Source organism: Hoplias malabaricus, chromosome 2 (assembly GCF_029633855.1).
Source record: "Hoplias malabaricus isolate fHopMal1 chromosome 2, fHopMal1.hap1, whole genome shotgun sequence".
Lineage (NCBI taxonomy): Eukaryota > Metazoa > Chordata > Actinopteri > Characiformes > Erythrinidae > Hoplias > Hoplias malabaricus.
In genome coordinates, this window is record NC_089801.1 from 55,989,610 (window position 1) to 56,129,439 (window position 139,830).

The window sequence follows — 139,830 nt, forward strand, 5'->3', positions numbered from 1 at the left end:
ACATCAGCTTTCATTCTATATATATCAGCATTCATTCTATATATATCAACTTTCATTCTATATACATCAGCTTTCATTCTATATATATCAGCATTCATTCTATATATATCAACTTTCATTCTATATATATCAGCATTCATTCTATATATATCAGCTTTCATTCTATATATATATCAGCATTCATTCTATATATATATATATATCAACTTTCATTCTATAAATATCAGCATTCATTCTATATATATATATATCAACTTTCATTCTATAAATATCAGCATTCATTCTATATACATCAGCTTTCATTCTATATATATCAGCATCCATTCTATATATATATATATCAACTTTCATTCTATATATATCAGCATTCATTCTATATATATCAGCATTCATTCTATATATATCAGCTTTCATTCTATATACATCAGCATTCATTCTATATACATCAGCTTTCATTCTATATATATGTTACATGTAACAATTTTGTGCATGTATTTGTTATCTTGTTTTCTTTCCTGGTTCTTTCTTTTTCTCTCTTTCTCTTCTTCACATAGATAGACTGGACTGTCACTCTTCATGGACCTGGCAACCCTACCAGCTCCAGCCAATCCCAACCAGCCACAACAGCTTACTGCTCCTAAAAGGGTGGGGCTTAAAGGTTTTAAGCTGCACCAGGAAGTCAGAAAGGCAGCCATTTTTGGGCTCACTTTTTTTTTTTGCTTGGCCATTGTTTGACTCGGTCTGGCTGTATAGTCTTATGTGTTGGACTGTCTTAAAAACTAGTTTAATGATGTCTACCTTATGTTAGTGTTGTTTTGCCTTTGGAGTATTGATATTGTTGTGTTTGAAACCATGTCCTAGTCCTGTCAGGTTGTCTGTTTGTTTCTGTCTCCCTAGGAAGGTGAGAGCAAACTAGATGTGCGTGCACTTACATGGTGCACACGTAGGTTCTGTATTGTATAGATACAGCAGAGTAGAGGGCAGGTACCACCCCTTGTATTTTCTTTATAGAATATAGTTATAGAGTATCTTGACATAGCTTAGGTGTTAATCATGTTTAATTATTTTCTTTTCTTTGGTGCTGTCCATGTTCCTCCCTCCTAAGCTTTGTCTACCTGTCATGTGTTATTGTGGTATGATCTAAAGTATGGATTATAGTCCCTGAACAACTTGGTCTCTAGCTTTTGGCTGGCTTCTCTTTTTCACTTATATATTACATATTGTTATGTTTCCCTTACTACTACCACCCTAGACCCTGAAGCCCAATAGTAGAGGCATAACATTATATCGGCATTCATTCTATATATATATATATATATATATATATATATATATATATATATATATATATATATATAAATATATATATATATCAAAGTTCATTAAATATTTCCTGTTTGGCTTGCCATAGTGTGTGTGTGTATATATATTTATTTTGCTACTATGGGCCACGCCCTATAGTTTGGAACGGGGGGGCAACTCAGAGGAATTTGGGATGGAGGTGGGAGCGACTTGATTGTCACAGAGATTACGTGAGGTTGAAGGGTATAAATAGGCCTGGGGGGAGGAGCGTGGGCATGGCCCAACTCCCAAAATTCTGTTATAGTATAACTTCAATTTGCTAGTATTGGCCACGCCCTATAATTTGGAACGGGTGGGGGGGTGAACTCAGAGGAATTTGGGATGGAGTTCGGAGCGGTTTTGAGCGTGTGTAGAACCAGGCCCCCAAAAAGTTACAGGGAAGCGATACGTTGGTGAGCTTCAAAAAGATCACAGATATGGGTGCGGATGTATAAATGATGTGATTACTACGTGAAAGGATTCATCGTAAGTGGGACTGAAACCAGTGGCGAGTGGCGACCGAACCTGATTCAGTTGTAAACAATGGATCGGATTGGGAGGTACCTTGAGATAATCTAAGCTGGAGGTAGGGTAGGGTAGAGGTTCATAGGGGCTTATAGGGGAAGGGAGTTTAAAGAGAAATATTTGAGAAGAATTGTGAAATTGGAAACGAGACAGAGAGTCAGCAATAGGGTTAATGTGACCAGGAATGTAAACTGCTTTTAATAGAAATTGATGGACGACTGAGTGCCAAGTGAGGTGGCGGACGAATGGCATGAGACTGAGTGAACTGGAGCGTTATTATTATTTATTAATAATATGAATGACTGATTCATTATCTGGATGGAGAAGGATGACTCGGCCAGTCCATTCATGTCCGCAAAGAACTGCAGCAATGACAGTGGGAAAGAGTTCGCGGAGCGCAATGGAGTCACCGCAGTCTAGCGCTAGACGGGTGAATTGATCAGGCCAGGAAGATGCGAACCAGTGTCCCTTGTAAAAACCTCCACACCCCACGGACGGGGCTGCGTCGACGAACTAATAAACATCCTCTGGGTTAGCTAGTGCGTCGTTTTAAAAGAAAGAGATGCCATTCAAACTGTGGAGGAGGAGCAACCAGAATTGTAGCTCTGAAGCGCAGGCTTGGTCCAGGGAGATTAACTGAGAGAGAGAAGAGGCCGAAGAGGCTAGGTGCAGCAAATGAGAGATGAAGGAACGACCTTGTGGGACAACACTCATGGCGAAATTAAGATGCCCCAAAAGGGAGAGGAGTTGTCGTTTGGTGACACGTTGAAAAGTAAGAAATTCAGGGAGGAATTCAGTAATGCGGGCCAGCTTGTTGTGTGGGAGTGAAGCACGAAAAGAAACTGAATCCAGAAAGATGCCCAAGAACTCAAGTGAGGTAGCGGGGCCAATAGTTTTCTCGGAAGACAAGGGAATGCCCAGGCGATGGAAAGCGTAACCACATCTGGCTCTGATTCAGCAGAGAGAAGGTTGGAGGCATGGAATGAAATGGGCAGAACCACCAAACCTGGGGAGAAAACAAACAATAGACCATCAAGGAGATAACATACGAATGCGGGGTCAGGGTGGCGCAAGAGGCAGCTTGCGAGCTCAGGAACGTTGACGGGGTGGAGAGAAAACGGATCAGTCAGCTGTTACCGAACTTAGGCTTGATGCAGCTTGGCCGAGCGTGCGCTTGAGCGCAGGAGGTGCATACATGAAGGAACCTGCAGGAAGATACGAAGCAGCCAGCGGAATTGAAATTATTGCAGATCATGGAGCCATTAAGAAAGAACAAGCGTCTACCGCGGGCATCACGGGAGCTAGAAAGGGTGACACGCTGATTGGGGGCCTGGTCAGGGATGAAAGAAAAATTAGGGCCCGGAGTGTGTGCCGGGGTGACCTGGGGGCACGCAGAAGTGGGATGAGAAGGGTTGCCGCAACCCGCAGGAAAGTGCAGTTCGGCCAGCGAAAATGCGGCAGTAGAGCTCCAAGCCGAGTGCACCCCAGTAGGATGGAATATTCCACTGTTGCAAGCGGGCGGCGGCCTGTGCGGAGAAGAGCTGATGGTAGTTGTAAAAACCAGAGCCTCCGAAGCGGACTGCGAGGTAATCGTCCAATTCCTGCCTGCGGGCAGGGAAGGAGGAGCACACCACGTCGCGATAGAGGGAGAATGCGAGTGTGAATTTGGAAGTTGTGAGGAGCTTGGAAGCTCTGTGCTCTGAAGTCTTAAATGAAAGGGTCACCGTCCACGTCCGCACCTTGGAGAATCCGCTGACGAAGGGTAGGCTGCACCAGGGGTGAATTGAAGACACGAGCATTGGGAGGAGGAGGAGCTGGAGCAGTGGTGAACACAAATGAAGCAGTCACAATGTACTTCTGTCTTTAGGCATTTAAATGTAGCACACCATCTATACATGCAATTATGAAATATGGTGTTCCACTTGGTTCTGTTCTATCACCTCTCCTTTCACATTATATGTAGGGGAAGGAGAGAAGAGCTCGTGGTCAGAAGCGAGCAGGTCGAAATCCATGGTAGCAGTTGGCAACTCAGTGGAAGAGCAAGGCTAGCGACTTGATTGTCACGGAGATTACGTGAGAGAGAGAGAGAGCCATGAAAGCTATGAAAGCTGATATGTTTTGTACAGATACCAAGCGGTAGCACATATAATGTGAAAGGAGAGGTGATAGAACAGAACCAAGTGGAACACCATATTTCATAATTGCATGTATAGATGGTGTGCTACATTTAAATGCCTAAAGACAGAAGTACATTGTGACTGCTTCATTTGTGTTTACATTTACTTATTATCACTGTAAATTACTTCAGACTGCTGTAGATGTTTTGTGTTATTCTTAAAGCCTGATCACCTACACCAGGGGTGTCAAACTCAATTGCGCAGGGGGCCGAAACTCGCGGGCCGAACAGTATAACCATTTATTTAACAGACTAAATATTTATGTTTTTTAACCATTAATATGAACCAAAATACAGGATATCATTCCAAAATAAATACATTTCAACTTAAAATATTTTGCTCTTCATAAAAAAATATCCTGTCAATACAATACATTCAAAATCTGTACATGCTGGAATATTAAAAAATCTGAAAATATAAATAAAAAATTGAATTCAAAGCAAAAGTATAATCATAACAAATCATAACATTCCATTTTCTTGTCCTATGTAGTCAGAGTCTGATACTTGGAGTCTTTTCTTTGCAACAAGTTCGTTTATGTTTGGGGTTAGGTTCTGTGTTGTGAAGATTCTCAGGATCGATAGCAGGTGTCCATCAGTGAGGCGACTCCTGTGTGACGTTTTGTTAATTTTCATCACAGAGAACAGCTGCTCGCACAGATATGTGCTGCCAAACATGGACAGGATTCGAGCCGCATGTTGGCGGAGCTGCGGCATCTGACTGCAGTGAACTGTGCTGGCCCCGCAGTGTTGTACTTTGCCTTCAGTGTCCCGTTACATTGCAGTTCTATCAGCTCCATCTGCATTTCTACAGGTGCGGTTTCCACATCGACTGCAAATGGGTTGCGAAGCAGCTCGAAGTTGCTTTTCTGTGCCTCAAAGTCACTGAAGCGCCGTGCGAACTCAGTGCGCAGTGCGCTAAGTTTTTCAGCAAAGGTGGCATTTGGGAAAACTGTGGCACTTTCTTGGTTCCGTATTACTTGGCAACAGGGAAAGTGAGACAAGTTGCATTGGTGCATTTGTGTCTCCCATAAGCGCAGCTTCACTTGAAATGCCTTCACTGCATCATGCATATCGATTATTATGTGCTCCCGTCCCTGGAGTTGAAGGTTTAAAGCGCTAAGATGCGACGTTATGTCAGCCAGGAACGCCAACTCACATTTCCACTTTTCATCCCGCAGAACTGTGCAGTCTTTCCCCTTACTGTCCATGAACTGGCAGATTTCCTCTCGCAGCTCAAAGTATCTTTTGAGAACTTTTCCCCGACCTCCGTATGATATGGCATATCGCCAAACTCGCTATCTATTTCCCGCAGAAAAGACTGGAATTGGCGGTGATTTAAACCGTGGGCTCTGATAAAGTTGACGGTTTGTGTTACAGTGTTCATCACATGATCCATTTTTAGGACTTTAGCACTCAGCGATTCCTGGTGTATGATGCAGTGATACACTGTCAACTGACCGGCACAGTTCTCCTCCCGCATCTTTGAGCGCATCCTTCCCACCAGTCCATTTTTTTCACCACACATAGCAGGTGCGCCATCTGTTGTAAGTCCAACGAGTTTTTCCCACGGCAGTTTCATGTCGGTTACACTTTGAAATACATTTCCAAAGATGTCTTCTCCTTTCGTTGTCCCGTGCATCGATTTAATGTCCACTATTTCCTCTGTTACGCACAAATTGGAATCCACACCACGGATAAATATCGCCAGCTGTGCAGTGTCAGTCGCGTCAGTAGTTTCATCCACGGCAAGGGAGTATGCAACAAAATCTTTTGCTCTTTCAATCAACTGTGTTTTCAAATCAGTCGCCATCTCACAAACCCGATTAGCAACAGTGTTTCTGCTGAGGCTTACATTTGCAAATGCTCGCGTTTTATCTGGACAAAGGACGTCGCAAACTTTCATCATACAATTCTTTACGAATTCCCCCTCGGTAAACGGCCGTCCTGATGTGGCGATCTCTTCGGCCACAATGAAACTTGAATTCACAGCAGCTTCACTTTGTGATTTTGCTTGGGTGAAAAACGTCTGCTGGGATGTCAAATTCTTCTTCAACTCCTCTACCTTTTGTAGCTTCTGTCCTGCGCTCAGGTTTTTGAATTTGTTCTCATGTTTCGTCTCGTAGTGCCGTCTTAGGTTATACTCCTTCATTACAGCGACATTACTCCCGCAAAGGAGACACACTGGTTTACCTGCAATTTCAGTAAACATATACTCATTCTCCCACCGGCTTTGAAAGCCTCGGTTTTCAGAATCAATTTTTCTCTTGGCCATTGTTGGGGTCTAGCTTTGATTTGATATTAGCGTTGTATACATCAACAGACCGTGAACTTGAACCGCGGCTTGCCGTTGGTGGCAATTGCACTGCATCATGGGATTTGTAGTGTGTGTTATTGGGGCGTCATATCACAGGGCCATTAAAAACAGATATATAAAACGATTTCGCGGGCCGGATATAATTGTATTGCGGGCCGGATGTGGCCCGCGGGCCTTGAGTTTGACACATGTGACCTACACTTTGCCCTAATTGAAAAATGAAAAATTGATGATTGGTGATATCATAAAAAAAAAATAAAAATCATTAGGGGTCATATTCAGTCAGAAATCTGGCCTTCAGGTTTAATTGCATATGCTCTTATCAAAGTGTGAATAAGAGGAAAGATATTATTCCTGTGAGGCTCCTGAGAAGCAGCCTTTCTCTCCAACAGTGCCGAAAAATCTGGTTCAGCCAGATCTCCCACCATCCATTAACCATAACCAATAATGCGTTGCTATAGGCTAATGTGTATATTTTTATTAAAAATAGCATAAATTACTGTTATCACTGATGCACAAGTGAATAAAGATTATTTCATCTTGCCTGATTCCACAGATATTCCACAGCAAACACTGCTGAAAAGATAATATTGTGCTAATATAATGTGTTCAGGGTCTGAACACAAGTAAGTGTAGCTTTGTGTGTATGGGGCTGCATATATGTGCAACTGTCAGAGTTACTCATGCTGTTGTCTGTCCAAATACTTTGGGTAAATGAGTATCAGTACTGGACAATAGAGCAGCAGAAGAATGGCACTGTTCTTTAGCACGTGAATGTGCCTTGCACACTGCACACACTGTCCAGGAACAGTTTGAGAAACTGGACAAAAACCTATGCTGATTTTGCCCTTCTGAGCGGAACAGCAGTGAGCTTTGTCTTGTCCTGATATTTTGATGTCAGTTTTGTTGAGCATGTTTGATTTTTGTCAGTTGGTAACAATATGGATATGTTGTCTCCCTACACTCTCAGAAAAAAGAGGTACGGTAGAGGTACATAATTGGTAACTAAAGGTACAAACAGTGCAAATGTACCTTTAAAGGTACAATAGTTTTGAAAAGTCCAGATGTGTTCACTAAAGGTACATTACATTCTCTTTTCCAGGAGGAGAGGTGAATATCTGTAATCTTTCATTATACAAATAAAAGAACATAATACAAGTCCTGGAGATAAAATGAAGTGTCATTTGGAGTGTCAAATCAACACAATTTTAAAATATATGATTATAATAGAGTAAGGTACAATTATGTTCCCTAATTAAAGGTACAAATATGCACCCTTGAGGGTACCACCAATTTTCTGACAGTGTATCTACTATTCTAGAACCCCTATTTCTTGGTGCTTATTTTTTCTGTTAACTGTTTATGTCTCTGTGTAATTAAGCGTGACAACTCTATGGGACATGTTTGGAATGTATTCAACATTCCTTATACAACATTCCTTTTTATTCATTGTGCCTGAAGGTCAAAATGGTAAGTGAAAAGACAGATTAGTGTTAAATGAATCTGCAGATTATTTTCTTGCAAACCACACACACTCGCACATTACACACACACACACACACACACACACACACACACATATATATATATATATATATATATATATACACACACACACACACACACACACATATATATATATATATATATATATATATATATATATATATATATATATATATATATACACACACACACACACACACACTCACACATAGTGGTTAAACTATTTCTTTATTCTAAAGCATTTATAAACTTCATTGGAAAACACAGACATGTAATGGGATGCTCTGAAGGAGCAGCACTTAAACCTAAGGTCATCCAGGCTAATGTCAAATATTGTCTTGTGTTGCTGCACTATACATTAATACTCCCTGACATCTCTACTGCTCTTGTGTGTGATTGCCATTAATTCTTCACAGAAATTATCTAACATTGAGTGTAAGGGCTATCCCAGAAGGGTTAGAGACGTTTGCAACAAGAAAACTCTGCTCTACATGCCAGCCCAGTGCAGCTGCTATTTCCAATGCAACTCAGTTAAACATGCCAACTGAATGTTGCTGCTGTCTCTGCAGTAATCAGATTTAATCCATTCACGCATGTTCTGTGTTTGCAGTTTTTAAGTCTTTCAATGGCTCTATGTCTTGATGATTTTGAGTGTCTTTGTATTCTTGAAATTCTCTTTATTATGTATTATTATTATTATTATTATAAAAACACTTAATTGAGGAACCAATATGGGTGTGTCTGTAAACTTGTGGCAATATGGTGTTTGAGGCAAGAATGTTGAGCAGGAAGACAAATGTCAACTCTGCAATTAAATGCAGAAGTTACACGTATGTTGCCTAGATGCTTTTCAAAGCCCTGACAGCAGCTAGACTGAACTGATATGTCAGAGTTGATCCCTAAAATTATGTCTGGTATTTAACACTGTGTAATTTTGCTGAAGTGAATGCCCTGGGAGCCCAGCTCCTGTTGTCATCATGTGATCAAGCTGTTCAGTCTCAAATAGAAATGTAGAACATTTTACATTACGTATGAACATGAATTTGGTGGGTGTTCACACCTGTTGGACTGGGTTGTCAGAGGCTGGAATATTTCAGTGTTCTGGGAATTTTAAAATATATATATATATTTTACATTCTAACAATTCTAGTTTCACTCCCACACCCCACAAACACCAGGGACAAAAACACTATTAAAATGTGATTTCCATCTGTATTCTCTCTTCTCACAGCGACCCTGAAATGGAGAAGCAGAAAAGAAAATGTATGTATGTATGTATGTAGTCTCTCTTCTCTTTTCTACTTAACATGATATTTTGTGTGTTTATTATCCCATTTAATTATTGTCCTGTGTGTTATTTATTATATAACAACTCCCACACACCCAGAGCAAAATATTAAGTTCATATACACAGTCAGAATAAATGGTCCTGTACATATGTAATTGTTCACTAAAGGTAAAAACAGTGTACCGTTCAACGCTACAGCAGTGGTGTTAAAATCTTGTTGTGTTCACCAAAGGTTCATTAAATTTTCATCTCCAGAAGGAGAATATTTGTAGTGTATCCTTATAAACTGGTTTTCAACAGAATTGTTTACAATTACCCTGAAAATATAAAACTTAATGCAAAATCTACAGTTAATATAGACTTCTGGTTCATTTGTGCCCCCTAACTAAAATATGTGACTGTCATGTGATTTGGGTCTTGAGTTCCACATTTCAGACCTGATTTAAAAACCGAGATATAGGTAGATTGGCGAATACTGGATGGTAGACTACTCCAAAGTCTTGGGGCATGCACCGAAAATACCTGATCATCTGATCACCACTGTTTAAGACAAGCCCTAGGAACTGCCAACAAATTCTGTGATGAAGAGCTGTGTGATTGTCGACGTGAGCAGATCTGCAATATAAAAAGGGCCCAGACCATTTAGTGCTTTAAAAATAACTACAAGTATTTTAAGCTGTATCCTATATTGAACTGGTAACCAATGAAGTGAGGCGAGGACTGGTGTAATATGTTCCTGTTTTCTTGGTTCTAGTCAACAAACTGCATGCAGCATTCTGGACTAACTGTAAATATTGCAACAGAGACTGGTTAATCAAAATGTATAAAGAATTACAGTAGAGTAATTGTGAAGACGTGAATGCATGAATCACTTTCTCGAGGTCAAAAAAACTGAGGAAGGGCTTCAGTTTTGCAATGTTTCTGAGGTGGAAGAAACTACTTTTAACCACAGTCGATTTGTTTTATCAAATCTGAAGTCAAAGACAACACCAAGATTTCTGACTGAAGACTTAACGTATGATGCAACATTGTTAATGAAATGGGAAGTACCAAAGATGATAATTTCTGTTTTGCTTTCATTCAGGAGTAGGAAATTAACAGCCATCCACTTCTTAATGTCCTCAAGACAATTATTGAAGGACTTAACAGATCCATCGTCATTGGGTCTAATGGTAAGATACAGCTGTATGTCATGAGCATAAAAATGCTTCCTATTAATTTGACCTAAAGGTAGCATGTATAATGAAGAGAGGATTGGCCCTAGTATGGACCCTTGTGGAACACTACACATCACATCAGCTGAGGAGGAATAGGAGTTGCTCATGTATATAGGCATACATAGAGAAAAATGGAATTGTCTCCTCACTATTATACATAGATAGATCCCTTACCCCTCTAACTGTTACAGCCTGTCTAGGTAAACTGCAACATAAATAATAAAAAAAAAAAGAAAAAGTCTCCCCCAACTCCTCCCACTTCAATCCCTCCAGACCAAGAAAACCACACAATGTCACAAGACTCAAGTCTCAAGATGTTTTATTGACTATAATGCTATAATGGAAACAAAGCATCAGGAGTGATCTAAGACCAAAATAATCAAAACCCACCCAACATATATAACTTAACTAACCAAAAATAATTAAGAAAGAAAATACAAAAACATAACCCAACTCACTAACATAAACAGAAACAATTCAACCAATTTAATTCAAGAAACAAGGCTACATGACCTACAGCTTCCAATTTAGTAGGATAACTACTGAGTTAACCCTACATTAGGTAGCTGAATCACACACAATAGCATGTCAACATACACACACAATCCTTAGTCTGGCAGGAAGAAGTAATCGTAAGGACGAAGAGGAGGGTCTCCTTTCAGCCGACCACCAGGGCGTTATATCTGTTCCGCCTTAATCTTGTCAGCCAACCAGAACACTGTTCCAGCAGTAAATCAGCAGCAGCACCTGAGGCATTTACTGAGAGAGGAGAGAAACATTAATTAATTCATTCATTAATTCATTATCTGTAACCGCTTATCCAGTTCAGGGTCGCGGTGGGTCCCCAGCCTACCTGGAATCATTGGGCGCAAGGCAGGAGGAGAGAAACACAAAACACACAAATAAGTCACTAGACGTAACACTAACACAAATAGATGATGGGATTCTGTCTTTTAAATGCCATAAGGGCCTCCCCAGTGCAGGGAGAGAAGCTCAGTATGTATAACCATATTTCATATATTTACATTTGTGAAGCCAAACAAAGTAAAAAAGATAAAATCACAAGCCTGAACAAAAAAACTTACCTTACTGAGTCTGACTATGTCCTGCAGATCGGTGTGTGGTCCTGGAAAACCCAGAGAATATTGAGCTGTTTAAAACCTCAAGAATTGCAGCCAATGTAACCATGTACTACAGCACACTGTCCTGGCTACAATCCCCTCAGGCACCACACTACACATTACAGTACAGTTATTTGTCCAGGATCCTAACTACAACCCCCTCAGGTACCACACTACACAATAAACACTACAGTACCTACTCTATCTGTATATTTGCTTGTTTCTGAAGAACACTGTGTGTGTGTGTGTGTGTGTGTGTGTGTGTGTAGTATTCCGAGTGTTTGCTGTGTGGAGCTCCTGGTTCTGTGTTTAATTCTCTTGGGCCTACAGACAGTATGATGATCCTAGAGAGCATCTCAGAATCCTGCAAGCAAATTAGTCTGAAGTTAAACTGCCAGTTTGTCCAGTTTTCTTTCAGTTTGTTTGGTCTGTATTTTCTTTGTTAAGTCTCATGGCAAGTTATTTGTAATCATCTGTTATATTCAGGTCAATGCAGCTCTGGTGGCAAATTTCCCCACTTTAACCACATGCTTGGTTCCAGATGCTTGGAAAAAAGAGCATGGGTCTGACTTGCCTGATAAATGCTGCTTCCAGCAGTGTCCTTAGCAGCAATATCCCTACACTCAGCACTGTCACAGGCTGGAACCAGGGTCATCATCCAGATCATCATCAGTGGAGGGATTAATGTGAGTGATCACCACACATTGCTCTGAAATATTTATGAATCTGGAAAATGCTATTTTATTAAGGCTACTGAGAAGATATTATGTGTAGTATGGTGTATTTTAAGGCTTGACACTTGTGTCTCTTTTTATATGTTTAATTTAAATTGGTTTGAGCTTCGAATATCAAAGTGTTAATGGGCATGAGATCCAGTGATCTTACTGATAAAAGGTTTGCTTGTTATGAATGTAGCCTAACTGTGGTTCTAGGAATGCTGGATGAGTGCTGGATGATCTCAGATAATCTCACAAGCAACTGACAAACAACTGTAATGATCATCCAGCATTAATAGAGGTGCAATTACATTTGTAACTAGTGTCCTATTTCATGCTTCATAGCCAGAGGGGAATCAACCTATGTATAGTACCATGTGAGCATAGTCAGTGGAACTGCAGAATCCCACCAGGGCTGGACAGAGGAAAATGACTTCAGCTCACAACTGTGTGTGTGAGTTGCAGCTATGACCAGGTGAGTGAGAACTGTGTGCTCCAAGGGGAAAATATTTCTCAGTTCCATCCAGCATCCTCAACATACAGTCCACGTTGTTCCAGAAAGCACAGAACTGCCTGGTAAAACATTCTCTCTCTCTCTCACACACACAATTAATGTAAACACACACACACAGCATTAATGTAAACTCACATTACAGCCTGGTAAACATCACCTCACACCATCTCTTTGTTGCTGTAGGGAATATCTGGAGTGGTTCTGAACAGGACTCAGGTGGACATTATGATCTGCACACTGGACTCCTCCTACATCCAGAATTCTGACCCACTCATCCTGGAGAAACTGAAGAACTGTGGAGACCTTTCTGTCTCTCAGGTCTCTGCTATAGAGACTCTGCTCTTCAGTGGAAACACTCCTTATGGGTGAGGAAGACATTCAGCTTCATGGAAAATGTGCTGAACGTTATGTAGATCTAAAAATACCTTTTAAATAAAGACGGTCTAAAGTGAAAAATATCTAAACCAGTGTCATTGTGTTTTTCCTCAGTAATACTTCATCATGGAGATTAAACACTCTGAAGCAGCTAGGAATCATGCCCCTCTACCCCAAACAAGATTTTTGGAATCATTTCTCTACTGTATGTGAATTAAATCTCTCAGTTTGTCTAATGTTTCATTAAGAATTATTGTCCAATGGAAGGGAACATTGTTTAAATCCATCTGTCTGTGTGTTTGTCAGGCTCACGGGGTGGACTGATGGAGGCGGACGCAAGTGCAATAACACAGACTTTTACTAAAACAGAAGATAAACAGATGAGGGCCAGGAGCTGTTGAGGGTTTAGAGGGTCTGATGGGCGCCCTCCTGAGGGACTTCTTCAACCATAGATCCCCTGAGGCGCACCCCTGTTAACCTCACCTCCATTGTCTTGAGGTTTGAGGCCAACAGCACCAACCCTCACCCCCCTCCCAAAAAATGTCAGGTCCGGGTAACCCTCCAGTAAGGGGGAGACTCCAGCATGCTGCTTTTGCCAGCTCCACCTCACGCTGGAGCAGACACCGTGTCTATAAACTGACTCCTCTGAAGCCCTAGACTCGATTATAGCCTGGATTATGGACACTTGGACTTCTAGCCTCTAGCCTCTGAAAATAACTGTCTGTGGTAGCTGCGTCAGTAGTATATATCCTACACCTTCTGTCAAACACCTCTGTGAATGATTTATGACCCCTGATTTATGACCTAGGTGACAGGTCAGTACAGGATGTCCTTATATGGGCTTCCCCTCACACCTACACCCCACCCCTGACACCCCACAGCCCATGTATATATAGTTAACTTAAATCATGTGTGACAAACCCTATACCGATACAATTTAGACGCCGTTCAGACACTATTTGGAAGTAGCAATGGAGTCCTACATTCTCGGTAAGTGTTAAACTACAGATTTCTACCTATTTTTTGTCAGAATTTTGGTGATATAATATTTTCTTACCCACTTAACAGGGTTTATCTTGTCTAGGTACATCTGAGTTAGAAACCATCCGTGCCATTAGGAGCATTGAAGGTTTATCACAACTTTGTGAAGGTATGACTCTGCTCCTTATTATTTTGTGTCTTTTTGATTTTAGTTGTTATTCATGAGATTATTTTTTCATTTCTTCAGAAACTGTGGATGCTACTTAAATCCTCTTGGTAGGTTGTCTGACACATCTTATAACTCATGGTGTTATATTTTGATTGTGTGGCGCAATAATGTGTAATTTATATGTTCTCTGTAGTAGGGTTGACACGTTTAGTTGAAGCAACAAATCTCTTAACAACGCCAGGGTTTGAAGTCTGCTGCTGTTGAACTGTTGGATGCTACGTACGCCAGCAACCAAGCGCCGCAAACATTTACGCCGTGTTTAACAAGCAGTCCTTCCCGATCTAATCAAAGCGTCCCAAGGGACATCAGGGTGCCTGTTCCACAAGGAAAACGTGATAGTTTTGGATCTGGTGGTGCTCAAACATCGCGCTCAAGTAGTGGTAAACGTCTTAGATTGGACGATATCCACAAAACAAACGGTAATAAAAACACAATTAAATATTATTTGTATTATTTATAACATGATGTTTGCGTGTTAACGAGTGTTTCATTATTTGATCTGTTCATAGATTTGGACATTTTCGATCTGTCGGTGTATGAGGACTGTGTTGATCCTGGTCTGTGTGCCGCTGGATGGTCTGATGAGTTAATTAAAACATGGAATGATAACAGCTTTACAGTAAAGGAGGACAACGATGCTGCTGTTGTGCCGAATGATGTGTTAAAAGATGCTTTGATTGAACCTGGAGACTCTGTTATGGATGAAATAAAATCCAATCAAGATCATGAACAACAACAACAACAACAACAAAACCAGGTGGGGGGTTGTAATTGCGCTAACAACCCTGTTGAGTTTATAACGTTGATGAGACAGATGTCGCAGGAGATCGCTAAAATCTCTATTGAACGGCGTAGGCAGGCTGCTTTAAACCGCAGGCGTGACAATATTATTCAGAAACAGGTTGAATGTATTGAAGCCTTGTGTAAAGAACAAACAGCTAATACCAATTTAGTTAAGGATATTCTTGGTTTGTGTAAGAAACAGGTTGTGCACAGTAAAACAGCGTTAGAATTGTTGTATAAATTAAACAGACTTTTGCAGTTAAGAAAATCAACACGGATCCCTGTTGCAGGACCGTCTTTTCTTGTAGATAATAATAGTTAATATTATAATTGTTATTATTATTATTATTTGTGTTGATAATTTACTGTGGTTTATTTTTCAAGTATGTGTTAAGTAAATCAAATCATTAACGCACATTCAAAAATAATAGCATTATTTTAAACCATTGACATTTAAAAACCAACAATTTGTGTATCGAAAAGCAAATAGGTCTAAACAGTCATGGCATCTACAGATTTTGCGCGTGATGACCCAATATATGAAGCGTGGAAACAGTTGTCTCCGAGTGAAAAAATGCGTTGTCTTATTGACGAGTGTGGCATGGCTATTAACGAGCTTAGTATTAACCAGCAAGACGTAGACACACAAGACAGCGATAACAGTAACGCACATGGATTATTACAAACTACACCAGATGAATGGTTAACAAAAACAAGGTAAACATCACATACACAACCGGTTAAGCGTTGTAGATATGATGGTAGTGGCGAACAATCAACAGATTTTGCATGTGATGACGCAACATATGATGCTTGGGGGCAGTTGTCTCCAAGTGAAAAACTACGCTGTCTTATCAAAGAATGTGACATGGCTATAGCAGACCTAGAAAATGATATTCAAAATAACACACAACACATAAACAATGAACAAACAGGTAGCGGTGTGACGACACCTGGACATTTGACCCAACAGCTCCTAACTTTGGTTTATCTGACGGTAATATAGCAGAATTGGTGAGAAATGGTGGTGTTGTAGACGATTATACCATAGTGTCTAGGAATCGGTTTAACAGCGTTGTGCTTCACCGGATGCTGAATTTACATGATGCGCCATCCACAGACATAGCTTCATACACGTCCTATATACACGATATGTTGTCAGAAATTGTGTCATTCTCCAGGGTCTTGGCTGGTGATGGCGGTGTTATCGACATCACCCTAAGAGGTAGTAGTTTAACATCTGATGTAAACACGGTGTTGTCTTCAAGGGACGGTTACAGTGTAGACAGATTTTCAGACGCTATTGAAAGGGTTATGCAGAGTAACAAAAGTATTAAAACGGATGAGAGTTTGGCGCTGACTGTCTCGATAGTCGTGGGTAAAAATGGTGGTGTTCGTCGTAAGGTGCGTGACCTAGCACACGATCAGGTGATCAAAAGGAACAGACTGAATCTTTTCTGCCCAACAAACATCTCAAACAATCTGTGTTTTGCAATCTGCATTGCTCTTTTTCTGAATCCGCATGTACCACATAACACATTAGAACCTATAGCCAAACAGATACAGATAAACATTGACTACACACGTGACCATAGAGTAGGTTTTAATGATATTGGTCGTTTTGAATATAAGTATGGTATTAAAATAGTTGTGTTCCACAAGAGTCGTTCGGGTAAATTAGAAAAGTACCAAACCAAAGACAAACCACATACCAAGACTGCGTATCTGTACCTCCATGACGGTCATTATTATTTGGTAAAAAATTTGAAAGCGTTCATGTTTGCGCGTTTTGTTATACGGGCTACACTAACGCCAGAGATCATAGCTGTAAATATAGTTGCGATGTATGTCAAGATGCGATGTGTCACAAACACCCCAGGCATGTGAAATATTGTGATGACTGTTCACGTTACTGCAAGTCTGTCTATTGTTATGAGCAGCATAAGAAACAAAAACAACAGTCTACTACAGGGGTGATAGCATCCTCATGCAATCTAACTAAGTATTGCAAAAAATGTGGCCATCAGTATCACGTAAGTTTAATAAAACCAAAACCCCACAAGTGTGTGTCGGGTCGTTGCGTTCATTGTGGTGAAGATTTAATATCGGACACCACACATGAATGTTACATACAGTCGATCAAAATAAAAGAACCCAGTAATTCCTAATTTCGTTTTTTGACTTTGAGACACGCTTTGAAAATGGAAAGCATGAAGCTAATTTTGTCTGTGCTATGATATATGATGGTACAGAATTCACTGCAGAAGGGTCTGACTGCATAGAAAGGCTTATGAGAAAGTTTAGACAGCTCAAATATCAAGGGTACACATGGTTAGCACACAATGCGGCCGGTTTTGACAATTTTCTATTATTGGAATATTTTTCTAGTGTGGGTGTCGCTGTCAAAATCACCATGATGGGGTGTAGACTGATCTCCATGTATGATTAAACATACAAACAACGTTACATAGACTCATATTCATTCATTCCAATGCGTTTGGCTAAAACAACATCAGCCTTAAATCTAACATGCTCCGAGAAAGGACATTTCCCACACAAATGCAATTTAAAACAAAATGAGAACTATGTGGGGCCATACCCTGAAAAGGGTTTTTATGGTTATGACACTATGAACGACAAAGACAAAAAAGAGTTTGACGAATGGTACGACACAGCCTCAAACGGTGTTTTTGACTTCCAAAAGGAGTTGTATGTTTATGGCCGGAACGATGTTGTTTTACTGCGCGAAGCATGTATCAAGTATCGCAAAGAATTCAATCAGTGCACAAAGCTAGACCCGTTTAATTATACCACATTAGCATCATGTTGTATGGCAGTATACAAAACACATTTTCTACCAAAAGACACGCTGGTGCTGACACACAACAACGCATACATTAACCAGCACAAGACATTCTCTAATGTCTCTATTGAATGGCTTGAGTAGGTTAAGCATGTAAGAGATGTTGATGTGCACCACGCTTTAACTCACGGGGAAATGAAGTTTGGCGCATATTATGTGGATGGTTATTATGAAAAAGCGCAGATGGTGTGCGAAAAGCTTTAGAATTTAATGGTTGCATGCATCATGGTCATGAATGTTATTACAACCCGAACCAGAGCCATCCTATGTCAAAGGTCTTGTATGGTGATTTGCGAATGCGGTTTGATACCAAGGTGGAGACGCTTGTTCGAGCATATGGTCTAGAAGTTGAAGTGATGTGGGAATGTCAGTGGGCATCTGCTAAGAGGGATGATTTGGATGTTGCCACGTTCATTTCTAATTACACAGCTCCTGAAAGGCTCAAATCAATGGAAAGTTAATGTTCCCACTGTGTCGCACATGTGCCGAGCACGAAAACCAGTTGCGTTCGTGTATGCAGAGTGATGAAGAGAGATCTATAACGGGGTCATGGGTCAGTATTGAACTAGTGAAGGCTGTTGAGAAAGGGTATGTAGTTGTAAAAATCCACAAAGTTTGGCATTTCCCAGACAGTTCAGAGACGTTGTCCTGCGAGTATGTAAAGACGTTTTTACAGTACAAGCAGGAGGTCAGTGGTTATCCAGCACATGCTGTCACAGAGGAAGAGAGGGCCGAATACATCAGGGATTATTTTGAAAAGGAAAATATCCAACTGAATCCTGACAAGATATGCCTTAACCAGGCGCGTCGCTCTATTAACAAATTGTTGTTAAACAGCTTGTGGGGCTGTTTTTCAATGAGGGAAAACCTGCCCGTGTCTGAAGTGTTAACAGACCCTGAACAGTTTTCACAACACATCTTTGGTGATGGCTATGAGGTTAAACACTTTTCATTTGTGTCCGACACCGCAGCATTGATTCAGTGGTGCTATTCGGCTGGAGACAGCTGTCCGACACATGATATTAATGTATTTCTTAGCGCATTTACAACAGCGCACGCTCGTTTAGAATTGTATAATCTAATGGATAAATTGGGAGACAGATTGTTGTATAGTGACACTGACAGTGTTATTTTTGTTTCTCGTGAAGGTGATTGGGAACCCCCTCTGGGGCCTTATTTAGGCGATTTGACAGACGAGATTGGTGGTGGTGATTACATTACAGAGTTCTGCTCGGGAGGTCCTACGACGTACGGTTATCTTACAGCTGGCGGTAAAACATGCATGAAAGCAAAGGGCATTACACTAAATTCTGAAAACTCAAAAGTTATTAGACTCGACACACTTATTGACCTTGTTGATAATTATGTGACGAATCGCGATACTAGCCCACACATACTTGCTCGCGCTGATGGCATTGTGAGAAATAAAAAGAACCTCACGCTGAAAAACAAATCATTAGTGAAGCGGTTTAAAGTTGTGTACAACAAACGTGTCCTGTTGCCTGATTTTTCAACACTTCCTTATGGGTACTAAAGACGGTCGAGGTGTGATAGATGTTGACGTGTTTGATTTTAGATTACAACACCCATTTTCGTGTGTAATAAGTGGACCATCAAATTCCGGAAAAACTTTTTTTGTAAAACAGTTGATTAAGCGTTCTGATGAGTTGATTTCAAATAAAATAGAAAACATAGTATACATTTATGACTGCTGGCAACCCCTTTATGATGAAATGTTAAAGATAAGAAATATTATTTTTGTTCAAGGGATACCAACGTCGCTATGTGACGACACACTTTTACCGCTTAACAGAAATAATTTGTTAATAATTGATGATGTTATGAAAGACGCCAGCAATAATGCCGAAGTGGAAAAGGTGTTAACACAGTATGTACATCACAGAAATTTAAGTGCCATTTACTTAATGCAAAATTAGTTTTTTCAAGGAAAGTCTAGTAGGACAATTAGTTTGAAGACAAACTATCTCATATTATTTAAAAATCCTAGAGACAACAATCAGGTTTGTGTATTAGGTAGACAGATGTACCCCGGCAACACCAAATTTTTCATGGAATGTTTTCAAAACGCTGTTAGCAAGCTGTTCGGTCACCTTTTAATTGATTATAAAGCAAAGACTCCTGAAAACTTTCGTCTCAGAACAGATCTGCTTTCAAACACGCCTGTTGTTTACATTCCGAAAATACGCAGATAGATCAGTATGTCGGACAGACTATATAGAAACCTACCGCTTCTTAAACTTTTATTTAAAGCCATACCAGCACAGAGACGTGTTATTTTACAAATGGCGTCTAATGAACTTATCTTAACTCTGTGTGAGGTTGCCCTTAATGTTCTTAATGGCACTGTACCTCTCACATCAACACAATATCGAGAGTTAAAGAAGAAGAAGTCTGAAATTAAATTTATCGCAGATAAAAAGGTTGGTGTTTCACATAAAAAGAAAATAATCAATCATTGTTAAGCGTTGCTTTACCATTTATAGCAAGCTTGATAGCGGCAAGATAAACTGAAGAAATGGAGTACGCTGAAAAATTATTTTTGGTACCTCAGCACCAGTTGGATAAGTTAAAGAGTGATAACAGTCGGGGCGCTGTCCGACAAATTGTAGAAAATGACTTGGACATGTCGATCAGACATATTTTGGCCAGGAGGTATCTCGACCCCCACGAGAAGGCCAAACTTTATACATCCGTGTTACAGAGATATTTAACCATCGCTAAACATGGCGATATGGAGAACAATACTTTAACATTGTCATTGCCGCCTGCGGATACTGTTAATAAGGAAATAAATGCTGTCGATCAGGCTGGTAACAAACATTCCATAACCGATGATGTTCTTAGAAATGTATCTTCGCGAAGCAGACAAAATGTTCAGTATTTTTTAGATACAATGTCTAAATCAAAAGATGTGTCTTCCTGGAATGAATTAGGAGAATTTGTCTTAAATGGACGTACGATCCCAGGGTCACATATTCTGGACTTGGTGAAAAGCATCACCGCCGCACACAGTGTTAGTGATGATCGTAGACCTCGGTGGTGGAGCGTGTTTCTAGAGGCTTTTGCTGTTTTAAACATCCCTCTTTCTACCATACCAAATAAGTTTGTCAGACAAAAAATTAATCTGTTAAAAAATAAAAAGTCTGCTGATTATGCTACACCAGTGAAAGACACTTTGCAATCGCCTGTTAAGAGTGTTGAACCCCCCAGATTTCTCTCCCCCGTTTTAGACAGAAGTGTTTTGTTAAACTTCTGATTGTTATATATTTTATTTTTATTTTATCTGATGTGTGATTGTGTTGTTCACTTGATTGTTTTGAATATTTTTCACATTGTTTGAAAAACTGTCATTTGTTGTTTTATTATTGTTACATGTATATTTGTAAATAAACGAACCAGAGTTGAAAATCTTTTTAAAAATCAGTGTTTTTATTCGTCAGCTTTACATTACACAGGGCTATACAATAAACATCTCTCCTTTTTGAACATGTTGTATACAAATAAACAACCTGTTCTTACACACGGATACAAATGTTTCACAAAGGCTGAAACCATATTGTCATTTTTAGTTAAATTAAAACCATATTTTCACATCACTTCCACTACCAGCCTGTCTCCTAGGGACACGTCGACCTGTGAAAATATTGTAGCTCCAGGATAGTTTATCAACCCCACAGCGGCTCCATCATCAGTGTCGCTTCCGTCAGGTTTTGTGATTTTAAGACAAAGGTATAATAGTGTGTTATTTAGATCCATATAATCTTCACCATGGTCGGCTATGAAAAACTCCAGTGGGGCAGTGTCGGATATTGCTGACAGCGGCGGTATTTCGACATAAGTGTTTTTCTCAATAGCGGTTTGTGTTAAAGGTACTGTAAACAAGTCCAGTTCTGATTTAATACACTCCTCAGACATGCGATGAAGTAGAGCCATGATCAGAAAATGGTTTTAACAGGTTTCCTACAGGTCGAGGTTGTTGTCTGCTTCCTTTTACTCCTTCTTTTTGACACTATGTGTTTTTTCATCTCAAGCTTGGTTTTCTTAGCAGGATGGCCACGCCTCTTACCAGGGGGTCGTTTCACAGATTTTCGAGCCATCACCAACATGCCCGACCCATCTTGATTGTGTGCCATCATACGCGTCAGACCGTTACTGACAACATCGCTTACAATGTTTTTAGCAGCTGTTTTTAGATGTGGTTTGGCTATATTAAAACACTTCTTGAACAGCGGTATAGCCATTCTGAATAAATTTCTAAAAATCCCACCAAATCCCGCACCATACATTGTTGGGCTACCTGTATAGCCGGGCATGTGGCCTCCGGCCTGACTTTGATAGTAAGAAACGTAACATTCAGGATCCATGGCCAGTTGAAAGATTCCATTTCAAAACCTAATTCCTTGTTTTACAGGTCTAAAGTGTAGCTTTACAACCACTTTCCCATAAGAAAAATTTACGTGCTAGTTCTGATTGGTTTTCACTTCTATAGCGATATCGTTTATCTGTGATTTTGTTGTCGACACGTAGTGTGGCTTACTGTATCTAACTGTGACAATATCATGGTTGTTCCCTGATATATGTACACATCTTAACAGGGGTACAAAACTGTCTCCAATTAATTGGTAATCAGCAATGACTGTGTAAACAAACATTGAGTAGAAACCACCATAGATGTCGACAGGGTGTGGCACGTACTCTTTCTGTACGACATCCAGGTCATTTGTTTTAACTACACACTCTAGTATCACACCCGGTTTAAAACCCAAATGGAAATAAATAAAACACAATCTGCCACATAAAGTAAATGGCAAGTGTTACAAATTAATTAATAACAGCAAATCAGTGCTGATGATACATAACCTTTCAGAATGTGTTGTGTTGCAGTTCCAATAATTTCTAAGACATGGAAGATATTGATTTTGTATAAATGACGTTCTCCTCATTCTTATTCCTTTCTATATTTAATTACAAAGTAAACATCTATGACAGCTAAGGTATATGGCAGGGCTTTTGAATATAGGAGTATGCTTGCTATTTAACAAACAAGGTAATACAAAACAAAGGTAATAGCTTTCTACAAGAAAATATGTTGAACATCAACACAAGGAAACACTGAGAATGTATACACAAGCAGGGCATATGCATGTGAATATAATTAAGTCAAGGGAAATTAAAAACACACAGATGACAAGGACAATAGCGGGCAGGGAAAAGGTAGGAGCAAAACCAAAAACACAAGGCATCATACAAAACAATGAGGAACAAAGCATAAAGCAAGAAAAAACAAAAAAGAGGCCCACAACAGAAGAACAAAAGACAACATAAGGAACAGTATGTGATGGACACGCCTCCCCCTTCCTCTAGAGTACATCCCCAAGGTGCTCAAACATAATCACCCAAGGTAACTGACAGAAGGAGAGGACAGCACAGGACAAGGCAAATGGCAAAACCATAGTCAGTACATAAGCAGAACAAGCAGTACATATTTAACCCAAAATAAACCAGAGTCCAGTGTAAAACCAGGGGACTGGCCTGGTGGCCACTCAAAACAAGGCCTTGTTACTATGTCCTGGGCAGTAGAGGGTGCCAATTGTCCTGGACAACAGAGGTTAAAACAAGCTAAACCAGTGAAACCTGCAACAGCAGGCTAACGCCCCAAATCAACTGCAAAGGGCAATGGCACTAGTAGGAGGGGTGAAATTTGTGCTGGCATGGGGGCCAGGTGCACATGATGCTGGCACAGAACATAAGGAACTTTATATGACTTTTTTACATGCTTTAAATTGTTTTTCTTTGAATGTGAACACCAAGCTCCCTGTTTGTCATACTTTGAAATATCACAGGAGCATTTCAATTAACATAGGTCATTACATTACATTGGTGAAAGACTTTATGGGTCAGATTCCTCAGCCTCTGATGTGATGTATCATCTCTGTAACATGAAGTCAGCTAAGTCTTCCACCCTCAGGTGTGGCCTGCTTCTTTATGTCTTAGTCAGCACTGAAGTAAATAAAATACCAGTCCTCTAATGTTACAGTGTGTGACGCTCACGCCTAGTTCAGTAACATTTGCTACCATCATTTTCACATTCTGTTCCTCAGTCAGGGTCCCGTTTTTAGGAGAAGAATGGAAGTGATTTGACATTATGGATAATCATGAGCTTAGCGGTCCTAAAATCTTCCCCAAATATGATAAGAACCATTAAAGCATACCAAAATATGAGATAGACTGTACCAGTGTGTGACACACTCCTTTAGTAAAGCAGGTGGCCTTGCAGGGTCACTGCATTTTGAATAGGTCTGATTGAGAAGGTCACACTTGGAAGGATTGAATAAGACAGGTCATTGATGCATTGTATTGTGCTGTCATTCAAGGATTCAAGGAAACTTTATTGTCATTCGTGGTACATGGGGTGAAACAAAATTGTGATCTCAAGGACCCAGTTTACCCAAAGAGCTATAATAATAAATAAATAAAATAAAAAGAGAATAATATAATTAATTTTATATAAAAGAAATAAATATTGGTATGTACCAAATAAATGTAAACTTGGAATGGAATATAGAAGGTAAACAATATAAATGTGGAATATAGAAGATAAGAATGAATAGCCTTAACAGAGTGTCCTAAGTCATGAGTGGAACACAAACAAAAGTTTTTATACATTGTCCATTCACTGTGAACTTTGTTGACACACCTTCCTCTATCCACACTGTAGATGTAAATTGAAAACAGTGGCTTATCTGTTGCCACACGATTTTGTGTTAGTTGGATAGACAATACTTGTATTCATCATTGGATTTGTTTGTTACCTCTTTCACAGAGAGTGGAAGGTATCAGATGACCAAAAACCAAGGTGAAACAGCAGGAACTAGATTGTATGCTAAAATGTTCAATTGATGGAGTATGTTCCAGGCCTTGAATATGAAAAAAAAAAACGTGTCGTGTGTGTGTGTGTGTGTTTTCTCCAAGCTTTGAATGTGAGCACTGTGTGGGGTCTATTAGGAGTGAATCTTCCTGATCTGAAGCTGTTTGAGAACACCACACAGGTTCAGTCCTGGGTGCAGCTGCAGTACAAGTTTGTATTAGCCACCCTCAGCATCAGACTTCTGGGAGGAATAAATGACCCCATGAGCACCACATCTCCATCCATCACTACCATCAACAACAATGACACCATCAGCACCAGCACACAGAGCAACCAGGCTGCATCACAGGGTAAAACACTCACATCATTACTTCAGTTACATAGCAATTTATTATGGCATGAGTCACCAAGACACCTACAGTTCTAAAAAAAGAGAGTAAACATCCCCATTAACATTGCTGTTTAATTGTACATGTACAACTCTCTCCAACTGTACAAGTGAATACACAAATAGAAAGTGTGCAGTTTGAACTCTGGGCCTACACTTATCTGACCTCTTCCCCAGCTGGAGTTGAGTCCTAAACTGATGTGTGTGTGTTTTCCAGGTCCAGGTGTTGTTCATCATGGTTCAGGACTGTGGTTTGTCACTCTGTGTGTAGAGCTACAGAAAATTACACTGCACACTCAGCGATAACCATCAAACTAGAATACTGCTTATTCTACAATAACCATCCAAATATCATGCCTACTTTTTACTCTATTATTTATATATACAGACACTGCACTCTAAATTAATATGTAACCTTCTCACACTTTATTGGTTTGGCCAGTATTAATAGGACAGTTTTTCAGGTATGGATTAGAAAAAGAGACATTATAATCAGAAGTTTTAACTTTTAAACTGAGTCAAAATTTCAGCTGTAAAATTCTATTTTTCTGATTTATGTTTAGTACTCATTAATACAAAACATGTATATTTCAATGTAATAAAAAGTTAACGAAACAATGTAGATTTGCTTCATGATGTTGAAATAAACATGAATGTCCACAACCTACAAGTGGTGAGAGTTTATATAACAAATATACACCACCCACAATCCTTTCTAAGCCACTCCTCTTCAAGTTGGAGAACCCAATAAGATATAAGCACCCCAACACACAGGTTTGGATTGTAAAAAAAAAACAATCTGTGGTAAAGACTAGTATTAAAATATATTATTTTATTAACAATGATAGAAAGTTTTATTAAAACCTTCATCAAAAGGTGAAAATAAAATAAGTATTTAATAGATAGTGTGACCATTCCCAAATTAATTGGATTACACAGTAAATTCAGCAGCTGGACTCAAAACAAGGAATGTAAAGAACAGTAGACAGAGAAACAAAAACAAATGTAGAAAACCACAAATGGGAGGGAGGAGGCAAAAAACAACATGGCTAATCACTAGACAGTGATGCCAAGCACTATACAAAAGGACATGGGTGCTAAATGCAGAGCAAAGGGGCTAAACAGAGAACTAGAGACAATAAAGAGAATAAACTCAGAAAACCTGAGGACAGAAACATGAGGAACATGAGACTTTAAGACTAAGGAACAGGGAACAACAATCTAAACATGACTATTACTTAAAACCCACAAATACAAAGAAGGATACAAAAGACTGGGACTAAATGAACAGTTTCACTAAGGAACGTGAGATCCAAGGACATGGAAAAGAAACACAAACAATGAAAAATATAACAGGACCTTAAGAAACAGAGGAAGACCAAAGCACAAATCTCCAACAAACACTAGGGACAAGCCTTATATACCATGAACAATATGAGAGTCACATGAAAAAGGCATGGCTAGGAAGACATGAACAAGTGAACTAGATAGAAAAAAGCCAGTAAGGAACACCAGACAAAGAAAGGGCAGATATAATATTTTCCTAAATGGTTGAAACCTACGGTGGCACGGTGGCGCAGCAGGTAGTGTTGCAGTCACACAGCTCCAGGGACCTGGAGATTGTGGGTTCGATTCCTGCTCTGGGTGACTGTCTGTGAGGAGTTGGTGTGTTCTCCCCATGGGTTTCCTCTGGGTGCTCCGGTTTCCTCCCACCTCCTACACGTTGGTAGGTGAATTGGCGACTCAAAATGTGTGTGTGTCTGTGTGTGTTGCCCTGTGAAGGACTTGCGCCCCCTCCAGGGTGTATTCCTGCCTTGCGCCCAATGATTCCAGGTAGGCTCTGGACCCACCGCGACCCTGAATTGGATAAGCGGTTACAGATAATGAATGAATGTTGGAACTTGAAACCATAAGCATTTTTAATGATGATGTATTACATGATATTAGTGTGGCAAAATGAATAGAACCAAAGAGACTTATTTTTACTGATATTCTCAGCTCTAATAAAACTCTGACAGTCAGAGCAGGCCCAGCATCTGGATATTTACTCAGCTGCTTATTATGTTAACTATATTAATTATTATTATAAGAATCTTTCCAGATTATGATTAAATAAATTATTGTTTACTTAGAATATAGAGAACTACAATATTTTTCTGATTTCATTTTTCCTGAATGTCTTTTTACAGCCCTGGAAATAGCAAGTGTTGACAACAAAATTACTCAAAATTAAATTGAGATGAAAGACAAGTTGTTCATGTGTTTGAACAAAAAATGACATATTTAGCATAATAAAACATGGGTTTTGTAGGAGAGGAGAGTATATTTTCTTGTGTGTTTTTGACACTATAATACTCCTAGAGGGTGCTATTTTTTAGAAAAGGTAAGATCTGCTGTTTCTATGTGAATTACTCTGATGCATTCAGGCTGTTATAGCTGGAAAGACAAGTGTTCATTTACCCCTCAAAATGTGGGGTATGGGGTCTAAGGGTTAAGACATGGAGGGGAAGGGAAAGGAGGAACACCCCAGCTTTCTCATGGGACCTAGCCAACTAATACTGTATGACCACTGTATGAGGTCTGTTTAGTTAGACTGCTTATAGCAACACCTTGTATACACAATCTCTGCGTCTACACTCCTCTCTCACACCAATACACACATCAAGCAGCGGCTCAATGAGTGAAACTGCGCTACCAGCCACACCTGCCCCTCTCTTGCTGCTGTTGTCCCTCCAAGGTCCTAGTGTCCCACTAGCTACATACACCCCAGCCAAAATCACACCATCCCAGTGATCTATTCACCTTAATCATCTGCCATGGTTTGAAAGGACACTATCAGCCGACAAGCTATATTCTCCATTGTTGATCTGGTTGTGATGCTGCCTCCAACCAAGGAGTGCTGTAAGGGATAGGATGATACACTGTCATTGTTCTGTTCCTCACTCTCATTACTCTCTGAACATTCTCCTGAGACTAAAATCCATGCACCTTCACCTAGCACTTAAGATGGGCCTAAAAAGTGATGATGATATGAAGCAAAAATATCTAAAAAAAAAAACTCTTCTCTCAGTACTTCTGCACTCTGCAGGTATAAGTGTCTTCCCTTTTCCTTTTTTCTTCTTCCCCCACATACGTCTCCAACAATTCCTGTATGTGAGCTTTCACCAATTCATACTCGGATGAATGCAACCATCTGTGGCACTGCCTAACTGGTATCTCATCCAGCAAAGCGATATTATGCTTGACTAGATCAGTACAACCCTGAATTTCACTGCCCCAACTGAACACTGAATTGTGCTTACAAAGCAAGTCCTTACCCTTTTCCACCTGAGTAGCAGATAGATTTGGCCATTAAATCTCTAATAGGAACACTATCCACCTGGGAAGACTGAACAAAACCGACAAAGGCAACAAATGATATATACATGTGCTTTTAGCAGGAAAGGCAGCACTGTGGTGCTGAAAGTCATGTCTCTGTCACACAGCTCCAAGGTCCTGAGGTTGTGGGTTTGGGCCCCACTTTGACTGACTGTCTGTGAAGAGTTTTGTGTGTTCTTCCTGTGTGCACATTGGTTTTCTCTGGCTGCTCTAGTTTCTTCCCATGAATGAATGAATGTTTAGCAGGAAAAAGGTTCAGCAGCAAATTGTGAGGGAACACATTCCCCTTTACCAGCTTTCATTTAATGCACTCACTTGAACGTTTGTATCATTGTACAGCTAAGAATACATCTTTATGTATTGTTAGTTAATGTGAGGAAAGTATTTTGAAACAAAAGGCTTTAGGCTGTATTTGTACACTCATAGCTCTGGCAGTCAAGGTGAACAAATGAACTTTTGAATTAAAGCTTATTAAAGCTAGGGCATGTACCTAGGCGGAGAATTCCAGAACATAGTGCCCCAGGCTAGTAGTGCTCCACAGCTATGAAGAAAATACTTTTGCTTTAAAACAACCACCATGTCTGCCTCATAATGTGAATAAACATATAGTTTGACCAAAAGAAAGACTTAAGAAAAATCAAAATATCCTTGTGAAAAATCAACAGACATTTTATCTATCATCAAATATAAGAATTTCTTGAAATCTTAAAATTTTATTTTAAGATTAGATCTCAGCATATCAACAGGTGCACTTATAAAAATATAAATAAATAAATAAATAAATAAATAAATAAAATATCTCAGACACAATTGGTACATTAATTTGGAAATGTACATTCTTCTACGCACACACATACATAATATGCTCACGTATGTTGGATGTTCTGGCTTCCTGAGACTTTTTAATTATACACCACATAGCTATACTTAGCAGTTAGCAGGATCAACTACCTAATTATAGATATTAAACATGTTGAGATAATCTGCTAAATCATCTCTATTTTTTGTGAAAAATATAATCTCTCTTTCAGAAGAGAAGAAATGTCAGTCAGGTTATTTGTTGTGAACTTTTATATAACTGGCAACATTTACATGGAACAACTAATTGACAAACAACTTAACTGTAATTTGGAAATATAATCATATTTAGATTTTGAAGCCATCCATATAAGTGTGAAAATTTCTGTTATGCTGCTATGAGCAGGGGAATAGAGAATGTATAAAACCTTGTGCAAGCTCCATTGGAGAACTGTCCAACAATTTAAAACAGTCATTTTGTCATAACAAAACTGCAAAATGTTTGGCAACCTGTGTATGATTGAAGGTACCATTGATATGATGGGATATATAGACTTTTAGAGAAAGGCATGCTGACATGGAGGCGTCATCTTTTCAGGGGAACTCCATAGTGATCTCAGCAGGACAATGTAAACGCAGAGTGTATGAGCTTGACTGGACAGCAGTTCAGATCTGCCTCTTATAGTCATCATGAAGAGGATATTCAGAAGAGGGTAAAGTCTTGTATTGAGTGAGAATGCTCAATACTGTAATACTGTGATACAGTGATTAATACTGTGATACAGACCATACAGTGATAAACATAGTGTTGCAGTGATTTTAATCAATCCATTTTTGAAGCATGCTTAACCACATTACACAAAAACTAAAAATTAATACATTATAGTGAACTTGATTATCAAAACAGGACTAAATAGGATGACTTGAAATCTAACACTTGTATTAGAAATGTAGGTGACGTCCAAACACAGCCTGCAAAGGATTCCAATGAGTTTAGACAAATATTTTCCATGTTGATATCGTAAATTTAATTTCCAGGTGAGCTGCTGATCTATGTGGAACATGGTTAGGAATTCTGTGCGTCAATATCTAAAGAAAAACATGTATGGAATGAAGCTTGTTTCTTATTGGTGTCGGTTTATACGTAACAATCCTGGCAGGACAGGTTGGCTCAGTTTCCTTGGGACTCTGACTCTGCCTTAAACACTGGGTGTGTCTCTGTTCTCTATTTAATTCCTGGTTTAGAGGATGAAGTACAACATGACTATGATCAGTTTTTAGAGCCTATTTGTCTGGTTCTCACACTAACTGTAGTGTATTGTGTTTTTGTTGTGGACAGGACCTGTGGGAGCAGTTGCTGACCTAAACTCTTATTTTTCTGGGTTTTTCCCAATTTGCGTATTTGGTTACTATTCTTTGCTTTGGTTTTTTCCTTTTTTTCTTTAAATATTAATGTGCCCTACCCTATGCTCACCACACTTTTAGGGCACTGCTGCCTCCAGAACAGTTTTAACAAGTGATATTACACATGTGCCTAGAGACAGTGTGAAGCTCCCAGAAGGGAGAAACCATGGCACTTAAACTTTTTTTGCTGTAAGTCAGTGGTGCAAATCATAAAGCATTTACAAGCAGTTAAAAATCACATGTTAGGAGAGCTTACAAACATGTTATAAATTGATTTATACACTGTGTTGAATACTGGCAACTAAACAGATATTAAGAATAGCCATTTTATTTCAGTTTAAACATTTTCATCTGAATATTTACTATTATTTTAGATACCAAGTAGCATTTTGTGCATTTACAGCCATTTTTTTTTATCATGGTGTAAATATTACTTACCCTTAGGAAGTGCTTATTAATGCTATAGTTCATGGCAAAAAATATAATAATGCATGATATCCTAGTCATTGAGTATTTATTGCTGGTTCATGGTGACTTCTGATCAAAAGGACACTCAAGTACAATTCTACCTTGCATTTGTATTGCAAATTAGTTCATTTATAACACTAACTACCAGATTAGATCAGCCTTCCCATATGGAAAACTTTTATACATAAAAAAGCATATATGATTCGTATTACCGCAATAATATACGTTTAATATATGACACTAAAAATACCTATACAATCCATATTAAACTCATGTATTATCAGGCATATATGTCATACATTCATACATGAACAGCATACATAGACAATGTATATTATTTTAATATAGATTATCCATATATGTCATATATACATGATCAATCGATATTAAATGTGTATATTGTCCAACATATGTCCTAAACAACATGAGATTTTACAAAGTTTCACAAAGAATGAACATAAGAAAACTAGCCTGATTGTAGGATGTATCTTCTTTGGCTACACTGTAAATGAGGATACATCTCAAAGTACCCCATGTACACAACAACTGATCAAGTATTATAAAGGTCCTTTATCAGACCCCCATTTCCCAAAGTCACCTAATTGGTCAAAACAACAAAATCTAGCCCTTTACCATTTTTACCAGTGATGTCTTTGGGCAAATCAGTGAGAGTTAGTGTTGTGAGTGTATGTTTTAAATTTTTAATTTTAATATTTTCAACCTTTAAGATTTTCATTTTAAACTATAGGCAATATAGAAGTAAACATCAAAAAGGTAATGTATAAATTAATATAATATTAGGATGTATTTAAACCAGATGCTATTTGGGACATCAGAGGCTATTAACTGACACTGAATGATACCTAAGGATTCACAGTGTTTATTTTTTTAATCTACATTAAAATCATCAGTGGCACACACATTTAATTAATTTTAAAAAATGTCTGATAAATAGCTTTGCATAGCATTTTCTTCGATGCCTTAGACTTTTTTTTCCAGAGTAGTGTATGGTATTATTGTCTAAATAGTTATATGTTAACTATAAAATGAGATACCAAATACCCTAATACCATATGAGGCCTCAATGATAAATGACGTGTGAAATTGAACCTCACTGATGGCTTTTAATAGACATAATTTGATAAACCCATGACATATAACATTTTGCAAAAATGCATATACTTTATTTAAAATAAATAGAGAAAGAAATCTTTTGTTGCTACATTGTCATGCTGAGATAATTGCCATTTGCCCTCTCACCGCGCGGCTTTGAATTTAATTGGTTAATCTGGCTGTCATTCAGGAAACCTACCAATGGGATTTGAGCCCGCCTCTCAGTGGTTAGGTTTGAAAAGTCTCACTTGGTCTTAATGTTTATTACCTGGATTATTTCATACCTGTCCGTCAAATTATTACTTTATGCGAACTGTCACCAGGGGAACAAAGCTTGGAATATGTACAAAGGAGTCAGAGGGGTTCTGTTTAGTCAAGTGGAAAAACCAGGTAAGTCAAGAAAAGACTTTCAATGTAATTTTCTGTTTTTAAGTTATGTAATCTTAATAAAAAATATTTGTATTTCATTGTAGTTAAGAGTGAAGCCATGGGTTAATGAGGAAACAGAACAGCGGTAAGTGTGTGCTCCGTTGGTTATAAATAGGCTCCACACTGATAGTTATAGTTCAATAAAAGAGGAGATATCAATCTGAATATCAGCTAATCAAAATCAGATCAAGGCAGTCTTGTTGTCACATGTCATAAAAACAGGTGTAAACTTGAAAAACTTCCCTCAGTAGTAAGAAGTACAGTATATACACACACATTAACATACATTTTACATAACATACATATAACATAATTTTATCATATTCCTGTTACCAAGATAACATTCTCTAAGTATCCTGTATTGTTAAATTCATGTCTGGCATTTGAAACAGACATTAAGATTATTAGATTAATGAATTACAAATTAAGCAAAGGAAATTGTTAAGTTTTTTACATTTTGTGTTTTACAGATGAACCCACCACATTGTCTGGCCACCCGTGTAGGGCTTGAATGTCTCAGATGATCCAGTGTAGTGGACTCAGTGTGAGAAAACATCTGAATATTATGCAGCTGCCCTACAAATCGACAGCAAGCGAGACTCTAAACTTTAATCCAGTCTTCTGGCTTCTTCATGTGACTGGGTAAGGATGTTATTTATAAATGTTTTTCTCTCTAAAAGTGTTGTCTACCTATTAGCACTGAACCCAGTCCTGCCAGTATTCTGACAGAAATTCCATCAAATGCCTCATGGTTTTCTGTGACTGATTTTTTTCAGCATTCTTTGAGGTGAGATTGAAGTGACATTATTCATATAATAATAACATATATTATGTTTCGGAGTGCCAAAAATATTCCTCTAATGCTGGCACAAACTTTGTGAATAAATCGTCTCATTCATTCATTCATTGTCTGTAACTCTTACGCAGTTCAGGGCCTACTCAGAATTACTGGGCACAAGGCAGGAGCACACCCTGGAGGGGGTGCCAGTTTTTCACAGGGCGACACACACACTCACACACATTCACTCACACACTCACACCTACGGACACTTTTGAGTCTCCAGTCCACCTTCCAATGTGTGTTTTTGGAGTGTGGGAGGAAACTGGAGCACCCAGAGGAAACCCCTGCTGACACAGGGAGAACACACCACACTCCTCACAGACAGGATGTGGTGCAATGCCCATCGGACACAGAGCTGGGGAGAAGTGGCCCCTGGCATCGTGGAACTTGTTAGCCGAAGCTGGTTCTTGGTACATAGAACGTAACTTCTCTGGGGTGGAAAGAGCCAGAGCTGGTGCGTGAGGTTGACAGATACTGGCTAGATATAGTTGGGCTCACCTCTACACACTGCGTGGGCTCTGGAACCAAACTCCCACTCAGGAGTTGCACTGGGTGAGAGGCGCCGGGTGGGTGTGGGGATACACACAAGTCCCCGACTGGCAGCTGTACAGCTGGTGTTTGTCCCAGTAAACAAGAGGGTCGCCTCAATGTGGCTCCCACTTGCAGAGAGGAAACCTTTGACTGTTGTGTGTGCATTTTCACTGAACAGCAGCTCAGAGTATTCAGCCTTCTTGGTAGTGGGGTAGTGAGTGGAGTTCTAGAGAGGATTCCATGCACTGACTCTATTATATTTGACTTCAATACTCACGTTGGCAATGACTGAGAAACCTGGAGAGGAGTGATTGGGAGGAACGGGCTGCCTTATCTGAACCCAAGAGGTGTGAGTTTTTTTACTTCTGTGCTAGTCATGGTTTGTTCATAACATTGTCCATAAGGTTGCTCATAAGTGTACTTGGTACCAGAGCACCCTGGGCCAAAGGTCAATGATCGACTTTGTTGTTGTGTCTTCTCATCTGAGGCCATATGGTTTGGACACTTGGGTAAAGAGGGGGGCTGAGCCATCAACCGATCACCATCTGGTGGTGAGTTGGATCCGATGGCAGGGAAAGCTGACGAACAGACTTGGTACACCTAAACGTATAGTGAGGGTGTGCTGGGAAAAGCTTGCAGATGACTCTGTCCAGATGGATTTCAACTCTCACCTCCCAGAGAACTTCTCACATGTTCCGGAGGAAGAAGGGAGAATGGAGCCTGAATGGACCCTGTTCCAGATTTCCATCGTGGAAGTGGCTTCTTATAGCTTTGCTCTAAAGCTTGTCAGTGCCTGTTATGGTGGCAACCCAAGAACCTGTTGGTGGGGTGATGAAAGCTGTCAAATGGGAAAAGGAGGCTTTTCTGGCGTGGCTGGCTTGGGGAACCTCCGATTCTGTGTATGGGTATCGACAGGCGAAAAAGGCTGCAGCTCTGGCAGTTGCTGAAGCAAAATCAAGAGCGTGGGAGGAGTTTTGAGAGGCCAAGGAGAATGACTTCCTGGTGGCCTCAAAGAGGCTCTGGAAAACACTTCGACAGGGGGAGGCGGGACACTGTCCAAGCTGTGCTTAGCAAGGATTGTGAAACTCTGAACTCGACTGAGCGTATTGGCATCATACTTCTCAGCCACCATGAGAATGTCTATGCCAAGGTGTTGGAAAGGAGAATCCGTTCAATAGTTGAACCTAGGACTTTTAGGAACAATGTGGATTTTGTCCTGGCCGTGGAACTATGGACCAACTCTTTACTTTTTCACAGATGATTGGGGGGGGCGTGTGAATTTGCTACTCCACTCTACACATGCTTTGTGGATTTAGAGAACATCATGCTCCCTGAGAGATTTGGTGGAAGGTGCTCCGGGAGTATGGGGTGCCAGGGTCGCTCCAGCAAGCCGTATGGTCCTTGTACTCTCAGAGTTTGAGTTGCGTTCGCATCCTTGGCAGTAAGTCAAGCTTGTTCAGTGTGGGCATTGGACTTCGTCAGGGCTGTGCCTTATCTCCACTCCTGTTCTTGATATTCATGGACAGGGTAGAGAGGCGTAGCCTGGGACAGGAAGGCTTCCGCCGAGGGGCTCGGGACGTAACATCTATACTTTTGCAGATGATGTTGTTTATCTGGCTTCTTTGCATGGAGGCCTCCAGCATATACTTGAGCAGTTTGTAGCAGAGAGTGAAGCGGTTGGTAAGCGGATCAGCACCTTAAAGTCTGAGGCCATGGTTATCTCCCAGAACCAGATGTCATGCGCCCTTCTGGTAGAGGGTGAGAACCTACCCCAAGTGAAAGAGTTCAAGTATCTCAGGTTATTGTTCACGAGTGATGGGAAGAGGGATCGTGAGGTTGACCGTAGGTTAGGTGCAGCATCTGCAGTAATGCAGTCACTGTACTGGACCGTTGTGGTGAAGAGAGAGCTGAGCCATAAAGCCCAGCCCAATGTATAAGAGATTTCTTCCCCACCCATCAAACTTACTCTTTTCCCTGAGCATGTTGAAATTAGGGTTGTATGCTGCAGAGCATCCCATTTGAATTCACAAAGATTTTACACACAGTTTGAATAGTGTTGTAGCTGAATGCACTCATTATACAGTTGTGTGCAAACAGAAACATCGTCATCTGTAGTGTACTTCCTTCTACACTCCTATGTGTTGAGTAAAGGGAACTTGTCACTTCTAAGGAGACATGGTACATCAAACACCATACTGCAGACAATGAAAATAGACAAATACACTCTGCAAACAGTAGAAACACCATGTAAACACATCTTCTCTTCAATGTTAACTAAAAAAAAACTATACATTACTGAAGAGACACTGTAGAACTCTGTAAACATATATGAACATCTTAGATTGATTTATTCTGATTTTCTGCAACATTTAAGCACATAAAAAGACCAAGAGAAACACTCCAAAATGACTTGAAATAAAGTCTCTTTACATAGTTTGTGTGTGTGTGTGTGTGTGTGTGTGTGTGTGTGTGTGTGTGTGCAGGGTGTTTCTGTGGGTTTCAGTGTGTCAGTGAAAACCCCAGAATGTAGCTGAACATGTTGATCATGAGGCAAATTGCCAGAATTGCCATTGATTTACTTCTGTGTAAACAAGTCTAATACATAATGAGAACAGGTTAGAGATGCCTACAGAATGAACAAAATTTAATATTGTGATAATTTAGTCAAATGAAAGCTATCATAAAAATATAGATAATATATATAAATTCAATAAATGTTATTTAATAAAATCATTCCAAAATAGTAATTTAAAAGAAAATTTCCTTAAATTTAATATATTTTTATCTAGCATTATTTTTGACATTTTCACCAGTGTCAAGGAATTTTGACATATTTATCTTTCCAGTTTTATGCTAGATTTTTTTAAGAATGTTGTTCATTTTGTGTATTCATTAAATATGTATGAATGTGTGCAGTAAACATTTATGTAAGAAAACACAGAAAATTAGACACGTCTACAATGCTACAATGCTTGTAAATTTAAACTCATTATAACAGAGGGAAATTGCTGATTAATATATATATATATATATATATATATATATATATATATATATATATATATATATACCATGGACTCTCATTTTCATTCTGCAAACTGGTCCAAATCTTAATATTTTAAAATGAATCTTTTATAATGAATACATCTAAGGATTACTTCAAAAATACAGTAAAAAACAACATGTCATTAACCTTTTAATTTAAAATCATGGATATCTGACTATGTGGATGTTTGCCAATTGATGATATGCAAATATATGCATTTTTCTGGGGTGTGAACTGTATGATGTAGTTGACTGTGTTTGAGACAGAAGATGAGGCATGTTCATTCAGAGTTTACATCTGATACTGGCTTTTCCTCTCATCTCTACACTTACCAGGTAAGTGCACCTGTATACTCTATTCCATTGTATTCTATTAATTTGTCAGATGAAAACCTTGCATCTCCATTTATGACACGTTATCTAAAAATATAATTTGTATATACCAGCGTCTCTTTATAGTGTGTCCAAGCAAAATAGATTTTAAAATACTCTAAACATTTTAAAGAATAAAATAAATTTTTCTGCACATCTGTGCAGTGTTATCGTTTTACAGATTACAGATGATTTTTTGGGGAAAAGATACGGAACTAGAAACTCATTTATTAATATTGTCATTTGAAATATACGTCGTCATACTGTTGTTGTTGGTACGTTGCCTGAAAATTAATGAAACATCGAAAATGGAGAGATGTGATTAAAGGTATTATATAAAATGTTTTATTGCATTCTATTACTTTCTTGTTCATTTTTGAGCAGCTTCAGTATGAAAAAAAAAGTTTTTTTTGCATTTCTTTGAAAGGTCTTATCTTTAGAATTTGGTAATGTTTCAGATATTATCCTTTTCTGATATAGTCTGTACTTTTCAGTTTTTCTAATACAGAGCACATGGTGAGGTCTGGCTGCTGCAGAGCACTTAAACTATTACATACTTTATATTGTTCATGATGTAATAATGAATGAGAGTATATTTAAACAACTATAAACATTCTATAAAACTTTTTTAAAAATCTGTGTTGGTGTGCTATTAATAACTTTGCATAAATAAAACTAGTTCAGACGCTGTGAAATTATTGAAAGTGGTTAAATATATTTGGTGTCTTAAAGAATCACCAGAACTGTAGAGAAATTAATGCAGTTTATTCACATTCCGAACAGATTTTTATTATAAGATTTATTACTCTTTTGTTGTGTTTAAAAATACTTAAGGTTTAATTTGTAGAAAGGCATTGGTTTATCCCATTGTGTGTCTGGCAGGTTGTAAATCCATTATCAAATGCTGTCTTTGCCATTTGGTAATAATAATTCCAACCTCCAAAATATACATTTCTACTAGGTATATCTATTCATTATGCCCACATTTAATAAAATAATAAAATACTTTCTATGTTACATATAGCTCAAGTTTAAATTGAGCATTTTTTTAATGTAAGATAGAATTTAAAATTACGTTCATTTTTAATAGAGATTTGTTGTCCCTGTGGGTTTCCTCCGGGTGCTCCGGTTTCCTCCCATCCATCCATTCATTATCTGTAACCACTTATCCAATTTAGGGTCGTGGTGGGTCCAGAGCCTACATGGAATCATCGGGCACAAGGCGGGAATACACCCTGGAGGGGACGCCAGTCCTTCACAGGGCAACACAGACACACACACATTCACTCACACACTCACACCTACGGACACTTTCAAGTCGCCAATCCACCTGCAACGTGTGTTTTTGGACTGTAGGAGGAAACCGGAGCACCCGGAAGAAACCCACACGGACACGGGGAGAACACACCAACTCCTCACAGACAGTCACCCGGAGCTGGAATCGAACCCACAACCTCCAGGCCCCTGGAGCTGTGTGACTGCGACACTACCTGCTGCGCCACCGTGCCGCCCACGTTTCCTCCCACGCTCCAAAAACACATGTTGGTAGGTGGATTGGCGACTCTAAAGTGTCCATAGGTGTGAGTGTGTGAGTGAATCTGTTAGTGTGTGTCGCCCTGTGAAGGTCTGGCACCCCCCATCAGGGTATGTTCTTGCCTTGCACCCAGTGATTCCAGGAAGTCTGCAAACACACCGCCGCCCTGAACTGTATAAGGGCTACAGACAATTACTTTACTGTGAAATCATATTGTCACCACATTAGCATTTCAGTGTCAAAGTGAACCCACTGGAATCCAGTTTAATTGCTACTGACATTTCATCTAAGTATTGGTTACACAACAGGATCATGTGAAACATGACAACTATGTGGCAATGTTTTCTTAAAACATGTTTGAGGTAATTCTCAATAACTGGTGTCATAGCTGAGATAACTGTGTATTATGCACAAAAGTAATTAGCATTTAAATAACACCAAGTATTTACAGATAATCTGCATTTCTAATAACCAAATTAGGCCTTAAACATAAATCTAAAAAATCGTATTAGAAATTTTGCTACGCAAAAGAAGTTCCTCTACAGAGGAATGAGTAGATATTTTAAAGCCAGACCCAGCTCAAAAGCCAGAGTGTGTGGAGAAGAGATGACCTAGGAGCAATTAGAAATCCTCCGATTTGAACTCTGAGACAGCAATCACCTGACCTCCCTACAAAGCAATTCTGCAGGACTTAAAGATGTAAAGAAATGCTAAAGAAAGAAAAGAGATATTTACTGTTTCTCTTTGTTGTTTCTCTTTGTTGTTACATAATTAAAAATAAATGTTTTGTATTTTTATTTGGCACTGGATTGTAGTCATATAAACACACAATTATCATAAATAGAGCATTGTAACAATAGGAATAGATTCCAGATTTCAAGTGTGTTTGCTGGAAATAAAAAACTGGTGGCAGCTGATCCTCATTAAAAGAAATTGGACAATCAGTGTTCAAATCATTGATGTTCCAATGATTTTTTTAAATCATGAAAGTCTCATGTGGTGTCTGTTAACATGAACCTATACTAAAATCCTTTTTCATTCATTCATTCATTATCTGTAACCGCTTATCCAATTCAGGGTCGCGGTGGGTCCAGAGCCTACCTGGAATCATTGGGCGCAAGGCGGGAATACACCCTGGAGGGGGCGCCAGTCCTTCACAGGGCAACACAGACACACATTCACGGACACTTTTGAGTCGCCAATCCACCTACCGACATGTGTTTATGGACTGTTGGAGGAAACCGGAGCACCCGGAGGAAACCCACGGGGAATCTTATGACAATATTAAAAATTTAGACTGCTAACCTGACCAGGTCACGTCAAATGATCGAGATAATGGTGCCTGGCACAACTACAGCAAACCTCTCATGATTTTACTCTCTCTTGGAAAATGTCATTTGGTGTCACTGAGTGTTTACAGGACCTCACATAAACTTGCACACATTCCAACCAATCTATTTGTGGAAAATCATCCATGCGTCTCTGTATATAGCTCTTTAGTAATCTTAAATCAGATATCTTTATAAACACTGGACCAGCATGGCTTTAATACTGCAATCATAGCCTGTTGTCTGCATGATCGTTTGATTAATCAGAAAGCTGGTAAACACTGTTATATTTTTGCACAAATAAACACTGATATTCACTGATTTTTCTGAATTACCAAACCAGCCATTAAAGTCACATGCTTATGACTCTAGGATATTCATGTTTCAAAAACTTTATACAGTTACTAATTTTTTTACTATTGGTATTTAATTTTTCTGTAGGTCTGACCTGTGTATTTGCATTAATTTCTCAGGGGTTTGTGTGTTAAATTGAATTTAATGAACTTTGTGTTAGAAGATGAACAATTCTCTGTAGGGCTGTAGCCTGCATGAGTTTAAACATCTAAAGTGGACTCCTGTGATGGTGATTCACCATAGCTGCATTTTTCTTTATTTTATTAATATTAGAAGTTGCTTATGTTTCAGCTGGGTCCGGAAACTAACTGTTACAATTTATTTTTAAATCTCAAATAATTAACTAAATTGATATAGAAGAAAAAAACTGTGTCCTATCCTGTTTCTTGTAGGATCAGTGAACTATGAGAGTTTGAGATAACAGAAACAATGATGAGAACAAATATCATCAGTTGCAGAGCATTCATCTTTTATGCTGTCTGGACAGGTCAGATATATCATTTAAAATTCTTCTGCATGTATATTTATAACCAACTGTTGATTATTAAATTATGGCCATTTAGGCAGATGTAGACATTGATATTTAAAGCATATGACAGGTGATTTTAGAATGACGTATGCAGTTTATTGCATACGCTACTGTTCCTGCCAGAGTTAATATGTAGTGATAAGTAGTAATGTTATCTATCCATTACACAAACTGACTTAATCACACAAGAACACTTGTTTATTTCTGCACAGGATGCTGTTTCACTCTGGTCAATGCACAGGCAAGACTAACTAACTATCTGTATACCTGTCTATCTATCTATCTATCTATCTATCTATCTATCTATCTACCTATCTATCTATCTATCTGACACACATATTTACAAATAATGATTCAACCAGTTTGCTGCAAAACACAGTAATGCCTCAGGCTTATATATAAAAGGGTTTAATTTTCTTCCTTCCTGCCCTGTAAAAAAGGCTCTTAAAGGCTACATTTGGGTAGTGCATTTCTTGGTGAAATATGATTGACTGCTATATGTCTCTACGACACACTTGAAGACATTTGGCCAAGTTTTGATGAATTTCCATGAGCTACGCCATTCTTACAGTGCTATTGTGAACAAGAAATCTGGACTGTTATGTAATGGATCCATATGGTCTTTAGTGACAAATACAGGTTCTGGACTCCGATGACTGTCAGATTAGAATATGAAGGCCTTGTGGTGGGTGCTTCAATCCTGTTATTGCTGTAGAGCAACACACTGCCCCTGCTGGTGTAATGATCTGGTGACTATTGCACACAACAGCATGTCACCCCTAGTAGTTTTGTATTTATACAAGGGACATTAACAGCTCAGTCACATAACACACACCCATATATATATATATATATATATATATATATATACCGTATTTTTCAGACTATAAGGCGCACATATAATCTTATGATTTTCTCAGAAATCAAAAGTGCGCCTTATAGTCCGATGCGCCTTATATGTGTACCCACAAATGGCTTAAGCATTACGGCCACCGTAGTCAGAATCCTCACAGAGCGCGGTGATACATACAGCTCTGTGCGCAGGAGCCCTGTGTGTCATCCGAGCTTTCAGGAAGTCTGGAATCATCACTGAAGAGCTAAACATCAGCAATGAGACCGACTCGGATAATGATGAGGGGGACCCGAGCATGCTTGATGCCAAAATCGCCCAACTATTAAACTCTGATACTGAAGATGAAGAGTTTGATGGATTTGTGGTGGAGGAATGAACTGAAAAAGTAAATGTATTGATTTGCAGTTACAACTGAACAAGTTGAGAGTTTTCGTGAAAGAGTTAAATAAAGTTTGACTTACGTTCTGAGCTTTGTTTTATTTAATGCGCTGCGCCTTATAATCTGGTGCGCCTTATATATGAACCTAGATGCCTTAGCAGGCCCTTATTGATAATGCGCCTTATAATCCGGTGCGCCTTATATTTCGAAAAAAAAAGAAATTAGGATCACATCAAATCCAATATATGGTACTTTCAAAACGATATGTCAATCTTCAATACTTCGTCGGGAATCCCTTTGTTTTAATCACTGCCTCGATGCAATGTGGCATTGAAGCAATCAGCCTATGGCATTGCCTGGGAGCTACAGAAGCCCATATTTCCTTGATGCTTGCTGTCAGCTTTTCTTTGTTGCTGGGTATGGTGGCCCTCATTTTCTTCTTGAGAATACCCCATAGATTCTCATTGGGGTTTAGGTCAGGCGAGTTGGCTGGCCAGTCAAGCACTGTGATGGCATGGGCATCAAACCAGGCTTTGGTGCTTCTGGCGGCATGGGCATGTCCTGCTGGAAGATGAAAAACCCATTGAGAATCTATGGGGTATATGGGGACCAATGAGTGAGGAGTGTCTACCAGAGTGGACAGAGAGTGGACACAGGGTTTAAAAACTCCAGCAGCACTGCTATGTCTGATCCACTTGTACCAGCACAACACACACTAAAACACCACCACCACCAGGTCAGTGTCACTTCAGCATTGAGAATGAGCTACCATCAAATCATATCTGCCTTTTGGGAGTCTTGTGAGGGTCCTGACCATAGATGAACAGGGAGACAGGGAGCTAACAAAATATTCAGAGCATGAGGTACTAAAAAGTTATATTCTGTGATCAGTGGAGCTGAGAGAATTGACAAAGTGTAGAAACAGGGAGGTGGCCATTATGTTGATAATTGCCGTGATCAGCCATAGATCTATCGTGATCAGTCATAGATGTTATCAACACAATACCCAATAAAATTTGAAAACCAATGATACACTAATAAAGAAATTCAAATCAGTCTAATTATTTAATCATTTAGTGTTCTTCAGATTATCATTGCAATTCAACACCTCCCTCTGAGTGCATATATATACCCAACACTTTTAACTATGTCTGTCTCTGTATTTACATGTATCTATTTGTCTGTTTATCTATATGTGACTTACTCTCTGTCTGCATGCAGTGATGTCCTGCAGTTTAAATTAAAGCATAAATGTAGAAATATTTTGGACATTTATGTATTTAATATTTTTTAAAAATGGAGTAATATTTAGTGTCACATTTTTGTTTTTTCAGTGCGACTCCACTCCAGAAAAAGGTAAGGATTTTACCAGTTATTAAAGCTGAAAAAGTGACTGATGGTGATAAGTAGTAGGTGTTTTTAAAAAATGTCTGAACAGTGTTGGGGAAAAGAGATCAATTTTTACTAAAGAAACTTTTTAAAAGAGAATTTCTCAGCTGTAAATTGTGCCAATTAGTATTTTCTTCATTAAATTTAATTTCATATGTGAAAGTATTCTATGGATCTAAATCAATGACATAAGTATTTGCATCTGAATTTTGAATGTTTGAATTACAAACCGGATTCCAAAAAAGTTGGGACACTAAACAAATTGTGAATAAAAACTAAATACAATAATGTGGAGGTGCCAACATCTAGTATTTTATTCAGAATAGAACACAAATCACAGATCTAAAGTTTAAACTGAGAGAATGTATCATTTTAAGGGAAAAATATGTTGTTTCAAAATGTCATGGCGTCAACAAATCCCAAAAAGGTTTACCACAGTGTGACATCCCCCCTTCTTCTTACAACACTCAATAGATGTCTGGGGACAGAGGAGACCAGTTTCTCAAGTTTAGAAATAGGAATGCTCTCCCATTCATGTCTAATACAGGCCTCTAACTGTTCAATCGTCTTGGGCCTTCTTTGTCGCACCTTCCTCTTTATGATGTGCCAAATGTTCTCTATAAGTGAAAGATCTGGACTGCAGGCTGGCCATTTCAGTACCCGGATCCTTCTCCTACGTAGCCATGATGTTGTGATTGCTGCAGAATGTGGTCTGGCATTATCTTGTTGAAAAATGCAGGGTCTTCCCTGAAAGAGATGACGTCTAGATGGGAGCATATGATGTTCTAGAACCTGAACATAGTTCTCTGCATTAATGGTGCCTTTCCAGACATGCAAGCTGCCCATGCCACAAGCACTCATGCAACCCCATACCATCAGTGATGCAGGCTTCTGAACGGAGCGTTGATAACAACTTGGGTTGTCCTTGTCCTCTCTGGTCTGGATCACATGGCGTCCCAGTGTTCCATAAAGAACTTCAAATCGTGACTCATCTGACCACAGAACAGTCTTCCATTTTGCCACACTCCATTTTAAAAGACCCCTGGCCCAGTGCAAATGTCTGAGCTTTTGGAGCTTGCTTAGAAATGGCTTCCTCTTTGCACTGTAGAGTTTCAGCTGGCAATGGCGGATGGCACGGTGGATTATGTTCACTGACAATGCTTTCTGGAAGTATTCCTGAGCCCATTCCGTTATTTCCTTGACAGTGGCATTCCTGTTTGAGGTGCAGTGACGTTTAAGGGCCCGGAGATCAAGAGCATCCAGTAGAGTTTTACGGCCTTGACCCTTATGCACAGCAATTGTTCCAGATTCTCTGAAACTTTTGATGATGTTATGCACGGTTGATGATGATAACTTAAAAGACTTTGCTATTTTACGCTGGGTAACACCATTCTGGTATTGTTGCACTATCTTTCTGCGCAACAATGGTGGAATTGGTGATCCTCTTACCATCTTGGCTTCAGAGAGACACTGACACTCTGAGAAGCTCTTTTTATACCCAATCATGTTGTCAATTGACCTAATTAGTGTTAATTGGTCTTCCAGCTCTTCGTTATATGCTCAATTTCCTTTTTCCAGCCACTTATTGCTACTTGTCCCAACGTTTTTGGGATTTGTTGACACTGTGAAATTTTGAATCAACATATTTTTCCTTTAAAATGTTACATTTACTCAGATTAAACTTTTGATCTGTCATCTATGTTCTATTACGAATAAAATGTTGACATTTGCCATCTCCACATCATTGCATTCAGTTTTTATTCACAATTTGTTTAGTGTCCCTGTTTTGGGAATCCGGTTTGTATATTTGTTTGAATTTTGAATATCTGAATTATATTTTTCTGAACAGATTTTATCTTAGTTATGTTTGTAGGGCACTTGGTAAACTTGTAATTACTTTTTCCTGAAAAATCTGCTGGTTGACCCCTGGCCTGATTGGTATTTTTGCAATCTGAATTTTTTCAACTTGAATTTATGGGTTTGTGTTTTTCAGATATTTTTACTCAAAATATTTGTCATATTAATATTTTTAATGTAGATTTTTCAAGTATGAATATTTAACCATCTCACAATTTCAAGTTTATCAAATGCCATACAAAAATAATTCAGATATAATATATTCAGACAAATATAATTCAAATATTCAAAAGTCAGACAAATGTAATTCAAATATTCAAAATTCAGATACAAATAATTATGCTATTGATTTAGCTCCGTACTATTCATTCATTTATGCATTGTCTGTAACCGCTTATCCAATATGTGAAAGAATTTTCTTAGTTAAAAAGCAGGATGTCACCATAAAACATAATATTATATGATACATTTACATTTCAGTGATTAACCACAACTTGGTACTGGAATTGGAACCACAGCCTTGAACTGATTTGCATGACTTGAGCAATGTTTCCTCTAATAATGAATGGAAAATAATTTATTTGTATATGAGATTACATATGCTGTTAATCTTAAAAATATGCCCAGTTTAATGGTAACTACATAACTGATTTACTTCAAAAACTGGTTAATACAGCACTGCTCTGAGCTGAAATCCCTGCTATGCGTTGTGTTTTGACATGTGCACAGCGCCACACAGTGGAATACAATACAGTTGAGCTGATTGAATTTTTTTAGATGGTATGTCATACATGCTGACATGAATTCAGCTTCTTGAAATGGAAATGAACACATTGCTTTACTGGTAGGAGTAGAGCAATATTTAATGAATGTAATGAATATTGGATTTTCATTTGGGCATGTTTTTCGCATGTCAGAATTTAATACTTATCTCACGTGTACTGCATTTCAATCTTCATGGAATAGTCCTCAAATGTAATGTAAACTTTAAAGGTGGCCCTTTAAAGTTCATTTGTAAATAGAATTTAGCTTCACCCTACTTTATATCGGTCAATTTTACTTGGTTTCAGATCCTTAAACAGGAATGTTTGGGAATCTACACTTCGCTAAGTCCTGCCATTTTTAGTTTATCTGTTTGGCTTAGATCCTAACTACACATCCTTTTGAATGGAATTGGATTCAAAACATGGAATTTACACTTCACTATTATGAATGGACAAATCTTCATGAGTAAAAATATGGACTAGAGTAGGGCAGGTGAATATTAAAAGACCTGAACAGTTCTTGTAATCCAATGTTTTTCTAAAAGAAATATGACTAGTAACTTATATAACTTATTAAAAATTACATGCAGAACTCAGCAACAGAATCAATCATTTTAATGCAGCAAACAGTATTTGCCATGTAACTAATATTGTAACTTGTTTTTATATGAAAATTCCTAAATAACTATCATATGCATGAAATGTTTTGCTAACATTTGACAATAGCTTTTTTCTCCCATCTCAGCAATGACCACATGTAATCATATCACCATGTGAGTGTGTCTTTTTCACATCTGAACTATACAAAACAACATTCAAAGAGAGTATTAGTTAATTAAAAAAAACTTTTCTGTTTTATGATAGAAACAGCACTGCTGAAGTCACTACAATGGGAACAGTCTACAACTCGGTCACTCACCAAACAGCTGATGATCACACAAACAGTAACACCAACATTCCTACAGACAATGGCAGTTTTACTCAACTTGATAGTGACAAACCTTTGATGAACATCTCTACTGCAGACAACATTCTTACTCAACCTGTTCTTAACATGAACGGTACAATAATGATTAACATCACCTTCACTGACACAGGGATTGTGACTGTGACTATCTCCACCACTATCACAAGTGACTCCTCTGTTACTCAAGCCATTAGTGGTATTAGGTGTGACATCACAATTATAATCATTAGTACCAACAACAGAATTACTCAATCTGGTAATGTCACTACCTCCACCACTCTCACTACTGACAACACCACTGTTACTCAACCTGTAACCGGTACTAACTGCACCGCCATTATAAGCGTTATCAATAATGACACCAACGTTACTACACCTTTTAGTTTCAATACCTCCACCACTTTGACTAGTGATAACAACACTGATAAACAGCCTATAAATGACAGTAATTGTACCTTTCAAATAATCATCAACATTAGTGACAGGTCTACTGATAGTAAGCTTCTTAGTGGCACAATCTCCCCGACCATTGCTAATGAATTCTCTACCGTTACTCAACCTGTAACTGAGAAGGCTTCACCCACCATCACTGGTGAAATCAGCACTGTTACTGAAACTGTTAGTGACACTAACACCCCCATCATCACTGGTGAAATCACAACAACTACTCAACCTGTTAGTGACACAACTTCCACGACAATCGCTAGGGAAATCAGCACTGTTTTGGAACCTCTCAGTGACACTACCTTTACGACAATCGCAAGTGAAATCAGCACTGTTTTTGAACCTCTCAGTGACACTACCTTCACCACCGTCCCTAGTGAAAGAAACATTTTTACTCAACCTCTTAATGTCACTGACTGTACAATAATTATCACCATCAATTTCATTGACACAGGGATTTTGACTGTGACTATCACCACCACTATCACCAGTGACTCCCCTGATACTCAAGCTGTTAGTGGTATTAGGTGTGACATCAAAATTGTAATCATTAGTACCAACAACAGGGTTACTCAATCTGGTAATGTCACTACCTCCACCACTCTCACTCCTGACAACACCACTGTTACTCAACCTGTAACCGGTACTAACTGCACCGCCATTATAAGCGTTATCAATAATGACACCAAAGTTACTACACCTTTTAGTTTTAATACCTCCACCACTTTGACTAGTGAAGAGAAAACTATTAATCAGCCTACTAATGACAGTAATTTTACCTTTCAAATTATCATCAACATTAGTGACAGGTCTACTGATAGTAAGCTTCTTAGTGGCACAATCTCCCCGACCATTGCTAATGAATTCTCTACCGTTACTCAACCTGTAACTGAGAAGGCTTCACCCACCATCACTGGTGAAATCAGCACTGTTACTGAAACTGTTAGTGACACTAACACCCCCATCATCACTGGTGAAATCACAACGACTACTCAGCCTGTTAGTGACACAACTTCCACGACAATCGCTAGGGAAATCAGCACTGTTTTGGAACCTCTCAGTGACACTACCTTTACGACAATCGCAAGTGAAATCAGCACTGTTTTTGAACCTCTCAGTGACACTACCTTCACCACCGTCCCTAGTGAAAGAAACATTTTTACTCAACCTCTTAATGTCACTGACTGTACAATAATTATCACCATCAATTTCATTGACACAGGGATTTTGACTGTGACTATCACCACCACTATCACCAGTGACTCCCCTGATACTCAAGCTGTTAGTGGTATTAGGTGTGACATCAAAATTGTAATCATTAGTACCAACAACAGGGTTACTCAATCTGGTAATGTCACTACCTCCACCACTCTCACTCCTGACAACACCACTGTTACTCAACCTGTAACCGGTACTAACTGCACCGCCATTATAAGCGTTATCAATAATGACACCAAAGTTACTACACCTTTTAGTTTTAATACCTCCACCACTTTGACTAGTGAAGAGAAAACTATTAATCAGCCTACTAATGACAGTAATTTTACCTTTCAAGTTATCATCAACATTAGTGACAGGTCTACTGATAGTAAGCTTCTTAGTGGCACAATCTCCCCGACCATTGCTAATGAATTCTCTACCGTTACTCAACCTGTAACTGAGAAGGCTTCACCCACCATCACTGGTGAGAACAGCACTGTTACTGAAACTGTTAGTGACACTAACTCCCCCATCATCACTGGTGAAATCACAACGACTACTCAACCTGTTAGTGACACAACTTCCACGACAATCGCTAGGGAAATCAGCACTGTTTTGGAACCTCTCAGTGACACTACCTTTACGACAATCGCAAGTGAAATCAGCACTCTTTTTGAACCTCTCAGTGACACTACCTTCACCACCATCCCTAGTGAAAGAAACATTCTTACTCCACCTCTTAATGTCACTGCCTGTACAATATGTATCACCATCAATTTCATTGACACAGGGATTGTGACTGTGACTATCACCACCACTATCACAAGTGACTTCCCTGTTACTCAAGCTGTTAGTGGTATTACGTGTGACATCAAAATTATAATCATTAGTACCAACAACAGAATTACTCAATCTGGTAATGTCACTACCTCCACCACTCTCACTCCTGACAGCACCACTGTTACTCAACCTGTAACTGGTACTAACTGCACCACCATTATAAGCGTTATCAATAATGACACCAAAGTTACTACACCTTTTAGTTTTAATACCTCCACCACTTTGACTAGTGATGAGAAAACTATTAATCAGCCTATTAATGACAGTAATTTTACCTTTCAAGTTATCATCAACATTAGTTACAGGTCTACTGATAGTAAGCTTCTTAGTGGCACAATCTCCCCGACCATTGCTAATGAATTCTCTACCGTTACTCAACCTGTAACTGAGAAGGCTTCATCCACCATCACTGGTGAAATCAGCACTGTTACTGAAACTGTTAGTGACACTAACACCCCCATCATCACTGGTGAAATCACAACGACTACTCAACCTGTTAGTGACACAACTTCCACGACAATCGCTAGGGAAATCAGCACTGTTTTGGAACCTCTCAGTGACACTACCTTTACGACAATCGCAAGTGAAATCAGCACTCTTTTTGAACCTCTCAGTGACACTACCTTCACCACCATCCCTAGTGAAAGAAACATTTTTACTCCACCACTTAATGTCACTGCCTGTACAATATTTATCACCATCAATTTCATTGACACAGGGATTGTGACTGTGACTATCACCACCACTATCACAAGTGACTACCCTGTTACTCAAGCTGTTAGTGGTATTACGTGTGACATCAAAATTATAATCATTAGTACCAACAACAGAATTACTCAATCTGGTAATGTCACTACCTCCACCACTCTCACTCCTGACAGCACCACTGTTACTCAACCTGTAACCGGTACTAACTGCACCGCCATTATAAGCGTTATTAATAATGACACCAACGTTACTACACCTTTTAGTTTCAATACCTCCACCACTTTGACTAGTGATAACAACACTGATAAACAGCCTATAAATGACAGTAATTGTACCTTTCAAATGATCATAAACATTAGTGACAGATCTACTGTTAGTAAGCTTCTTAGTGGCACAATCTCCCTGACCACTGCTAATGAAATCACCTCCGCTACTCAACCTGTAACTGAGAAGACTTCACCCACTATCACTGGTGAAATCAGCACCGTTACTGAAATTATTAGTTACGCTACCTCCCCCATCATCACTGGTGCAATCAGCAAGGTTACTGAAACTGTTAGTGACACTACCACCCCCATCATCACTGGTGAAATCACAACCTTTACTCAACCTGTTAGTGACACGACTTCCACGACAATCGCTAGGGAAATCAGCACTGTTTTGGAAACTCCCAGTGACACTACCTTTACAACAATCGCAAGTGAAATCAGCACTGTTTTTGAACCTTTAAGTGACACTACCTTCACCACCATCCCTAGTGAAAGAAACATTTTTACTCCACCTCTTAATGTCACTGCCTGTACAATATTTATCACCATCAATTTCATTGACACAGGGATTGTGACTGTGACTATCACCACCACTATCACAAGTGACTACCCTGTTACTCAAGCTGTTAGTGGTATTACGTGTGACATCAAAATTGTAATCATTAGTACCAACAACAGGGTTACTCAATCTGGTAATGTCACTACCTCCACCACTCTCACTCCTGACAGCACCACAGTTACTCAACCTGTAACCGGTACTAACTGCACCACCATTATAAGCGTTATCAATAATGACACCAAAGTTACTACACCTTTTAGTTTTAATACCTCCACCACTTTGACTAGTGATGAGAAAACTATTAATCAGCCTATTAATGACAGTAATTTTACCTTTCAAGTTATCATCAACATTAGTGACAGGTCTACTGATAGTAAGCTTCTTAGTGGCACAATCTCCCCGACCATTGCTAATGAATTCTCTACCGTTACTCAACCTGTAACTGAGAAGGCTTCATCCACCATCACTGGTGAAATCAGCACTGTTACTGAAACTGTTAGTGACACTAACACCCCCATCATCACTGGTGAAATCACAACGACTACTCAACCTGTTAGTGACACAACTTCCACGACAATCGCTAGGGAAATCAGCACTGTTTTGGAACCTCTCAGTGACACTACCTTTACGACAATCGCAAGTGAAATCAGCACTCTTTTTGAACCTCTCAGTGACACTACCTTCACCACCATCCCTAGTGAAAGAAACATTTTTACTCCACCACTTAATGTCACTGCCTGTACAATATTTATCACCATCAATTTCATTGACACAGGGATTGTGACTGTGACTATCACCACCACTATCACAAGTGACTACCCTGTTACTCAAGCTGTTAGTGGTATTACGTGTGACATCAAAATTATAATCATTAGTACCAACAACAGAATTACTCAATCTGGTAATGTCACTACCTCCACCACTCTCACTCCTGACAGCACCACTGTTACTCAACCTGTAACCGGTACTAACTGCACCGCCATTATAAGCGTTATTAATAATGACACCAACGTTACTACACCTTTTAGTTTCAATACCTCCACCACTTTGACTAGTGATAACAACACTGATAAACAGCCTATAAATGACAGTAATTGTACCTTTCAAATGATCATAAACATTAGTGACAGATCTACTGTTAGTAAGCTTCTTAGTGGCACAATCTCCCTGACCACTGCTAATGAAATCACCTCCGCTACTCAACCTGTAACTGAGAAGACTTCACCCACTATCACTGGTGAAATCAGCACCGTTACTGAAATTATTAGTTACGCTACCTCCCCCATCATCACTGGTGCAATCAGCAAGGTTACTGAAACTGTTAGTGACACTACCACCCCCATCATCACTGGTGAAATCACAACCTTTACTCAACCTGTTAGTGACACGACTTCCACGACAATCGCTAGGGAAATCAGCACTGTTTTGGAAACTCCCAGTGACACTACCTTTACAACAATCGCAAGTGAAATCAGCACTGTTTTTGAACCTTTAAGTGACACTACCTTCACCACCATCCCTAGTGAAAGAAACATTTTTACTCCACCTCTTAATGTCACTGCCTGTACAATATTTATCACCATCAATTTCATTGACACAGGGATTGTGACTGTGACTATCACCACCACTATCACAAGTGACTACCCTGTTACTCAAGCTGTTAGTGGTATTACGTGTGACATCAAAATTATAATCATTAGTACCAACAACAGAATTACTCAATCTGGTAATGTCACTACCTCCACCACTCTCACTCCTGACAGCACCACTGTTACTCAACCTGTAACCGGTACTAACTGCACCGCCATTATAAGCGTTATTAATAATGACACCAACGTTACTACACCTTTTAGTTTCAATACCTCCACCACTTTGACTAGTGATAACAACACTGATAAACAGCCTATAAATGACAGTAATTGTACCTTTCAAATGATCATAAACATTAGTGACAGATCTACTGTTAGTAAGCTTCTTAGTGGCACAATCTCCCTGACCACTGCTAATGAAATCACCTCCGCTACTCAACCTGTAACTGAGAAGACTTCACCCACTATCACTGGTGAAATCAGCACCGTTACTGAAATTATTAGTTACGCTACCTCCCCCATCATCACTGGTGCAATCAGCAAGGTTACTGAAACTGTTAGTGACACTACCACCCCCATCATCACTGGTGAAATCACAACCTTTACTCAACCTGTTAGTGACACGACTTCCACGACAATCGCTAGGGAAATCAGCACTGTTTTGGAAACTCCCAGTGACACTACCTTTACAACAATCGCAAGTGAAATCAGCACTGTTTTTGAACCTTTAAGTGACACTACCTTCACCACCATCCCTAGTGAAAGAAACATTTTTACTCCACCTCTTAATGTCACTGCCTGTACAATATTTATCACCATCAATTTCATTGACACAGGGATTGTGACTGTGACTATCACCACCACTATCACAAGTGACTACCCTGTTACTCAAGCTGTTAGTGGTATTACGTGTGACATCAAAATTGTAATCATTAGTACCAACAACAGGGTTACTCAATCTGGTAATGTCACTACCTCCACCACTCTCACTCCTGACAGCACCACAGTTACTCAACCTGTAACCGGTACTAACTGCACCACCATTATAAGCGTTATCAATAATGACACCAAAGTTACTACACCTTTTAGTTTTAATACCTCCACCACTTTGACTAGTGATGAGAAAACTATTAATCAGCCTATTAATGACAGTAATTTTACCTTTCAAGTTATCATCAACATTAGTGACAGGTCTACTGATAGTAAGCTTCTTAGTGGCACAATCTCCCCGACCATTGCTAATGAATTCTCTACCGTTACTCAACCTGTAACTGAGAAGGCTTCATCCACCATCACTGGTGAAATCAGCACTGTTACTGAAACTGTTAGTGACACTAACACCCCCATCATCACTGGTGAAATCACAACGACTACTCAACCTGTTAGTGACACAACTTCCACGACAATCGCTAGGGAAATCAGCACTGTTTTGGAACCTCTCAGTGACACTACCTTTACGACAATCGCAAGTGAAATCAGCACTGTTTTTGAACCTCTCAGTGACACTACCTTCACCGATATCCCTAGTGAAAGAAACATTTTTACTCCACCTCTTAATGTCACTGCCTGTACAATATTTATCACCATCAATTTCATTGACACAGGGATTGTGACTGTGACTATCACCACCACTATCACCAGTGACTCCCCTGATACTCAAGCTGTTAGTGGTATTACGTGTGACATCAAAATTGTAATCATTAGTACCAACAACAGGGTTACTCAATCTGGTAATGTCACTACCTCCACCACTCTCACTCCTGACAACACCACTGTTACTCAACCTGTAACCGGTACTAACTGCACCGCCATTGTAAGCGTTATCAATAATGACACCAAAGTTACTACACCTTTTAGTTTTAATACCTCCACCACTTTGACTAGTGAAGAGAAAACTATTAATCAGCCTACTAATGACAGTAATTTTATCTTTCAAGTTATCATCAACATTAGTGACAGGTCTACTGATAGTAAGCTTCTTAGTGGCACAATCTCTCCGACCATTGCTAATGAATTCTCTACCGTTACTCAACCTGTAACTGAGAAGGCTTCACCCACCATCACTGGTGAGAACAGCACTGTTACTGAAACTGTTAGTGACACTAACTCCCCCATCATCACTGGTGAAATCACAACGACTACTCAACCTGTTAGTGACACAACTTCCACGACAATCGCTAGGGAAATCAGCACTGTTTTGGAACCTCTCAGTGACACTACCTTTACGACAATCGCAAGTGGAATCAGCACTCTTTTTGAACCTCTCAGTGACACTACCTTCACCACCATCCCTAGTGAAAGAAACATTTTTACTCCACCTCTTAATGTCACTGCCTGTACAATATTTATCACCATCAATTTCATTGACACAGGGATTGTGACTGTGACTATCACCACCACTATCACAAGTGACTACCCTGTTACTCAAGCTGTTAGTGGTATTACGTGTGACATCAAAATTATAATCATTAGTACCAACAACAGAATTACTCAATCTGGTAATGTCACTACCTCCACCACTCTCACTCCTGACAGCACCACTGTTACTCAACCTGTAACCGGTACTAACTGCACCGCCATTATAAGCGTTATTAATAATGACACCAACGTTACTACACCTTTTAGTTTCAATACCTCCACCACTTTGACTAGTGATAACAACACTGATAAACAGCCTATAAATGACAGTAATTGTACCTTTCAAATGATCATAAACATTAGTGACAGATCTACTGTTAGTAAGCTTCTTAGTGGCACAATCTCCCTGACCACTGCTAATGAAATCACCTCTGCTACTCAACCTGTAACTGAGAAGACTTCACCCACTATCACTGGTGAAATCAGCACCGTTACTGAAATTATTAGTTACGCTACCTCCCCCATCATCACTGGTGCAATCAGCAAGGTTACTGAAACTGTTAGTGACACTACCACCCCCATCATCACTGGTGAAATCACAACCTTTACTCAACCTGTTAGTGACACGACTTCCACGACAATCGCTAGGGAAATCAGCACTGTTTTGGAACCTCCCAGTGACACTACCTTTACAACAATCGCAAGTGAAATCAGCACTGTTTTTGAACCTTTAAGTGACACTACCTTCACCACCATCCCTAGTGAAAGAAACATTTTTACTCCACCTCTTAATGTCACTGCCTGTACAATATTTATCACCATCAATTTCATTGACACAGGGATTGTGACTGTGACTATCACCACCACTATCACAAGTGACTACCCTGTTACTCAAGCTGTTAGTGGTATTACGTGTGACATCAAAATTATAATCATTAGTACCAACAACAGAATTACTCAATCTGGTAATGTCACTACCTCCACCACTCTCACTCCTGACAGCACCACTGTTACTCAACCTGTAACCGGTACTAACTGCACCGCCATTATAAGCGTTATCAATAATGACACCAAAGTTACTACACCTTTTAGTTTTAATACCTCCACCACTTTGACTAGTGATGAGAAAACTATTAATCAGCCTATTAATGACAGTAATTTTACCTTTCAAGTTATCATCAACATTAGTGACAGGTCTACTGATAGTAAGCTTCTTAGTGGCACAATCTCCCCGACCATTGCTAATGAATTCTCTACCGTTACTCAACCTGTAACTGAGAAGGCTTCACCCACCATCACTGGTGAAATCAGCACTGTTACTGAAACTGTTAGTGACACTAACACCCCCATCATCACTGGTGAAATCACAACGACTACTCAACCTGTTAGTGACACAACTTCCACGACAATCGCTAGGGAAATCAGCACTGTTTTGGAACCTCTCAGTGACACTACCTTTACGACAATCGCAAGTGAAATCAGCACTGTTTTTGAACCTCTCAGTGACACTACCTTCACCACCGTCCCTAGTGAAAGAAACATTTTTACTCAACCTCTTAATGTCACTGACTGTACAATAATTATCACCATCAATTTCATTGACACAGGGATTTTGACTGTGACTATCACCACCACTATCACCAGTGATTCCCCTGATACTCAAGCTGTTAGTGGTATTACGTGTGACATCAAAATTGTAATCATTAGTACCAACAACAGGGTTACTCAATCTGGTAATGTCACTACCTCCACCACTCTCACTCCTGACAACACCACTGTTACTCAACCTGTAACCGGTACTAACTGCACCGCCATTATAAGCGTTATCAATAATGACGCCAAAGTTACTACACCTTTTAGTTTTAATACCTCCACCACTTTGACTAGTAATGAGAAAACTATTAATCAGCCTATTAATGACAGTAGATTTACCTTTCAAGTTATCATCAACATTAGTGACAGGTCTACTGATAGTAAGCTTCTTAGTGGCACAATCTCCCCGACCATTGCTAATGAATTCTCTACCGTTACTCAACCTGTAACTGAGAAGGCTTCACCCACCATCACTGGTGAAATCAGCACTGTTACTGAAACTGTTAGTGACACTAACACCCCCATCATCACTGGTGAAATCACAACGACTACTCAACCTGTTAGTGACACAACTTCCACGACAATCGCTAGGGAAATCAGCACTGTTTTGGAACCTCTCAGTGACACTACCTTTACGACAATCGCAAGTGAAATCAGCACTGTTTTTGAACCTCTCAGTGACACTACCTTCACCACCGTCCCTAGTGAAAGAAACATTTTTACTCAACCTCTTAATGTCACTGACTGTACAATAATTATCACCATCAATTTCATTGACACAGGGATTTTGACTGTGACTATCACCACCACTATCACCAGTGATTCCCCTGATACTCAAGCTGTTAGTGGTATTACGTGTGACATCAAAATTGTAATCATTAGTACCAACAACAGGGTTACTCAATCTGGTAATGTCACTACCTCCACCACTCTCACTCCTGACAACACCACTGTTACTCAACCTGTAACCGGTACTAACTGCACCGCCATTATAAGCGTTATCAATAATGACACCAAAGTTACTACACCTTTTAGTTTTAATACCTCCACCACTTTGACTAGTGAAGAGAAAACTATTAATCAGCCTACTAATGACAGTAATTTTACCTTTCAAGTTATCATCAACATTAGCGACAGGTCTACTGATAGTAAGCTTCTTAGTGGCACAATCTCCCCGACCATTGCTAATGAATTCTCTACCGTTACTCAACCTGTAACTGAGAAGGCTTCACCCACCATCACTGGTGAAATCAGCACTGTTACTGAAACTGTTAGTGACACTAACACCCCCATCATCACTGGTGAAATCACAACGACTACTCAACCTGTTAGTGACACAACTTCCACGACAATCGCTAGGGAAATCAGCACTGTTTTGGAACCTCTCAGTGACACTACCTTTACGACAATCGCAAGTGAAATCAGCACTGTTTTTGAACCTCTCAGTGACACTACCTTCACCACCGTCCCTAGTGAAAGAAACATTTTTACTCAACCTCTTAATGTCACTGACTGTACAATAATTATCACCATCAATTTCATTGACACAGGGATTTTGACTGTGACTATCACCACCACTATCACCAGTGATTCCCCTGATACTCAAGCTGTTAGTGGTATTACGTGTGACATCAAAATTGTAATCATTAGTACCAACAACAGGGTTACTCAATCTGGTAATGTCACTACCTCCACCACTCTCACTCCTGACAGCACCACTGTTACTCAACCTGTAACCGGTACTAACTGCACCGCCATTATAAGCGTTATCAATAATGACACCAAAGTTACTACACCTTTTAGTTTTAATACCTCCACCACTTTGACTAGTGAAGAGAAAACTATTAATCAGCCTACTAATGACAGTAATTTTACCTTTCAAGTTATCATCAACATTAGCGACAGGTCTACTGATAGTAAGCTTCTTAGTGGCACAATCTCCCCGACCATTGCTAATGAATTCTCTACCGTTACTCAACCTGTAACTGAGAAGGCTTCACCCACCATCACTGGTGAAATCAGCACTGTTACTGAAACTGTTAGTGACACTAACACCCCCATCATCACTGGTGAAATCACAACGACTACTCAACCTGTTAGTGACACAACTTCCACGACAATCGCTAGGGAAATCAGCACTGTTTTGGAACCTCTCAGTGACACTACCTTTACGACAATCGCAAGTGAAATCAGCACTGTTTTTGAACCTCTCAGTGACACTACCTTCACCACCGTCCCTAGTGAAAGAAACATTTTTACTCAACCTCTTAATGTCACTGACTGTACAATAATTATCACCATCAATTTCATTGACACAGGGATTTTGACTGTGACTATCACCACCACTATCACCAGTGATTCCCCTGATACTCAAGCTGTTAGTGGTATTACGTGTGACATCAAAATTGTAATCATTAGTACCAACAACAGGGTTACTCAATCTGGTAATGTCACTACCTCCACCACTCTCACTCCTGACAGCACCACTGTTACTCAACCTGTAACCGGTACTAACTGCACCGCCATTATAAGCGTTATCAATAATGACACCAAAGTTACTACACCTTTTAGTTTTAATACCTCCACCACTTTGACTAGTGAAGAGAAAACTATTAATCAGCCTACTAATGACAGTAATTTTACCTTTCAAGTTATCATCAACATTAGCGACAGGTCTACTGATAGTAAGCTTCTTAGTGGCACAATCTCCCCGACCATTGCTAATGAATTCTCTACCGTTACTCAACCTGTAACTGAGAAGGCTTCACCCACCATCACTGGTGAAATCAGCACTGTTACTGAAACTGTTAGTGACACTAACACCCCCATCATCACTGGTGAAATCACAACGACTACTCAACCTGTTAGTGACACAACTTCCACGACAATCGCTAGGGAAATCAGCACTGTTTTGGAACCTCTCAGTGACACTACCTTTACGACAATCGCAAGTGAAATCAGCACTGTTTTTGAACCTCTCAGTGACACTACCTTCACCACCGTCCCTAGTGAAAGAAACATTTTTACTCAACCTCTTAATGTCACTGACTGTACAATAATTATCACCATCAATTTCATTGACACAGGGATTTTGACTGTGACTATCATCACCACTATCACCAGTGATTCCCCTGATACTCAAGCTGTTAGTGGTATTACGTGTGACATCAAAATTGTAATCATTAGTACCAACAACAGGGTTACTCAATCTGGTAATGTCACTACCTCCACCACTCTCACTCCTGACAACACCACTGTTACTCAACCTGTAACCGGTACTAACTGCACCGCCATTATAAGCGTTATCAATAATGACACCAAAGTTACTACACCTTTTAGTTTTAATACCTCCACCACTTTGACTAGTGAAGAGAAAACTATTAATCAGCCTACTAATGACAGTAATTTTACCTTTCAAGTTATCATCAACATTAGCGACAGGTCTACTGATAGTAAGCTTCTTAGTGGCACAATCTCCCCGACCATTGCTAATGAATTCTCTACCGTTACTCAACCTGTAACTGAGAAGGCTTCACCCACCATCACTGGTGAAATCAGCACTGTTACTGAAACTGTTAGTGACACTAACACCCCCATCATCACTGGTGAAATCACAACGACTACTCAACCTGTTAGTGACACAACTTCCACGACAATCGCTAGGGAAATCAGCACTGTTTTGGAACCTCTCAGTGACACTACCTTTATGACAATCGCAAGTGAAATCAGCACTGTTTTTGAACCTTTAAGTGACACTACCTTTACCACCATCCCTAGTGAAAGAAACATTTTTACTCCACCTCTTAATGTCACTGCCTGTACAATAATTATCACCATCAATTTCATTGACACAGGGATTGTGACTGTGACTATCACCACCACTATCACCAGTGATTCCCCTGATACTCAAGCTGTTAGTGGTATTACGTGTGACATCAAAATTGTAATCATTAGTACCAACAACAGGGTTACTCAATCTGGTAATGTCACTACCTCCACCACTCTCACTCCTGACAACACCACTGTTACTCAACCTGTAACCGGTACTAACTGCACCGCCATTATAAGCGTTATCAATAATGACACCAAAGTTACTACACCTTTTAGTTTTAATACCTCCACCACTTTGACTAGTGAAGAGAAAACTATTAATCAGCCTACTAATGACAGTAATTTTACCTTTCAAGTTATCATCAACATTAGCGACAGGTCTACTGATAGTAAGCTTCTTAGTGGCACAATCTCCCCGACCATTGCTAATGAATTCTCTACCGTTACTCAACCTGTAACTGAGAAGGCTTCACCCACCATCACTGGTGAAATCAGCACTGTTACTGAAACTGTTAGTGACACTAACACCCCCATCATCACTGGTGAAATCACAACGACTACTCAACCTGTTAGTGACACAACTTCCACGACAATCGCTAGGGAAATCAGCACTGTTTTGGAACCTCTCAGTGACACTACCTTTACGACAATCGCAAGTGAAATCAGCACTGTTTTTGAACCTCTCAGTGACACTACCTTCACCACCGTCCCTAGTGAAAGAAACATTTTTACTCAACCTCTTAATGTCACTGACTGTACAATAATTATCACCATCAATTTCATTGACACAGGGATTTTGACTGTGACTATCACCACCACTATCACCAGTGATTCCCCTGATACTCAAGCTGTTAGTGGTATTACGTGTGACATCAAAATTGTAATCATTAGTACCAACAACAGGGTTACTCAATCTGGTAATGTCACTACCTCCACCACTCTCACTCCTGACAACACCACTGTTACTCAACCTGTAACCGGTACTAACTGCACCGCCATTATAAGCGTTATCAATAATGACACCAAAGTTACTACACCTTTTAGTTTTAATACCTCCACCACTTTGACTAGTGAAGAGAAAACTATTAATCAGCCTACTAATGACAGTAATTTTACCTTTCAAGTTATCATCAACATTAGCGACAGGTCTACTGATAGTAAGCTTCTTAGTGGCACAATCTCCCCGACCATTGCTAATGAATTCTCTACCGTTACTCAACCTGTAACTGAGAAGGCTTCACCCACCATCACTGGTGAAATCAGCACTGTTACTGAAACTGTTAGTGACACTAACACCCCCATCATCACTGGTGAAATCACAACGACTACTCAACCTGTTAGTGACACAACTTCCACGACAATCGCTAGGGAAATCAGCACTGTTTTGGAACCTCTCAGTGACACTACCTTTACGACAATCGCAAGTGAAATCAGCACTCTTTCTGAACCTCTCAGTGACACTACCTTCACCACCGTCCCTAGTGAAAGAAACATTTTTACTCAACCCCTTAATGTCACTGACTGTACAATAATTATCACCATCAATTTCATTGACACAGGGATTTTGACTGTGACTATCACCACCACTATCACCAGTGATTCCCCTGATACTCAAGCTGTTAGTGGTATTACGTGTGACATCAAAATTGTAATCATTAGTACCAACAACAGCGTTACTCAATCTGGTAATGTCACTACCTCCACCACTCTCACTTCTGACAACACCACTGTTACTCAACCTGTAACCGGTACTAACTGCACCGCCATTATCAGCGTTATCAATAATGGCACCAAAGTTACTACACCTTTTAGTTTTAATACCTCCACCACTTTGACTAGTGAAGAGAAAACTATTAATCAGCCTACTAATGACAGTAATTTTACCTTTCAAGTTATCATCAACATTAGCGACAGGTCTACTGATAGTAAGCTTCTTAGTGGCACAATCTCCCCGACCATTGCTAATGAATTCTCTACCGTTACTCAACCTGTAACTGAGAAGGCTTCACCCACCATCACTGGTGAAATCAGCACTGTTACTGAAACTGTTAGTGACACTAACACCCCCATCATCACTGGTGAAATCACAACGACTACTCAACCTGTTAGTGACACAACTTCCACGACAATCGCTAGGGAAATCAGCACTGTTTTGGAACCTCTCAGTGACACTACCTTTATGACAATCGCAAGTGAAATCAGCACTGTTTTTGAACCTTTAAGTGACACTACCTTTACCACCATCCCTAGTGAAAGAAACATTTTTACTCCACCTCTTAATGTCACTGCCTGTACAATAATTATCACCATCAATTTCATTGACACAGGGATTGTGACTGTGACTATCACCACCACTATCACAAGTGACTACCCTGTTACTCAAGCTGTTAGTGGTATTACGTGTGACATCAAAATTATAATCATTAGTACCAACAACAGAATTACTCACTCTGGTAATGTCACTACCTCCACCACACTCACTCCTGACAGCACCACTGTTACTCAACCTGTAACCGGTACTAACTGCACCGCCATTATAAGCGTTATCAATAATGACACCAAAGTTACTACACCTTTTAGTTTTAATACCTCCACCACTTTGACTAGTGATGAGAAAACTATTAATCAGCCTATTAATGACAGTAATTTTACCTTTCAAGTTATCATCAACATTAGTGACAGGTCTACTGATAGTAAGCTTCTTAGTGGCACAATCTCCCCGACCATTGCTAATGAATTCTCTACCGTTACTCAACCTGTAACTGAGAAGGCTTCACCCACCATCACTGGTGAAATCAGCACTGTTACTGAAACTGTTAGTGACACTAACACCCCCATCATCACTGGTGAAATCACAACGACTACTCAACCTGTTAGTGACACAACTTCCACGACAATCGCTAGGGAAATCAGCACTGTTTTGGAACCTCTCAGTGACACTACCTTTACGACAATCGCAAGTGAAATCAGCACTGTTTTTGAACCTCTCAGTGACACTACCTTCACCACCGTCCCTAGTGAAAGAAACATTTTTACTCAACCTCTTAATGTCACTGACTGTACAATAATTATCACCATCAATTTCATTGACACAGGGATTTTGACTGTGACTGTCACCACCACTATCACCAGTGAATCCCCTGATACTCAAGCTGTTAGTGGTATTACGTGTGACATCAAAATTGTAATCATTAGTACCAACAACAGGGTTACTCAATCTGGTAATGTCACTACCTCCACCACTCTCACTCCTGACAACACCACTGTTACTCAACCTGTAACCGGTACTAACTGCACCGCCATTATAAGCGTTATCAATAATGACACCAAAGTTACTACACCTTTTAGTTTTAATACCTCCACCACTTTGACAATTGAAGAGAAAACTATTAATCAGCCTACTAATGACAGTAATTTTACCTTTCAAGTTATCATCAACATTAGTGACAGGTCTACTGATAGTAAGCTTCTTAGTGGCACAATCTCCCCGCCCATTGCTAATGAATTCTCTACCGTTACTCAACCTGTAACTGAGAAGGCTTCACCCACCATCACTGGTGAAATCAGCACTGTTACTGAAACTGTTAGTGATACTAACACCCCCATCATCACTGGTGAAATCACAAAGACTACTCAACCTGTTAGTGACACAACTTCCACGACAATCGCTAGGGAAATCAGCACTGTTTTGGAACCTCTCAGTGACACTACCTTTATGACAATCGCAAGTGAAATCAGCACTGTTTTTGAACCTTTAAGTGACACTACCTTTACCACCATCCCTAGTGAAAGAAACATTTTTACTCCACCTCTTAATGTCACTGCCTGTACAATAATTATCACCATCAATTTCATTGACACAGGGATTTTGACTGTGACTATCACCACCACTATCACCAGTGACTCCCCTGATACTCAAGCTGTTAGTGGTATTACGTGTGACATCAAAATTGTAATCATTAGTACCAACAACAGGGTTACTCAATCTGGTAATGTCACTACCTCCACCACTCTCACTCCTGACAACACCACTGTTACTCAACCTGTAACCGGTACTAACTGCACCGCCATTATAAGCGTTATCAATAATGACACCAAAGTTACTACACCTTTTAGTTTTAATACCTCCACCACTTTGACAATTGAAGAGAAAACTATTAATCAGCCTACTAATGACAGTAATTTTACCTTTCAAGTTATCATCAACATTAGTGACAGGTCTACTGATAGTAAGCTTCTTAGTGGCACAATCTCCCCGGCCATTGCTAATGAATTCTCTACCGTTACTCAACCTGTAACTGAGAAGGCTTCACCCACCATCACTGGTGAAATCAGCACTGTTACTGAAACTGTTAGTGACACTAACACCCCCATCATCACTGGTGAAATCACAACGACTACTCAACCTGTTAGTGACACAACTTCCACGACAATCGCTAGGGAAATCAGCACTGTTTTGGAACCTCTCAGTGACACTACCTTTACGACAATCGCAAGTGAAATCAGCACTGTTTTTGAACCTCTCAGTGACACTACCTTCACCACCGTCCCTAGTGAAAGAAACATTTTTACTCAACCTCTTAATGTCACTGACTGTACAATAATTATCACCATCAATTTCATTGACACAGGGATTTTGACTGTGACTATCACCTCCACTATCACCAGTGATTCCCCTGATACTCAAGCTGTTAGTGGTATTACGTGTGACATCAAAATTGTAATCATTAGTACCAACAACAGGGTTACTCAATCTGGTAATGTCACTACCTCCACCACTCTCACTCCTGACAACACCACTGTTACTCAACCTGTAACCGGTACTAACTGCACCGCCATTATAAGCGTTATCAATAATGACACCAAAGTTACTACACCTTTTAGTTTTAATACCTCCACCACTTTGACTAGTGAAGAGAAAACTATTAATCAGCCTACTAATGACAGTAATTTTACCTTTCAAGTTATCATCAACATTAGCGACAGGTCTACTGATAGTAAGCTTCTTAGTGGCACAATCTCCCCGACCATTGCTAATGAATTCTCTACCGTTACTCAACCTGTAACTGAGAAGGCTTCACCCACCATCACTGGTGAAATCAGCACTGTTACTGAAACTGTTAGTGACACTAACACCCCCATCATCACTGGTGAAATCACAACGACTACTCAACCTGTTAGTGACACAACTTCCACGACAATCGCTAGGGAAATCAGCACTGTTTTGGAACCTCTCAGTGACACTACCTTTACGACAATCGCAAGTGAAATCAGCACTCTTTCTGAACCTCTCAGTGACACTACCTTCACCACCGTCCCTAGTGAAAGAAACATTTTTACTCAACCCCTTAATGTCACTGACTGTACAATAATTATCACCATCAATTTCATTGACACAGGGATTTTGACTGTGACTATCACCACCACTATCACCAGTGATTCCCCTGATACTCAAGCTGTTAGTGGTATTACGTGTGACATCAAAATTGTAATCATTAGTACCAACAACAGCGTTACTCAATCTGGTAATGTCACTACCTCCACCACTCTCACTTCTGACAACACCACTGTTACTCAACCTGTAACCGGTACTAACTGCACCGCCATTATCAGCGTTATCAATAATGGCACCAAAGTTACTACACCTTTTAGTTTTAATACCTCCACCACTTTGACTAGTGAAGAGAAAACTATTAATCAGCCTACTAATGACAGTAATTTTACCTTTCAAGTTATCATCAACATTAGCGACAGGTCTACTGATAGTAAGCTTCTTAGTGGCACAATCTCCCCGACCATTGCTAATGAATTCTCTACCGTTACTCAACCTGTAACTGAGAAGGCTTCACCCACCATCACTGGTGAAATCAGCACTGTTACTGAAACTGTTAGTGACACTAACACCCCCATCATCACTGGTGAAATCACAACGACTACTCAACCTGTTAGTGACACAACTTCCACGACAATCGCTAGGGAAATCAGCACTGTTTTGGAACCTCTCAGTGACACTACCTTTATGACAATCGCAAGTGAAATCAGCACTGTTTTTGAACCTTTAAGTGACACTACCTTTACCACCATCCCTAGTGAAAGAAACATTTTTACTCCACCTCTTAATGTCACTGCCTGTACAATAATTATCACCATCAATTTCATTGACACAGGGATTGTGACTGTGACTATCACCACCACTATCACCAGTGATTCCCCTGATACTCAAGCTGTTAGTGGTATTACGTGTGACATCAAAATTGTAATCATTAGTACCAACAACAGGGTTACTCAATCTGGTAATGTCACTACCTCCACCACTCTCACTCCTGACAACACCACTGTTACTCAACCTGTAACCGGTACTAACTGCACCGCCATTATAAGCGTTATCAATAATGACACCAAAGTTACTACACCTTTTAGTTTTAATACCTCCACCACTTTGACTAGTGAAGAGAAAACTATTAATCAGCCTACTAATGACAGTAATTTTACCTTTCAAGTTATCATCAACATTAGCGACAGGTCTACTGATAGTAAGCTTCTTAGTGGCACAATCTCCCCGACCATTGCTAATGAATTCTCTACCGTTACTCAACCTGTAACTGAGAAGGCTTCACCCACCATCACTGGTGAAATCAGCACTGTTACTGAAACTGTTAGTGACACTAACACCCCCATCATCACTGGTGAAATCACAACGACTACTCAACCTGTTAGTGACACAACTTCCACGACAATCGCTAGGGAAATCAGCACTGTTTTGGAACCTCTCAGTGACACTACCTTTACGACAATCGCAAGTGAAATCAGCACTGTTTTTGAACCTCTCAGTGACACTACCTTCACCACCGTCCCTAGTGAAAGAAACATTTTTACTCAACCTCTTAATGTCACTGACTGTACAATAATTATCACCATCAATTTCATTGACACAGGGATTTTGACTGTGACTATCACCACCACTATCACCAGTGATTCCCCTGATACTCAAGCTGTTAGTGGTATTACGTGTGACATCAAAATTGTAATCATTAGTACCAACAACAGGGTTACTCAATCTGGTAATGTCACTACCTCCACCACTCTCACTCCTGACAACACCACTGTTACTCAACCTGTAACCGGTACTAACTGCACCGCCATTATAAGCGTTATCAATAATGACACCAAAGTTACTACACCTTTTAGTTTTAATACCTCCACCACTTTGACTAGTGAAGAGAAAACTATTAATCAGCCTACTAATGACAGTAATTTTACCTTTCAAGTTATCATCAACATTAGCGACAGGTCTACTGATAGTAAGCTTCTTAGTGGCACAATCTCCCCGACCATTGCTAATGAATTCTCTACCGTTACTCAACCTGTAACTGAGAAGGCTTCACCCACCATCACTGGTGAAATCAGCACTGTTACTGAAACTGTTAGTGACACTAACACCCCCATCATCACTGGTGAAATCACAACGACTACTCAACCTGTTAGTGACACAACTTCCACGACAATCGCTAGGGAAATCAGCACTGTTTTGGAACCTCTCAGTGACACTACCTTTACGACAATCGCAAGTGAAATCAGCACTCTTTCTGAACCTCTCAGTGACACTACCTTCACCACCGTCCCTAGTGAAAGAAACATTTTTACTCAACCCCTTAATGTCACTGACTGTACAATAATTATCACCATCAATTTCATTGACACAGGGATTTTGACTGTGACTATCACCACCACTATCACCAGTGATTCCCCTGATACTCAAGCTGTTAGTGGTATTACGTGTGACATCAAAATTGTAATCATTAGTACCAACAACAGCGTTACTCAATCTGGTAATGTCACTACCTCCACCACTCTCACTTCTGACAACACCACTGTTACTCAACCTGTAACCGGTACTAACTGCACCGCCATTATCAGCGTTATCAATAATGGCACCAAAGTTACTACACCTTTTAGTTTTAATACCTCCACCACTTTGACTAGTGAAGAGAAAACTATTAATCAGCCTACTAATGACAGTAATTTTACCTTTCAAGTTATCATCAACATTAGCGACAGGTCTACTGATAGTAAGCTTCTTAGTGGCACAATCTCCCCGACCATTGCTAATGAATTCTCTACCGTTACTCAACCTGTAACTGAGAAGGCTTCACCCACCATCACTGGTGAAATCAGCACTGTTACTGAAACTGTTAGTGACACTAACACCCCCATCATCACTGGTGAAATCACAACGACTACTCAACCTGTTAGTGACACAACTTCCACGACAATCGCTAGGGAAATCAGCACTGTTTTGGAACCTCTCAGTGACACTACCTTTATGACAATCGCAAGTGAAATCAGCACTGTTTTTGAACCTTTAAGTGACACTACCTTTACCACCATCCCTAGTGAAAGAAACATTTTTACTCCACCTCTTAATGTCACTGCCTGTACAATAATTATCACCATCAATTTCATTGACACAGGGATTGTGACTGTGACTATCACCACCACTATCACAAGTGACTACCCTGTTACTCAAGCTGTTAGTGGTATTACGTGTGACATCAAAATTATAATCATTAGTACCAACAACAGAATTACTCACTCTGGTAATGTCACTACCTCCACCACACTCACTCCTGACAGCACCACTGTTACTCAACCTGTAACCGGTACTAACTGCACCGCCATTATAAGCGTTATCAATAATGACACCAAAGTTACTACACCTTTTAGTTTTAATACCTCCACCACTTTGACTAGTGATGAGAAAACTATTAATCAGCCTATTAATGACAGTAATTTTACCTTTCAAGTTATCATCAACATTAGTGACAGGTCTACTGATAGTAAGCTTCTTAGTGGCACAATCTCCCCGACCATTGCTAATGAATTCTCTACCGTTACTCAACCTGTAACTGAGAAGGCTTCACCCACCATCACTGGTGAAATCAGCACTGTTACTGAAACTGTTAGTGACACTAACACCCCCATCATCACTGGTGAAATCACAACGACTACTCAACCTGTTAGTGACACAACTTCCACGACAATCGCTAGGGAAATCAGCACTGTTTTGGAACCTCTCAGTGACACTACCTTTACGACAATCGCAAGTGAAATCAGCACTGTTTTTGAACCTCTCAGTGACACTACCTTCACCACCGTCCCTAGTGAAAGAAACATTTTTACTCAACCTCTTAATGTCACTGACTGTACAATAATTATCACCATCAATTTCATTGACACAGGGATTTTGACTGTGACTATCACCACCACTATCACCAGTGACTCCCCTGATACTCAAGCTGTTAGTGGTATTACGTGTGACATCAAAATTGTAATCATTAGTACCAACAACAGGGTTACTCAATCTGGTAATGTCACTACCTCCACCACTCTCACTCCTGACAACACCACTGTTACTCAACCTGTAACCGGTACTAACTGCACCGCCATTATAAGCGTTATCAATAATGACACCAAAGTTACTACACCTTTTAGTTTTAATACCTCCACCACTTTGACAATTGAAGAGAAAACTATTAATCAGCCTACTAATGACAGTAATTTTACCTTTCAAGTTATCATCAACATTAGTGACAGGTCTACTGATAGTAAGCTTCTTAGTGGCACAATCTCCCCGGCCATTGCTAATGAATTCTCTACCGTTACTCAACCTGTAACTGAGAAGGCTTCACCCACCATCACTGGTGAAATCAGCACTGTTACTGAAACTGTTAGTGATACTAACACCCCCATCATCACTGGTGAAATCACAAAGACTACTCAACCTGTTAGTGACACAACTTCCACGACAATCGCTAGGGAAATCAGCACTGTTTTGGAACCTCTCAGTGACACTACCTTTATGACAATCGCAAGTGAAATCAGCACTGTTTTTGAACCTTTAAGTGACACTACCTTCACCACCATCCCTAGTGAAAGAAACATTTTTACTCCACCTCTTAATGTCACTGCCTGTACAATAATTATCACCATCAATTTCATTGACACAGGGATTTTGACTGTGACTATCACCACCACTATCACCAGTGACTCCCCTGATACTCAAGCTGTTAGTGGTATTACGTGTGACATCAAAATTGTAATCATTAGTACCAACAACAGGGTTACTCAATCTGGTAATGTCACTACCTCCACCACTCTCACTCCTGACAGCACCACTGTTACTCAACCTGTAACCGGTACTAACTGCACCGCCATTATAAGCGTTATCAATAATGACACCAAAGTTACTACACCTTTTAGTTTTAATACCTCCACCACTTTGACTAGTGAAGAGAAAACTATTAATCAGCCTATTAATGACAGTAATTTTACCTTTCAAGTTATCATCAACATTAGTGACAGGTCTACTGATAGTAAGCTTCTTAGTGGCACAATCTCCCCGACCATTGCTAATGAATTCTCTACCGTTACTCAACCTGTAACTGAGAAGGCTTCACCCACCATCACTGGTGAGATCAGCACTGTTACTGAAACTGTTAATGACACTAACTTCCCCATCATCACTGGTGAAATCACAACGATTCCTCAACCTGTTAGTGACACGACTTCCACAACAATCGCTAGGGAAATCAGCACTGTTTTTGAACCTCTCAGTGACACTACCTTCACCACCATCCCTAGTGAAAGAAACATTTTTACTCAACCTCTTAATGTCACTGCGTGTACAATAATTATCACCATCAATTTCATTGACACAGGGATTGTGTCTGTGACTATCACCACCACTATCACAAGTGACTACTCTGTTACTCAAGCTGTTAGTGGTATTACGTGTGACATCAAAATTATAATCATTAGTACCAACAACAGAATTACTCACTCTGGTAATGTCACTACCTCCACCACACTCACTCCTGACAGCACCACTGTTACTCAACCTGTAACCGGTACTAACTGCACCGCCATTATAAGCGTTATCAATAATGACACCAAAGTTACTACACCTTTTAGTTTTAATACTTCCACCACTTTGACAATTGAAGAGAAAACTATTAATCAGCCTACTAATGACAGTAATTTTACCTTTCAAGTTATCATCAACATTAGTGACAGGTCTACTGATAGTAAGCTTCTTAGTGGCACAATCTCCCCGGCCATTGCTAATAAATTCTCTACCGTTACTCAACCTGTAACTGAGAAGGCTTCACCCACCATCACTGGTGAAATCAGCACTGTTACTGAAACTGTTAGTGACACTAACACCCCCATCATCACTGGTGAAATCACAACGACTACTCAACCTGTTAGTGACACAACTTCCACGACAATCGCTAGGGAAATCAGCACTGTTTTGGAACCTCTCAGTGACACTACCTTTACGACAATCGCAAGTGAAATCAGCACTGTTTTTGAACCTCTCAGTGACACTACTTTCACCACCGTCCCTAGTGAAAGAAACATTTTTACTCCACCTCTTAATGTCACTGCCTGTACAATAATTATCACCATCAATTTCATTGACACAGGGATTGTGACTGTGACTATCACCACCACTATCACAAGTGACTACCCTGTTACTCAAGCTGTTAGTGGTATTACGTGTGACATCAAAATTATAATCATTAGTACCAACAACAGAATTACTCACTCTGGTAATGTCACTACCTCCACCACACTCACTCCTGACAGCACCACTGTTACTCAACCTGTAACCGGTACTAACTGCACCGCCATTATAAGCGTTATCAATAATGACACCAAAGTTACTACACCTTTTAGTTTTAATACCTCCACCACTTTGACTAGTGATGAGAAAACTATTAATCAGCCTATTAATGACAGTAATTTTACCTTTCAAGTTATCATCAACATTAGTGACAGGTCTACTGATAGTAAGCTTCTTAGTGGCACAATCTCCCCGACCATTGCTAATGAATTCTCTACCGTTACTCAACCTGTAACTGAGAAGGCTTCACCCACCATCACTGGTGAAATCAGCACTGTTACTGAAACTGTTAGTGACACTAACACCCCCATCATCACTGGTGAAATCACAACGACTACTCAACCTGTTAGTGACACAACTTCCACGACAATCGCTAGGGAAATCAGCACTGTTTTGGAACCTCTCAGTGACACTACCTTTACGACAATCGCAAGTGAAATCAGCACTGTTTTTGAACCTCTCAGTGACACTACCTTCACCACCGTCCCTAGTGAAAGAAACATTTTTACTCAACCTCTTAATGTCACTGACTGTACAATAATTATCACCATCAATTTCATTGACACAGGGATTTTGACTGTGACTATCACCACCACTATCACCAGTGACTCCCCTGATACTCAAGCTGTTAGTGGTATTACGTGTGACATCAAAATTGTAATCATTAGTACCAACAACAGGGTTACTCAATCTGGTAATGTCACTACCTCCACCACTCTCACTCCTGACAACACCACTGTTACTCAACCTGTAACCGGTACTAACTGCACCGCCATTATAAGCGTTATCAATAATGACACCAAAGTTACTACACCTTTTAGTTTTAATACCTCCACCACTTTGACAATTGAAGAGAAAACTATTAATCAGCCTACTAATGACAGTAATTTTACCTTTCAAGTTATCATCAACATTAGTGACAGGTCTACTGATAGTAAGCTTCTTAGTGGCACAATCTCCCCGGCCATTGCTAATGAATTCTCTACCGTTACTCAACCTGTAACTGAGAAGGCTTCACCCACCATCACTGGTGAAATCAGCACTGTTACTGAAACTGTTAGTGATACTAACACCCCCATCATCACTGGTGAAATCACAAAGACTACTCAACCTGTTAGTGACACAACTTCCACGACAATCGCTAGGGAAATCAGCACTGTTTTGGAACCTCTCAGTGACACTACCTTTATGACAATCGCAAGTGAAATCAGCACTGTTTTTGAACCTTTAAGTGACACTACCTTCACCACCATCCCTAGTGAAAGAAACATTTTTACTCCACCTCTTAATGTCACTGCCTGTACAATAATTATCACCATCAATTTCATTGACACAGGGATTTTGACTGTGACTATCACCACCACTATCACCAGTGACTCCCCTGATACTCAAGCTGTTAGTGGTATTACGTGTGACATCAAAATTGTAATCATTAGTACCAACAACAGGGTTACTCAATCTGGTAATGTCACTACCTCCACCACTCTCACTCCTGACAGCACCACTGTTACTCAACCTGTAACCGGTACTAACTGCACCGCCATTATAAGCGTTATCAATAATGACACCAAAGTTACTACACCTTTTAGTTTTAATACCTCCACCACTTTGACTAGTGAAGAGAAAACTATTAATCAGCCTATTAATGACAGTAATTTTACCTTTCAAGTTATCATCAACATTAGTGACAGGTCTACTGATAGTAAGCTTCTTAGTGGCACAATCTCCCCGACCATTGCTAATGAATTCTCTACCGTTACTCAACCTGTAACTGAGAAGGCTTCACCCACCATCACTGGTGAAATCAGCACTGTTACTGAAACTGTTAGTGACACTAACACCCCCATCATCACAGGTGAAATCACAACGACTACTCAACCTGTTAGTGACACAACTTCCACGACAATCGCTAGGGAAATCAGCACTGTTTTGGAACCTCTCAGTGACACTACCTTTACGACAATCGCAAGTGAAATCAGCACTGTTTTTGAACCTCTCAGTGACACTACCTTCACCACCGTCCCTAGTGAAAGAAACATTTTTACTCAACCTCTTAATGTCACTGACTGTACAATAATTATCACCATCAATTTCATTGACACAGGGATTTTGACTGTGACTATCACCACCACTATCACCAGTGACTCCCCTGATACTCAAGCTGTTAGTGGTATTACGTGTGACATCAAAATTGTAATCATTAGTACCAACAACAGGGTTACTCAATCTGGTAATGTCACTACCTCCACCACTCTCACTCCTGACAACACCACTGTTACTCAACCTGTAACCGGTACTAACTGCACCGCCATTATAAGCGTTATCAATAATGACACCAAAGTTACTACACCTTTTAGTTTTAATACCTCCACCACTTTGACAATTGAAGAGAAAACTATTAATCAGCCTACTAATGACAGTAATTTTACCTTTCAATTTATCATCAACATTAGTGACAGGTCTACTGATAGTAAGCTTCTTAGTAGCACAATCTCCCCGGCCATTGCTAATGAATTCTCTACCGTTACTCAACCTGTAACTGAGAAGGCTTCACCCACCATCACTGTTGAAATCAGCACTGTTACTGAAACTGTTAGTGATACTAACACCCCCATCATCACTGGTGAAATCACAAAGACTACTCAACCTGTTAGTGACACAACTTCCACAACAATCGCTAGGGAAATCAGCACTGTTTTGGAACCTCTCAGTGACACTACCTTTATGACAATCGCAAGTGAAATCAGCACTGTTTTTGAACCTTTAAGTGACACTACCTTCACCACCATCCCTAGTGAAAGAAACATTTTTACTCCACCTCTTAATGTCACTGCCTGTACAATAATTATCACCATCAATTTCATTGACACAGGGATTTTGACTGTGACTATCACCACCACTATCACCAGTGACTCCCCTGATACTCAAGCTGTTAGTGGTATTACGTGTGACATCAAAATTGTAATCATTAGTACCAACAACAGGGTTACTCAATCTGGTAATGTCACTACCTCCACCACTCTCACTCCTGACAACACCACTGTTACTCAACCTGTAACCGGTACTAACTGCACCGCCATTATAAGCGTTATCAATAATGACACCAAAGTTACTACACCTTTTAGTTTTAATACCTCCACCACTTTGACAATTGAAGAGAAAACTATTAATCAGCCTACTAATGACAGTAATTTTACCTTTCAAGTTATCATCAACATTAGTGACAGGTCTACTGATAGTAAGCTTCTTAGTGGCACAATCTCCCCGGCCATTGCTAATGAATTCTCTACCGTTACTCAACCTGTAACTGAGAAGGCTTCACCCACCATCACTGTTGAAATCAGCACTGTTACTGAAACTGTTAGTGATACTAACACCCCCATCATCACTGGTGAAATCACAAAGACTACTCAACCTGTTAGTGACACAACTTCCACAACAATCGCTAGGGAAATCAGCACTGTTTTGGAACCTCTCAGTGACACTACCTTTATGACAATCGCAAGTGAAATCAGCACTGTTTTTGAACCTTTAAGTGACACTACCTTCACCACCATCCCTAGTGAAAGAAACATTTTTACTCCACCTCTTAATGTCACTGCCTGTACAATAATTATCACCATCAATTTCATTGACACAGGGATTTTGACTGTGACTATCACCACCACTATCACCAGTGACTCCCCTGATACTCAAGCTGTTAGTGGTATTACGTGTGACATCAAAATTGTAATCATTAGTACCAACAACAGGGTTACTCAATCTGGTAATGTCACTACCTCCACCACTCTCACTCCTGACAGCACCACTGTTACTCAACCTGTAACCGGTACTAACTGCACCGCCATTATAAGCGTTATCAATAATGACACCAAAGTTACTACACCTTTTAGTTTTAATACCTCCACCACTTTGACTAGTGAAGAGAAAACTATTAATCAGCCTATTAATGACAGTAATTTTACCTTTCAAGTTATCATCAACATTAGTGACAGGTCTACTGATAGTAAGCTTCTTAGTGGCACAATCTCCCCGACCATTGCTAATGAATTCTCTACCGTTACTCAACCTGTAACTGAGAAGGCTTCACCCACCATCACTGGTGAGATCAGCACTGTTACTGAAACTGTTAGTGACACTAACTTCCCCATCATCACTGGTGAAATCACAACGATTCCTCAACCTGTTAGTGACACGACTTCCACAACAATCGCTAGGGAAATCAGCACTGTTTTTGAACCTCTCAGTGACACTACCTTCACCACCATCCCTAGTGAAAGAAACATTTTTACTCAACCTCTTAATGTCACTGCGTGTACAATAATTATCACCATCAATTTCATAGACACAGGGATTGTGTCTGTGACTATCACCACCACTATCACAAGTGACTACTCTGTTACTCAAGCTGTTAGTGGTATTACGTGTGACATCAAAATTATAATCATTAGTACCAACAACAGAATTACTCAATCTGGTAATGTCACTACCTCCACCACTCTCACTCCTGACAGCACCACCGTTACTAAACCTGTTACCGGTACTAACTGCACCGCCATTATAAGCATTATCAATAATGACACCAAAGTTACTACACCTTTTAGTTTTAATACCTCCACCACTTTGACTAGTGATGAGAAAACTATTAATCAGCCTATTAATGACAGTAATTTTACCTTTCAAGTTATCATCAACATTAGTGACAGGTCTACTGATAGTAAGCTTCTTAGTGGCACAATCTCCCCGACCATTGCTAATGAATTCTCTACCGTTACTCAACCTGTAACTGAGAAGGCTTCACCCACCATCACTGGTGAGATCAGCACTGTTACTGAAACTGTTAGTGACACTACCTCCCCCATCATCACTGGTGAAATCACAACGACTACTCAACCTGTTAGTGACACGACTTCCACGACAATCGCTAGGGAAATCAGCACTGTTTTGGAACCTCTCAGTGACACTACCTTTACGACAATCGCAAGTGAAATCAGCACTGTTTTTGAACCTCTCAGTGACACTACCTTCACCACCATCCCTAGTGAAAGAAACATTTTTACTCAACCTCTTAATGTCACTGCCTGTACAATAATTATCACCATCAATTTCATTGACACAGGGATTGTGACTGTGACTATCACCACCACTATCACAAGTGACTACCCTGTTACTCAAGCTGTTAGTGGTAATACGTGTGACATCAAAATTATAATCATTAGTACCAACAACAGAATTACTCAATCTGGTAATGTCACTACCTCCACCACTCTCACTCCTGACAGCACCACTGTTACTAAACCTGTAACCGGTACTAACTGCACCGCCATTATAAGCATTATCAATAATGACACCAAAGTTACTACACCTTTTAGTTTTAATACCTCCACCACTTTGACTAGTGATGAGAAAACTATTAATCAGCCTATTAATGACAGTAATTTTACCTTTCAAGTTATCATCAACATTAGTGACAGGTCTACTGATAGTAAGCTTCTTAGTGGCACAATCTCCCCGACCATTGCTAATGAATTTTCTACCGTTACTCAACCTGTAACTGAGAAGGCTTCACCCACCATCACTGGTGAAATCACAACGACTACTCAACCTGTTAGTGACATGACTTCCACGACAATCGCTAGGGAAATCAGCACTGTTTTTGAACCTCTCAGTGACACTACCTTTAAGACAATCGCAAGTGAAATCAGCACTGTTTTTGAACCTCTCAGTGACACTACCTTCACCACCATCCCTAGTGAAAGAAACATTTTTACTCAATCTCTTAATGTCACTGCCTGTACAATAATTATCACCATCAATTTCATTGACACAGGGATTGTGACTGTGACTATCACCACCACTATCACAAGTGACTTCCCTGTTACTCAAGCTGTTAGTGGTATTACGTGTGACATCAAAATTATAATCATTAGTACCAACAACAGAATTACTCAATCTGGTAATGTCACTACCTCTACCACTCTCACTCCTGACAGCACCACTGTTACTAAACCTGTAACCGGTACTAACTGCACCGCCATTATAAGCATTATCAATAATGACACCAAAGTTACTACACCTTTTAGTTTTAATACCTCCACCACTTTGACTAGTGATGAGAAAACTATTAATCAGCCTATTAATGACAGTAATTTTACCTTTCAAGTTATCATCAACATTAGTGACAGGTCTACTGATAGTAAGCTTCTTAGTGGCACAATCTCCCCGACCATTGCTAATGAATTTTCTACCGTTACTCAACCTGTAACTGAGAAGGCTTCACCCACCATCACTGGTGAAATCAGCACTGTTACTGAAACTGTTAGTGACACTAACACCCCCATCATCACTGGTGAAATCACAACGACTACTCAACCTGTTAGTGACACAACTTCCACGACAATCGCTAGGGAAATCAGCACTGTTTTGGAACCTCTCAGTGACACTACCTTTACGACAATCGCAAGTGAAATCAGCACTGTTTTTGAACCTCTCAGTGACACTACCTTCACCACCGTCCCTAGTGAAAGAAACATTTTTACTCAACCTCTTAATGTCACTGACTGTACAATAATTATCACCATCAATTTCATTGGCACAGGGATTGTGACTGTGACTATCACCACCATTATCACAAGTGACTTCCCTGTTACTCAAGCTGTTAGTGGTATTACGTGTGACATCAAAATTATAATCATTAGTACCAACAACATAATTACTCAATCTGGTAATGTCACTACCTCCACCACTCTCACTCCTGACAGCAGCACTGTTACTCAACCTGTAACCGGTACTAACTGCACCGCCATTATAAGCGTTATCAATAATGACACCAAAGTTACTACACCTTTTAGTTTTAATACCTCCACCACTTTGACTAGTGAAGAGAAAACTATTAATCAGCCTATTAATGACAGTAATTTTACCTTTCAAGTTATCATCAACATTAGTGACAGGTCTACTGATAGTAAGCTTCTTAGTGGCACAATCTCCCCGACCATTGCTAATGAATTCTCTACCGTTACTCAACCTGTAACTGAGAAGGCTTCACCCACCATCACTGGTGAGAACAGCACTGTTACTGAAACTGTTAGTGACACTAACACCCCCATCATCACTGGTGAAATCACAACGACTACTCAACCTGTTAGTGACACAACTTCCACGACAATCGCTAGGGAAATCAGCACTGTTTTGGAACCTCTCAGTGACACTACCTTTACGACAATCGCAAGTGAAATCAGCACTGTTTTTGAACCTCTCAGTGACACTACTTTCACCACCGTCCCTAGTGAAAGAAACATTTTTACTCAACCTCTTAATGTCACTGACTGTACAATAATTATCACCATCAATTTCATTGACACAGGGATTGTGACTGTGACTATCACCACCACTATCACAAGTGACTACCCTGTTACTCAAGCTGTTAGTGGTAATACGTGTGACATCAAAATTATAATCATTAGTACCAACAACAGAATTATTCAATCTGGTAATGTCACTACCTCCACCACTCTCACTCCTGACAACACCACTGTTACTCAACCTGTAACCGGTACTAACTGCACCGCCATTATAAGCATTATCAATAATGACACCAAAGTTACTACACCTTTTAGTTTTAATACCTCCACCACTTTGACTAGTGATGAGAAAACTATTAATCAGCCTATTAATGACAGTAATTTTACCTTTCAAGTTATCATCAACATTAGTGACAGGTCTACTGATAGTAAGCTTCTTAGTGGCACAATCTCCCCGACCATTGCTAATGAATTCTCTACCGTTACTCAACCTGTAACTGAGAAGGCTTCACCCACCATCACTGGTGAAATCAGCACTGTTACTGAAACTGTTAGTGACACTAACACCCCCATCATCACTGGTGAAATCACAACGACTACTCAACCTGTTAGTGACACAACTTCCACGACAATCGCTAGGGAAATCAGCACTGTTTTGGAACCTCTCAGTGACACTACCTTTACGACAATCGCAAGTGAAATCAGCACTGTTTTTGAACCTCTCAGTGACACTACTTTCACCACCATCCCTAGTGAAAGAAACATTTTTACTCAACCTCTTAATGTCACTGACTGTACAATAATTATCACCATCAATTTCACTGACACAGGGATTGTGACTGTGACTATCACCACCACTATCACAAGTGACTTCCCTGTTACTCAAGCTGTTAGTGGTATTACGTGTGACATCAAAATTATAATCATTAGTACCAACAACAGAATTACTCAATCTGGTAATGTCACTACCTCTACCACTCTCACTCCTGACAGCACCACTGTTACTAAACCTGTAACCGGTACTAACTGCACCGCCATTATAAGCATTATCAATAATGACACCAAAGTTACTACACCTTTTAGTTTTAATACCTCCACCACTTTGACTAGTGATGAGAAAACTATTAATCAGCCTATTAATGACAGTAATTTTACCTTTCAAGTTATCATCAACATTAGTGACAGGTCTACTGATAGTAAGCTTCTTAGTGGCACAATCTCCCCGACCATTGCTAATGAATTCTCTACCGTTACTCAACCTGTAACTGAGAAGGCTTCACCCACCATCACTGGTGAAATCAGCACTGTTACTGAAACTGTTAGTGACACTAACACCCCCATCATCACTGGTGAAATCACAACGACTACTCAACCTGTTAGTGACACAACTTCCACGACAATCGCTAGGGAAATCAGCACTGTTTTGGAACCTCTCAGTGACACTACCTTTACGACAATCGCAAGTGAAATCAGCACTGTTTTTGAACCTCTCAGTGACACTACTTTCACCACCATCCCTAGTGAAAGAAACATTTTTACTCAACCTCTTAATGTCACTGACTGTACAATAATTATCACCATCAATTTCACTGACACAGGGATTGTGACTGTGACTATCACCACCACTATCACAAGTGACTTCCCTGTTACTCAAGCTGTTAGTGGTATTACGTGTGACATCAAAATTATAATCATTAGTACCAACAACAGAATTACTCAATCTGGTAATGTCACTACCTCTACCACTCTCACTCCTGACAGCACCACTGTTACTAAACCTGTAACCGGTACTAACTGCACCGCCATTATAAGCATTATCAATAATGACACCAAAGTTACTACACCTTTTAGTTTTAATACCTCCACCACTTTGACTAGTGATGAGAAAACTATTAATCAGCCTATTAATGACAGTAATTTTACCTTTCAAGTTATCATCAACATTAGTGACAGGTCTACTGATAGTAAGCTTCTTAGTGGCACAATCTCCCCGACCATTGCTAATGAATTTTCTACCGTTACTCAACCTGTAACTGAGAAGGCTTCACCCACCATCACTGGTGAAATCAGCACTGTTACTGAAACTGTTAGTGACACTAACACCCCCATCATCACTGGTGAAATCACAACGACTACTCAACCTGTTAGTGACACAACTTCCACGACAATCGCTAGGGAAATCAGCACTGTTTTGGAACCTCTCAGTGACACTACCTTTACGACAATCGCAAGTGAAATCAGCACTGTTTTTGAACCTCTCAGTGACACTACCTTCACCACCGTCCCTAGTGAAAGAAACATTTTTACTCAACCTCTTAATGTCACTGACTGTACAATAATTATCACCATCAATTTCATTGGCACAGGGATTGTGACTGTGACTATCACCACCATTATCACAAGTGACTTCCCTGTTACTCAAGCTGTTAGTGGTATTACGTGTGACATCAAAATTATAATCATTAGTACCAACAACATAATTACTCAATCTGGTAATGTCACTACCTCCACCACTCTCACTCCTGACAGCAGCACTGTTACTCAACCTGTAACCGGTACTAACTGCACCGCCATTATAAGCGTTATCAATAATGACACCAAAGTTACTACACCTTTTAGTTTTAATACCTCCACCACTTTGACTAGTGAAGAGAAAACTATTAATCAGCCTATTAATGACAGTAATTTTACCTTTCAAGTTATCATCAACATTAGTGACAGGTCTACTGATAGTAAGCTTCTTAGTGGCACAATCTCCCCGACCATTGCTAATGAATTCTCTACCGTTACTCAACCTGTAACTGAGAAGGCTTCACCCACCATCACTGGTGAAATCAGCACTGTTACTGAAACTGTTAGTGACACTAACACCCCCATCATCACTGGTGAAATCACAACGACTACTCAACCTGTTAGTGACACAACTTCCACGACAATCGCTAGGGAAATCAGCACTGTTTTGGAACCTCTCAGTGACACTACCTTTACGACAATCGCAAGTGAAATCAGCACTGTTTTTGAACCTCTCAGTGACACTACTTTCACCACCGTCCCTAGTGAAAGAAACATTTTTACTCAACCTCTTAATGTCACTGACTGTACAATAATTATCACCATCAATTTCATTGACACAGGGATTGTGACTGTGACTATCACCACCACTATCACAAGTGACTACCCTGTTACTCAAGCTGTTAGTGGTAATACGTGTGACATCAAAATTATAATCATTAGTACCAACAACAGAATTACTCAATCTGGTAATGTCACTACCTCCACCACTCTCACTCCTGACAACACCACTGTTACTCAACCTGTAACCGGTACTAACTGCACCGCCATTATAAGCATTATCAATAATGACACCAAAGTTACTACACCTTTTAGTTTTAATACCTCCACCACTTTGACTAGTGATGAGAAAACTATTAATCAGCCTATTAATGACAGTAATTTTACCTTTCAAGTTATCATCAACATTAGTGACAGGTCTACTGATAGTAAGCTTCTTAGTGGCACAATCTCCCCGACCATTGCTAATGAATTCTCTACCGTTACTCAACCTGTAACTTTGAAGGCTTCACCCACCATCACTGGTGAAATCAGCACTGTTACTGAAACTGTTAGTGACACTAACACCCCCATCATCACTGGTGAAATCACAACGACTACTCAACCTGTTAGTGACACAACTTCCACGACAATCGCTAGGGAAATCAGCACTGTTTTGGAACCTCTCAGTGACACTACCTTTACGACAATCGCAAGTGAAATCAGCACTGTTTTTGAACCTCTCAGTGACACTACTTTCACCACCATCCCTAGTGAAAGAAACATTTTTACTCAACCTCTTAATGTCACTGACTGTACAATAATTATCACCATCAATTTCACTGACACAGGGATTGTGACTGTGACTATCACCACCACTATCACAAGTGACTTCCCTGTTACTCAAGCTGTTAGTGGTATTACGTGTGACATCAAAATTATAATCATTAGTACCAACAACAGAATTACTCAATCTGGTAATGTCACTACCTCTACCACTCTCACTCCTGACAGCACCACTGTTACTAAACCTGTAACCGGTACTAACTGCACCGCCATTATAAGCATTATCAATAATGACACCAAAGTTACTACACCTTTTAGTTTTAATACCTCCACCACTTTGACTAGTGATGAGAAAACTATTAATCAGCCGATTAATGACAGTAATTTTACCTTTCAAGTTATCATCAACATTAGTGACAGGTCTACTGATAGTAAGCTTCTTAGTGGCACAATCTCCCCGACCATTGCTAATGAATTTTCTACCGTTACTCAACCTGTAACTGAGAAGGCTTCACCCACCATCACTGGTGAAATCAGCACTGTTACTGAAACTGTTAGTGACACTAACACCCCCATCATCACTGGTGAAATCACAACGACTACTCAACCTGTTAGTGACACAACTTCCACGACAATCGCTAGGGAAATCAGCACTGTTTTGGAACCTCTCAGTGACACTACCTTTACGACAATCGCAAGTGAAATCAGCACTGTTTTTGAACCTCTCAGTGACACTACCTTCACCACCGTCCCTAGTGAAAGAAACATTTTTACTCAACCTCTTAATGTCACTGACTGTACAATAATTATCACCATCAATTTCATTGGCACAGGGATTGTGACTGTGACTATCACCACCATTATCACAAGTGACTTCCCTGTTACTCAAGCTGTTAGTGGTATTACGTGTGACATCAAAATTATAATCATTAGTACCAACAACATAATTACTCAATCTGGTAATGTCACTACCTCCACCACTCTCACTCCTGACAGCAGCACTGTTACTCAACCTGTAACCGGTACTAACTGCACCGCCATTATAAGCGTTATCAATAATGACACCAAAGTTACTACACCTTTTAGTTTTAATACCTCCACCACTTTGACTAGTGAAGAGAAAACTATTAATCAGCCTATTAATGACAGTAATTTTACCTTTCAAGTTATCATCAACATTAGTGACAGGTCTACTGATAGTAAGCTTCTTAGTGGCACAATCTCCCCGACCATTGCTAATGAATTCTCTACCGTTACTCAACCTGTAACTGAGAAGGCTTCACCCACCATCACTGGTGAAATCAGCACTGTTACTGAAACTGTTAGTGACACTAACACCCCCATCATCACTGGTGAAATCACAACGACTACTCAACCTGTTAGTGACACAACTTCCACGACAATCGCTAGGGAAATCAGCACTGTTTTGGAACCTCTCAGTGACACTACCTTTACGACAATCGCAAGTGAAATCAGAACTGTTTTTGAACCTCTCAGTGACACTACTTTCACCACCGTCCCTAGTGAAAGAAACATTTTTACTCAACCTCTTAATGTCACTGACTGTACAATAATTATCACCATCAATTTCATTGACACAGGGATTGTGACTGTGACTATCACCACCACTATCACAAGTGACTACCCTGTTACTCAAGCTGTTAGTGGTAATACGTGTGACATCAAAATTATAATCATTAGTACCAACAACAGAATTACTCAATCTGGTAATGTCACTACCTCCACCACTCTCACTCCTGACAACACCACTGTTACTCAACCTGTAACCGGTACTAACTGCACCGCCATTATAAGCATTATCAATAATGACACCAAAGTTACTACACCTTTTAGTTTTAATACCTCCACCACTTTGACTAGTGATGAGAAAACTATTAATCAGCCTATTAATGACAGTAATTTTACCTTTCAAGTTATCATCAACATTAGTGACAGGTCTACTGATAGTAAGCTTCTTAGTGGCACAATCTCCCCGACCATTGCTAATGAATTCTCTACCGTTACTCAACCTGTAACTTTGAAGGCTTCACCCACCATCACTGGTGAAATCAGCACTGTTACTGAAACTGTTAGTGACACTAACACCCCCATCATCACTGGTGAAATCACAACGACTACTCAACCTGTTAGTGACACAACTTCCACGACAATCGCTAGGGAAATCAGCACTGTTTTGGAACCTCTCAGTGACACTACCTTTACGACAATCGCAAGTGAAATCAGCACTGTTTTTGAACCTCTCAGTGACACTACTTTCACCACCATCCCTAGTGAAAGAAACATTTTTACTCAACCTCTTAATGTCACTGACTGTACAATAATTATCACCATCAATTTCACTGACACAGGGATTGTGACTGTGACTATCACCACCACTATCACAAGTGACTTCCCTGTTACTCAAGCTGTTAGTGGTATTACGTGTGACATCAAAATTATAATCATTAGTACCAACAACAGAATTACTCAATCTGGTAATGTCACTACCTCTACCACTCTCACTCCTGACAGCACCACTGTTACTAAACCTGTAACCGGTACTAACTGCACCGCCATTATAAGCATTATCAATAATGACACCAAAGTTACTACACCTTTTAGTTTTAATACCTCCACCACTTTGACTAGTGATGAGAAAACTATTAATCAGCCTATTAATGACAGTAATTTTACCTTTCAAGTTATCATCAACATTAGTGACAGGTCTACTGATAGTAAGCTTCTTAGTGGCACAATCTCCCCGACCATTGCTAATGAATTTTCTACCGTTACTCAACCTGTAACTGAGAAGGCTTCACCCACCATCACTGGTGAAATCACAACGACTACTCAACCTGTTAGTGACATGACTTCCACGACAATCGCTAGGGAAATCAGCACTGTTTTTGAACCTCTCAGTGACACTACATTTACGAAAATCGCAAGTGAAATCAGCACTGTTTTTGAACCTCTCAGTGACACTACCTTCACCACCATCCCTAGTGAAAGAAACATTTTTACTCAACCTCTTAATGTCACTGCCTGTACAATAATTATCACCATCAATTTCATTGACACAGGGATTTTGACTGTGACTATCACCACCACTATCACCAGTGACTCCCCTGATACTCAAGCTGTTAGTGGTATTACGTGTGAGATCAAAATTGTAATCATTAGTACCAACAACAGGGTTACTCAATCTGGTAATGTCACTACCTCCACCACTCTCACTCCTGACAACACCACTGTTACTCAACCTGTAACCGGTACTAACTGCACCGCCATTATAAGCATTATCAATAATGACACCAAAGTTACTACACCTTTTAGTTTTAATACCTCCACCACTTTGACTAGTGAAGAGAAAACTATTAATCAGCCTACTAATGACAGTAATTTTACCTTTCAAGTTATCATCAACATTAGTGACAGGTCTACTGATAGTAAGCTTCTTAGTGGCACAATCTCCCCGACCATTGCTAATGAATTCTCTACCGTTACTCAACCTGTAACTGAGAAGGCTTCACCCACCATCACTGGTGAGAACAGCACTGTTACTGAAACTGTTAGTGACACTAACTCCCCCATCATCACTGGTGAAATCACAACGACTACTCAACCTGTTAGTGACACAACTTCCACGACAATCGCTAGGGAAATCAGCACTGTTTTGGAACCTCTCAGTGACACTACCTTTACGACAATCGCAAGTGAAATCAGCACTGTTTTTGAACCTCTCAGTGACACTACCTTCACCACCATCCCTAGTGAAAGAAACATTTTTACTCCACCTCTTAATATCACTGCCTGTACAATATTTATCACCATCAATTTCATTGACACAGGGATTGTGACTGTGACTATCACCACCACTATCACAAGTGACTACCCTGTTACTCAAGCTGTTAGTGGAATTACGTGTGACATCAAAATTATAATCATTAGTACCAACAACAGAATTACTCAATCTGGTAATGTCACTACCTCCACCACTCTCACTCCTGACAGCACCACTGTTACTCAACCTGTAACCGGTACTAACTGCACCGCCATTATAAGCATTATCAATAATGACACCAAAGTTACTACACCTTTTAGTTTTAATACCTCCACCACTTTGACTAGTGATGAGAAAACTATTAATCAGCCTATTAATGACAGTAATTTTACCTTTCAAGTTATCATCAACATTAGTGACAGGTCTACTGATAGTAAGCTTCTTAGTGGCACAATCTCCCCGACCATTGCTAATGAAATCTCTACCGTTACTCAACCTGTAACTTTGAAGACTTCACCCACCATCACTGGTGAATTAACCATGGTTACTGAGCCTTTTAGTTACACGACTTCACCCAGCTTAACTAGTGAAATCACCATTACTGAACTTTTTAGTTACACTACTACACCCACCTTCGCCAGTGAAATCTCCGCTATTACTCAATCTGTTAGTGACACTACTTTCCTCAACAGTGCTAGTGAAATCATGACCATTACTCAAAAGTCTAGTGAAACAGCATTCACAACCATCACTGTTGAAGCCACCACTTTTACTGAACTTGATAGTAACAGGAGCTCCACCAAATCCACTAGTGAAATCAGAACTGTTACTCAACCTGTTAGTGACAAAAGTTCCACAACTATCCCCATCATGAACATTACTCATCCTATTAGTGAAACAACATCTACAAAAATTGCTGGTTATATCACAGCTGTTACTCAACCTGTTAGTGACATTACTTTCCCCAACAATGCTAGTGAAATTAGGACAGTTACTCAACCTTTTAGTGAATCAACAACCACATCAATTGCTCATGAAATCACAGCCATTACTATAAATGTCACTACCTCTGTTCCTATTAGTGACACTACTTCAACTGCCTATACAACCACTCTTACAAATGTCAATAACACTGGTCCCATGACTGCCATTGCCCATTTGACTGCTCCTACAATAATTTCTTCTTCTACATCTGCCATGGCCAATACCACAACACCTATGACCAGTAACACTGCTCCCATCCTCACTGACTCCACTGCTCCTAGCATCACAGATAACACTGCTCCTTCCATGGCCATTACTTCAAATACTGCCAGTGGCTCCACTACAGCACAGAGCACTTGCAAAGGGGTAATTAGGTAAGTTATGTACAAACCCTTTTTCCAGAATAATTGGGACATTTTGTAAATGGCAGTATAAACAATCTGTGACTTGTTAATTCTCTTAAACTTTTATGTTTATTAAAAATACCTTAAATATTTATGGTTGCATATTGCATGCATCTGTTTTTTTCCCATTTATTTCTATAGATTTTTATTCTTCAAGTTGTAATTCAGTCCACTATAGAAATAAAATATACAAACAATGGTTGGACTTTGATGTGATGGATTCCATTGTACCAAATGTCTGACCTCTTGCACTTATCCCATTTTTTCCCTCATTCAATATCCCTCCATTCATTTGAATGGGCTGAAATGCCTGATGTCATAATCCAGTCTGCTCTTCTGCCAGGACAGCCATTTTCCCATCAAATCCTTATTATTTCAGCTACAATCTTAATGTATGTAGTAGAAAAATCCACCCTTAAAAGCCTGTCAATTTTAAACATTCATTCATTCATTCATTCATTTTCTGTAACCGCTTATCCAATTCAGGGTCACAGTGGGTCCAGTGCCTACCTGGAATCATTGGGCGCAAGGCGGGAATACACCCTGGAGGGGGCACCAGTCCTTCACAGGGCAACACAGACACACACACATTCACACTTTGGAGTCGCCAATCCACCTACTAACGTGTGTTTTTGGACTGTGGGAGGAAACCAGAGCACCCGGAGGTGTGCACGGACACGGGGAGAACACACCAACTCCTCACAAACAGTCACACGGAGCAGGAATCGAACCCACAACCTCCAGGTCCCTCCCTAGGGAGGGTCCTGGCCACCACCACAGAGTTCTATACATTTTTCTGAATGAGTTAGCACATGGTTTCTGAAAATCTTATTTCTTAATTTTATTGGAAAAATAAAATGCCCAGATTCAAACTCACTACATTACAGAATCAAGACATTATTGCTGTACACACAGGGTCTTTAAGAGAGATAATTAAATTTTACATTTTAGAACTAAAAGAAATAAACTTTAGGTTTCAGCCAAGCTTCTTGCCAATGAGGAATAAGCTCTATCGTCATCATTCTGCCTCTTCTCTGTCAGCTCCTAAGGAGCAACTGCATGTGCAGTTGCTTTATGTAGACTTATGTATTTTATGTACATTTATGTAATTTATGATGGGGTAGATTTAAATTTTGCAAACATCTTGCCATTTCCTTAGAAACCCCAGGCCTTCTTTATGTTGATCTTTTTGAATTTTATTTTGTTTGAAAAGCAAACTTTATATTTAATGTCTACAACACACTCCACTAATGTCTGGACAATTCAGAATTAGAGTAAGGGGATCTGGATTGGTTAATTACAAGATTCCTATTTTTTTAATGTACTGCACAACATGTTGTAAAATGACTTAGGTAACACTAGAAATATTTTATTTGTGCTTTTGTCACTCAAATATACCTTATAGTAAATTTAAAAAGCAGATTATAGTTTTTACTGCATTTTACACAATTTCCTCTCTGATTTTCAAAATGGACTTTGCAGATCAAATTAAAGCTAAGCCTGTATTTGAGCAAAGAAATATGCCTGAAGTATAAGAAAATATCTTTCATTTACAGTTCTCCACTAGACACTCAGCTCCAATCTGGAATTGTGTCTGCAGTGCTATGCAACTTCAGCATCTTTGATTATGTCTGCTCATCAGTGAGTATTTCATGAACCCAATATAAAATAATAGTCCATTAATTAACACTAGAATGCCAATCATATGACCACAATTAACTTCTTTCTGTTTTTTTTTTGGATGTCCCAGTCTTCTGCAGTTGATGCTCTGTCCTCTGATCATCTGGTCACACTGCTCAGCTGCAAACTGCAGAGCAACTACTCCAAAGAAATCTGGAAACTTTTTCTCCAGAAGTTTGCAGTACCTATCAAGGATGCACTAGACAAGTTCTCCAGCATGGTATAGGACTTTGACCTGTAATGCAGTAAAATTTAGACATGTCATTAGAATGTAGCTTTGAAATGCCTACTTTTTTTCTTGCAGAACACCAACATCACTTTGCCTAATCCCAATTTCCTCGATGCTGTGGGAGAAGTGATAGTCAGCAATTTCACTGTTGAACAACTGACAAATGTTACTTTCATCACAAAGTGGTTCCAAATAATCCTCAAACCATTTTTATCATCAGTGTCCATAGATGTCCTCTCCATTCTCAGCACCAAGAACTTCAGCTGTCAGGCATACCAAGTTGTGTAAGTATGCTCAGTGGAGTGTTATAACATTTGTTTAGTAAAAATATCCAATAAATTACAACTTCTGATCTTTTCTCATCCAATTTAGGGTGGCAGTGTTAAGCAAACTAGAACCTCTTTTGAAACAAAGTCAAAAAGCTTCTATCTACAGTTTCTTCATCCATCCCTTCCTCTCAGGTATTTAGATGACTTGTATTTGAACACTCAACATGTCTAGAATAACTCCTTCTGACAGATATATTGACAGTTAAGAAACAAGAAATTTCCAGTGTGTCAGGAATCACGGATGGAGGACAGATGGAGGCGGACACACTCGCTAAAACACAGTATTTTATTTACGAAATATAACAAAGTGACTTTAACAGAAAGACAACACACAGGGAGCTAAGCAGGCTAATCTGGACACGGGGGCAAAACAGAGTAAACAGGACAGACAGACTTGAGAGATAACCAGACTATGGAATGAAACAATACTAAGGTGAACGCCGGAGACAGACAGACTGACAGACTGGGTAGCAACATAATCTGGGAAACAGCAGAGACAGCCAGACTAATCCTAAAAGGGAGAACTAATGCAAACGGGAAAGACAGACAGACTAAAGACCTAAACAGAAATACTTAAGAGACCTTGAAAGCTAAACGAACACATAGTTAAAGCTAAACATAAACACATTGCTAAATTAGAAACTAAACACAGAGGGCTATAGCAAACACGACAGACAGACTTAATACCATGACCTAGGAAAAGACAGAGAGAGAGAGACAGAGAGAGAGAGAGAGAAAGAGAGAGAGAGAGAGAGACAGACAGACAGGACACAGCAACAATGGAAGAGGACCAACATGACTTGGGGAATGAAACAAATGACCAACAAACAAGTAGCGAGACAAGGGAACTTAAATACATAACACAGACAAGACACACCTGAGAGAGATAACGAGAAGGAGGGACAAGGAGGCGGAACAAGGGCGGAGACATGGACAATAACAAACAGAGCCATGTGCTAAGAGAGCACATGGTGGGGAAAACAAACATGACAGGACGAGGGCGTGACACAGTGCCTTATTCTTGGAGAGTGTTTTAACTCCTGAAGCCAGGAAATTAAATGTTTTTTATGTGTAATAAATTGCAGTGCATTTCAAATACTCTGGTGTTCCAGGTCACTCTTGTCTGCAGTCAGTGAGCAACGACTCTGATTGGGTGCTGAACAATTTTGGCCAATTCAGGAGCTTTGCCTCATTCACTGATTTCATCAGCCTGAAAAGTGACTTTAATGGAGTGAGTTAACCATGTACATCACATTCCCATCATATATATATATATATATATATACAAACCGGATTCCAAAAAAGTTGGGACACTAAACAAATTATGAATAAAAACTGAATGCAATGATGTGGAGATGGCACATGTCAATATTTTATTCGTAATAGAACATAGATGACAGATCAAAAGTTTAATCTGAGTAAATGTAACATTTTAAAGGAAAAATATGTTGATTCAAAATTTTATAGCGTCAAATCCCAAAAAAGTTGGGACAAGGCCATTTTTTAACCACTGTGTGGCACCCCACCTACTTCTTTCAACACTCAACAGACATCTGGGGACAGAGGAGACCAGTTTCTCAAGTTTAGAAATAGGAATGCTCTCCCAATCATGTCTAATACAGGCCTCTAACTGTTCAATCATCTTGGGCCTTCTTTGTCGCACCTTCCTCTTTATGATGCGCCAAATGTTCTCTATAGGTGAAAGATCTGGACTGCAGGCTGGCCATTTCAGTACCCGGATCCTTCTCCTACGTAGCCATGATGTTGTGATTGCTGCAGAATGTGGTCTGGCATTATCTTGTTGAAAAATGCAGGGTCGTCCCTGAAAGAGATGACGTCTACATGGGAGCATATGTTGTTTTAGAACCTGAACATAGTTCTCTGCATTAATGGTCCCTTTCCAGACATGCAAGCTTCCCATGCCACAAGCACTCATGCAATCCCATACCATCAGTGATGCAGGCTTCTGAACAGAGCGTTGATAACAACTTGGGTTATCCTTGTCCTCTCTGGTCCGGATCACATGGCGTCCCAGTGTTCCATAAAGAACTCCAAATCGTGACCAATCTGACCACAGAACAGTCTTTTATTTTGCCACACTCCATTTTAAAAGACCCCTGGCCCAGTGCAAACGTCTGTGCTTCTGGAGCTTGCTTAGAAATGACTTCTCTTTGTACTGTAGAGTTTCAGCTGGCAACGGCGGATGGCACAGTGGATTGTGTTCACTAACAATGCTTTCTGGAAGTATTCCTGAGCCTATTCTGTAATTTCCATGACAGTGGCATTCCTGTTTGAGGTGCAGTGACGTTTAAGGACCCGGAGATCACGAGCATCCAGTAGAGTTTTACAGCCTTTACCCTTACGCACAGCAATTGTTCCCGTTTCTGATGATGTTATGCACGGTTGATGATGATAACTTAAAAGTCTTTGCTATTTTACGCTGGGTAACACCATTCTGGTATTGCTGCACTATCTTTCTGCACAACAATGGTGGAACTGGTGATCCTCTTACTATCTTGGCTTCAGAGAGACACTGACACATTGAGAAGCTCTTTTTACACCCAATCATGTTGTCAATTGACCTAATTAGTGTTAATTGGTCTTCCAGCTGTTCGTTATATGCTCAATTTCCTTTTTCCAGCCACTTATTGCTACTTGTCCCAAATTTTTTGGGATTTGTTGATGCCATGAAATTTTAAATCAACGTTTTTTTTACTTTAAAATGTTACATTTACTCAGATTAAACTTTTGATCAGTCATCTATGTTCTATTACGAATAAAATATTGACATTTGCCATCTCCACATCATTCAGTTTATATTCACAATTTGTTTAGTGTCCCAACTTTTTTGGAATCCGGTTTGTGTATATATATATATATTGTAATAGGTAAATAATCCACTGCACATCCAAACATGTGAATTGTTAAACTACTGGAACTAATCTGACAGTTCTTCTAATAATAATTTTTATAGGGGCAGGGCTTGGTGATGTTAAGAGCGATATTGGCAATCACAAGTGCAGTGTTATTTGAGATTGTAGTAGCAGTAGGTTTGGCAGATTTGAAGAATCTTGTTAGCCCATGGTTTATAATGTATTCCATTTTTTTTTTCATTTTTATGGCACTCTATATCTAAGTATGATCTTATTATATTACTTGTTAGTTGTGGTGTTTTAGGATTTAAATCAGTCACAAAAGTTTAATTCTTCCTCATGAATCCTCCTGCTACAGTTTCTGTTTCACACTTTCTCTACCAGGTGAATGCAACAGATGTTCTTACTCTGACCCAGCTGGCAGAGCTCTGTTCTGACCCCTCTCAACTCCATGGTGCTCAGGATGTAAACACTGTGATGGCAGCTGTTAGCCCAGACCAGTTTACCTCCTTCTTTGACATCCTCACTCCTCACATCATGGTACTAAACACTTATTTATTGCATTCACAATTTTGTTAATATGCTGAAGTTGGTATTAAGCACACTTCACATTTGCTATAATCCATGGGACTTGATATTGTTTCAGAATTGTAGGTTTCAGTGTAGGTATACCAAATAAACTTGTTGAGCTGCTTTGGGAATTTACTTTGTTTAAACGTAACTTTGTTGTGATGTTCTAACATTTTCTCCTGGTGTGTGTGGTTGATCTTAGCAGAATGTGTCGCTCTACTCCAGTGATGAGAAGGAAGCCTTCCTCAAAGCTGTACTAGACAGAGGGGGTCTCTCCTCTGCAGCAGTGTCTGATTCAGAGGTGCTGCAGTGGGTGAATGTTCGGTTATTGCCCTTCCTCTCAAGCCTCTCCTCTGCAGATGTAACACTGTACTTCAGCATCTTCAGTAACCGGAGCTGCAACACCAGCCAGGCAGGGTATGGATACCTAAACAAACCAGTTTAAAATTCACACATCTGTTTCTATGTCTCTGTTTACTGTGGGTTTATGGTTTTATTTATTTATTTCATTTTTATTTAGTCTTTATTTAACCAGGTCGGTCCCATGGAGACACTCTGATCTCTTTTCCAAGGGAAGCCTGGCTAAGACAGCAGCATAAAACATCAGTTTCAACATTTAAAACAGACAATTTACAATTACACCACAGCACAGCAAATCAAACAACAATAGTATAGAAAAATTACAAAATAACAATATAAATTAAATTACAAATAAATTAACAAATTAAAATATAAATTAAAATATCAGTAGGGTTGAAACTTCATAAAAAGCAAGACCAGGGACAATAAGAGGCAGATTCTAGTTTCCTTACAAGATTGCTGAATGTTCCAAGAGAAATTAATTTTCAGTTTCAGAAATTTCAGTTTCAGAACACTCTGCAGGGAGTTTCAAGCTGTGGATGCAAAATGCATAAAGGAGCACTTTCCGTAATTAGCGCAAACTTTGGGAACATTAAGCAGATAACAATCACTGGAACGTAGGGAATATGTACTCTAGGTTCTTGAGATAACCACATAAATATTGAGGGAGATGGCCTAGGATGGCTTTATATATGAAAATATGCCAATGTGAAAGGTGACGTTTAGCCGGTGAGGGCCACTCAACTCTGCCATATAAAGTGCAGTGGTGACTGCAGCGATGTTACAGGGGCATGCATATAAATAAGGTAACCATAATCCAATACAGGGAGAAACGTAGCAGTAGCCAGCTTTTTCCTGGCAATAAATGTAAAACATTTAGCTTTAGAAATAGAGGTTCTAAACCATCTGGACCTGCAGATTTGGTATTATCCAAAGAAAGGAGAGCTCTATGGACTTCTTCCACTGTAAACAATGAAAAACAAACAAGACTGACCATCAGCTAGAACAGAAGGCACTGGACTTAGAGCTGGTGGGTCAGTTTGGGGAGGAGAGCTAGAGAACAGAGAGCCAGATTAAATGAAATAATTTTAAAGCAATCAAGCATGGAAGTTCTATCAGATATGGTTGTATTATTGTAAGTGAGGCTAGGTGGGAGACCACTACGATTCTCATCAGCTGAAATAGATCTAACCACCTTCCAAAATTTCTTGGAATCATTTAAATTTTACATTTGCTAGTACAGTCGCAGTCACACAGCTCCAGGGACCTGGAGGTTGTAGGTTCGTTTCCCGCTCCGGGTGACTGTCTGTGAGAAGTGTGGTGTGTTCTCCCTGGGTCCACGTCCCTGAACTGGATATGGGGTTACAGAGAATGAATGAATGAATGAATGAATTTGCTAGTACAAACAACACCCGTAGAGGCTGAAAAGGAGAGGTGAACACAGAAGTCTTTGGGGAGGAGTTCAGGGTGGCTTACGAATGCTTATGAAGCCGGACCCCCAAAAATTTACAGAAATGCTGGTTATTAACTGTTACAGAATGGACAGGTTCAGGTACCCTGGTTGAGGTTTGACTGGTGTCCTGGATCGTGTGTAGGTGAATGAAAGAGGTTAGTGAGTCTATGAATTAACTAACTTTTACTACCTACGGGACTCGAACCCACAACCACTGGAGCTAGGTAGTGTCACTATGACTGTGACACTACCTGCTGCGCCACCGTGCCACCCTGGACTGAGTGTTGCTAAGTCCAATTTCTACTTCAGTGTAATTAATGGTGGTTGGGTAATGGAGAGAGGTCTGAGGCTGGCAACGATAGGTGGAAAGTGGATTAGTAGCAGCCATGAAGTCAAGTACTACAGAGGGGCAGCATTAATAAAGCAAGATGTTCTTCGTCGGCAGGTATGCCATGATGGTGCCTTTCCAATTGCATAGAGGGAACTGAGAATGGAAAGGTGATCTAGAGGGATGACAAATGAGGCCAAATTAGAAGCCCAAAAGTTTGTCATCACCTCATGAACGGTGAGACAGAGAGAAGGCAGTTTGTCACACAGGAGCAAACTCTGAAAGAGATAAAATTCAAAAGGTGCTGGGGAGCTCAAGCAAGGGTTGACTCAAAGATAGTGAAGATGCCTAGATGGTGATGAAAAACAGGTGCCAGAGAAGAGGCAGCATGTGAGAGGGTGAATTGAATTTGAGGTGGCATACAAAATTTCTTGGAATCATTTAAATTTTACATCAAATCAAATCAAATCAAATGTATTTATATAGCGCTTTTCACAACTGATGACAAAGCAGCTTCACAGAATTCCAGTAAGACAAAGATTTGACATGAAATGTAAAAAACAAAATGTAAAACCCTCAAGTGAGCAAGCCAGGGGCGACAGTGGCAAGGAAAAACTCCACCAGCTGAGGAAGAAACCTTGGGAGGCTCACAAGGGGTGACCCATCCTACTCTGGTCAATCTACTGATAATAATAGTTAGTAGTCCATGAGAACTTCAGTGTAGGGACAGCTTCAAGGCACTTGGTAGTTGCTGGAGCTTGGGCAGCTGATCTGAAGCGTGGAGGAGGATCTCGACAGTCATCCATCAGTGTCCAGACAGACAGGTGGGCAGTCATTTACTCGGAAAGATGTAAAGGGATGGAATTAATTTTGAACTGTTTGGTGTTTGTAAAGTAGAAAATATGAAAATTTCCAGAGTGTGGCTAATGACTCCGGCAGATCTGACTATGACAGCTTTAACTAAAAGGAGAGAACCAGAAGGACACATAGACACGGGAGCGTCCTGAAACACTGGCACCCCTCCGCTCCACCGTCAACAAACCTGAGTGATCATGAGAAGCGGCGGGACGACAGCACCAGCGTCTCAGTTTACTATAATTCCCTGTGTCCATGGACCCCACGGATCTGCCGCCTTTATCTATGGGGGAGCATTAGCTATCAAAATCTAAACTAAACAAATGAGTTTTTAGCCTAGATTTGAAGATTACGACTGTGTCTGAGTCCCGAACATTTTCTGGAAGATCATTCCAGAGTTTGGGAGCTTTATGAGAAAAGGCTCTTCCCTCAGCTGAGGCCTTCTGAATTCTGGGAACAATTAAAAATCCAGTATTCTGTGATCTGAGTGAACGTGGAGGCTCATAATAGGAAATTGTATCTTGAAGGTATTCAGGAGCAAGCCCATGTAGAGCTTTATATGTTAATAACAAAATTTTGTAGTCAATGCGGAATTTAACAGGCAGCCAATGAAGTGATGATAGAACTGGGCTAATATGTTCAAATTTTCTAGTTTTAGTGAGGACCCTAGCTGCAGCATTTTGAACTAGTTGAAGTTTTCTTAAATTACTGCTGGTGCATCCTTACAGTAGTGCATTACAGTAGTCAAGCCTTGAAGTAATAAAGGCATGTACTAATGTTTCTGCATCCTGAAGGGATAAGGCATTTCTAATCTTAGCAATATTGCGAAGATGTAAAAAAACTGTCCTAGTGATACTGCCTATGTGTTGATCAAATGATAAATCCGGGTCAATTATGACACCAAGATTTTTTGCTGCTGAACCAGGTTTAACTGGAAAGTCAGCAAGATTTAAAATTAAATCTGATAATTTATTTCTTGCCACTTTTTACATTGTTGCAGAAAGATAAAAGTCAGATTTGGCTTTTATAATCAGGAGAGTGAAATGATTTCTGAGTTTCCTGAAAGTGAGCCAATCAGCCTCAGACCCAGTTTTTCTGGCTATAGCCCATGCAAGGTTTTTATTTCATAAAAGGTCAGACAACTCAGGCATATAACTCGGAGCATTATTCAAAAACAAGTTAGTGAGTGAAGATTTGTCTGGGAATTTTAAACTGAGATGTGTGAAATTCTCAATGAGCTGTTTGAAGTTAAATGTAACACAGACATCCTTGAAGGCATCAGATAAAGATTTTAACCAATCCCTATTTAGAGACCCAGTGTAAATTATTTTATTATAGTTCAGGTGAGCTAACAACCCACCACAGTAAACCCATGTGACACCTCAAGATTAATAGATTGATTTAGACTTTCACACTGAATTTAGATTTGCAATAAATTGCAACTTAAAAAAATTGCATTGTCAGAATATGATTTACTGAGCCATGTTTCAGACAAGACAATGACATCCGCATCAGTTGATTTGGCTCAAATGCATAGCATATCAATATCTGGGAGCAAGCTGTGAATATTCAAATGGATTACACCTAGCCCTGACCTAGCTTTAAACTCATTTAGGGTGTTCCAATGTAACAATATCAGTTTCAGTGTAAGTAAGTAACAATATCAGTGTAAGACAGAAATTAGGATTAGAAATAACAGCAGGCAAGCTGATTTGTATCATGATTGTTGGGTAATGCCCTTTTGCAATGTGAGTAAGTTGGGCAAGTGACATTTCTGATAGGACAAAGTTAGACTTTAAGACAAATGCTAACAAGGCACAACTAGTTGGCATAGTTAAAAGAGTCTACATATAAAAGACAGCACTGGTCTGCTTGGCCTGCTGAACAGAGCGGCTATTGAAGGGTTTAGAACGATCACAGGGAGTACACCTTCCATGTTGTTCACACTACACTGGACCTGCTGAAGTCCCAGAGAGTAGCAGCAGCAACAAACAAAGCCAGGGAGAAGTATATTCCAAAATGGACTTCATTCTGGTGAGGGCTGCCTGCAGTATCAGGAGCCTAGCAGCCTATGGAGGCCAGCTAATGTAGAGCTGGAAGCTGGTAGCCTATTGGAAGCTGGCTACTGCAGAGATGAAAGCAAGTATTTGGATGGAAACCAGCTGCTGCGGGGCTGGAAGCTGACAGCCTGATGGAGGCTGGTTTCAGAGGGTTAACTCCTGCTTAGCTCTGCTTGGCTCTGCAAAGCTGGTAGATCAAGTAAACCTAGGACAACTGATTCAAAATATATCATCAAAATAAGTCAGGTTAAAACAAAACTTAAAACTTATGTAGTGAGAGAGGAAGGTATGTACCCTGTTACTTCAGAATTGTGTAGTCTGACTCTGATGAAATCTTTCCTGTGTTGTAACAGAGTTAGAACTTTGGACTCTCTGAGTTCAGCTTTTAACATCAACACAACAGCACGGATCCACAACAGCATCCTACAGCTTCTCACTGGTATAACATCCTCATACTCCGTCATTAATAAAAATGTATACTTCTTTTAAGTTTGGATGGATTGGTTACTGTTTTATTTCCCACAGGGAATAGTTTGGGTTGCTATAATGGAGGGGATTTCTACACCTTCCTCAAGAGCACCTTCCTCAGTTTTGGGTTTCCTGACCTGAGTACCTTCCTGTCTCTCATCCCAGCCAGCCGCCAGCAAGAGGTACTATTCACTATTTGAGAAATATTTGTGTGCTATAGCCCCACCTAAGGATGCAGTTGCACCACAATTTAATCATGTCATCTGACACCTATGCCTATGAATTTTTGTAATCTTTGGAGAAAGCGTTCTTGAGTTCCACCCATTATTGGGAGGGGCCTAGAAGCCTCACCGTGATGAAAGTTCAAATTTAGGATTCTGCTAAAACCACATATGTGTATTTTTGGTAAAAATCCAGAGAGCAGTTTACATAGAAATGTGTGTTTGCATTTCTAAGCTGAATGCCTATAATTCATTCTCTACCTACATCTTGTGGGTGAATTAAATATTTGGATCAAGTCTATGAAGTTTTGTAATATTTGGTGAAAGTGTTCCTGAATTATAGCTTTATTTTTGTGTTGTATTGAATGCATGCTCCATCAGTTACTAGGAGGGTCCTGGAAGCCACGCAGTGATAAAAGTCAAAATTGTTTTGAAAAATTATTAAAGCTCAGGTTCTTCTGAGTCTGCTAATACCACATATATCCATGTTATGTAAAAATCCAGAGCAGTTTGCATTCAAATATATTATAAATATATATTAAATATATATTTCCATTGCTAAGATGAATGACTATAATTAATGATGTAATTTAATGTAATGTAATGATAATAATTATTCACCACCAGACGGCGCTCAAATATTACTTATACAACACACCAATACTGACACTTCTGCAAATACATTATAATAATTGTTGATAGTTTTTGTTTTAACTAGATTTTCTCTAAACTGTTACTGAATAATATGTGGAGTCTCAAAGTGAAATAAGTATTGCATCTTTTTGGGTGGAGTACCTCAATCAATCAGTGCAGTATTGTTGTAAATAATTGGTTCTATAAACTTATTATGGAGTTTCCAATTGTGATTTAAACATTTTTACCTATGCAAAGCTAAAACTGAATGTGACATTTATTTTCATTTTGTTAAGATGATGAAAATGAAAAGTATTTGAAATACTTGCACACCGGGGTTTGATTCCATATTACTTCAAATTTTCAAGAGGCTTATGATGTGCTATGGATCTACAAGTCACATGTGGCATAATATGAAAACAAATGCCTTCTTGTCTGATAGGTTAAGGGTTCAAACCCCATGCTGGATTGTAAAAATAAATGTGATCATGCCTTGGGACCCTGGTACACAGAGGCTATTACAAAAGTGGGTTAACTGAAAAAGAATTATTTTAATGTTCATAGTAATATTGCAAAATCTGGATCAATAAATCACAAGCTTGTGAAGTGTGAGAAAAGTTTAATGAATGAATTTGAACTCAAATCCAGTGGCTATTTTGTTTGGTGTGTTTTATATTTGAGTGCATATTGATCCCAATTCAAATGGTGCAAAGAAGACACAAAAAGCCTTGTGCCACAATAATTGAACAGCCTAGGTTCAAATCCACTCATTGATTAAATTTGTGAAGTGACACACTAGAACTGTTCTCAGTTGAATTCTTTATTATTACAAAAGAAGTACATTTTAACTAGATTACATAAACACTGTCTCATGCATTAAAATGGATCATTTTCTTGTGGTACAGTTTAAGGCCTAGTTGTCCTGAACTGCTAAAGGAGTGATTGTGCTGTTATTTACTTGAACCCTCAGGTCACCACTTGTGGCTATATTTCTCAAATTTATTTATTTATTTATTTATTTTGCCTTGGTCAATAAATCACCCTGGAACACAACTAACACAGAGTCCACATGTGAATGGGCCAGTGAGTATTGGTGGGAGTTTACCCACAGTTCCATCTCTCTATAATAAGCTGTTCTCCTCTCTGTTCTGTAGCTGTTGGGCTCCATCTCTCCAGGAGAACTGAGTGAATTTCTGAACAGTCCAAACACAGTCAGGAATGGGTCAGATCTCTGCACACTTCTCAAAAACTACAACAGCACTAACCAGTATCTGGAGAAGGTACACCTGTGTTCATCCCACCTCTCTCTCTACCTTTCAGTCCTACCTTTATCCTCCTTCAGTCCTGCTGTTAATGCAGTGATCTCTGTTCATTCTCCCTCTCTTTCTCTCTGGGTTTGACTCTCAGGTTTATTTAATGCAGTTCTCCATCTGTAACTCTCTCTTTGTCCTGCCTCTGTTTCTCTGAACAGGAGCCAGTTATATCTGCAGTCTTAGGAAGGCAGACTCTGGGCTGTTTTTGGTCTCGTGTTCTCAGTGCATCATCTCTGAATGAGGTGAATCAGTGGTTTAATGTCACACTTTCTCAGTACCTAACCTTCCTCAGCTCTCAGCTCATCAGCCCCACAGAACTCAGTGGTGCCACCTGCCTGTCGTACCAGAAACTGTGAGTCTGAGAAAAACATCAGCTTTCTGTAATGTAAATGAATACATTTCTGCAGTGAAATAGTAAAGTGACTAATGTTTGTGTTGTTTTGAGCAGGATTTCAGTCCTGGGGAACAACTATAATTTCTCCAACACTGATTTCACTGCAGCTGATGTGTACAGCTCTATAAAGGTCTATCTGAACAGCAGCGGTGAGCAGAGCTACAGTCTTCTCTGACGAGGCACTACACATTTATTGAGTATACACTGTGTTCACTGGATTACTTGTGCATGATTGTGCTTGTGTGGTATGTTGCAGATGGCTCTCCTCGCTGCTATAACTCCTCTGATCCCCTTTTGAACTCCACTGCCTGGTTTTCCAACAATATTGGATTCTTCATCACCTTCATCACCCTCACTGATCTCCAGTCCTTCGTCTCTGAAAATAAGGTAACCATCACATAGAAAACTTGAATGTAAATGTAGCACAAACACACACATTTATACATTACTGTATGAATCTGTCCTGCAGATAAGGGTGTTCCTGGAAAACCAAAAAAATATTGAGCTATTTAACACCTCAGGAATTGCATCCAACGTCACCACGTACTACAGCACAGAGCTATTCATCCAAAATCCTAACTACAACCCCCTCAGGTACCAAACAACACACTAAATACTACAGTACAGTTATACATCCAGAATCCTAACTACAACCCCCTCACGTACCCACTACACCCTAAACACTACAGTACAGTTATACATCCAGAATCCTAACTACAACCCCCTCAGGTACCACACTACACACACACAAAAAAAAAGACTTGATCGATTTATTTAGGTCTAAAAAACTTATTAAAACATTATTTTGCTAAATAAATGTATTCTTGGCCCTAAGTATAAAATTAAATCTATACAACTGGACACATTATAATCAGATAATTGAAGTTAAAATGTCTTTCTTGCTATTTGGTAAATTATCTCTAAATATGCGTAGTTAAATGTGTGTGTGTGTGTATGTGTGTGTGTGCGTGTGCGTGTGTGTGTGTGTAGTTTGCCAGGTGTACTGTTGTGTGGAGCTCCTGCTTCTGTGTTTGTTTCTATTGGACCTACAAACAGCACAACAATCCTGGGGAGAATCAACCAATTCTGCCCACAGATTAGTCCACAGGTAAGCTTCAGTGTAAAGATTTATTTTAGCCCTTTAAAATGTATTAGTGTTTTACATAATTAGTGATTCCATGTTTCCTCCTCTTTACTCAGGTCAAAGCAGCTCTGGCAGCAAACTTCCCAAACATATCTATGAACACCATCCAGACGCTTGGTAACCAGAGCATCGGCCTGTCAGAAGGTCAAATAATTGCCGCTAGCCCTGCTGTCTTTAACAGTACCTTGCCCATACTGAGCAATATCACAGGGTGGAACCAGGGTCAGCTCAACAACCTCATCCAGAGTATCACAGTGGCAGGATATAATGTGAGTTTTAACTACTTACAAACAAACTACTGTAAAGCTTTTTTTTGCCGTGGAACAAAGGTCAGTACAGGTCTCTCATTTGGAGCTTTACTAATACAGTCATGTATATTTTATGTTATGTGTATAATGCTAATGTCATTTCTGAACTGGAAACTGCTTGTCTACTACAACCCCTGGCAAAAATTATGGAATCAACCAGTCTCTGAGGATGTTCCTTCAGATGTTTAATTTTGTAGAAAAAAGCAGATCACAGACATGACAAAAAACTAAAAGGCATTTCAAATGGCAACTTTCTGACTTTAAGAAACACTAAAAGAAATCAAGAAAAATGATTGTGGTAGCCAGTAACAATTAGATTTTTAGAACAAGCACAGGGAATAAGTTATGGAATCACTCAATTCTGAGGAAAAATTATGGAATCATTACAAACAAAATAACACTCCAACAAATCACTAGTACTTTGTTGCACCACCTCTGGCTTTTATAACTGCTTGCGGTCTCTGAGGCATTGACTTAATGAGTGAGAAATTATTATTATTTCAGACACACTGAGGGGGAGTGTAGGCATGTCCTATGTCTGACACATCCACAAACTGAAATTCTCTGTTGAAACCATGGACACTGCTCCTCCACTAAAGAGAGAGACAGACATGTTCGAACGCCAGCGTCCATGATGGTGGGGGGGTGGGGGGTGTTAGTGCACAGGGAGTGAAGGACTGTCACATCTGTGAAGGCACCGTTAATCCTGAAAGATATATACAGGGTTTGGAGTGAACCACTGCCTTTTTTAGGGAAAACCTTATTTATTTCAGTGAGACAAGGGCAGTCCACATTCTGCATGGATTACAGCAGCACGGCTTAGTAAAAGAGTCCAGGAGTTAAACTTGTCCAGACCTGTCCCCCACTGAGAGCACCTTTGGCTTTATGAAACACAAACACTGTAATAAAGACCTGAGCTGTGGAGCAGAATCAGAAAACAGTTCATTGTCAGAACAACAACAACTGGTTTGTTCAGTCCCCAAATACCCAAAGAGTGCTGTTATAGAGGAGCTGAGGAACACAGCGGGAAACACCACACCATCACAACTTAATCCTGCAGTAATAGTGTTTTTTCCAGCGACACGTGTCGAAATGATAAGGGCAGGTACCATGCAGTGGAGCCAGCTGGGCAACTAACTGCTTAATTAGAGTTTATTGTTATTAGAGCAAGTTTCTATTTAAAATAAACCTAATGGTACATATTCACAAATGATTTGTTGAATTAAAGCCCGTGGAGAAGTGTGTATAACCAGCACAAGGTTACAGACAGATAGTGTAAAATTCTTTAGAATATATTTTATTATATTACTACTGAATGGTAATGAATGGTATATTGATTAACAGATCGACAGCGGCCCCTCCCTGGTGAATCTGGGCACACTTATTGGAGGCGTTCACTCTGCCACAATCTCCAAAATTCCATCTACTGATCTTCTGTCCATATCCCAGAATCCAAAATTCATCAACAACATTCAGTCAGCTCCAGTGATTCTGCAAGAGACCTATGTCCAGAAGGTACTCACACACACACACACACACACTATGTCCGGAAGGTACTCACACACACACACACATACACACACACACACACACACACACAGAGCAGAGAGAGAGAGATAAAGAGAGTGAGAGGGAGAGATAGAGAGGGACACTCCTGAAGACACTGTTAAACTCAATGATTCTACAACATATATACATCAAGAATGTACAGTTACAGATAAATCCAGAAGAAAATGGTGCAGAAGTTAACTCAGTTATGTTGGCATTCTTTCTACCAGATTTTGTCTGTAGACCAGAACAATGTGGTGGCAAATGTTCCAGATGCATTGGCAGGATTTATCCCTCCTGTGATACTGTCATCTCCAACTCCTGTTAATGTTTCACTCATCAACAAAAAGAGCTGGACACAAGAGCAGGTAACAGAACTCACTCCAAAGGTAATACCGCTTCAACTCTGATAAACAGTCTTTTAAATCTTTAATGATTTGTACTTATTTTCTTTCTACAAGGCTACGGTGTTGTTCAAAGGGGTGGCCAGTGTCAGTGAAAAACCAGAAGAGTGAGTTAATGCAAATAACCTCCAAAAAATCTAATTTTTAAAAGAATTTCATTGTTGAAGATAAATAATCAGTCTAGATGTGATAATGCTTTTTTCCCCCAGTATTGAGAATAAAGTTAGGGAAAATTTAGTTTTGGTTCAGATTGCTGTGTCCTAACGAGAATTATTACAGAATGTTCAGGGCCTCTTTCAGGTGAATCTCGACATTTATGTACTAAATATGTGCGTGTGGGTGTGTGTGTGTGTGTGTGTGTGTGTGTGTGTGTGTGTGTGTGTGGGTGTGTGTGTGTGTGTGTGTGTGTGTGTGTGTGTGTCGCCCCCTACAGGCTGTCAGTATCTGTACTGCAGGGATTCACCTGCACCTCAGTCCAGTCCCTTTCACTGCAAAAAATTGAGCTGCTGATCACAGCCTATAGACCACGGCCAGGCAGAAGCAAAGTCAGCCTTAAAGAGACTCAGGTACTGTTTAACCAACATGTTTACCACTAATAAATACTTGTTATATGTTAATTTATCTTTATAGTTGAACGCTTACAAAATTTAAAGAATAGGTTTCTTTAAGTCTTAAATATGGATACCAATTAAATGTGAAGAGGTGCTTACAGAGCTTCAGAGTAATCTGAGAGCTAAGAAGCAAATTGTTCACTATGAAAAGACTTATTAGTTTCAGGGTCACTGTGGGGTAACAGGTGGGTGTTAGACAAAGAAGTATTTCTCATCTAACTCATATCCAAAGTTAAGGACTGTCCAATAGAAATCTGCTCAGTTCTGTTCTTATTGGACAGGCTTTATTTGGGCTTGAGTTTTATGGATGAACTGAGAAATCCTGCTTTGTGGAACACCCCAGTTTAGATTCAAAATGATAGACATTGTATGGGTAACGTGGCAAATTTAAATGGCTTCACAAGATGGCTTCAAGGTGAGACAGCTGCCAAAATAACAACAAAAAACTAAAATGTCTAAGATAAAAGTTACATATCACCATGTAAATGAATGGAAAAATACTATTTTACTGTTTGTTCCTCTATGTATGAGGAGACAGCAAGGGAAGTTTCAGTTTATAGATATAAGCAAGGCCCAAACAACCAAACTGAAACAAACTAATAATTTGAAGAACATGAATCAGAATACGGGGTGGCACAATGGTGCATTCGAGTCCCGCTCAGGGTCACTGTCTGTGAGAAGTTTGGTGTGTTCTCCCCGTGTCCACGTGGGTGCTCCAGTTTCATCCCACGCTCCAATAACACACGTTGGTAGGTGGATTGGAGACTCTGTTCCAAAATAACATACTTTAAGTACACTTTTTTTCCATAATGGGTAAGCAGATAACCCCAAATATTTGTACCCAAAAATAAACTCTGCTGGCCTGAAAATCACTTTCCCAAATTAGAAGGAACAGCAGTGAAACACTCCTTCCATTCACTAGTAGATAACAAGCACGTCGCCATTAGACACACCTGCACACCTGTTATGATAGCGGACAGCACATAGTGTTGAACACAGTAATTTGGATGTGTTCTCAGTAGTGCCATCGGGTCAGTGAAGAGAAATGTGAGTGTAACAGAGATGTAACTCAATGTGTTGTGTTACAGCTGACCTGCATGTACAACTACGTTAAAGGAGTCTCTTCTCTGAACTTCACTGATTTACATTCTGATGTGCTTCTATACTACAGGTCTGTAACACGCACACACACACACACATACACACACACACACACACACACACACATCTCTGACTTTCTCAGATGAGCAGTTATTTTACACAGCAGAGAAACTCAGGTCTGATACTTTGACTCTGGCTGACTGGACACTATAAGAGTAACTGACATGTGGGTTGTAGCCCCTGCAGACCTCACCAGAACAGCATCGATAAAAGGCTAAGCTGGAGACATAGCACAGACTTGATAACTCCCCTATTCAACACCATCAACAAAACTAACCCTAACCCTAGTGAAAATGTGAGTACAGGGGACGGCAGCACTGACATCTCAGATAACCACAAACCTCTAAGTTCATGAACCCACAGGTCTAGACCCTTTATCTAACAGGAGTCTAATTACATAATGCTTCACTAAATAAACAGGTTTTTAACATCAGCTAGAAAGCTGACAATGTGTCTGTGTCCTGAACAATGGACTGGAATTATATTCCAGAGCTGCAGGCCTCTGTATGAAGTGGTTGCTCTCCTGCGTTAGATTTATTAACTCTAGAAACAAGCTGGATGCCAACACCTTGTGATCGGAGTGGAGGTGATGGTTCATAATATAAAAAGAACTCACTCAGGGATTGAGAGGTTTGAAAACTATTCTAGTATTGACAGTGCAGAGCTGATAGTATTGGTCCAGTGTATTAAATGTTCCTGGGTCCTGGAAAAACTCTGACTGAGGTTACTCAGGCTTTTGCTGAAATATCCACAAAATGGCATTTTGTTCATCCAATTAAGAAGTGATTAAACATCAGCAGTTTCGTGTGTGTTTCAGCTATGACCAGGTGGACAAGAACTGCGTGTCCTATTTCAGTGCTCTGGGTGCAGCAGATTTCTCAGTTCCATCCAGTGTTCTCAACAAACAGTCCACGTTGTTCCAGAATGCACAGAACTGCCTGGTAAAAAGCACCCATAGCATTAATGTCACATCACAGCCTGGTAAACAGCACCTCACAGCCTCTTTTTGTTGCTGTAGGGAATATCTGGAGTGGTTCTGAACAGGACTCAGTTGGACATTCTGGGTAATATGACCTGCACACTGGACTCCTCCTACATCTTGAATTCTGACCCACTCATCCTGGAGAAACTGAAGAACTGTGGAGACCTTTCTGACTCTCAGGTCTCTGCTATAGAGACTCTGCTCATCAGTGGAAACACTCCTTATGGGTGAGGAAGACATTCAGCATCATGGAAAATGTGCTGAACGTTATGTAGATCTAAAAAAAACATTTCAAATAAAGACAGTCTAAAGTGAAAAATATCTAAACCAGTGTCATTGTGTTTTTCCTCAGTAATACTTCATCATGGAGATTAAACACTCTGAACCAGCTGGGAATCCTGCCCCTCTACCTCAAAAAAAGTTTTTGGAGTTATTTCTCTTCTGTATGTGAATTAAATCTCTCCATTTATCTAATGTTTCATTAAGAATTATTGTCCAATGGAAGGAAACAATGTTCAAATCCATCTGTGTGTGTGTTTTTTAAAGACTACAAAAAAGACGTTTCTGCAGTCATTCTTTCCAACCTTGAAGAAACAGAACACACCGATGGAGAAACTCAAGAGGCTCTTTACAGAAACAAGCACCTCTTCCAGTGGCATTCAAAAAAGATCACTTACAAAAGCAGGTACCTAGAAACAACAACAGGGGGCTTAAACAGAGCCCTGTGGGACACCACTGCACTCAACATTAGTTTTACTACAACACACATAAATCTCTCTGTCCACAGAGTGCACTGCAGGCAACATCACAGAGGCCGTAATCACAGATCCCTCATTTCCTTTTGGCTACGACGTCACCCAGTTTAATTCATGTTTGGAGAACAACGTACTAAAGGGCAACCCATCAGCCATCATTCAGAAAGTGGTGGACACCAGCATCCTGCAGGTCATTCTGGACAAATTAAACCAGGTCAGCATCACTGGATACGGTCTGTAACTGAACAGGGGTCATTAGTTTAAATGTTTATTTTTGATGTTGCAGATATCTTCATCTTACAGTACTTTGTGTTGTGGTGAAATGTTGATGTGTGTGTGTGTGTGTGTGTGTGTGTGTGTATGTATGTGTGTGTGTTTTTTTACAGATCTACCCCACAGTTTTTTCAGAGAGTCTGGTGCAAGTATTGGAAGCAGTTTCTCGTGTGGCAGATCTCAGTGACATCAGGAAGTGGAACATCACTACAATTGACACCCTGTCCTCTTTAATGAACCCAAGCAATGGAATCTGGACCTCTGAGCAGGTAGCTGTCTGTGAGTGTATCTGTGGGGGGTGCCCTGAGCACTGTGGACTAAACTGATATAAAGACCCAAACGTATTATTTTGACTGTAATTTCACAGATGACCTGTAGATGCTCAGAGCATGGAGAGCAAATTCAAAAAGCCAGTATCTGTCACACATACTCTTTTTTTATGAGTTTCTTTGACATGTCAATGTGTGTGTGTGTGTGTGTGTGTGTGTGTGTTGTAGAGTAATGCAGTGATTATGAAGTATCTGAGTGTGGCTGGTAACACTCTGGGAACTAATGAGCTAAATGCGATCCGCTCCTACATCTGTTCCTTAGACGTCAATGTTCTCAGCACCATCACAGCTGACAGTCTTATGTAAGTTCACACAGAAATGTACTAAAAATCTAGGAATTCAAGAATATACACAGCTCAAATCTTTCAGTGCATGCATATACACCAGATAAGTTAACCTATATATACACTTAAATATGCGTATATGCCCCACATTGCAGATTATCTCAGAATCTGGATAACAGATGCACTGCATGGTTTACTGCTCTGCAGATTTAAATTTCAGCTTCATGATGCCTCTCTCACTCATTTTTACTTTTATTTCTTTTCAGGAAAGCCAATTCTTTGAATTTGTCGTCATGTTCCATAGATCAGAAATCAGCTTTATACACCATCGCTAAATCCTCATTCAGCTCAATACGCAATGACTCAACGTCATACTATCAGCTCATCAACTCCTACCTGTGTAAGGCAATCTACACACACACTATACACATGCGATGCACACTATATACACACAAAACACTATACACAGACTCCTCATTCAGCTTAGTACAAAATGGTACTACCAGCTCTTCAGCTCTTACCTGTGTAAGGCAATCTACACAGACACATTACACACACTATACAAACACTATACATGCTGTGCATATGCTACACTCATGATACAAAATGCACCCACTAATTGGAAGATAAGGGATGCCTGGTGTTTGTCTGGAACACTGTTCTTAAGATAGTTCGGGAGGAACTTCTTGCAGGCAGCGGTAAATATAACTTTCCCTAATGTCTGAATTTTATGTTCAGGACATAAGTAAATAAACAGCTAATAACCTGTTTAAACAATCTTTAAAATACATTAAATAAACGCACTGTATTGTACACATTTATAAGCGCTTAAAACTGATATGTTACTATTCATATTAAGTAATGGTTAATTCCTTGCTAATAGCTAATTAACTGCTTGCTAAATGTTAATTAACCATTAAAAAGCTGACCTTAAAATAAATTGTTACCGAACTTCCCACTGCTGTGCACTCAATAACTAGAATAGTGCATTTTCTTGAGATAACACAGTGATCAATCAACTAATTTTTAAATTCTGACTGGTTGATAGGGTTTTAAAATACACGTAGGTAGTGATTATGGCATCCCCGTGATGGAGAATTAGGAAAAAAGTGAGCATATGAAAAATATATGAATCCACATATGCATAGATCATGTATGGGACATTTCCCCAGAGGTAAGAATATAGAGACATGTGATTGTAATAAACAAATAATATAGAGACATGAGAATTATTTTAAACAAATGAGTTTTATGGCAAAATGGTCAAAGGGATACTTAAGTTGTAACTCAGGCCTGAACTCTAGAAAAAACACTAGAAAAAATGGTGTAGCATGAGATTGTCTGGTACAGTGTGAAATACGACTTTCTTAGAAGACAAGGATACTTTTTAATTGGGATCCCAACTTTGTGCTCACAGCTATATCTCTAAAAGTGTGTGATTTGAGCCTCAGCTCGCTGGAAAATCATCTGCTGTGGCGATGTGCTTAACCACAAGTGCCTCTTGGCACCAGCTGTGCTTTTAAAAAGTGGGGAACTGTCTTATTTTACTTATTTACGACTGTTCTGTTCCTCCAGCACCAGGCACTGAAATCTGCTCTCTTTCAGAAATGGGTTTGTATAGTAAACACATGTCGTTGTGCACTGTCGGGCTGTGCTGAACTGAACTGCACAGTACCAAAAGCCCTTCACTCGACTTTGTGCTCACAGATATGATGCTCACCCAGCCCGACAGTGTCCCCTTCCAACCCCCAATGGCAATACCGTATTCTGTGTTAATATATTGAGATGATATGATGTTATGAAAAATGTGGATACCACCCATCCCTAGGGATGACTAACCACCACTCTGGGTGCATTCACTACCCCTAGTGCACCAGTGTTTGTGTGTGTTCACAGCCACAGATGGATTAAATGCAGAAGACACATTTCGATTTATGTTCTACAATGAAAAATAATTGCACACTTTTTTATGTGGTTGCTAAAGTGTTGCTAGTTTGTTAATTTATTTTCTCAGGTGGTTATTTAAGTGTTTATTTTCACAATGTGGTGTTAATAATCATAATATGGGCTCAGGAGGAACTGAAAAATTGACAGGATTTGCATAAAAAAAAAGAAATAAATAAAATTACAAGCCATATTTAACCATGACTCCTTGAGGTAAACTTTCCTCTAAACACTGAGGGTAAAATAAACACTCAAAAACTTTCATCCAACTTCTAAATTAAAGTCTCAGCGCTATATCTAAAATACAAAGCTGAATGCTCTCTTAACATTAAGTAATATTGGTTGCTTTAGGCAGAAGCTTGGAAGGTATCCAGTACTGGGACAGCATACTTGGCAGGAGCAGAGAGATTACGACATAATAAGTTGTCTGTGTAAAGACATAAGTAAAAATTGAGATACACCTAACTAACTTTTACATATATATTTAACAAATATTTCTCTTGTGGGAAAATCTTGTGGGAGTTATTGTGGGTTATTTTACAGTCCATGTGTTACTCAGTTACAGAATGCATTAAGGTGTGTGTGTGTGTGTGTGTGTGTGTGTGTGTGTGTGTTCAGGTGGAGCTCCTCTGTCAGACACAATAGCTCTTGTTCCTCTGAACATCAGCATGGACATCGCCACTTTCAGGTCTCTGATTCCCACTGTGATCACGGTATGAAATAATTCACTCCCCTCAGCTCTCAATCACCTCAGAGTTTACACCCCTCCACTCTACGTATACTCTAATATGTGCGTGTGTGTGTCTATGGGTTCCAGGCCCTGAATGTGAGCACTGTGCGGGATCTATTAGGAGTGAATCTTCCTGATCTGAAGCTGTTTGAGAACACCACACAGGTTCAGTCCTGGGTGCAGATGCAGTACAAGTCTGTGTTAGCCACCCTTGGCATCGGACTTCTGGGAGGAATAAATGACCCCACGAGCACCACATCTGCATCCATCTCCACCATCAACAATGTCAACACCAACATCAACAACAACACCACGGTTGGCACCAGCAGCCAGACTGTAGCTACTACAGCACACGGTAACACACTCACATCATTACTTCAGTTATATTACACTTTAATACTGCATTAACTACACATAATGGTAACACATCACTGTAGGACAGCTTTCATAAGGCTATATGAAAATTACAATCATAAACAAAAGTGTAGACTGGATTTGATTCCTGAAATAATGTAGCATGTGTTTATGTGTTTTCCAGGTTCAGGTGTTTTTCATCATGGTTCAGGAATGTGGTTCATCTCTCTGTGTGTAGGACTACTGACCATCACACTGCACACGGTCCGATAACAGTCAAAACACTACAATGAATATTCTATGAATATCTTTAGAAAAACCTTTAAAAAGTTCAGACTTAAAAGTAATATTATCTTATAGAGAAGTGTTCACTGTTTATTATGATTACATGTATAATAATTCAGTCAGAATCATTAGTATTATTTATATATGTTCGGTGCATCCTCATGTTTCTTCATCTTTGACTATAAATTAATTATATTAATATTGTGTTGGGCCTAAAATGCATTTTATTTATTCATTCATTCATTCTCTGTAACCACTTTACACTGTTCAGGATCATGGTGGGTCCAGAGCCTACCCCAAGTAAAATCCATTATGAAATGTATAAGCTATTTGATTGTGCTTGTTTATAAATTCTATATTTTGATTAAAATACTGTTCAGTATTGATTTTCCCAGTCATGATCAATAAATTATTAAGCATCTTCTGTTGCATTCAGGTTTCTTTATTCCAGCAAAGCTGCTGTGCAGTGTCAGTGGATAAACCTGATGTGTTCATTGTTGTCTTTAAGCCCAGTAACAGGGAATGGAAGAAACCTAGTTAATGCCTCCTTGGTGAAGACAGTGTTGATTACATAAGGGTTACAGAATGAGATCTATAGCTCTGTCCCACAGCCAAATCAGCACTCTGCTCATTGTTGAAGTTGCCAGCGTGTGAAGAGGTTTGCAGGGGTTAATTAAACATTCATTTACACATTATCTGTAATTGCTTCATCCGGATCAGGACCATGGTGAGTCTCGAGCTTTCCCAGAATCACTGGACACAAGGCATGACATCACACACTCACCCAGTCAACCACACACATCATCCAGTTGTGGATGAAATACATTCAATTAACCAATAAATATATATTTATATAGTGCTTTTTACAACTGTCATAAAGCAGCTTTACATCATTAGTAACAGAACAGATCATTTCAATCAAAGCCCAGTGCAAGCAGCTGAAAGCGACAGCGGCAGGAAAAACTCCATTGAGGCTTGAGGAAGAAACCTTGGGAGTCAAGTCTCACAGGGGACCCATCCTCCTTTGATAAACTACTAATAGAAATTTACAGTATCACCAGTATCAGAGTGTTGCTAATCCGAGTCCATATCTACTTCAGTGTAATTGATGATGGTGGGTAATGATGAGGGCTCAGAGGCTGGCAGCAGTAGATGGAGATGAGCAGCTGGTCTGGTGTGGAGAATCCATGAATGTGCTGTCATTTTCCCAGGAAACAGTAAAAAGATGGAGGTAGTTTGGTTGAGTGCAGTAGAAAAGCATATGTGAATGTAATCATAAGTGTCATGCCTCCAGCAGATCTGACTGTAACAACTGGTACCTGATTTAGAGATTCTCAAGGTAAAATATAAAGTAAATGTAAGTCCTTGTGTCAGACCTCCACTTCAGTAAAGGTACCAAAGTATTTGTTTTAAATACACCATACACACATTTTACACAAACTTTAATGGTTTCTAATGGCTACAGAATGTTGTTTAGAATCCATGTTCATGTAAATCCTCGTAATGAACATTGTACAGTTGGTGTGTGTGCTTTCAGGTGGAGCTTCTCTGGGAGAAACAGAGGCTATTTCTGCTACCCCCCACCTTCATATGTCTGAACCCAGCTGTGATCACAGTATGAAACAATTATGACACGTCACTGCAGTAGTGAATATTAAACTGCCAGTTCACTTATTACATACAAGCTCTCTTTAATTGAAAAGCTCAGCTTCAGGGAAATCAGTGGTTCTGCAGCCTTGACAATAAAGCTTTGCTAATACCTGGCTGGTGAAGATACTTTCTCTGTGGTTTAATTACATACAAGGAATGTACATAAATACCTTATTGCTTTTGCTTTCCATATTATCATTATATTAGTTAAACTATCAGGCATGACATTTTATCCCAGATGTTAAGAGAAATACAGAAATTAGAGGCTGTTACTGCTGCAAGAGGGTCATAAAATGACCTATTGATTCCCTAAGTTCCATTTCTTTTATGGAACATCAAATGTAGCGGGAACATGTCAAATTCTAAAAGTCATGACATTACACTGGTGAAGGTAGTTAATTAATAATGCAGTGTATCATACTTGTAACAAGAAGTCAGCTGACTCCTCCACCCTAAGGTGTAGCCTGCTTCACTTCCTTGTAATCAACACTGAATTATGGCCCCAATAAACTAGCCTCTCGATTTATATTCATTCATTCATTCATTATCAGTAACCGCTTATCCAGTTCAGGGTCGCGGTGGGTCCAGAGCCTACACTGCAAAATCTTCGGTGTTAAATTAACACTCATAGTGTTAAAATTAACACTATCCCAGTGTTTATATAATTCTCACCAGTTCTGAGTTAAAATTACACTTTGAGTTGTGTTAATTTTTTAACTCTTTAATAGTGTTAAAATTTGACAGTCGTTGTTTTTTTAACACTGGAATGTGTATTTTTAACACCAAAATGTGTTACTCCTTTTCACTATGAATGTTTATTTTTGACACTGTGTTGTTTTGTGATAATAAATTATTCTTATTAACTATGAGAACTGTGTTATTCAGTGCAGTTTTGTGACATGTGATGGTGCTTATGCATTGCACCCCCACCATGAATTTTTGCACTAAATCTGTAAAGTATTCTCGACACATGCATGACTACAAAAACATTAACTGAAAAAGTATATTTTAAAAAACACACAATCACTTAAACTGCCATTGAACTGAACTCTTTATTCAGAAAATTATCCAAGCACCATGTGGATTGGCTATAACATGTGCAGTTACAAAGAAAATAAAGGTACAACATATAGGCTCTCATCTCCACCATAAGCATTTTGTAAGTCAAATGGCTTATAAATTACAAGACTGTCTGCTTTGATAACATCTTTCTCATCACTTTCAAATACTTTGAAGGCGTGAAAATGCTCACTGAAATGGTCAACCACCAGCTTGTCCACTAGGAAGTAGATAACACTCGACTAAAATGGTCTTCTGTATTCTGCAAAAGACAGGCATTTCATTTTCAATTTCACTGCAAATTATTAGTCCTGTCTTGTACTCTGTCCCACTGATTTTAACCCAGTTAGTAGAAAAGATGTCTTGTGGAACAATGGCATGAAATGCTCGGGCCAACAATTCTCTGTTGTCTTCCCTGACCACATTAAATGATTTCAAGGGCCCATACTCAATATGGTTTAAAGGTGATGTCTCCCAATAACACCCTATGGACATTTGATGCTTTATTGCAAGTGATTTGGTTATGTTCTTAAAATTTTTAAGAGTATTTTTAAAAACCCTATGTTTTGCTTCAAATCTCATGCTCCATATATGAATTAGGGGCCCAATTTTTCTTATACAAGCTGGGTAGTGTATCATAAAGTGGTGTTTTGGGATTAGATTTCTATCTGGATACAACTGCTTGAACAAGTCATGATGCTCCATTATTAAATGCTTTAAATGTACAGTCATACCTTGTGTAAGAGATGGAGAGAATATGATGTTAATTATCTGCAGTAAAACCAGCAGCAATGTCCAATTCAAATTTCCTTCTGGCACAATGTCACCAAAAATCAAAGGAAGGTTTCTTACAAGACATAGTGTCTGAATGGAATTGAGACCTATATTGCCACTGCTGTCCAAGTTAATCCTTGTAGGACGATTTTTGCGCTCCAAGTACCCATAGTCAAAAGCATAAATTCTAGAACACAGATCAAGTTTTGACAAAAAGTTTTCAGAGAGATACTCCAACAGTAATTTCATCTCATACTGTGCCACCCCTTCAAGAATGTCATGCATTATGTCCAAAGAGAAATTTTGGCAAACATGAAAATACTGTAGGCTGTTAAGAGTGGAATTGTGCTTTAAACCAAACACAGGTAACTTCTGTGGGTCTGACTGCAACTTATTACAATGCATTTCAAAAAGCTCTTTTCCACGTAGGATTATCTTGGGGTCATCCTCACAGTAAACATTCTGGGCATCATCTTTTTCAATAAAACACAACCGACAGAAATAACGTCCATTAAAAGACTCTGTAAACCCCAAAATTGTGTGCATCCCTAAGTTATCCCCAGTTATCTGACATATAGTGCCATGGACTTTTTCATTAGAGAAGGGTAAATCAAGGCCATTGTTCTCTAGTGTTTTGATGTCATTAATCAGAGGACACAGAATAGGATCAAATCCATATTTCTTCACATCTTCTGTATGAAACAGTGCAACCAAATGTATGTTCATCACAGCAGAGTTAAATTTTGGTGGCAGATTTCTGAGGACAAAATAGAGAGCACCCAATTTGTGAACACCACGTTTTGAACCCAATGGGTTAGAGGTTTCAAAGTCGTCATAGAATATCTGAATTTGTAAAGAGGTTGGTTGTTTTGAGAACAATGGATGTGTCTTAAAATAACTTCCATCACAAAAGTCTTCATATACGTCTTTTTTTGATACACAATGCTCCCCAAGCAGTTTACAAACATCAGAATTGCGGCAAATGAATTTTATTGTTTCCAAAATTGGAATATACACAAAGGTGTCTTTCACAGGAACTTGATTATAAGTACCTATATGTTTATTTCGCCTTGCATCAAATCGAACTCCTAACATTATCTCTACTGGCTCTACTAGCCCCCATTTCTCACTGAAATATTTTGTTCTTTTAGATTCAGTATTAAAACTATCAAATGGGTTTTCAAAATTCTCAAGATTTTCTTCCAGCCTAGATCTTACAGGATCATCTACAGGCACAACAGACAGTATTTCATGCTTTACTTGGGAGTGCAGTCCTGTTGCAAGTTCTTCCAAATCACTAACAATTGTTGAAACAACACTATTTGCCATACCACTTCCTTGGAGTTTCGCAACAATTGAAGAGCAGATATTTTTTGTATTTTCTTTGTAAAGAAACTGTCCATTGTCCTTAAAACATCCAGCTTCTATGTTCTGTGTGACCCCTATGCTACCAACCTCTACAGTATCTTCAAGACTCTGAAAATTAGCCTGAAATGTCTCAGAGTTTGCTTCATCAGCACTCTGAGAAAAATCCCTCTCATGAACACTTATTAAATGCTTCTTGAAACCAGAATATGTTGAAAATTGACGCCTACAACAATCTTGTGCACAAATCAACTTAAACCTGGTGCTAGGATAAAAACTGTGAACAATCCTTAAATGAGTTATCAAGGGCTGGGGGGCCAAATGTACAGCCTGACAAATGAAACACTTAAACATTTTTTAAAACTTAGTTCAAAAGTTTTGCCCGTAACTCACGAATTCGAGGAGACTCATCTGTTGTTGTAACATCAATGAGGTAAACTGTTGTCTGCACAAAAGTGTAGAGCTGCACCAGCGACTCATCATAAGACAGGTTGAACACATAGTGGGATTTAAACAGTTCATCAAAAGCACCCAACGAGCTGCTGGCTTGGCAGGGAATGAGCTGTTTGTCCACAACAATGTAAAAAGTATCAATTCTCTTCTGGGTGCGGCCAACTGCAAGGATATACGGTTGTTTACCCTCTCTTCCTCGCAAGTGTTCATCTATGCTACAGCATGACTGAAAAACAGAAAAAACAAACACCTTAAAGAGATATTTCAACTTCTTGCTGATAGTGGTATTTGCTGCTTAATGCAACATGCTACATTTTGATCACTCAACTGGCAGGCAGTTTCAGTAAAGCGTGAATAATAATCTTAACTTCTTAAAAGCACAGTGGGAAGAAGAGCTGACAAGTTTTTAACTGTTTATTGCATGCCCATGACTCTAGGGTACCAGAAGTCCCTGCTGTTGAGAGATTGATGTACAGTTAACAATGTTAAACTTTGATTGGCTCATTTGTTTTCGCAAATGTACATCACTGGGTAAAAAAAGTGACTATGCATGTTGTTTCTTATTGAGTTAATGTGTGAAATATTCTCTCATGACAATTTAACAGGTGAGACATACCTTGTGAAAGTGCACCATTTTGTCCACTGCATCACTAGGACTTATTTTGATTCTCTTTCATCCAGCTGTTGGTGGCAAGAGATGAAGAAGGAGCAACAGAGACGCCATGTCACTGTCCCAGTCTATTAAGAAGAAAAAGAGAAATAGATGAATATCTTTTTGGAAGGCAGAAAGGAACTAGCACCAGCTAACTGAATATAATGGTTGCCCACGACTCTGGTTGTGTGTTCACATCCCCCTAGAGAGAGTGTGTGTGTGTTATAGATAGGTTAAATGCAGAAGACATTTCGTACAATGAAAAATTGCACATCATAAACCAAGCATGGTCATGTAGCTTACTGGTGTCATCATTACGTGCTAGTTTTTCAGCAGCATTTAGATGTTGTTGCAGCTCGAGTCAGGCGTTTGGCCTCTTCAATAACCTTCGGCTTGAAAGCCGTGTCCCACTTCTCAAGCATCCTGGAGGCTGTTTCAGCACCAAACAGCAAAAGGAAGTCTTGATTCACCTGTAGAAACACACACAAACACAACAGTTGTGTTAACTGCTATATAACCAAATTAAAAACTGGACATAAATAACAGAAATGCGTAACTCACAAGTCCTTTAATATCCAAAAAACGGGGGAATGTTTTTAAGACATCTGTGGTCCTCTGTGGGTCATGCACTAAGTCCTGGCGATGTTGAAAGGTTAACTTCATCTTCTGAAACACGCTTGCTTCATCAGGACAGTGAACAAGAAATGATATAGCCTCTCGGCAGGCATCTCCATCAACCTGCGGAGACACTGTGGCTGCTGATCTTCGCCGATTTGGTCCTTGTGCTTGAGGTGCTGTAATGGCTTTAGCTGGCTGATGAGATCTATTCCTGGACATTGTCTTCAGACGCCATGCTAAATATCCTGTGCCTTTTTCCCCATCGTAGAAGTGCTCCTGTTAAGTTATTTTCCCTCAAAAAATTGTATTACTCTTACAAATTTATAAAATCACTCATTGATCATAAACAAAAGGCAGGTACAGAAGTGTGAATGAATGGAAATGGAGCTGCTAGAGATGAACAATTAGTGAAAGAACCAGAAAATCAGAGTCACAATTAGTAGGTTTGTAGTTTTTGACTTAATGGCATTAATTCAATACATTGATTGGCACTGGGTGCATTCTCATTCATGTGACTTGTCATGAAGGTGTAATATAAATATTAAAACAGGCAAGTACCACATTCACTTGCCTGTGGTTCCTTGGCATCCCATAAAATTATTGAAATTTTGCCCCTCTTTTAAAGTTACTTTAAAAAAGCTCTAGTCTGTGAAACTAGTGTTTTTTAGAATGTAAGACATAAAGAAAACACTTACATAACTCTTTGGAGAGAAAGGATCTTTAAGTGACGGAAATAGTGTAATGATCCCCAGGGCAGAGTTCTCTTTCTGTTTACGGGAAGGAATCCTCCTTTAGAGCAAAAACAATATATAACCATACAATTCTATTGACTATTGGGTTCAATAATTGTTCTGACCAATCTGTTCTGAAAAATTGTTACATTTATTCTTAAAATATTTCTACTCAGTCTGAAACTTTTACAACTAACTTTAAAAAAAACACACAAAACACTTACCCATGCATCTCAGTCATATGGCTAGCCAGTATGTTGACAAGCTGCCTCCAGGTGAGGTGCTTCAGTGATTTGTCTGATTTGTACTCCTCAAGAACATCCTGACCTCCAGGTTTATTAAGCAAGGCATTCTCTACCATCTACTCACATGAGAAAAACAGTTAACTGTATATTTCAAATTAAGGCTGTAATATGGACAACATACCAAAACTTGCACATTCAGCCTAAAGATATGGTCACACTATGCTTCTGTCAATGAATTGTTGCAAGCAAATTTACTTTCATAACAGGATTCATCACAACATTTCAGTGAATTAGGGAGGAAATATGTTTAATGTTTTTACTAATTTTTGTTTTTATTGTTTATGGTTGGCAAGTTAGAAAGTGACAATTCTGCAAGCCAACACAAACAACAAATGTCTAGTGATTGCAGATGTAGGGTAAAATTAAGGGTAAAAGAGTAAGAAAAGTGATCTTTCTTTTTCCTCACTCCTAACATATTCACTGTGTCATTCACCATTTGAAATCTCAAAATAGTCAAATTTAATTTGAAACATCCTGATGCTTTGCAGAGTCCAAAATTGTAAACTGCTCAGATACCTCTTTTGCAGCTTCTGATTCAGTAACCTCTGTGGTAGACCTGGTTCTATTTCTGTATCTTTGGCTGAGGAAGTCACTGTCACTTGAAAAAGATGACTGGGTATCCGTGAGAGAAGATGGTGTTGAATGATCTAAAGGAGAAAAATCTTTAAAAAGAAAGAGGAGATGAGGGACAAACCTTAATTATCTAATATATATATATATATATATATATATATATATATATATATATATATATATAAATATAAATAAAAGCATGGGACAATCATACCCACAACCATATTTGAAACTGTACTGGCTAAGGGATGTTGGGGTGGCTTCCTAGACCAGGATCAAGCCTAGTCCTGGACTACACAGCATTCTGATTTTTAATTGAAAGGAGGCAATAGTCCAGGGCTAGGATTAATCCCTGTCTGGGAAACCAACCCACTGAGTTATCCACTGAAAGTGTATTCATTACAAAAGATAAAACTTACCTTCATCTAAAACACTGTCACGTACTGTGAAGCATAAATCAGGATTGGCCTCTATCAGCTCAGAAAAGACATCTTCCTCCACTGCTGTGTCAGTTTCATCAAAAATGTAAAGTCCAGCTTCATCAGGAATCCCAAACTTGTTTTTGACTAAAGGATGTACAACAAGACACCAGATAAGCAGGTTTAAAACTGTACGAATATACAAACAAAACTAACATTTATATGCAAGCAGAGCACTAAAAGTGCCAACAGTCATCAATTTTAAAACTAAAATAAATGACACAAAAAGTGTGGAATTTCTTATGCTAAATAACCAAGAGAAGCAAGTTAAAATTTGGAAGATGAAAACTGTTATCACAAAGTAACAGCAGGAAAATTCACTTTCAGTGCTTCCTTGTATTTTACTGTCAATGTTGGTAATGCGATTTAACAGACACCAGCAACTTGCTTAAATTAATGAATGCCTTTAATAACATTACAATAAATTATACACAGTACAGAAAATCTGATCTTGAAATAACTATACCACATAAAAACCTGGGTTACACAAGATAGCTACTCACCTTCACTAATAAAGTCCAAATAGGTGTAACCTGCCTGCAATCGAATGTACTTCTTGGTACTTTGGTATTTCACCTTTAGCAACATACTGACATATTACAGGACCTGCACACAGTGGAGAAAACTTAACTTCATCCAAACAGACAACGTTTTTAATAACTTTAAAAAACCTACAAAAAACAAACAAAAACAACTATTTTAAAAAGGCGCGCTCTGTGGGGATTAGCGGCAGTGTTAGCAGGCCGCTAACAAGCAGTTACAATTGAAAAAGGCTAGCCAATACGGAGCAGTTAAAAAGGTTCGATTTTAACGGCACATATAGTGATACAAAGCTTCACACCACAATAGATATTAACACAATTTTATATAACGAATAACGGCATGTTTTAGTAGATATATTGGGTTCTTACCTGTTGAAATTGTATATTTCCGAAACTGGATCTTCTCAACCGTCACCGAGAGCTCCAGAAAAGGCGGTCGTTAAAACCGGATGTAGAAATAACTCAGTCAGGAGTGTATGCACTCAACTCGCTTAAAGAGCACCACCCCCAGAGCTCTTTTAGCACCGCAATTGTAAAAACAACACCCAAATCAACACCCATCAACTCGAAATAATTTTCACTGGAAAATTAACTCCAAGTCACACTACAGATTTTGCTGTGTACCTGGAATCATTGGGCACAAGGCGGGAATACACCCTGGAGGGGGCGCCAGTCCTTCACAGGGTAACACAGACACCCTCTCGAGTTATATATAAAATCATATATAATTTATTAACATTTCCATTCCTGATTTACCAACACTTCATTATTAACCTCATATTCATTTTCAATAAATCATTATATACATTTTCTTCCTGTATTCAATACTGAAATATATATTTCAATACAATGTTCAAAAAAGTATACGGAACAGAATGTGGTTTGGCATCATAATAGTGAAATAAATATAAATGGCTTTGGAGAAATTTCAAGAAGCATGTGTTGCTCCAAAATATATTTACATTTCAGAGGTGTAAGTCACAATTTTTGGTCATATAGTGTGATGTTGGTAAAAGGTGCTGTGTTTTTATTGTATCTTTTCATCTTTTAGGCACGTTGGTTTCAAAAATGAATGATTTCTAAATATGAATTTTCTGGGCAGAGCTGAACAGTTTGGTGAAAAAGTTTAATTGTGATGTTTCTGATCAATGTAGTGATTGTGATTGAAACTGAATTTTCTATTTATGAATGTTCAGGAATCTTTTTAATCATCAAGATCCAGATCTGACTTTAACTCTAAGCGCTGACTGTAGAGCGCCAATCAGTGTTATTTATGTTCATGTCCACATCGCAGTGTCTGGCTGCACCTGATTGGCCTGAATCTGTTAAAGAAACTGAATGTAACCTGTTTAAAACGTATTAAGACATAATTCTTGAAAAGCATGATCGAATTATAACTGCAAGTGTGGTTATACTTGATGAATAATGAAAAATGAATAATGAAATCTTAATTAGCTATAAATTAACTTAAATAACAATGAATGTCATTGGCCCTGCATTCACTTTGCCAGTTACTTTTCAAATGTAATGGGAGGTCTTAATCCAATTGGATTTGTCCAAACCATACCAGTTAATATTGTATTCAATCTATGTCTAATTGTCTTTTAAAGCTTGTTGCTCCACATAAACTATTGGGCTACCACAATTCACAAAATTAGCAAACAACATTTCTGCAACATTACACATGCCTACATACCTCCATACAATTATTATTTTTGCCTTTGAATTGTATCCACACAATCAGAACCTTACTGTTAATGTCTTGGTGCTAAGAATATGATTCTCGGATGATGAATACATAAACACACAATGACAATAAAGTTGTTATATAAAATGTTATATAAAATGTTTAGCAGGAATAAATTTGATGTAGGGTGGCATGGTGGCGCAGCAGGTAGTGTCGCAGTCACACAGCTCCAGGGACCTGGAGGTTGTGGGTTCATTTCTCGCTCCAGGTGACTGTCTGTGAGGAGTTGATGTGTCTCTGTGGGTTTCCTCCGGGTGCTCTGGTTTCCTCCCACAGTTCAAAAACACAGGTTGGTAGGTGGATTGGTGATTCAAAAGTGTCCGTATGTGTAAGTGAATGTGTGAATGTGTGTGTTGCGCTGTGAAGGACTGGAGCCCCCTCCAGGGTGTATTCCTGCCTTGCGCCCAATGATTCCAGGTAGGCTCTGGACCCACCACAACCCTGAACTGGATAAGCAGTTACCGATAATGAATGAATGAATGAATGAATGAAATTTGATGTGACAATTTGACATCCCAGACCATACTTTAAATGACATGAGACATGTTTGATGATTTTAGGCCTAATTTCCAGAAATGAATCATATGTATATGTATATATGTGCAATTCAATTTGATTTGTTAATGAAGTAGTAAGATTCCAGAACATTGTGCCACAGGGTGGTAATTTTTTTTGTAAAAAGAATTACCAATTGCAGCAAAAATATAATGAAGCATAGAATGTGAGTGACTTAAAGGAATCAAAATTTCTTTGTAAAAAACTGACATTTCATCTAAAATAAGATATACAGAATGTCTTAAATGTCTTATTTTTTTAAATGTACAAACATCTCACTCTAAATTTTCTCAGCATGTGTCTACGTGTGATTAATAACAGCAACATTTTAAAATGCCAGAGGCACCCGAAACACTGTTTGTTCGAAATTTTGGAAACTTACGTTCATTCGCACACATATTTAACACATTGGAGGTTCTGAATACCTGAGGCTTCATAATTATGTTTATGTATCATAAAAATATGTTAGCAATCAGCAGAATGAGTTGTGTAACTATTGATATCAAAACACACTAAAATAGTCCACTAGTGACATTAGGGAGGAAATAAAATATTAGTTGTGTTATTGACATTGAATTGTAAGTTATAATCTTCAAATTAATCAAAATAAATACTTGAATACGCCAGTCTGTGTGTAATAAATGAGTATAACATACAAGTTTAAATTTTTGAATGGAATTACTGAAATAAATCAACCTTTTCATGATATTCAAATTTTATGACCTGCACCTGTATATTACAGGGATCCACCTGCACCTTAGTCCAGTCTCTACCTCTGCAGAAAACTGACCAGCTGATCACAGCCTGTAGACCATGGCCAGGCAGAAACAAATTCAGCCTCAAACAGACTCAGGTACTGTTGAACCCACATGTTTACCACTAAATTCACATACTTAGGAATTTGTTACACTTTCCAGAGATACTTTCTACAAATGAACAGGAAGATGTTTTTTCTGATATTTAAACATAGGTCACAAGACAAAAAACATGAGGAGAATAACTCTGGTTTAGAGTTTGCACTGAATGGACTTTCACTCACCAAGAACGTGACACTGCGTCATTGTGTTGAACCATGAGGCCGAGACACATATTTGTGAAGACTTCCAAAGGCATTCATTATGGGGCCAGCCTGGCCTCATATTTAGTCTATAATAAACATTGTTAGATTAGTTTATATATTTATCTAATTATATACTGGGGTAAAAAAAAATGTGGTTTCTGTCACAAAAAGGTGATTTCCATTACTAAGAAGCTTGTACCAGACAGTGAATTTCACCATGAAAAGACCTATTTAGTTAGACCTAAAGTTTACCCCTTTTAAATTATTAAGGCTCATGCAAATCTAACCTAGGATTGTTGTGGCAGTAACATAAACAAAAAGCAAAAGAAACTATCCTAAATATTTAGTTAAAAAAAAGAAATACTGTATATATAATGTGGTAAATTCAAATGTTACAAGATAGCTTCATATTGAGCTCGCTGCCAAAATAACAAACCAAACTTATGGATTTTCTGTCTAAGCTAGCATAGGTGTCGCTAAGTTCGTAAAAGGAAAACGCATATTTTAACTATACTGCCTCCCTTTTGACTGACCATGAGAAACGAGAGGGGGGAATATGGCACTCACCCCTACAATTGTGTCTGATCCTTGCAATATTAAACTTACAGATAACAGTCTCCAACCCTCAGTAAACTAAATAACCTCAAAAGTCACAAAATCTAAGGTGAACCACGCATTACACCCTGACAGTACTTACATATCAATAAACTTGTTCTTCAGCCTCAAATAAGCCTACCTCTAAAAGAGAGATTAGCCATGCAACAAAACTTAATGCTCAAAAACTAATCTGCTACAGGACTCACAGTCATTTTCAAATTCTAAACTACATTCAAATCTACACCATATGGCTACAACGAATCACAATGCTCCTTAAGGCTCTTCTGGCCATGAACAATGACAATGTTACTTGCCATGCCATAGATAAAGTGTAATACATATACATCTAGCAGACAATTATGATAAAGGACAGCACATAGAATGCAACATATGCACCATTGTACTTCAGAATTACATGGCACACCCTATAAAAAAAACAGATATGTTTTAAATGTAAATAGTTAACATTCTAGAAAAAAGCATTAGCCAAGACATTACCTTAACCTATTTTATGTTCAATATCCAAGCTAAAAAATTGAGTTGTTGATTCCCATATCAACTCCCTGCTAAATTACTTAATCAACTGCATCAATTGCCAGTTTAGGAGGATGCAGGAAGTTTTTAACTGCAAGCACAAGTTCACATCAATGCAAAACCTTAAAATTATAGAGAACTTGCTGGCAGTGTCTGGAACAGTAAACAAGACTGGAAAAATTAAGTAGAGTAGTAAGAATGAAGGCAAAAGCAGCTAAATTCCTGCTAAACTCATGATAGTAGCCCTCCATCTGGTGGAAACACCCGTTTGATTTCAGGTCTGAAGAAATGTGCAGTGACCTGACAAACTCATTCACCAGATGCACAACCATCTTTCCCGAGTCTCATTTACTACCTCAAAACAATTAAAAAAACAGATCTACTACTTCCAAATGTTTATAATATGTCAAAGTGTACACAATTTCACCATTTATGACTTACAGTTTTTAATCTTTGATATAACTATATCCATGAATCATTGAAAGGTAGCTGGAGCATTTTTCATTCTAAAGCCATCATAGCATACTGTAAAAAATCATCAGGTGTTACAATCTCTGATGCACACTGGGTCAGGGCTTCTTGCCAATAGCCTTTCACTAGATCAATTTGGACCCAACACTATGTACACAGTTCAACATTTGAGAAAATGCAAAGGAATCAGAATGAGTTATTGCATTAACCTTACAATAATCAATATAATATTGCAGTATGTCATGGGCTTGTGAAACTAAGATACTAAATGAACCCAATGGGTTGGAACTAGAGCCAGATTTTTCTCCATGTCATACTGTACCTCTGCTTGCATACACAAATAGGTATACAAAAAATGGTTTTGGTTGGTAGGCATGTTATCCAACTACATGGGTATCATGCTCAATGAAATTTGTTTATTAGAAACCAAAGTTTTGTGATTTAAATTTTTCTTTACTAAGATTGTACAAAAAGTTAGACAGGTCTTATAGAAGTTCTGAATTTGGCAAATGAGCACACCTTCACAAAGCTGGGAAGGAACAGATTCTACTGTGATTAGAGTGACAAAATCAGAATTAGTTATAACTTTCGAGGCAAGATAAGTTTTTCTGACACCAAAATCAGAAACCTTACATACTACATAAGACTAAGTTTATGTGACATATTCAGGTCTTTCTTTTATGGTCAGGAGTTCACAGCACATAATCACTGTCACTGAGTTTCAGGTTAATGTGTTGTAACCAAACTGGTTACCTGTCAGCTACTAGACAAATTCTGGTACAGTACCTCTTCCCCTCCTCTAGGGGTCAGTAGGAGGTAACCTTGGACAGTGTATGAATAGAGGTAGTCAAGCAGGTAGGACTTTTTTTTTTTTTTTGGTTTTTCCCAGTTTGATTTAATGTTTGATTTATGAATTAATTGATTAAATGAATTAATGTATTTTATGTATGTATGTTTGTTTAATGTATGTTTAAAAGGCATACTTGTGCCTTTAACATTTATGTGCTGTACACCTTTATGAAGGCTGCATAGTAGCTAAAATGCTAAATAGTGTGTTTGCTAATGCTATGCTAAAGACAGGTTCAAGCAAATGTCATGCTAATTCTGTGTAAATATTATGCTATAGTGCTACTGGTGTATTTGCTCCTGCTAAAGGTGCTATTGCTGTTGTGTTGATTGTTATAGGTAGGACTACTTGTATGTAGGGTCAAAAGTTTTGTTCATTTGAAAAAAAATCTGAAGCTTAAAGTTGAAATCTTCAGATTGAACTTTGAATAAACCAGCAATATATTCAACATTAAAGTAAGTGTAGGATGATTTTTTTTTTCAGTTTAAATACTTTATTTTGGGGTGGCACAGTAGTGTCGCAGTCACACAGCTACAGGGACCTGGAGGTTGTGGGTTCGATTCCCGCTCGGGTGACTGTTTGTGAGGAGTTGGTGTGTTCTCCCTGTGTCCACGTGGGTTTCCTCCGGGTGCTCCGGTTTCCTCCCACGCTCCAAAAACAAATCAAATCAAATCAAATTTATTTATATAGCGCTTTTCACAACTGATGTTGTCACAAAGCAGCTTCACAGAATTCCAGTAAGACAAGATTTGACATGAAATGTGAAGACAAATGTAAAACCCTCAAGTGAGCAAGCCAGGGGCGACAGTGGCAAGGAAAAACTCCCCCAGCTGAGGAAGAAACCTTGGGAGGAACCAAGGCTCACAAGGGGTGACCCATCCTCCTCTGGTCAATCTACTGGTGATGATAGTTAGTAGTCCATGAGAACTTCAGTGTAGGGACAGCTTCAAGGCACTTGGTGGTTGCTGGAGCGTGGGCAGCTGGTCTGAAGCGTGGAGGAGGATCTCGACAGTCATCCATCAGTGTCCGGACAGACAGGTGGGCAGTCGTTTACTCGGAACCATGTAAAGGGATGGAATTAGTTTTGAACTGTTTTGTGTTTGTAAAGTAGAAAATATGAAAATTTCCAGAGTGTGGCTAATGACTCCGGCAGATCTGACTATGACAGCATTAACTAAAAGGAGAGAACCAGGAGGACACACAGACACGGGAGCATCCTGAAACACTGGCATCCCTCCGCTCCACCGTCAACAAACCTGAGTGATCGCGAGAAGCGTCTCAGTATACTATAATTCCCTGTGTCCATGGACCCCCCGGATCTGCCGCCTTTATCTATGGGGGAGCATTAGCTACCAAATGATAAACTAAACAAATGAGTTTTTAGCCTACATTTGAAGATTGCGACTGTGTCTGAGTCCCGAACATTTTCTGGAAGATCATTCCAGAGTTGGGGGGCTTTATAAGAAAAGGCTCTTCCCCCAGCTGAGGCCTTCTGAATTCTGGGAACATTTAAAAATCCAGTATTCTGAGATCTGAGTGAACGTGGAGGCTCATAATAGGAAATTGTATCTTGGAGATATTCAGGAGCAAGCCCATGTAGAGCTTTATATGTTAATAACAAAATTTTGTAGTCAATGCGGAATTTAACAGGCAGCCAATGAAGTGATGATAAAACTGGGCTGATATGTTCAAATTTTCTAGTTTTAGTGAGGACCCTAGCTGCAGCATTTTGAACTAGTTGAAGTTTTCTTAAATTGCTGCTGGTGCATCCTGACAGTAGTGCGTTACAGTAGTCAAGCCTTGAAGTAATAAAGGCATGTACTAATGTTTCTGCGTCCTGGAGGGATAAGGCATTTCTAATCTTAGCAATATTGCGAATATGTAAAAAAGCTGTCCTAGTGATACTACCTATGTGTTGATCAAATGATAAATCCGGGTCAATTATGACACCAAGATTTTTTGCTGCTGAACCAGGTTTAACTGGAAAGTTAGCTAGATTTAAAATTAAATCTGATAATTTATTTCTTGTCACTTTTGGACCCAAAAGCAGGACCTCTGTTTTGTTGCTGTTTAGAAGGAGGAAGTTACGCAACATCCAGCCTTTCACGTCTTTTACACAGTCCTCTATTTTCTTTAATCTGTGTTTGTCATCGGGCTTGGCTGAAATATACAATTGTGTGTCGTCTGCGTAACAGTGAAAGTTAATGTCATGGTTTCTTATAACTGTGCCTAGCGGTAGCATGTATAATGTAAATAATAATGGTCCTAAAATAGAGCCTTGTGGAATTCCAAATCTTACTTTAGAATAATTTGAATTTAGATTGTTTACTTTTACGAATTGATAACGTTCCGTTAAGTAAGATTTGAACCATAATAGGGCTGTCCCTGTGATTCCAACCATGTTTTCTAACCTTTCTATGAGAATATTGTGGTCTATTGTATCGAAGGCTGCGCTTAGGTCAAGAAGCACCAACAGGGATACGTGGCCTTGATCAGAGGCAAGAAGAAGGTCATTTGTTATCTTGACTAGAGCTGTCTCTGTACTATGATGTTGCCTGAATCCAGATTGGAATTTTTCATATATATGATTCTTATGTAGATATGAACTAAGTTGTTGGGCCACAGCTCTTTCTAAGATCTTAGACAGAAATGGCAAATTAGAAATAGGCCTGTAATTAGACAGTGTACTAGCATCAAGATTTGGTTTCTTGATCATAGGTTTAATAACTGCTAGTTTAAAAGCTTTGGGTACATGGCCCAGACTAAGCAATGAGTTTACTATAGTTAAAAGAGGATCAATAATAGCTGGTAGTACTTCTTTGAGCAACTTTGTGGGAATTGCATCAAGTGTGCAAGTTGTACAGTTTGCGGAGGTGATAATCTTCTCTAGTTCTAATTGTGGGAGTGGGTAAAAGGTTTCAAGTCTTTCTTTTACAGTTATATTATGTTTTATTTCATTCACATCAGGTGGCAGCCAGGATGGATTTGATCCTGTGGTTAGAGTTTGTTGTCTAATATTCTCAATTTTATTATTAAAAAAGTCCATAAAATCTTTACTGGTGAGAGTTGCTGGAATTAGTTGTTCAGAACCTGCTTGATTTTTTGTAATTCTAGAAAACACACTAAACAGTGCTCTCGGATTATTTTTATTATGGGAGATCAGCGAGGCCAGATATGCTGAGCGAGCTTTAGTGAGGGCATTTCTATACTCTATAAGGCTGTCCTTCCAGGCAGAATGGAACACTTCAAGCTTGGTTGATCGCCATTTCCGCTCTAGTTTTCGTAATGTTTGTTTTATAGTACGGGTCTTATCGTTATACCATGGTGCGAGCTTTTTCTGTCTTATACTTTTATGTTTAAGTGGTGCTACCTTTTCTAAAGTAGTTCGACAGGTATTTTCTAGGTAATCAGTTAGTACATCTAGGTCCATTGGGTCTGATGGAGTTGGAACTGGGGTCGATAGTTCTGGTAGGTTTTCTATAAATTGTAGGGCGGTAGATGGTTTTATTATACGCCTTGTAGAATAGCGAGGGTTCTTACATATATTATGGATAAAACGTAGCTCATATGAAATTAAGTAATGATCGGAGATTGCTGAGGATTGCGGTAAGATATTAATTTTGTCAATGTTAAGACCTAGTGTCAGAACTAAGTCTAAAGTGTGGCTGCAGTAGTGTGTAGGCCCTGTTACATTTTGAGAAATACCAATAGAGTCTAAGATTGAGGTAAATGCCTTTTTTAGTGGGTCACTTTCCTTCTCAAAATGGATATTGAAATCTCCTACAATTATAACTTTATGATTGCACACCGCTAGGTTTGTAGCAAAATCGCTGAATTCTTTCAGAAATTCTAAGTAAGGCCCTGGTGGTCTGTAAATGTTGCATAATAAAAATGCGTCCTTTTTTGTGACCGGATTTGTAATAATAGTGGAGAGAACCTCAAAAGAAGAGAAGGTGTCACATTGTTTAAGACTAATTTCTAGGGTATTTTGGTAAATTACACATACTCCACCTCCTTTGCCTGATATTCTTGGGCTATGTGCATAATTATAGCCTAGGGGGGTGGCTTCATTTAGTGCTAAATATTCATTTGGTTTAACCCACGTTTCCGTGAGACAGAAAACATTGAATTTATGATCACTTATAATATCATTTACGATGAGTGCTTTTGAGTTTAGTGATCTTATGTTGAGTAACCCAAATTTTAGTTCTGAGGTGTTGCTGCTAGGTGTTGTGTATGATTTAATATTGATTAGGTTGCTGAAACAGGCTGATTTTGTTTTTCTACTTTTACATTTAGTTTGGAGGAAAGACACAGTCTCAATACAGTTGAACCTGGGTGACTTCTCAAGACAGTTCGCAGACGGTCGGTTTAGCCTGTCTGTCTGCGGCCTGGTCCCGGCTCTGGATTGTCAGCAGCTATCTACACTACTCTGCTGACTAACTAAAAGACTATGTGCTATACTGCAAGAAAGTAAGGCAGCACCCTCCCGCGTGGGGTGGATACCATCCCTACCTATAAGACCAGGCTTGCCCTCAAAACGTAACCAATTGTCTATAAAGCCCACTTGATTTTCGGAACACCACTTGGACATCCAGCAGTTTAACGCCCAAAGTCTGCTGTAAGCTTCGTCGCCACGCCGCATTGGTATGGGGCCAGAGCAGATTACGGCATCGGACATCGTCTGGGCCAGTTTAATCACCTCTGTAATATTACCCTTAGTTACCTCAGACTGCCGCAGACGAATATCATTGGCCCCTCATGAATGACTACCCTCGAATATCTCCTATTAGCTAACAGTCTAAGGTTGCCACTAATATCCGGCGCTCTGGCTCCCGATAAACAGCTAACTGTTACTGCCGGTGCCCCTAAAGGAGTAGCTAATTTCACGTGCCAAACAATAGAGTCTCCTATAACCAGAGCACTCTTAACAGGCTCCTCAGCGGGTGCTTCGCTGAGCAGGGCAAACCTGTTTGACACGCGAATCGGAGGAGCGTGGTGTCCCGGTGGGCTAGCTTTGGCCTCAGCGTTAGCATCAGCCTTAGCTTTCCGGCTATGACGCCGAGACGTCACCCATTCACCCCGCTGTGAGGGCTCTAACGCCGGAGTCGTGGGGGTGCTAACTCTCCCTAAGGCACCCGGAGTTGCTAACACTGAATCTTGCTGTTTATCCCTCAACAATAATAAGCTCCGGATGCGCACTTCTAACTGGTCCACTTTATCCACCAGAGAGCTAACTAGCTGACACTTACTACAAATACAACCACTATATTTATCGCTAGAGGTGGAAAAGGGCGTTAAACTAAACATGCCACACTCTGAGCAGGCAAAACAGCCAGTAGTAGCCATGGAATTGCAGGTACTTACCGCTTTTAGTGAATTTTAGTAACTTACACCAAGAACGTTACTCCAGGGTCCGGTGGCAGTTTTAGTGCCTCTGTAATGAATATTCCTGCGGAGACAATCTAAAAGATAGATCTATGGATGGTTAGTAGGTTATAAAAACAGATATAAATATAGAAATAACAATGGAAACGAGTAAACAGGAAAACCCGAGCGATCAAAACAGCTTCCAAACGGGTACAGAAACAGCCAAATGGGTTGCCAGCGTAGTTCTACGTAGTTCTACGTAAGCGCAAGAAAAACAAAATCCCCCCACCTACCAAAAACACACGTTGGTAGGTGGATTGGCGACTCAAAAGTGTCCGTAGGTGTGAGTGAATGTGTGTGTGTTGCACTGTGAAGGACTGGCGCCCCCTCCAGGGTGTATTCCTACCTTGCGCCCAATGATTCCAGGTAGGCTCTGGACCCACTGCGACCCTGAACTGGATAAGCGGTTACAGATAATGAATGAAATAAAGTACAATTTTGATTCAGTTATTTAATTTGTTTGAATTAATAATTTCATTTTTCATTTTCCTATATATTTTGATATTTGAAGTCTTATATTTTTCAGTTGTATATTTTATGTTTTCAGATTCAGATCTTATTTATTTTAGTTTCATATCTTTTTTCAGTCACAGATCTTATTTTCACTTTCACATCTTTTTTTCACTTCCGGATCCTTGTTTTTCAGTGTCAGAGTTTTGGTCCTGATCTAGGGCATGGTCTAATGACTGACTGAATAGCAATGAATGCGAAGGACCTTCCTCACTGTTGACTATAAGAAATATCGCTGAACGCTCACGTTATATACAATATTCAGTGTAAAACATTGACTTTAGTGACAAAGTTCTTTATAGTGAGCTCTTTTAGAGAACATGTGGCACCAATTGTAGTAAAAGAGCTATAAACTCTGTCAGAGCGTAGTTTCACAGCCACACTTTAGTTTCCCAGCACTTTCCTGGCGATGGCGTCCACCATTTCAGTTAATATAAGTGATAATGTTTGTGTCCCAATTCCGTTTGCTGCCTTATTAGCCATTGCCTACTTAGACAACAATCTAAGAAATTTTCACTTCAAACAAAATCTAGTCTCATAAAAATTTTATCCTGTCATTTAGTTAGCCACAAATGACTTCGCCGTTCGTTCCCCTCACTGCACACAAACAGAACAGTTTTTACTCCCTTCAGCTCAACTCCCTTATTTCTCATAACACCGAGGCTGAAAAAATAAGGACTATTTCACTCTTCTTAAATGAGATGTTTTTGAATTCCATGTTATCTGTATACTAAAGCCTTATGCATAAATTAGTCATTAAACGTATTCACACGACATGACGCAGCCCCTGACTGAGATGCATAAGGCTTTAGTGTTTTGTTTGAGTTCGAGCCGTAACGCGAAGGAGCCTCGTGGGCGCGGGAGTTCCACTCGCTCTGGATCCATCCTTTTCGTGATCATTAATTGTATCATGTGAAACTACATGCCATGGGTTCGTGCACCGATTCAGGGTTTAAAGACTAATCACACTGTGGTCCTGATGTGGAAGAGAACTGAGTGTTACACAGTTACACTGTGTCTGCTCCATTATACACAGCAAATTATTCCGAAATTTTTTTCAGATTTATTCCGAGATTTTTTCTCTGAATTATTCAGAGGTTTTTTCTTAGAATTATTCTGAGATTTTTTCTCGGAATTCTGACTTTAATCTCGGAATCTTGTTTTTTTTTTCAACGCTGTGGCCCTAAAACTCCACTGTAGTACCTTATTGTATATTAACTGTAGATTTTAACCATGTGTTGACTTCATTCGCCCTGTTTTATCTCCAGGATTTTATTGTGTTCTTTTATTCTCCACAGTTGTGTAATGAAAGATTACAGAGATCCCCCTCTCCATCTGGAAAAGAGAATGTAATGAACCTTTAGGGAACACAACTGAACTTTAACACCTTTTATTTATTTTTATTTTTATAATAATGTTTATTATTTTGTTTATTATTCTTTTATTATTTATTATATTTATTTTTTATTACACAGACTTTAGCGAAAATCCATTTTATGAATCAATTTTAAAATGATTGCTAGAATCAATCAAACCTGATTCACAAGTGTCAGTCATTTTAAACTCTTTATCCTTCTCCAGAATATCAGAAACTGATTATTCTAAGCTTAATTAAATTTTTATTGTTTAATTTTATTTCATTTATGACTGTTAATTAAAATATTTATATTTGTAATAGTTATTTTGTGTTATCAGCTGCTCTGCTTATATTTATTACATTTACAATTTAATTCAATTTTATTTGGATGAGTCTGTCTCATTTTTAGCTTCTTATTTTATTTTGTTTATACCTATGTACACACATAAAAATAATAACAACAACAACAAAATTTTATTACTAGGCATTACAAATACACTAAGACTATTAAACAAAGAGGTGTAGGCTGGATCTTAGGCTTATTTTGCCTTCACTTTTCTAACATAAGTTCCTAACATAAAATTAGGAATCATTGTTTATCTATCTTTTTTTTCTGAATGAATGATATTCTTAATTCGTTGCAAACCTATTACACAAACCTACCCTATGACAGATGGACATTTATTTCCTGTATTTAATCTTACTCTTGTTTTTAAATGTCCCTTTTCAGGATAGTGCACACTGACACTGTCTACACTCAAACAGCTCTTGAACAAATTGTTCTGGGCTTTGTCCATGATATGTTCACTGTTAAGATCAACCAGATTAGACTTTTAAATCCTGTATTAATAAACAGTTAATTGGCTGGTTTGTAATATACCAATCCATTTATAATTCTTATATCTTTATATTCTGTGGTGTGAATATTGGATTAATGGATTAGTGTGTGTTTCCCTGCAACTCCACACAGTAGGTAATAATAATAATAATAATAATAAATAGGTTGCAGTTATAGAGGTCCTTTCTAATCACCAAGGATGCTTTATACAATAAGACAAAAAGAGACAGAGAAAGAGGGAGAAGTGCAGAAATACTGAGGGAAGAGGTAGGTTTTTAGCTGAGATTTAAAAGATGAAAATGAAGAGCAGAAGTGAAGACTCAGTGGTAAATGATTCCAGAGCTTGGGCCATAACACTGAATGATCCTCCACCAGCAGGAAGAAATCTGAACTTAGATACTGACACAAGAGCACTCTCAGAGGACCTCAGTGACCCTGTAGGACAGGAGGGGTGTAAAAGTCCAGAGAGTTTGGCTGGAGCCAGATCAAAGTAAATCTGGAGAGGGATGGGTTGCCAGTGCAGCTGAGTATTTCAGCATTTTCAGAAGAAGTCGGGCAATATTACAAAAAAAGAGGTTTTGATCACGCCATCAAAATTAAGTGTAAGTTCAGAGTGGACTTGGGTCCGATGAGCAAGACTTCAGTTTTGTCTGTGTTGAGTTTCTGAAAGTTAGTATGAATCCAGTCTCTCAGATCCCAAATGCAGCATACAAGAGCAGAGGTATTTTTGGTGCTGAAATATATTTGAGTATTGTTGCCATAGCAATGGAAATTAAGACCACGGCTGTGGAAGATCTGACCAAGAGGCAGCATGTAGATGATAAATAGCACAGGGCGCAAGACTGAACCTTGGGGAACCCCTTGTGTAATAGCACTAGGGGAAGATAGATGTGCACAGTGTTTTTATTGGTAAAGTAGGAAATGTCTATCAGGAATGACTGCAACTGAGCATTCACCACCCCTTTCAACAGCTTAGATAAAAGGGAAGGTTAGATATGTCAGTAACTGGCTGTGTTCAGACCAGATTTTTTAAGAGTAGATGTGATGGCAGATGTTTTAAAGCCTACAGGGACATGACCTTAGGCAAGAGACATATTAATGAGATGGGAATTGGGACTAGATAGGCCTCTATGGTAGGAGCAGCATCAAGAAGACAGGCAAGTATATTTAGCTATTAGATCTGATGTAAAGACTGGATCAATGGGAGAGAGATTAGTGGTTTTTTTCTGGGCTGGGCTCAAATGAAAACTATGCCCAGCTGAGGAAAAAATTTGAGAGATGGATGGTTTCTTTTAATTTTGTCATTAAAAAATAAAACTTCTTGTCAAAGAATTTGACAAAGTTCTTGATTGTTGGAGGCAAAGGGCATTCTGGGCTTGGTTCGAGAAATAGACCATTTAAAGGCCTTTGCAGGTGTTTTAAATTAATTCGCTGATTAGAGTGTGGCACCAGGTGTCTTCAATATTGAACCTTTTCACAATATTCTAATTTTCTGAGATACTGAATTTGGTATTTCCATTAGTTGTTAGTTATAATCATAATCAAATTAAAAGTCAAAATAAACACTTGAAATACACCAGTCTGTGTGTAATGAATGAGAATAATATACAAGTTTCACTTTTTGAATGGAATTACTGAAATAAATACAAAACTTTTTCATGATATTTTAATTTTATGACCAGCACCTGTAAACTGGTTCCTTCCTGTGTGTGTGTGTGTGAGAGAGAGAGAGAGAGAGAGAGAGAGAGAGAGAGAGGAAGAGAGGAAGGATGTGGCCAATGTGAGAGGGTGTGGCCTTAAGTGTCAGGTGCAGCAGTAGTGATTGTTTTAGTTCAGAATCTCACCTGACGGGTCACTAAGGTACAGTCTATCTCTATATGTTACAGTCTCTCTCTCTCTCTCTCTCTCTCTCTCTCTCTCTCTCTCTCTCTCTCTCTCTCTCTCGCCAATTATTACAGTTAATATAAATATTTAAACTGTACCATCTTTAATTGGTCTGTTATGAGGGATAATTGTGAAGTATTACAATAAAAGTAATTTTATACTGGGTTCAATGCAAAACATTTTTTATCTCCAAAAACCTTTATAAGATAAAGTGTTCCATTTAAAAATAAGGCAACCATTGTAAAGGTTTATAAATGGTTTAAAAATGTTAATTAATTCATTTCTAAGCACCTTCACAATACGTAACAGTCATTACCTGTTTTACCTTTTACCCAGAATGGGCCACTGTCACCTGATGTTTGTGTAATAGTAAAATGTCAAAGAACTTTCTTAAAATGTCAGGGAGAAAAATATGGCTCAGACGTACACTAAACCACATTATCATTAATGAATAAAAGACATTTTGTTGGCTGTAGATAAATTTAACTTGTTGATTAAATGGTTAAAATTGTTAACATGGATGGATGGACAGTAGATGTATGTGGGTTCACTATTTGGCAAACAGCAGGCCACAGGTTTTATCTATGTGTACTAAATGATTATTAATTATTTCTAAAGTGTTTACAGTCTTATAAATTACATTAATAAACATTAAACATTTCTAAATCTTTATAAAGTAGTATCAGAGAAAACAAATACACAGAAATAAAAATTTGATTCATGTTTGTAAAAGTGACAGAGGGAAGTTTTTGTTCTAAAACCTAAAACCTGAAGAAGTTTTATTGGCGGAAAAGTTTGATATTTTTTAAACTCTTTGAAATGATATTATATTATGTTCAGGTTTGTATTATGTAGATACAGAAATGTATTTCTAACATATTTAGATGTTTATTGTTGTTTACAGTATGTAGATGTTTTATATATTAAGAGATGATTATAGACGTTTTGGTGTTTTATGCTGGAAGAAATATA

At 39.2% G+C, this 139,830-nt stretch overlaps 3 protein-coding genes and 1 pseudogene across 4 annotated transcripts in view; 2 read left to right on the forward strand and 2 right to left on the reverse strand.

The window, feature by feature from the left end:
• Positions 1–4,504: 4,504 nt before the first annotated feature.
• Positions 4,505–6,317, reverse strand: LOC136677067 (general transcription factor II-I repeat domain-containing protein 2A-like; annotated as a pseudogene).
• Positions 6,318–47,484: 41,167 nt separating this feature from the next.
• Positions 47,485–113,815, forward strand: LOC136677072 (mucin-3B-like). The gene is made up of 34 exons (XM_066654466.1): positions 47,485–65,005; positions 65,102–88,919; positions 90,506–90,590; positions 90,700–90,849; positions 90,934–91,142; positions 91,231–91,319; positions 92,300–92,418; positions 94,445–94,600; positions 94,833–95,047; positions 100,040–100,125; positions 100,212–100,336; positions 102,163–102,288; positions 102,480–102,673; positions 102,770–102,864; positions 102,972–103,102; positions 103,185–103,309; positions 103,706–103,823; positions 103,916–104,128; positions 105,512–105,682; positions 105,946–106,083; positions 106,177–106,226; positions 106,553–106,685; positions 107,819–107,901; positions 108,709–108,832; positions 108,910–109,100; positions 109,226–109,316; positions 109,420–109,558; positions 109,661–109,842; positions 110,015–110,170; positions 110,399–110,532; positions 110,781–110,914; positions 113,077–113,171; positions 113,276–113,543; positions 113,733–113,815. Exons 1-34 carry the CDS (start codon positions 47,485–47,487, stop codon positions 113,813–113,815), a joined length of 45,747 nt encoding a protein of 15,248 aa, XP_066510563.1.
• Positions 113,816–116,551: 2,736 nt separating this feature from the next.
• LOC136686641 (uncharacterized) lies at positions 116,552–123,621 on the reverse strand. The gene is made up of 9 exons (XM_066660541.1): positions 123,398–123,621; positions 122,990–123,092; positions 122,427–122,573; positions 121,951–122,096; positions 121,354–121,490; positions 120,342–121,187; positions 120,084–120,250; positions 119,745–119,866; positions 116,552–119,354 (listed from the first exon to the last, which is right to left on the reverse strand). Exons 2-6 carry the CDS (start codon positions 123,072–123,074, stop codon positions 121,040–121,042), a joined length of 663 nt encoding a protein of 220 aa, XP_066516638.1. The 5' UTR covers positions 123,075–123,092; positions 123,398–123,621; the 3' UTR covers positions 116,552–119,354; positions 119,745–119,866; positions 120,084–120,250; positions 120,342–121,039.
• Positions 123,622–138,813: 15,192 nt separating this feature from the next.
• LOC136686512 (uncharacterized) overlaps positions 138,814–139,830 on the forward strand; it is a 44,312-nt gene continuing 43,295 nt past the window's right edge. The window contains exon 1 of one of the 2 annotated variants that reach the window (XM_066660335.1): positions 138,814–138,834. The gene's annotated coding sequence lies outside the window, so the exon portion shown is untranslated. The remainder of the gene's footprint in view (positions 138,835–139,830) is intronic. The other variant, XM_066660336.1, reaches the window with a different exon arrangement.

Excerpts from the sequence above, each read along its gene's own strand:
- LOC136686641 (XM_066660541.1), bottom strand. The coding sequence starts at position 123,074 with ATGTTGCTAAAGGTGAAATACCAAAGTACCAAGAAGTACATTCGATTG. Across the intron at positions 122,097-122,426 it reads TGACAGTGTTTTAGATGAAG|ATTTTTCTCCTTTAGATCAT; the intron begins GTAAGTTTTATC and ends TTCTTTTTAAAG. Across the intron at positions 121,188-121,353 it reads CATATGACTGAGATGCATGG|GAGGATTCCTTCCCGTAAAC; the intron begins GTAAGTGTTTTG and ends TTTGCTCTAAAG.
- LOC136677072 (XM_066654466.1), top strand. The coding sequence starts at position 47,485 with ATGGGAACAGTCTACAACTCGGTCACTCACCAAACAGCTGATGATCAC. Across the intron at positions 103,824-103,915 it reads GCCCACAGATTAGTCCACAG|GTCAAAGCAGCTCTGGCAGC; the intron begins GTAAGCTTCAGT and ends CTCTTTACTCAG. Across the intron at positions 113,544-113,732 it reads TGTAGCTACTACAGCACACG|GTGTTTTTCATCATGGTTCA; the intron begins GTAACACACTCA and ends TTCCAGGTTCAG.